Genomic DNA, 122124 nt, shown 5'->3' with positions numbered 1-122124 from the left:
TCAAAGGTCCAAATGGCATTGGTTTAAGTAACCTGGATTATTAAAAGTTTTCTGGCAATTGTTTTTTTTTTTTTTCATAATCATCCCTTCAAGTTGCTGTTTAAAATGACAGGAATAAGTACTGCCAAATAGCCTCCAGTCAGGGCTTTCCGCTGATCTGGAGGTAAAAATCCAGTTTGGGGTTTTGCTCTGAATTGGTATTTTAACATTTTACCCTGATGTACCAGCCAATTGCACAGACTTCAACTTCCAAATGTAGCTGGGGGTGGGGTGTGTGTGGGGGGGGGTCCTCACGCGGCTTTCCCTCCGCTTCTCCAACCCTTCTGCGCTCCTTTCGGCTCGCGACGATCCGGCTTTCCCCAGTGGCGCCGACAGGTGCAGCGCGGGGAGCCGCCTTCCGCCCCCAGCACGCGCCCGCGACCCCGCACCCTCCCGCCCAGCCGGCCGCGCCCTCGCCGCTCCGCCCCCTGCCCCGGCGCGCGCGCGCACAGTGGCGGGGGCGCGCCCGGCCGGCGGGGCCGCGCACGCAGCTGCCGCCGCCGCCGCCACCGCCTCCTTCCCTCCCTGCAGGCCCTCCTCCCCTGCCCTCCCCTCCGCCCCCTTCCCCGTAGGCAGCTAGCCCGCCCGCCCGCACTGCCTCCCTCCCGGCCGCGAGCGCTCCGGCTGGGTCTCTCCCCCGCCCCCCCTACCCCAGGCTCCCCGGTCGCTCTCCTCAGGCGGTCGCCCGCGCTCGGTGGATGTGGCTGGCAGCCGCCGCCCCCTCCCTCGCTCGCCGCCTGCTCTTCCTCGGCCCTCCGCCTCCTCCCCTCCTTCTTCTCCTCCTCAGCCGCTCCTCTCGCCGCCGCCTCCACAGCCTGGGCCGCGCCGCGATGCCGGAGAAGAGGCCCTTCGAGCGGCTGCCTGCCGATGTCTCCCCCATCAACTACAGCCTTTGCCTCAAGCCCGACTTGCTGGACTTCACCTTCGAGGGCAAGCTGGAGGCCGCCGCCCAGGTACAGCGACCCTCGGGCGCCGGGGGCGAGCTGCGGGGCAAGCAGTTAGGCCGCGGGCTGGGCTGGGGGCCCGGCCGGGAGGGCGGGCAGGCCGGCGGGCCTGGGCGCTGCGGGCCTGGGGCTGGCGAGGCCGGCTCGGGGAGCGGCGCGCCCCTCTGGGGCGGCCGCGGGGCGTCCCGGCCGATGTGCTCTGCCCTGCTGGGCTGGGGCCCCGGGCCGCGCTGCGGGGAGCGCCGAGGGAGCTGGCGGGCCCTGCCCGAGCGCCCGCACCCCCCCTCCCCACCCCTGCCCCGGGCGAGCACACCTGTGCCGGGCTTCCCCCCGACCCCAGGCCCTTCCGGGCTCGGTAGTGTTCTGGGCGAGGCTGGAGGCTGTTGGGGGAGGCCAGAGGGGTCATGGGAGTCCACGCTCCGTCTCACCCTCCTGACTCAGTTCTTTTCTCTGGTTCTCCCTACGCCCCACGGAGGACACATTGGAAGGGGCGGTCATCTGAGACTCCGACCGCCGCGCGTTAGCGTGGACGGGAGATTCTAGAAGGGGGGGAGAGGGTGAGGAGGAGAATGCTAATCCCGGGCAGCCTTGCTGAGTTCTCCCCGCCTGCTCCGGCCCAGGGGCTGGGTTTCCAAGATGATCCGCCCCCTCCCCCTTCCCCTCAAGTGACAGTGCAGCAGTGACTTTGTTCTCTCCTAACCTCTAGAGAAGCTGAAGGAGGACCCCATCTCCGCTTTTCCTCCCGTCTTCCTAGCTTTGCAGGCTGTGAAGCAGGTGGATTTATTGTTACCGCGATGGTTGCTTAGCAGTAACAGTCCTCTGAAAGAAGCTGTTAGTTTTAGCATACCACTGTTGAAAATATTCCATTACTCTTCATTGCAGTTTTTGGTGAATCATGCCCCCCGCCCCCCACATTGTCTTAAGTATTGTTTGATCTTGGAGACTTTTAGTACCGATGCCCTCCAAAGGTCCCGAACAATAGACATTTGTGATATATCATGTTTTATGATGTGTTATGTGAAGTCTGCGGTGAGAAATGGGAACCGTTTAGCAGTTATCTTTAAAAAGAATGATGGTAAATATATTGTTTCAGTTCTTTCTCTACTGCAGTCAGAGAGGGAAAACCAGTAGGCCTCAAGCTTAAAGAACAGGGTGTATATCGCAGCGAAATGAAAGGAATGTATGGTGCTGGAATGAATTGAAAGTTTGAAGTTGTCTTTGAAAGCTGAGTACTCAGATTGAAAATACGTCTAAAAGTGTAGAATTAAAAAGTATACTGTCACGTATGAAGTGCTTGTGGGAAAGCACGAGGGCTCTAGGGTCTGGCTGTTTCAAAAGGCAAAACTTAACCCGTTTGAAAGTCAGGTGATTTAAAAAAATTTCCACTAAGAATATGAATCAGAATGAGTGTATCTTCGGTCTAAATTAGGATTTGAGAGGGTTATTTGGGAGACTGTTTGTTTAAGCCAAGTGACTAGAGTGTTTGATATATATTGGCAGGGGGCAGATGGGAGGGATTGTAAACAGTAGTGTGTCTTGTGACTTGGCAAACCTGGGGGAAGAAGGACCTATGATGAATGAGTTCGCATTATGTGAAAAGACTGAGTTAGATTTAAAAAATCATTTGTTTCCTTACCTCGTTAGTTGGCAACGTGGGTTCCAAGTTTTGAGAGGTATGCATGTTTAAGGGAATTTTTCAGAAAAAGACTATCTAAATAAAGATTTTTCAGTGATTATTAGGAAGTGAAGTGACAGTTCTGTTAAAGTGTTGGGACAGAACAAGATGCAGTGACATGCTTCTCCTTACCGCCCTTCTACTTTTCCAAAGTGGTGAAAACTATGTGGAAGACTGCTTTGGGCCATTGAGGGAGCACATGGTAACGTACTAGATATTAATGGGGAATTGTTAATTTGATACAAGGAAGTAAATGGATCTTTGTTCGTAACAGGAGCTTTTCAAAGCAATTCTTTCCAGAAATTCTTTGCAGGCTAGGTGGTAACACGAATGAAAGATGGTATGATAGTGACTTGTAACAGGTTTGATTAAAGAATGATTGGACTGTTTAATTGCACACATTGCCACCTTTGGAAGAGGAAAGGAGTTAATGTTGGTAAAAAGTTAGCATTAATAGTAAGAAGCACTGGGGCGCCTGGGTGGCGCAGTTGGTTAAGCGTCCGACTTCAGCCAGGTCACGATCTCGCGGTCCGTGAGTTCGAGCCCCGTGTCGGGCTCTGGGCTGATGGCTCAGAGCCTGGAGCCTGTTTCCGATTCTGTGTCTCTCTCTCTCTCTGCCCCTCCCCCGTTCATGCTCTGTCTCTCTCTGTCCCAAAAATAAATAAACGTTGAAAAAAAAAATTAAAAAAAAAAAATAGAAGCACATAGTCATGTTTTTGAGATACATGGTTTAGAGCAATCATTGTGGCGTTAGATGGTATCTTATTGTGGAGATCTAAAAATGTGGACAAGATTATTATATCTCTAGAAATCTAGATTTATAACTGGTATTGGGTCAGTTTCCTAACAGTTGGGATCATATTACACAAAGTATGCAAGTTGTTTGGTTGCTTTAGTTGCAAAATTTTATGATAAGCTCAGAGTATTTGTACAGGTTACATATTAGAAGCTTAGTGGATTTTTAACCTGGTCTGGGGTGTGGGCTCCTGGGGAAGGTGAAGAAATTAGTCAATGTGCACCAATTTTAAAAGCAGTTGTCTTTTACATAAGTGAGTGTGGTCTAGGTCAGCAGGTTTTTTTGCAAATGTGTTATCAAGGGCCTAGAGAAATGGGACATTTCTACTACCACTGCCCCCATCCCCCTTTACATTAGGATACTTGAGAGCTTTTGTAGCTATTTCAAATTCTGATTTCTCTTGCTTTGTGGATAATTAATAAAAAATAGATAAGATGTTTATGTGAGTGGCTGCACTTTCTTGTTACTAGTGTATTGTGGTTTATACAGTAATCGGGCTTTCTCTTATGGAAATAGTTAACCTGTGCCAAAGAAATTAACTTCATCCTTCAAGGCCAGAAGTCAGGATATAGTAGACAATCCTTGGTCTTTGCCAACAAAATACTCATGTTGGTGATGACTAAATTGGCACTTAGCGGAGAGTTACAGATATAGTAGTTTTTTGGCAGGCTGAAACCTGGCACCTAAATGGATGTTATTGTCAACCCTGTGTTATGGAATTTTATGCCCAAATTTTGCATATTTTCTTTAAATTTTTTAATGTTTATTTATTTTTGAGAGAGAGAGAGAGAGAGAGAGAGAGAGAGAGGCAGAATGTGAGCAGGGGAGAGGCAAAGGGAGAAGGAGACAGAGAATCCCAAGCAGGCTCCAGGCTCTGAGCTGTCAGCACAGAGCCCTATGCGGGGCTTGAACTCACCAATCAAGAGATCATGACCTGAGCCCAAGTTGGATGCTTAACCGACTGAGCCACCCAGGCGCTCCTGCATATTTTCTGTGCAGTCATTTTGGTTGTGTTTTATTACTTAAAAAAGTGATAAAATTAATAGTTTGTGCAGCATTGTGTGGAATCACTAAATGGTCTTAAGAAATTAAATTGGAAAGATTGGTAATAAGGAACTGAAGTTGTTCAGATTTTCTTTTATTTCTTGAATTATATGTATGAAGAAACACCTAAATATAAGCAGCTTTTATATGTTAAGCTTTATCTACTATCATCTGGCAATGAATTTTGCAGTGAATTTTGCGGATAAATGAAGTTTACCCTTTGAGGCACTTTACACTTAAAAAAAATATTTACTGATTTGGATGGAAATATTCCAAAAATGTATTTTTTTTAAAACCCTAGTTCTTTATAATCTAGGTTTGTTGCTTTCCTCTTTTTTTAAATACTGGACATTGTTCTGAACATCTGTCACTGATACTTGTAACCACAGATTTACCCAATTATTACGATAATTTACTACTTTCATATCTATAAAGTCTTTTTGTTTGTTTTTCTTACTGTTAGGTTATTACTTCTTGCTGCTTCTGGTGCGTGGTTGTTGCTGATTGTGCAATTTCTTCCCTCTTCTATTTTATTGAACTTGATCTGAAGAGGTCTAACTAACCAGATAAACAGGCTTTTGTGAGCTTAAAAAGAAATTTCTAAGTGAGAGTTTGATGGACTCTTCTGAGTGAAGGGTATGAACTTTATTGTATGGACTTTGTATCATCTATTCTGGCTTCTATACAGGCTCTTTTTTTTTTTTTTTTTTTTTTTTTAACTTCCTGGTTCTGGATAATTGGTGTTGTCCAGTACAACCTGGCCACATGTGATCTTGAGCAGTAAATTATCTATGCAGCTTCTCCGAACTTTGCTACATAAATGAGCCTATTCTTATTGGAAGGTAAATCTTACTTTAATCTGTATGTGAGTCAGTGGCAAAGGACTGAGTCTTCCTAGATAGCTGTTTTGTTGCTAACTGGGATTCGTTCTCCAGATCTTGGAGATTCAGTTTTGAACATCATTTAAGTTTGTAGTTCTCAGTTTATTTGGCCACTTGTAATCACTTTAAAATTTTAGTTTAAATTAGGAAACATTTTATAAATACAGAAGAGTAACTCACCACTCAGATTGAGCAGATATTAATGCTCCCCCCCCCCCCCAGCATTTGCTTCAGACTGTGCACAATGTTTTTTAGGAAATAAAAGGTCACAGATACCCCTGAAGTCCATTTCCATCTCTTCCCATCCCTACTCTCACAGGTAACTTCTCTCTTTAGGTAGGTGAGTATTATTCCTATGTGCACATAAGTAGCCACCAACTGTTATTTAAACTTTTATTGCATATGTAAGTAGCCACCAACAACACACAGCAGTGTTCTGTACATTAAAAATTTTTACATTAGTGGTAATGGAAAACATTACTACATTTGACTTTCTGCAACTTGTTCTTTCTTGTCAATGTCTCTCATTTAAAAACTTGGCTCAATTTGTGTTTGCTAATTATTTGCTCCTTATTGTCTTTAGAAATTACAGCCCTGTTCTGCAGAAGCAATGATTATTACAGAATTTTAACTATGAAACTGCTTGTGAGGCAAAGTGGCTCAGGCTTCAGACTGATTGGTATTTGAAGTTATTACACTGGAGATTTCCTTTTACTAAAATCTGAGGACTTTGGCAATCAGAAAAAAAATCCTCTTGAGTCTTATAGTACCTGGAAGATGTATTTCTGGGTGATTGTAATAAAGACTTATTCAGGAAAAAAAATTATCTCATGTTGCTGCCTTCTTAGCTCATAGGAAACTTCCACTGTAAAAGTGTTACCAGTGGTCAAGCTGTCTTTTCAGTAGAGCTATTAGTGTTTGGTCCAGTTGAAATACAGTCTATATCAAACTTCAAGAAGACTTAACCCTAGGTTTGAAACAAGGAAAGGATATATTATTGTTCCATTCTTTGGTAGAATCAAATGGAGAAGTTGAAAATGAGTTTGTTATCCACACAATATATATGCCAACTTCAGCCTTTTGCTTCTATTTTAAGCTTGTAAATTGTGAAGGTCTTAATGCTGAAATTCCTTTGAATTATTACCCATATTTTTAATAGTGGAACACACAGGTAACATTCACTAATATGGTGATGTTAATATGTGAGAAATCACATACTGAATCATCAGGTCAGTGCTACTGTTGGGAAAGCATCAAAAAGAGTAGTGTTATAGTGTGGTAGTCAAGCACTTAAGTCCATGGAGATAGTTTAAACCTTGGGCAGTATATGTATGCTGATACCCATGGTGCTATATAATAGCACATAGTTTTTAAGTTTTATATCATTCTCCTAGGCACTTTATAAACTGTTAGGTGAATGCTGTTAGATGATATTCAGAGTTAACATTTTTATGATTAGAGTGCATTTAATCTTGGTCTCTGTGTCTTTTTTTTTTTTTTTTTTTTAAGTGAACTCTGTGCCCAACGTGGGGCTTGAACTCACAACCCTGTGATCAAGAGTTCCATGTTCTACCAACTGAGCCAGTTGTGTGCTCCTCTGTGTGTGTGTGTCTTAATAATAACATCTATTAAGTAATTACTGTGTATCAGGCACTAAGGGCTAAAACAAGCACTTTCCATCCTGTTTAAAATGCATGGTCTGATATGAAGCAGAATATACTGTCTGGTTTTTAAAATTTGAGTAACTTTATATTATTAAAATAAGTGTTTTTGTTCCTTTGGTTCTTCCCTGCCACCCTGCAAAAAAAATTAGTAGTTATTCAACAAGCAGCTTATAAACAGGTGGGTTTTCCTTCAACACAGGAGAAATTAGAATGTACTGGTAACTGGATGTTGTACACTGTGCCTTTCCAAAGTACGCAAGCAGTTTCCCTCAGAATGTTACAGTAGTAGTGAGATAAATGTCATTTGGCATAGGTAGTGTTGTACAGGTATCTTGACATTGGCAGATTAACTGCTTGGCTACCATTAAATTCACCAAAGCTGTTGATGGATGAAAATACGGTTGCCTAGATAAAGTTTAAGATGCGTAACTAAACTACTGTTGTCATTCTGTTGGCATAAACTTCAAACTCTGGAAGGCTTTTATTCATTCAACTTTTTGGAGACACCTCCCTGCCCCTCACCGCAGCCTCATTAAGTGCTTCATTTCTCTGTTTCTGAATTTTTTTAAAGTCACTTTATAAATAGGCAAAGTTTTGTTTGTTTGTTTTTGTTCAGATGTGTTATTAAATGGCCAGTTGGGACACAAAAGTTTTACTGCTGTTTAGGAATGTTCCTGGTGTGGGATTCCAGGGTGGCTCAGGCGGTTAAGAGTCCCAGTCTTGGTTTCGGCTCAGGTCATGATCTCACTGTTCCTGGGATCAAGCCCTGCATCCATCTCCAAGTGGAAAGCAAGGAGCCTGTTTGGGATTCTCTATCTTCCTCTCTCTCTGCTCTTCCCCCCCACCTTGAGAGAAACAGAGAGCATGCTCGTTCTCTCCGTCAAAATGAATAAGTAGGGGCACTTGGGTGGCTCAGTTGGTTAAACGGTCTGACTTTGGCTCTGGTCATGATCTCATGGCTTGTGAGTTTGAGCCCCACATAGGGCTCCGTTTTGACAGCTCAGAGCCTGGAGTCTGCTTCGGATTCTCTCTCTGCCCATCCTCCCCCCTCTCTCTCAAAAATAAATAAGTATTAAAAAAGGGAACGATATGATCTTGGTGAAGTAAATGGTATGAAGGAATATTACCACTCGCAAAATTTATTATGTATGTGTGTATTTATTTTAAGATTTTATTTTTAAGTAGTCTCTACACCCAATGTGGGGCTGGAACTCACGACCCCAGGATCAAGAGTCGCATACTCTGCTGACTGAACCAGCCAGCTGCCTCTACCACTTGAAAATTTTTTTTAAAGTTCATTAAATGATATTTTTGTTTAGAAACGGACTTATGAAAAGGATTTTTTAAAAACTAAGCTCTATACCCATCGTGGGGCTTGAACTCAGGACCCCAAGAATAAGAGTCTCATATTTTACCAACTGAGCAAGTCAAGCCCCTGGAAAGGATTGTTTTTAATGAGCCAAAATAGTTTCATGTTATATGTTAGAGATTTTGACAGTGTGTTACAGGCTTAATAACATACTCTCTAATTTAGGTTAGATAATTTTAGCTTGAGATTAATCATGTTTATTAGTTATTAATAAAATTATGGTATAGCTTTTCCCTACAGATATTACACTACTCTCTTGTCCTTACCTAGTTCTGTGGTCTGTTGGTGATCTCAAGGCGCTATTGACCTACACGTGGATTTTGTTTGGACTGTGCAGTGTTTTTGCAAATTTTGCATTCATTGCCATTAGTTAAAATTTGGGAGATTGCACATGAAATCTGAAATTTGTGGCTTTTTTTTTTTTTTTTTTTAATTTTTTTTTTTTCAACGTTTATTTATTTTTGGGACAGAGAGAGACAGAGCATGAACGGGGGAGGGGCAGAGAGAGAGGGAGACACAGAATCGGAAACAGGCTCCAGGCTCTGAGCCATCAGCCCAGAGCCTGACGCGGGGCTCAAACTCACGGACCGCGAGATCGTGACCTGGCTGAAGTCGGACGCTTAACCGACTGCGCCACCCAGGCGCCCCCTTTTTTTTTTTTTTTTTTAAGTAATCTCTGTCTCTAATGTGGGGTTTGAACTCAGATCCTGAGATCTAGAGTTTTCATGCTCTACTGGCTGAGCCAGCCAGGCACCCCTGTGGCTTTTCTTTTTTTTTTTTTTTTAATTGGAAGATCTGTCACTACTAAGTCTGCTTTTCAGTATAGCAATAATTGGTTGGCTCCAAGAATTGGTTACTTCCGCCTTACTTTTACACAGAGCCTTCACTTGGCCTACTGTACTCACCTGCTTGGCTGGCCTCTGTAGACATTTGTTGATGATTTAGGGGATCTGTATGTTTATTGCTTTAAATTTAGACTTTTCAAATGTCTGAAAATGAATTTGAGTTTCTGTTTAATGCAACAAGTATGTAAAACCATGGTTACAACCAAATTGAAAAATGGGCAAAGGTTATGAATGGACAATTTGCAGAGGAAAAACAATGGCAAAAAAAAAAAAAAAAGGAAGAAAGAAACTTTTAGGAAAGATGCTTATTAGTCAGTGTTACTAGTAATAAGGGAAATTCTAATTAATGCAACAGTGGAATACCATTTAAGACTCCTCAGATTGTCAAAAATTTTTAAGTTTTCAGAGGATAATGAAAGTGAAATTTCTTTATTCTTTGCTCATTGAAGTATTAATTGAAAATACTCTAGAGGATAATTGGGTAATTCTTGGTAAAGAAAAAGGTGGATAAGAAAACATGGACCAAGATGTGTATTGTAGCACTATTTTAAATAACAACAACAACAAAAAAATGGAACTAAACTAACTTCCTTCAGGACAGAAATGGATAACTGTGGTTTACTTACAGAATGGAATACCACTAGGCAGAAGTTAAAACTAATGAGTTAGATCTACATCTGCCTGCATTTACCCATCTCAGAAACAATGTTAAATGAAAAAAGCGGGTTGCAAAGGTTATATACACTTTGATACTATTTGTATAAAGTTAAAAACATTGCTTGCTGATATTTATATATGTAGCAGAAGTACTATACATACATGAGAAAGAGCTACATGAGCCTTTGGAGAGTGGCTGCAGGGAATGAGGAAGAGAGGATGAGGCTTTCGTTATATCTGTATTTTATTTTGGGGATCTGAAGCACATAAGACAAAATCTTAAAAAGTTTATTTGGTCTTGATGGTGAGTCATTAGTGTCTGTTACATCCAGAATGTTTCTTTGGTAAGAAAAAAATTTAAAGAGTTTTATGAAGTTTTGACATGGTTTATGATATCACTTTTCTTCCTCTATCCTTACAGAAGGTCTTATGATGGGCTTGATGTATAGGTACATAATTAATTGCAAGCTATGAGAAATGTTTCCTGATTTTTTTTTAATTTGAAAAATTGTAATTGTTTTAAATAAAGGTTCAAGTAGAAAAAAATTGCTTTTATTTCGCTCATTGGTCAGATGTTTAAATTCTGTGAAATACTTGTGTTTATTATTGCTTTTAATATAATTTGGAAAGTGTAAATTGCCTTGGGTTACTTAAAACAACTCATTTATTTTTACCATAGTGATGTATAAATACTCAGTCTAGGTTTTAGTGATGTCTGGGTTTTAAAAAATTGCCTGTGACATACATTAGGCTAAGGTGAAGATGTACATGTTACTAATCTAGGCTATTTCTGACACTGCTGGTTTTTCTTTTCCCTTTAGGTGAGGCAGGCAACCAATCAGATTGTGATGAATTGTGCTGATATTGACATTATTACAGCTTCATATGCACCAGAGGGAGATGAAGGTAAGAGCTGTTTTCCATTTGATTTGCTGTCTCTCTGTGTGTATGATGTGTGTATGGTGATATATACATTTTCAGATTAAGATATCAGTGTTTGTTACTTTAGAAATAGGAAACAATTTTAGATGTTCATGGGAAATATTTTAATAATCTATATTATGAGATTAAGGAAATGCCACAATTTTAATTCTACTTCAAACATTAACTTATTTTTTGACTCTAGGCAGATTACATTTTTATAAATGTAAAATATATATAATATAGTAACATGCATATAAAGCCAAAGAGTTATTTTAAAAATAAGTACTTTGAACATGAAAGATTGGTTCATCCAGGCGGCTTAGTTCATATGTGGTTTTCTTAAAAGTTTTTTTTTCCTTCTTGAGCAATAGATTACAACAGGGATAATAAATCTTACTTGTAATGGAGAGAAAAATATTGGCCTTATGAGATTGAATGTGGAGGTTAGACGCTAGATGACCAAGTTAGTTACAGGGTAAGAATATGTTAAAAAGAAACATTATATAGAACACATGGGAATTCAGTTAGCATCTTTAAAATGAGAACTATTTTAGACCTTGTAATTACAATAAGGATTAAATTGAGTAGTCAGTTTTGGCCTGAAATCCTATTCCCACATAAGCTACATTTTTAAAAAGTTGTCAAGTTTGGCAAAAACTCACAAGTATATTGATACTGGAACTGAAGTGCTTTTTACTTTTTTTTTTTAAAGTTTATTTATTTATTTTGAGAGAGAGAGAGAGAGAGAGTGGGAGGGAGAGAGAGAATCCCAAGCAGGCTCCAGTCCGTCAGCACAGAGTCCAACACAGTGCTTGAACTCACGAACTGCGAGAGCATGACCTGAGCTGAAACCAAGAGTTGGATGTTTAACCGACTAAGCCACTCAGAAGCCCCATAAAGTCTTTTCATTTGATATCCGGGCGCTGGCTGGCTGGCTCAGTTGGTGGAGCATGTGACTCATGGTCTCAGGGTTGTGAGTTCAAGCCCCATGTTGTGTGTAGAGCTTACTTTAAAAAGAAAAGAAAAAATCTTTTCATTTGATATCAAATAAGTTAGGAATTTGACCCTTTAATTTCCATTTAGTATTGCTCTTTCCCCTCTCCTTTACTCTGAAAAGAAGCATACAAGTAACATTTTATGACCAGGCAGTATTTATTTCGTGAGTTTTTCTTAGATTGTTTTGTCCATAGAAAGACAAAAAAAAAAAAAAAAAAAGTATCAGTTGAGCAGATTATTGCCAAGAAGTACTGATATTCGATTGTACATGAGATCAAACTGCAGTGATTTTAAGTTAGAGGAACAGATCCTTCCAATGGACTTTGAGTGAGTGCCAACATTAAAGCAATTGTTTGGTAAATGAAAGAGGGATGATTTAATTTCTTTACCTGTGAAGAAAAATATAAGCACCTTAGCCACGCATATCAATGCAAACATGCTTTGTTACAGGTAGAGAACATTTAAATTTAATACAGAGTTTTTAAATGGTGCCCGGTAAAATACATGTGCACCCTCCAGCTGGCATGGTTTCAGCTCAGGTTTGTTTTTATCTTCCTCTACTAAAATGCCAGGAAAGAATTCAGAGAACTTAAATGCTTTGAATATGCATAACTGAATGGTGCCAAGCTCATACCAGCCTGAATATCAAGGAAGCAGTGTTTGTGTTCTCACTAAGAGGGTCAGAAGAGAAATGAAAGCTTCATTTATGAAGTAAGGGGATTTGGAGAGAGATTCAGATAAAATATTAATTTTTTTTAGGTACTTAAAATATTTTCTTCAAAACTAGCTAAGGTATATTTTTCAACTCATTTCTCCTACAGCAATGGGAAAAACCTAGGGTCATGTGCAAGCACCTCTAATTTAAGGGATAAGAAGAGGGGAAATTATATTAATGTGGTATTTTAAGGTTTCAGTTAGAAACAGATAGATTTGGCCTTCTAGATACATACCCAGCTTAATTTTGCCCTTGGACAGAGTAGCATTTCTTGATTTTTACCTTATGGGAGAGTACAACACATTGTTTCTTTAGAAATTAGTAGTTGGAAATTTGACTGCCAGCTCCTTCTAGGACTGTATGAGTTGGCAGGGGAATATTTGAGTCAATAGGACTCATTTTTTAAACCCAGCTAATCTCATCTAGTCTGGTACTTGTTAATACTTACAGATTGCCTTCTGCAAAACTGATTTACATATCTGTAGCCACTAAATCCTGGTGCTTTAAGGTAAAATCAGAAAATAGTTTGAAAGCACAAAATTGTTGCTTCTCTGTGTAAGTTTTTAATTGATGAGAAAAGGCCATCTTATGATATGTGCAGTAACCCAGAAAGACCTATTGGCATGTGTCTCCTTAAACTAAGGCACTGCCTTTTAAACAGAAATAATTTATTTTAAAACCTAATTGAGATCTTTGTAGTATTTAAAAAATGAGAAATCAGTAAGAAAAACGGCTGAAAACTGTTTTTTTACTGTTCTGCACTTCAAGGGTTGGTGAAATCACTAGCACTTAAGCCCCAGTACAAGGAGTGCACCTCCCTACACAGGGCAGGGATTAGTATTGTCATCAGCTTCTGCACGAGAAATACGAAACTTTTGAGTGCCTGAACTCAGGTCCTGACAGGTAAAGAGTTTTTTAATTTATCGTTAATAGATGGCTTGGGCATAAGCACATGGAGAATGATCACTTGAAAGTTTTGTACCAACTTTTCCCTTAGTGTATACTCTGTCAGGTATGTTTGTGGCATTAGCTGTATAAAGAAACAATTTTCCATTGGCGACATAATATTTCATAGAAGGTTCTAATACATACTTTCAGGTCCACTAGTATCACTTTGGTTTATTTGTAAGGCATGTAAATTTTAACACATTTATTCTTGAAGTAGAATTCTATTTTTCAGTGTGTGCATAAGAGCACATGTATGGGTTTAATGAAAGGAAACAGCTTAGTCAGAAATACTGCCAGATATTAATAATTCAGAACAAAACTATTAACTTGAAAAAAAGGAATGGTTCCTAACACTTGATCATAAGCTTCAATAGGCCTTTATAAGCCTATTAGTAATATATATTCTGTCATACAGTTAAGTGTAGTTGAGGAATAACATTAATAAACTACCATTTCTTTGCAATAGAGTTGTTTTTGTCATCATTCGGAAAATACGTGCATGACCAATTAAGTGCTAGCCCTCAAATCTGGAAAATTGAAAGAGAAGGGAAAATACCCATTTTTAATACGAATATATTGAAATATGATACAGAATTTCATAAGGAAATTTTATTTTATTTTTATTTTTTTAATTTTTTAATGTTTGTTTATTTTTGAGAGAGGGAGAGGGAGAGGGAGCATGAGCAGGGGAGGGGCAGAGAGGGGAGACACAGAATCCGAAGCTCCAGGCTCTGAGCTGTCAGCACAGAGCCCGACGTGGGGCTCAAACCCATGACACATGAGATCATGACCTGAGCTGAAGTCAGACGCTCAACTGACTGAGCCACCCAGGCACCCCCATAAGGAAATTTTAAATAAAGAATCAAAGTATGAGTTTAATTATAAATAACAGTGTAGAGTAGGAGCCTCAAACCAAAGTTACTGTTGGGATTAAGCAAATAATAAAACATGAATGAATTGGACTGGATATAGGAAAACAAGTGTGTTGGAACAGAGGCCAAACCAAAGAGTGCACGTCTCATGTAAATATTCAAATTTTGAAGAACTTTTCTGGCCAGCAACATTTTTGTGAGCTATATTGATTTCTTTTGAATTTGCAGCCTCCCAGGGAACTGTGGTGTGTTATGCATATTCTTTATCATTTGGACATGAAAATAAGATGTGAGCATAGCGGTCTCATTAAAAAGAGCAAAAACCCCGGGGCCCCTGGGTGGCTCAGTCAGTTAAGCATCCGACTTCACCCCAGGTCATGATCTTGAGGTTCACGAGGTGCAGCCCTGCGTCAGGCTCTGTGCTGACAGCTCGGAGCCTGGAGCCTGCTTCGGATTCTGTGTCTCCCTCTCTCTCTGCCCCTCCTCTGCTCATGCTTTGTCTCTCTCTCTCTCTCTCTCAAAAATAAACATTTAAAAAAAAAAAAAAAAAGAGCAAAAAACCCTGTGCGAAATTTTTCTAGTTGTTAATTGAAACTGATGTATACTGTGCTGTATTACTATTAAATATATTCATCAAACTGTGTTAGTTTGCTGTATGTGTTCCAGTGGTATATACTTTTTAAAGATTCAGAATCTAGCATAATACCTCTTCTTAGGTAGCTAGCTTTTTGGGGGCACTAAAATGGCCTTATTTCTGAGCTCTTATTTTTATTTTGTCTCTGGTTTAATTACCGGTCCTGAGTATACTGAGTTTTGGGGATTTTGAACATAAAAGTCTATCATGTGCTATTATTCTTCTGAAGAATGGGTATGTAAATGCAGAAGCTAACCACCACTCCAGGCTGTATTGAAGAACCGGATATTTTCCCAGGTCTTTGGTAACTTTCAGGACCTCCTGTTTTCTGAATTAAATGGTGATTTTATTTATTTACTCATTCATTTTATAAATTTTTTTTTAACGTTTATGTATTTTTGAGAGAGAGACAGAGTGCGAGTCGGGGAGAGCAGAGAGAGAGAGAGAGAGAGGGAGAGGGAGACACAGAATCTGAAGCAGGCTCCAGCCTCTGAGCTGTCAGCACAGAGCCCAACGCGGGGCTCGAACTCACGAACTGTGACATCATGACCTGAACCAAAGTCGAATGCTTAACTGACTAAGCCACCCAGGCGCCCCTTCATTCATTCATTTCAAAGTTTCTTTTGAGAGCATGTGCGCACACCCAGGTGGGGAGGGGCAGAGAGAAGAGACAGAATCCCAAGTGAGCTCTGCACCATCAGCACAGTGCCCTATGTGGGGCTTGAACTCATAAACGGTGAGATCTTTACCTGAGCCAAGATCAAGAGCTGGACCCTTAACTGACTGCGCCACCCAGGCGCCTCTGATTTTATTTTTTGTGCTAGTAAACTTCATTTTTTTAGAGCGGTTTCAAGTAAAAAGTGCAGATTTCCCATGTATTCCTTGTCCCACCCACCCCCTTTCCCCTCATAATCAACATCCTGAACCAGAATGGTACATTTGTTACAGTAGATGAACCTACATTAGCACCTCATTAACACTCAGAGTCCATAGTTTACATTAGGGTTCACTCTTGGTGTTATACATTCTATGGGTTTTAACAAATGTAGTCACCATTACTGTACCACACACAACTGTTTCACTGCCCTAAAAATCCTCTGTGCTCTGCCAATCTTCCTTCCTAACCCCTGGCAACCACTAATCTTTTTATTGTCTCCATAGTCTTTTCTAGAATGTCATATAGTTGGAGTCATAGTGCAGTATGTTGCCTTTTCAGATTGGCTTCTTTCACTTAGTATTAATGCACTTAAGTTTCTCCATGTCTTTTCATCATTGCTTGAGAGTTCATTTCTTTTTAGCTCTGAATAATATTCCATTGTCTGTATATACCAGTTTATTTGTCCATTTACCTATTGAAGGACTTCTGGGTTACTCTAAAGTTTTGGCAGTTAGGAGTAAAGTTGCTGTAAATATCCACGTGCAGGTTTTTGTGAGGATGTATGTTTTCAGCTCCTTTTGATAGATACCAAGGAGCATGGTTGCTGGATCCTATGATAAGAGTGCGTTTAGGGGGCCCTGGCTGGCTCAGTTGGTAGAGCATCTAATTCTTGTTTGCCAAGTTGTGAGTTTGAGCCCCACAGTGGATGCAGAGATTATTTAAAAAACAAAACTGTTTAGTTTTGTAAGAAACTGCCAGACCGTCTTCCAAAGTAACTGTATCATTTTGCATTCCCACCATCAATGGGTGAGAGTTCTTGTTGTTTTGCATGCTCCCAAGCATTTGTTGTTATCAGTGTTTTGGATTTTGGCTATTTTAGTAGGTGTAGAGTGGTATGTCATTACTGTTTTAATTTGCGGGTGCCTAATCACATGATGTTGAAACTCTTTCATGTGCTTTCTTGTCATCTGTGTATCATCTTCTGTGAGATGTCAGTTCACATCATTTACACAATATTAACTGGATTGTTCTTTTTCTTATTGTTGAGTTTTAAGAATCCTTTGTATGTTTTGGATAATAGTCCTTATCAGCTGTGTCCTTTGCAGATATTTTCTCCCAATCTGTGGCTTGTCTTTTCATTCTCTTGATATTGTCTTTCTCAGAGCAGAATTTTTAGATTTTAATTAAGTCCAGGTTATCATTTCTTTTTCATGGATTATATCCTGGATGTTTTATCTAAAAAGTCATCACTGGGGCACCTAGTTGGCTCAGTCGGTTAAGTGTCTGACTTTGGCTCAGGTCATGATCTCACAGCTCGTGAATTGGAGTGCCATATCTGGCTCTCTGCTCACTGCTCAGAGTCTGGAACCTTCTTCAGATTCTGTGTCTTCCTCTCTCTCTGCTCCTCCCTCACTCACGCTGTCTCTCCTTCAAAAATAAATAAATGTTTTAAAACAAATTTTTTTTAAATAAAAAGCCATCACAATACTCAAGATCATTTAGGTTTTCTCCAATGTTATCTTCCAGGGGGTTTGTAGCTTTGCATTTTCATTTAGGTCTATAATCCATTTTGAGTTAGGTTTTGTAAAAGATGTAAGGTCTATGTGTAGATTGTTTGCATGTGGATGTCCAGTTAACAGCACCATATATCAAAAAGATAGCTCCCTTGTATTGCTTTTTCTCCTATGTCAAAAATCAATATGACTGTATTTATGACTGTATTAAATACTTATGTATTTAAATTATGTATTTATCTACTTCTAGGCTCTCTATGCTCTTCCATTGATATACTTGCCTTTTGTTTTTCCAAAACCACACTATCTTGATTACTGTAGACTTTATGGTAAGATTTGAAGTAGGGTAGTGTCAGTCCTCTGACTTTGTTCTTCAGTATTGTGTTGGCTATTCTAGGTTGTTTGCCTCTCCATATAAACTTTAGAATCAGTTTTTCAGTATCCACAAAACAACTTGCTGGGATTTTGATTGGGATTGGGATTGAATCTATAGATCAAGTTGGGAGGAAATGACATCTTGACAGTATGGAGCCTTCTTACTCATGAACACGGAATATCTCCCCATTTATTTAGTTCTTTGGTATCTTTTGTTAGAGTTTTGTGTTTTTTTCATATGGATCTTCTATATATTTTGTTAGATTTATACCTCATTGTTTCATTTTTGAATATGATAATGTAAATGATAATGTTTTAATTTTAAATACCACTTATTCATTACTGGCATATAGAAAAGTGATTGACTTATATGTATTAATCTTATATCATGCAACCTTATTATAATTGCTTATTAGTTCCAGTTTTTTGCTAATCCTTTTGAATTTTCTACATGACCATGTCATCTATGAACAAGGACAGTTTTATTTCTACCATCCCAGTATGTATACCTTTTGTTTCCTTTTCTTGTCTTACTGTGTTAGGATTTTCAGTACAACGTTGAAAAGCAGTGATGAGAAGGGATATCTTTGCTTTCTTTGTTCCTCATCTTAGCTGGAAAGCTTGGAATTTCAAGTTGAAGAAATTCATCCATTTCTACTTTGCTGAGAGTTTTTATCATGAATAGGCATTGGATTTTGTCAAATGCTTTTTGTACATGTGATGATTGTGTGATTTTTCTTCTTTAGGCTGTTATGATGAAGTACATTAGTTGATTTTTGAGTGTTGAAACAGCCTTGCATTCTAGGATAAATTCCACTTGGTCATGGCCCATAACTCTTTTTATATATTTTTTTTCTTTTTCTTTTTTTTAAACATGTGTTTATTTTTGAGTGAGGGGGATTTATGGGGGAGGGACAGAGAGAAAGGGAGAAAGAATCTGAAGCAGGCTCCAGGCTCTGAGCTATCAGCACAGAACCCAACATGGGGCTCAAACTCACAAACTGTGAGATCATGACCTGAGCTAAAGTTGAATGCTTAACTGACTGAGCCACCCAGACGGCCCTCTTTTTATATTTTTATATGTTGCTGCATTTGATTTGCTAATATTTTGTTGAGGATTTTTGTGTTTACATTCATAAGAGATATTGGTTGATAGTTTTCTTGTATGTCTTTTGTTTTGATGTTATGGTAGTGCTGACTTCATAAAATGAGTTAGGAAGTTAGAACTCATAAAATGAGTTCTGCTTCTATCTTCTGGAAGAGAGTGTAGAGAATGTATATAATTTCTTACTTAAATGTTTGGTAGAATTCACAAGTGAACTTATCTGGGCCTGTGCTTTCTGTTTTGGAGGATTATTATTGATTGAATTCTTTAATAGATTTATAGCTATTCAGATTATCTGTTTCTTCTTGTGTGAGTTTTAGTAGATTGTGTGTTTCAAGGAATTGGTCCATTTCATTGAGGTTTTTAAATTTGTGGGCAGAGACTTCTTTATAATATTTCTGTATTATCTTTTTAATGTCCATGGGGTCTGTACTGATGTTCCCTCTTTCACTTGTGATTTTAGTAATTTGTGTCTTCTTTTTCCCTTAACCTGGCTAGAGGATTATTGATTTTTTTTTTCAAAGAATCAGTTTTGTGGGGTTTTTTGTTGATTTTTCTCTACTGACTTTCTATTTTATTTTCTTTTATTATGTTTTTAAAGTCTATTTGAGAATGAGAGAGAGCACACACGTGCAAGCAGGGAAGGGGCAGAGAGAGAGGGGGAGAGAGAATCCCAAGCGGGCTCTGTGCTGTCAGCATGGAGCCTGATGTAGGGCTCAATCCCACAAACCATGAGATCATGACCTGAGCCAAAATCAAGAATTGGGCACTTAACTGACTGAGTGACCCAGGTGCCCCCTGTTTTTCTAGTTTAAATTTCATTGATATCTGCTCAAATTTTTATTACTTATTTTTGTCTGCTTATTTTGGATTTAATTTGGATTTAAAAAACTTTTTCTAGTTTCCTAACGTGGAAGCTTAGATGATTTTATTTATTTATTTATAAGTAAACTCTACACCCAACGTGGGGCTTGAATCAGAACCCCAAGATCGAGAGTTGTATCTTCTGACTGATCTAGCCAGGTACCCCTAGATAATTGAAATTAGATCTTCTTTTCTAATATATGTTTTCAGTACTATAAATTTCCCTCTAAGCACTTCTTTCACTGAATCCCACAAACTTTGATAAGTTGTATTTGCATTTTCATTTAGTTAAAAATATTTAAAGGTTTCTCTTGAGATTTCTTCTTTGACCTGTGTGTTATTTTATAAATATATATATATATATAATATATATAAAATTTATATATTTATATATAATATTAACATATAATTAATATAATATATAATTAATATCAATATATAATATATATATAAAACATAAATATATATATATAATTTAATTTCCAAGTATTTGGGAATTTTTCCAGCTATTTTTCTGTTACTGATTTCTAGTTTAATTCCTTTGTGGTCAAAAAGCAGAGGTTTTAGATTTCTATTCTCTTATTTATTTATTTTTAATTTTTAAAAAATGTTTCTTTTTGAGAGAGAGACAGAGCATGAGTGGGGGAGGAGCAGAGAGAGAGGGAGACACAGAATCCAAAGCAGGCTCCAGGCTCTGAGCTGTCAGCACAGAGCCTGATGTGGGGCTCAAACCTATGAACCGTGAGATCATGCCCTGAACCAAAGTCAGATACTTAACTGACTGAGCCACCCAGGTGCCCTGATGTGCCCTGATAGTTAAAAGTGTGTTTTATGACACAAAATATGGTCTGTCTTGATGAATGTTCCAAGTGAGCTTGAGTAAAATGTGTAACACATTCTGTTTAATGAAATAGTCTATAGATGTCAATTATATCCAGTTGATTGATGGTGCTGTTGAGTTCAACTGTATCCTTACAGATTTTCTGCTGCTGAGTCTATTTATTTCTGATAGAAGGATGTTAAGGTCTCAGCTCTAGTACTAGATTTATGTATTTCTCCTTGCCATTCTGTCAGGTTTTGCCTCATGTATTTTGATGCTTTGTTGTTAGATACATACACAGTAGGGATTGTTATGTCTTCTTGGAGTATTGGCCCCTCTCTCGTTATGTAATGTTCCTCTCTTTTTGCTTTGAAATCAGCTCTGTCTGAAATTAATACAGCTACTTGCACTTGTTCTCATTAGTGTTAGTGTATCTGTTTCCATCCCTTTACTTTTTAAAAAATTTTTAAAAATTATTTTCTTTTAATGTTTATTTTTGAGCGAGAGAGACAGAGCGTGAATGGGGGAGGGGCAGAGAGAAAGAGGGAGACACAGAATCTGAAGCAGGCTCCAGGCTTTGAGCTGTCAGCATAGAGCCCAACGTGGGGCTTGAACGCACAAGCTGTGAGATCATGACCTAAACTGAAGTCAGACGCTCAACTGACTGAGCCACCCAGGCACCCCTCCATCCCTTTACTTTTAATCTGTAAAATTTTTTAAGTGGTTTCCCTAGATTTTGCAGTATACATTTATAACTAACTCAGTCACTTTCATATAACACCATCATGCTTCCCAAGTAGTACAGGCACCATATAATAACAAAATATTCCCAATTCCTTCCTGCCATGCCTTGTATCATTGCTACCATTCATTTCCCTTATGCATAAGCACATGCGCGCACACACACACACACACACACACACACACACACAGAAGCCAACCTAATCAAATACATTATTATTAATATTTTGAACAAATTATCGTTTAGATCACTTAAAAATAACAAAAATATTTTTATTTTACCTTCATTTATTCATTCTATAATGCTCTTCCTTTGTATAGATCCAAGTTTCTGACCTATATAATTTTCCTTTTCTCTAAAGAACTTTTTTTTTTAATGTTTATTTTGAGAGAGAGAGAGAGAGAGAGAGAGTGCATGCACAGGGGAATGGCAGAGAAAGAGGAGAGAGAGAATCCCAAGTAAGCTTCCTGACTCAGGGCTCGGTCTCATTAACTGTGAGATCATGACCTGAGATCATGATCAAGAGTCCAATGCTTAACTGACTGAGCCACCCAGGAGCCCCTAAAGAACTTCTTTTAACATATCTTGCGAAGCATGTCTACTGGTAACAAATTCCCTCAATTTTTGTTTATCTGAGAAGTTTATTTTTCCTCGCTTGTTTTTAAGACTTAATTTTGTTTTAAGTTTATTTATTTTGAGAGAGAGCGCATGTGTGCATGCGTGCATATCAGTGGGAGAGAGGCAGAGACGGGGAGAGAATCCCAGGCAGGCTCTGCACTGTCCCTCATGCAGGGCTTGAACTCACAAACCATGAGATCATGCCCTGAGCTGAAGTCAGACATTTACTGAACCACCCAGGTGTCCCTTAATTTTATTTTAGAACAGTTTAGGTTCACAGCCAGATTGAGAGGAGTATTCTATTTCACTTTTGAAGGATCTTTTTTTTTTTCTTTAATGAGCAGCCGGCAAAAGCATATTAGAAGAACAGAAAGTAAGAATAATATGAAAGCTCTCTTTACAGAGAGGGGGCATTTGAAAGTGAATGCCACTGAAGGATCAGTTTCAAGGATACAGAATTCTAGTTAGTTTTTCTTTCTTCCCTTTAAATGTTTCATTCCATTCTCTTCTTGCTAGTGTGATTGATGAGAAGTTGAATGTAATCCTTATCTTACTCTTCTATAAATAAAGTGTTTTTTTCCCCTGTGGCTTCTTTCAAGACTTTTTCTTTATGTTTGATTTCCTAAAGTTTGAATATGATATGCCTAGGTTTAGAGGTTTTGGTTTTTGTTTTTTTTTACATTTATCCTGCTTGGTCTTCTCTGAGCTTCCTGGATTTGTAGTTTGGTATCTGACATTAATTTGGGAGAAATTCTCAGCCTTTATTGCTCCAAATATTGCTTCCATTCCTTTACTTTTCTTGTCCCTCTGGTAGTCCCATCATGGTTACACCTAAAGTTTTCCCATAATTCTTGGACATTTTGTTCTGTTCCCCCCCTCGTCCCTTCCCCCACTTTTACCCTCAGTTTTGGAGGTTTCTTTTGTCATGTCTGCAGGCTCAGAGATGGTTTCCTCAGCCATGACCAGTCTTAACAACCAACCCATCAAAGGCATTCTTCATTTCTGTTACTGTTTTTGATTTCTATCATTTTTTAAATTCCTTTTTAGTATTTCTGTCTCTCTGCTTACATTATCTGTCAGTTCTTGCACGTGTCTACTTTTTTCATTAAATATCTTAGCATATCAATCATAGTTTAAAACAAAAATCCTGGTCACATAATTCCAACATTCCTGTCGTAACTGACTCTGGTTTTGATGTTTGTTTAGTCTCTTCAAATTGCATTTTCTTCCTTTTAGTATGCCTTCCAATAGTTTTTGAGACCCAGACATGATGTATTAAAGACAGGAAATAGGTCTTTAATAATGAGATGGGGGGCACCTGTGTGGCTCAGTCAGTTGGGTGTTCAGCTCTTGGTTTTGGCTCAGGTCATGACCTCACAGTTGAGTTCAAGCCCTGTGTCAAGCTCTGCGCTGGCAGCGTGGAGCCTGGTTGGGATTCTGTCTCTTCCTTCTCCTCTGCCTCTTCCTGGCTCATGCATGCTCATACATTCTGTACATTGCCTTTCACTCTGTTGATTGTGTTCTGATGTACAACAGTTTTTAATTTTGATGAGGTTCAGCTTTTTATTTGTTGCTTGTGCTTTTGGCATAATATCCAAGGAGTTGTTGCCAAGTCCAATGTCATGAAACTTTTGCATTTTTTAAATTAATTTTATTATTATTTTTAATTTACGTCCAAATTAGCTAGCATATAGTTCAACAATGATTTCAGGAGTAGATTCCTTAATGCCCCTTACCCATTCAGCCCATCCCCCCTCCCACAACTCCTCCAGTAATCCTCAGTTTGTCTCCATATTTATGAGTCTCTTCTGTTTTGTCTCCCTCCCTGTTTTTATATTATTTTTGTTTCCCTTCCCTTATGTTCATCTGTTTTGTTTCTTAAAGTCCTCATATGAGTGAAGTCATATGATTCTTGTCTTTCTCTGACTAATTTCGCTTAGCATAATACCTTCCAGTTACATCCACGTAGTTGCAAATAGCAAGATTTCATTCTTTTTGATTGCTGAGTAATACTCTACTGTGTGTGTATATAAATATATATATATATATATATATGTACATATATACATATACATATACATATATATATATATATATATATGTACACACCACATCTTTATCCATTCATCCATCGATGGACATTTGGGCTCTTTCCATACTTTGGCTATTGTTGATAGTGCTGCTATAAACATGGGGGTGCATGTGTCCCTTCGAAACAGCACATCTGTATCCCTTGGATAAATACCTAGTAGTGCAATTGCTGAATCGTAGGGTAGTTCTATTTTTAGTTTTTTGAGGAACCTCCATACTGTTTTCCAGAGTGGCTGCACCAGCTTGCATTCCCAGAAACTTTTGCTTTTTTTTTTTTTAACGTTTATTTATTATTGAAAGACAGAGAGAGAGCGTGAGCAGGTGAGGGGCAGAGAGAGAGGGAGACACAGAATCTGAAGCAGGCTCCAGGCTCTTAGCTGTCAGCACAGAGCCCGACGCAGGGCTCGAACTCACAAACTTTGAGATCATGACCTGAGCCGAAGTTGGATGCTTAACCGACTGAGCTACCCAGGCACCCCTGAAACTTTTGCATTTTTAAAAAACACTTATTCATTTTTGGGGAGAGCACAGAGGAGGGGCAGGAAAGGGGGATAGAGGATCTGAAGTGGGCTCTGCACTGACAAGCTGACAGCAGTGAGCCCGATATTGGGCTTGAACTCATGAACTGTGAGATTGTGACCTGAGCCAAAGTCGGACACTCAACCGACTGAGCCATCCAGGTGCACCTGCATTTTCTTTTAAGAGTTTTGTAGTGTGAGTTCTCACATTCAGGTCTTTGATTCATTTGAGCTCATTTTTTAAAAAAGTTTTATTTTTATTTTATTTTTGAGAGGGAGAGAAAGAGTGCAAATGGGGGATGGGCAGAGAGAGAGGAGAGAGAGAATCCCAGACAGGCTCCACACTCAGCTTGGAGCCTGACTTTGGCTCAATCCCGCTAATCATGAGATTATAACCTCAGCTGAAATCAAGAGTCAGACTCTTAACTGATGGAGCCATCTAGGCACCCTGAGCTCATTTTTTTAGGTTTTGTATTTTAGTCCAGTACAGTTAACATACGGTGTTATAGGGGTGCCTGGCTGGTTCAGTCTAAAGAGCATGTGACTCTTGATCTTGGGTTGTGAGTTTGATCCCCATGTTAGGTGTAGAGATTCCCAAAAAAGGCAGGGGGAACCCTTACAGTGTTATGTTAGTTTTAGGTGTACAGTATGGTGATTCAACAAGTCCAACTTTAGAGGCATCTGGGTGACTTGGTCAGTTAAGTGTCAACTCTTAATTTCAGCTCAGGTCACCATCTCACAGACTGTGGGATGGAGCCCCACATCGGGCTTCGAGCTGTCAGAGTGGAATCTGTTTGGGATTTTCTGTCTCCCTCTCTCTCTGCCCCTCCCCTGCTTGTTCTCCCTCCCTCCCTCCCCCTCTCTCTCTCTCTCTCTCAAAATAAATAAATAAACATTTTTTAAAAAGTCCACCTTTATTCTTTTGCGTGTAGATATCCAGTTTTCCCAGCACTATTCTTTTTCTTCTTTTTTTTTTTTTTAATTTTTTTAATCTTTATTTTTGAAAGAGAGACAGTGTGAGTGGGGGAGGGGCACAGAGAGAGGGAGACACAGAATTCGAAGTAGGCTCCAGGCTCTGAGCTGTCAGCACAGAGCCTGACGCGGGGCTCGAACTCACGAACCGTGAGATCATGACCTGAGCTAGAGTCGGATGCCCAACCGACTGCACCACTCAGGCGCCCCTTCTTCTTTTTTTAATTTACATCTAAGTTAGTTAGCATATAGCACAATAATGATTTCAGGAGTAGATTCCAGTGATTCATCCCCTATGTATAATACCCAGTGCTCATCCCATCAAGTGCCTTTCTTAATCCTCCTTACCCATTTAGCCCACCTCCCCACACACAACCCCTCCAGCAGCCCTCAGTTTGTTCTCTGTATTTGAGTCTTATGTTTTGTCCCCTTCCTTGTTTTTATGTTATTTTTGCTTCCCTTTCCTTATGTCCATCTGTTTTGTATCTTAAATGCCTCATAGGAGTGAAGTCATATGATATTTGTCTTTCTGTGACTTAATTTCTCTTAGCATAATACCCTCTAGTTCCATCTATGTAGTTGCAAATGGCAAGATTTCATTCTTTTTGATTGCTGAGTAATACTCCATTGTATATATATACCACATCTTCTTTATCCACTCATCTGTCGATGGACATTTGGGCTCTTTCCATACTGTGGCTATTGTCGATGGCACTGCTGTAAACTTTGGGGTGCATGTGCCCCCCAGCACTATTTCTTTTTTAGAGATTACCTTTCCCCATTGAATAATTTTCGTACCCTTGTTGAAAATCATTTGATCATATATGCAAGAGTTTATTTCTGGGCTCTTGATTCTATTCCATTAGTCTGTATGTCTGTCTGTATGCTAGTACCACACTTTTTTTTTTTTTTTTTTTTTGGTTACTATACCTTTGTAATCAGGAAATGTGAAACTTCCAACTTTGTTCTTTTTTCAAGGTTGCTTTGGCTCTAAAGGTCTTTATGAGATACTAAGTGATTTTTTTGGATGGGTTATTAAATTTTTGCAAAACACATTGTTGAGCTTTTGAGAGGGATTGTACTGAATCTATAGATTGCTTTGGATATTATGAACATCTTTTTTTTTTAATTAAAAACTTTTTTTAATGTTTGTTTATTTTTGGCGGGGGTGGGGCAAAGAGGGGGACAGAAGATCTGAAGTGGGCTCTATGCTGACAAGCAGAGAGCCTGACATGGGGCTCGAATTCACAAACCATGAGATTATGACCTGAACTGAAGTTGGACACTTGACTGACTGAGCCACCCCGGTGCCTCTAAGTTTAAAAACATTTTTAAGTAATCTCTACACCCAAGGTGGGGCTCGAACTCACAACCCTGAGATCAAGAGCCATACATCTGACTGAGCCCACCAGGTGCCCCATGGATATTATGAGCATCTTTTTTTTTTTTTTTTAATTTTTTTTTTTCAACGTTTATTTATTTTTGGGACAGAGAGAGACAGAGCATGAACGGGGGAGGGGCAGAGAGAGAGAGAGACACAGAATCGGAAGCAGGCTCCAGACTCTGAGCCATCAGCCCAGAGCCCGACGCGGGGCTCGAACTCACGGACCGTGAGATCGTGACCTGGCTGAAGTCGGACGCTTAACCGACTGCGCCACCCAGGCGCCCCTTAATATTGACTTTTAATCATAAACAAGGGATGTCTTTCCATTTGTTTGTATATCTTCTTTAACTTCTTTTAGCACCATTTTTTTAGTTTCGAGTGTATGAGTCTTTCACTTCCTTGGTTAAATTTGTTCCTGAGTATGTTTACATTATTTTTGATGTTATTGCAAATGGAATGGTTTTGTTAATTTCCTTTTGAAATTGTTCATTGTTAGTGTGTAGAAATGCAACTGATTTCTGTATGTTGATTTTGTGTACAACAACTTTGCTGAATTTGCTTATTCTAACAGTTTTTTTGTTGGAACCCTGAGGATTTTCTATATATAAGGTCATTTTTCTCTGAACAGAGAACATTTACTTCTTTCTTTACAATTTGAATGCTTTTTATTTCTCTTTCTTGCCTAATTACTCTGTCTAGAACCTCTAGTACTATGTTGGATAGAAGTTGCAAAAACAGCCATCCTGTTTTATTCCTGACCTTAAGGGGAAAGCTTTCAATCTTTTATTAATAAGCAAGATCATCTTGATACAATTGAATCTGTTTGTTTTTTCTAAACTGCTCTTATTCCGGGTTTGTAGCCTGGTCAGGGGTGTTTACTAAGGTTTTCCTTTCCCTTTTGGGCCCTGAAATTCAGTATTTAGTTCCCTCCCGTCATAAAACTGCTGAAATCTAGGAGTCACCAAATGTCTTGAGGGAAAATTGAATAAAGAATGTTAGACAATCTGTTATTCCATTTTTCTGGGATATTGGCCATTTGAATTCTGGCTGCTTTGGTAGTTCTGAATTCCAATTTTTGTGTCTTCAGCCCAGCAAGACTGCTGCAAGCTTTATGGCTCTCCTTTCTTCATTGGCCTCTGTGTTCTGTTTAGGAGTCAGAAAATGCAGCAAGGGAATAAAGAACCTGGGAATATAGAGTTGTTCTTTGTGTGATTCCCATTCAAACACTTAAAAGTTCTTTAATCCGATTTTTATAATTGTTCTGATACCACCTAAGCTGTGATAGCCAGAAGCAGAAGTCTAGATGCATCATTTAAAAATGCGAAACATAACTGGGGCCTGGCTGGCTCAGTTGGTGGAGCATGTGACTCTTGATCTTGGGGTCGTGAGTTCAAGCCCCATATTGGGCTAAGAGCTTGCTTTAAAAAAAAAAAAGTGAAACAATTCATTATGAGATCTGTAGAAGATGGTATTTCATTCAACTATTTGTGTTTGTTTAAAATGTATTTTTTAAATGTTTTATTTATTTTGAGCGAGAGAGAGCGAGCATGAGTGGGGGAGGGGTGGGGGGAGAGAGAGAGAGAGAGAGAGAGAGAGAGAGAGAGAGAGAGAGAGAGAGAGAATCCCAAGCAGACTCTGTGCTTTCAGCACAGAGCTCCATGCAGGGCTTGATCTCACACCACGAGATCATGATCTAAGCCAAAATCAAGTCAGACCCTTGAATGACTAAGCCACCCAGGTGCCCCTCATTCAGCTACTTGTAGGTACCATTATTGGCCTTAATCCGGATACACATTATCATCAGTAAGTATTAAGATGATGGTTTAATGATCTGAAGATTGTTATTAAAGCTTAAAATACTTTGTAAACATTGCATACGAATTATTTTTAAAATGTGAACAATTACAAAACAGTTATAGGTTATCTTCATTAACATGGTGTTTAATATATTATTTTGTTTATTTTTTTTTAATGACAAAGAAAGTTTATATTTGTTGTCATAAAATCAAACAACATAGAATATAAAATAAACAGTTGGGGTGCCTGAGTGGTTCAGTCGGTTAAGCATCTGACTCGATTTCAGCTCAGGTCATGATGTCATGGTTCATGGGATTGAACCCCATTTCGGGCTTTGTGCTGACAGTATGGAGCTTGCTTGGGACTCTCTCCCTCTCGTTGCCCCTCCCCTGTGTTTGCTTTCTCTTTCTCTCTCAAAATAAAAAAATAAACATTAAAAAAATAATAATATAAAATAAAAAGTCCTTTTTTCCCTCCCTTCATTGTACCACCTACCCTCTAGTCCCAGAAGTAAGCACTGTTAATAATGTCATATGAATTATTTTATACGTGCAAATTTTTCTCTTTAATTTACAGAAGTGAGATTTTGATATACAGGGCTTTAGAACTTGCTTTTTTAAACTAAGGTGATATTCACTTTTTAGGACAATATACATAGATCTGTCTCATAAAAACCTGGTATAAATGTGTCATTTTACAAGCCATTTCTTTCTTTTCTTTTTTAAAGTAGGCTCTACACCCAACATGCATCTCGAACTCAAGACCCTGAGATAAAGAGTCACATACTCTCCCACCTGAGCCAGCCAGGAGCCCCCCTAAAGCCATTTCTTAATGCACATTATCCCTCCCTTTTTTGGCTGTTGTAAACGGTAGTGCAAAGGATATCTTGTGTACCAGTGAGAGTATAGTTATAAATTGCATTATGCATAAAAGTACTTTAAAAATTTTTAACACATATCAAATTATCTGTTGTAGCTATGATTATCAAGTATCCTTCCTGAAAAATTGTGTCATTTTACATGCCTGTCAAGAATATAGGACTGTTCATATCCTTTTTTAAAAAAATTTTTTTTGAGTTTATTTATTTATTTTGAGAGAGAAAGAGTGGACAGAGAGGGAGCCAGAATCCCAAACAGGCTCCACACCATCAGCACAGAGCCTGATGCGGGGCTTGAACCCACAGATTCCGAGATCATGACCTGAGCTGAAATTAAGAGCTAGATGCTTAACCAACTGAGCCACCCAGGCATCCCAGGACTGTTCATTTCCTTATATTTAAGGAATTTATCCTGAGTATTGTTATCAATCTATACTGTCACCACACTGGATGTTATTATCAGTCTTTGTATTCTAATCTAAGAAATGAAAAAATAATATTTTTATTTGAACATTTTATTGTATAAGTAAATACAGTATATAAAATGTATGTTCAAGCAATATAAAATTGGACAGAAATACTACAGATTTATAATTGTTACAAAAAGTAAAAGGCCAATAAGTAGATGAAAAAATATTTAACCCTACTACTAACGGGTTCATAAAAAGCAGAACACAGTCTCGTACTCTTCATTAGACATATAAAATGAAGCAACTCTTTAGGAGGATATTTGATAATCATATCTACAGCAGGTAATTTGATATGTGTTAAAAATTTGACACAGTAGGGGTGCCTGGGTGGTTCACGGTTCTCTCTCTCTCTCTCTCTCAAAAATAAATAAACATTTTTTTTAAATTAATTGAAAAAATTTTAATGTTTATTTTTTAGAGAGTGACAGAATGTGAATGGGGGAGGGGCAGAGAGAGAGGGAGACACAGAATCTGAAGCAGGCTCCAGGCTGAGCTGTCAGCACAGAGCCCAGCTTGGAGCTTGAACTCAAGAACTGTGAGATCATGATCTGAGCTGAAGTCGGATGCTTAACCAACTGAGCCACCCAGGCGCCCCAAGATAAAATCTTAAATTTCTAATTCCTGATCTTATTGGGATATCTAAGTTTATATATGAAACTGTATTTTGCTTTCTATACAAAATGTATGCATTTTAAAATAAGTAATCTGTAAGTACGATTAGCTCAACTTGGCGTCAGATTGAATATATTCTTGCATTAGAAGGAACAAATTGGGGGTGCCAGCTGAGCCAGCTCAGTTGAAAGAGCATATGACTCAGTCTTGGGATTGTGACTTCAAGTCCCATGTTGGGTGTAGAGATTAAATAATTTTTTTTTTTTAAAAAAGGAGGGACAAACGATACTGCTAGTCAACCCTTTTCTTCCTTTTTAGTACAAGTCAGAAATGAGAAACATGACGTTTGGAGTTGTGCACACTTAAATTCTTTCGCTTTCATTTTAGTTGGTTTTGAACGGTAATGGAAAACTCTGATAAGGAGTAGTCCAGGTTCCATAAGGTTATGTACGAATATAAAGTATATCAGTGTATCATAGTTTTAAAATTTATCTTATTTGTATTTAGTGGGTTTTTAACCTTATTTAAACAGCTTTAATGTGATATGGATTGCTTTAGTGGCTGTTGTTTTTAAGAATTTAGATAACTTGTCATTTGATTATAAAAGATACATTGGCTTCCTAAATTAGGTTAGGTTCCCTATAATCTGTAGACCAGGTTAGGGGCCCAGTCACGTGTATCATTTTTCATAATAATGATCATGTTTAGTAGTAATGATAAAAATACTGGAGAATTCATGGTTTATTGTATGCCAGGCAGAGTGTATTACATATTCATAGAGACAACAGCTTTAGGTACAGAGAGGTCATGTAATGTATGGTAGGTCATAAGACTGGTAATTGATGCAAATCCAGGTAGTTTGGCTTCTAGGGTCTACAGTCTGTTGCTGGTTATTAATTTAATGACACCATATTGTAAGTACTTGTTTGTGTCCATACTTGTTAGAATCTAAGTTTCTTAAGGACCAAGAGCCATGATTCCTTCTTTTTCCTCTGTGGTCTTTGATAGTATCTGATATATAATAGGTAAATATTTAGTAAAATGAAGTAAAATCTAAAGAGATGGAGTGTCATGTTTGTTAGGACTGAATTTCTTCATATGGTATTGACTTTTATGGGTAACAATATTACATTATATTTGGGATTATTTTGTCATTGACTTTAATTTGTATTTTATTCCCTTTGAGGAATACAGTCAAAATATTTGCTAATTGTAAAGATTTTGTACTGGGGCACCTGGGTGGCTCATTCAGTTGAGTGTCTGACTCTTGATTTCAGCTCAGGTCATGATCCCAGGGTCAGAGGATTGAGCACCGCATGGGACTTTGCATTGAGTGTGGAGCCTGCTTAAGATTCTCTGAGTGCCCAGGTGGCTCAGTTGGTTGAGCGTCCATCTTTGGCTCATGTCATGACCTTGTGGTCTGTGAGTTTGAGACCCACATCTATCAGCACAGAGCCTGCTTTGGATCCTCTGTCCCCCTCTCTACACGTCTCCTGCTTGTGTGCTCTCTCTCTCAAAAATGAATAAACATTTTAAAAATTATTAAAAAAAATAAACATTAAAAAAAAGATTGTCCCTAAAGTTAAAAAGATGATTTTGTATATAGTGTGTCATTTTTTTTAAGTTTATTTGTTTTTTATTTTTATTTATTTATTTTTTTTCAACGTTTATTTTTATTTTTGGGACAGAGAGAGACAGAGCATGAACGGGGGAGGGGCAGAGAGAGAGGGAGACACAGAATCGGAAACAGGCTCCAGGCTCTGAGCCATCAGCCCAGAGCCCGACGCGGGGCTCGAACTCATGGACCGCAAGATCGTGACCTGGCTGAAGTCGGACGCTTAACCAACTGCGCCACCCAGGCGCCCCTAAGTTTATTTGTTTTTGAGAAAGAGCACACGAATGTGAGGGGGGGAAGGCCAGAGAGAGAGGGAGATAATTCCAAGCAAGTTCTGCGCAGACAGCATAGATGTGGGGCTCAAACCCACGAACCATGAAATCATGATGTAGGCTGAAATCGAGAGTCAGATGCTTAACTGACTGAGCCACCCAGGCATCCCCAGTGTTTTAAATATTAAGACAATGAAGAGCATGAAAATTGTAAATTATGTAATTTTTGGATTAAATGGAAAAGAAAAATGGATTCTATAATATAATTTTGTATTTGCTGAGTTCCCCACCCCTAGTTTTAATGAGGTATAATTAGCAAATAAAAATTATATATATATTTAAGATACATAGTTTGATGTTTTATGATACATAACATCATGAAGTAATCATCACAAGCTAATTAGCATATCTATCACCTCACACAGTTAACTTTCTTCATTTCTTTTTTTTTGTGTGTGTGGTGAGAACATTTAAGATTTACCTTCTTACAAGTTTCAACTATACAAAACAGTTTTGTTAACTATAGTCACATTGCTATGTATTAGATCTCCAGGAGTATTCATCTTGCATAGCTGAAACTTTGTACGTTTTACTTAATGTCTCCCCATCCCCCTAGCTCTTGGCAACCACCGTTGTACTCTCTGCTTCCGTTTGATTATTTTGAATTCCACATACAAGTAATAATTGCTCAGTACTTGTCTGTTTCTGGCCTGTTTCACTTAGCATAATGTCCTCCATGTTCATTCATGTTGTTCTCAAACATGTTCTCAAATGCCAGAATTTCCTTTTTTAAGGCTGAATAATATTCCATTATGTACATACACACACGTGTGCCCCCCCGCCACCTTGTCTTTATCCATTCATCTAGGGGCAGATACTTAGATTGTTTCCGTGTCTTGCTATTGTGAATAATGCTGCAATGAATGTGGGAGATACTGATCTCATTTCCTTTGTGTATACATCTAGAAGTGGGATTGCAAGATCATAAGATAGCTCTATTTTTTATTTTTTAAGTTTTTAAAATTTATTTATTTTGAGAGAGAGCATGTATGCACACATGAGCAGGGGAAGGGCAGAGAGAGAGAGAGGGAGAGAGAATCCCAAGCAGGCTCAGCACAGAGCCCAGCTCGGGACTTGATCTCATGAACTGTGATGTCATGACCTGAGCCAAAACCAAAAGTCAGCCGCTTAACCAACTGAGCCACCCAGGCCACCCCTATTTTTAATTTTTTGAAGAACCTTCATAACTTTTCCATAATGGCTGTACCAATTACATTTCTACTGGCATTATACAAGAGTTCTCTTTTTTCCACATCCTGCCACCACCTATTTATTATCTTCGTCTTTTTGATAATATGTATGCTGTTCTTAGAGGCAAAGCTGGAAGAGTTATTCTCCAAATCAGTGCTTCTTAACTTTTTTTTCCCCAAGACATTCATAGAAAATGATAATGTGTTCTTGGTACACTGGAAAGAAGAGTCTCACACAAGAAGGGTGACAGAAGTATCTTATTGTTCAAGCACTATCTGGCGGACCCAAGGGCCAAGGAAATCAGCATCTTGGCAGACTTGTAATTCATATTTGGAGCTGCCACAAAACACTGAAAAACTCTACTGTAAATTGTTTCAATATATTAACATTACAAAGGATCTTAGCTACCAAATCTCATATAACAAAATATCATTTTATTTATATATTTTTTTACATAAGTAATAACTTTATAAATTTACTGTACTTTTTTATAAATAGTTGATCCTTGAACATTGCAGGGTTTAGGGGCACCAACCTCCTGTGCAGTTGAAAATCTGCATATAATTTGGCTCCTCCAAAACTTAAGTACTGGTAGCATACTGTGTCTGGAAGACTCACCAGTAACCTAGAGTTAACACATATTTTGTGTATTATATGTATCATATACTGTATTTCTACAATAAAGTAAGCTAAAGAAAAGAAAATGTTATTAAGAAAACCATAAGGTGGGAATGCAGTTTGTTGTAGCCACTGTGTAAAATAGTATATAGAGGTTCCTCAAAAAATTAAAAATATAATTGTCATATGATCCGGTAATTCCACTACTGAGTATTTGCCTAAAGAATGTGAAAACACTAATTTGAAAGGATTTTTGCACCCCTATGTTAATTGCAGCATTATTTACAATTGTCAAATTGTGGAAGCAGCCCAAGTATCCATCAACGGATGAATGGATAAAGATGTAGTGTGTGTGTGCGTGTGTGTGTGCGTGCGCGCACATTGGAATATTACTCAGCCATAAAAACTGAAATCTTGCTATTGACAACAACATGGGTGGAGCTGGAGAGCATTATGCTAAGAGAAATAAGTCAGAGAAGGACAAAACCCATATGATTTTACTCTTATGTGGAATTTAAGAAATGAAACAAAGGGGGAAAAAAGAAATTAAGAAACAAACTCATACTCTTTTTATTGAGAGAGAAAGAGGGGGCAAGTGAGCAAGGGGCAGAGAAAGAGGTAAAGAGAAGTGGGGCTCACCTGAAGCGGGGCTCATGCTCACCCAGGTGCCCCAAGAAACAGACTCTTAACTGTAGAGAACTAATTGATGGCTACAGGGCAGGGGGCGGGGGGAACAGGTAAAGGCACGAAGAACACACTTGTCTTGATGAGCACCGAGAATGTGTAGAATTGCTGAACAACTATATTGTACACCTGAAACTAATATAACAGTGTGTGTTAACTGTACTGGAATTAAAATACAATTTTAAAAATTGAAAATAAAAAAAGAAAACCATAAAGGAGAGAAAGTACATTTACAGTACTGTATTTATTAAAAAAATCCATGTGGAAGTTAACCTGCACAGTTCAAACTCGTGTTGTTCAGGGTCAACCGTATTTTATTTCCTCATGACTTTTCTTTTTTCCCCTTCAGTCCCCAAGTCTTTTCAGTTTTATTAGTCTAAGAACCAACTTTTGTGTTATTTGTTTGTTTGTTTATTTATTTATTTATTTATTTATTTATTTAGAGAACAAGCTGGGGAAGGGCAGAGGAGGGGGCGGACAGAGGATCTAAAGTGGGCTATGTGCTGACAGCAGAGAGCTTGATGCGGGGCCTGAACTCACAAACCGTGAGATCATGACCTGAGCTGAAGTCGGGTTCTTAACTGATTGAGCCACCCAGCCAACTTTTGATTTTAAGTCCTCAATTGCATGTTTATTTTCTGTTTCCTTAACTTTTGCTCTTTATTATTTCCTTCTCCTTTCTTCAAGTTTGTTTTGCAGTTGTTTTTTTTTTAAACTTTTTGAGATGGTTGCTTGGCTTATTAGTTGCTTTTATAGTAATACATTCATTTAAAGCTAAAAAGTTTCCTTCTAAAAATATACCACTTTTAGGTGCATCCCACACTTTTTTTTAGTTTGTTTTGGGGGAAATTCTCCAGGCAGTGACTGTGGTTTGATGCAGCTGCAACTCCTCCTGCCTTCTCCTCTTTTTTTCTTTCCTTTTTTTAAATACAGCTTTATAAGGTTTATGTAATATTGGACTTGTAATAAACCGTGTGTACTAAAATGTATAATTTGGGGGCACCTTGGTGGGTCTGTCGGTTGAGTGTCTGACTCTTGATTTCAGCTCTGGTCATGATCTTACAGTTGTGAGATCCAGCCCCCTGGTGGGCTCTGCACTGGATGTGGAGCCTGCTGAAGATTCTCTCTCTCCCTCTGCCCCTTCCCTGTTCACTGACTCGTGCTCGCTCCCTCTCTCTCTCTCTCTCTCTTAAAATAAATAAATAAAATGTATAACTTGATACTTTTTGACCAATGGATACAACCAAGATAACATATCCATCACCCCTGCAGTGTTTCCTCATGCCCCTTTGTGATCCATTCTTCCCCTTCTCTCCCCATCTGCAGGCAACCACTGATCTGCTTCCACGTTTTTTTGACATACAGTGTCTTTATCATTCAGTTCAAAATACTTTCTGATTCATGGAATATTTAGATGTACCTGGAGCTTTTCTAGTAATTGTATTATGGTCAAGTAACACACTATTGGCATATCTGGGGGATAGTATAGGTTGGTTTGGTTCCAGGCCCCTGAAATAAAGTAAATCATCATGGTAAAGTGAATCAAATCAGTTTTTTTTTTAGTTTTCCAGTGCATATAAAAGTTATGTTTACACTATACTGTAGTCTGTTAAGTGCGCAGTAGCATTATGTGGTTAAAAAAAACCAATGTATATACCTTAACTTAAAAATACTTCATTGCTAAAAAATGGTAATCATTATCAGAGCTTTTAGCAAATCGCAATTTTTTTTTTTTGCTGATGGAGAGTCTTGCTTTGATGTTAATAGATGCTGACTGATCTAAAGATTGAGGTGGCTGTGGCATTTTCTTTTTTATTTATTTAACGTTTATTTTTGAGAGAGAGAGAGAATGCGAGCAGAGGAGGGGCAGAGAGATGGGGGAGATAGAATCCCAAGTGGGCTCCATGGAGCCCGATTTGGGGCTCAATCTCACAAACCGTGAGATCATGACCTGAGCCAAAACCAAGAGTCTAGTGCTTAACTGACTGAGCTAGCCATCCAAATGCCCCTGTAGCATTTCCTTAAAATAAGACAACAATGAAGTTTGCTGCATTGGTTGACTCTTCCTTTCTTGAATGCTTTCTTTGTAGCATGTGATACTGTTTGATAGCATTTTACCCACAGTAGAACTTCTTTCAAAATTGGAATCAGTCCTCTCAAATCCTATTGTTGCTTTATCAGTGAAGTTTATGTAATATTCCAGATTGCTCTTGTCATTTCAACAGTTTTCAAAGTATCTTCACCAAGAGTTGATTCCATCTCAAGAAACCACTTTCTTTGCTTACCCATAGGAAGCAACTCCTCATCAGGGCACCTGGGTGGCTCAGTCCGTTAAGCATCTAACCTCAGCTCAGGTCATGATCTCACGGTTCGTGGGTTCAAGTCCTGTGTCAGGCTCTTTGCTGCCAGCTCAGAGCCTGGAGCCTGCTTCGGGTTCTGTGTCCTCCTTCTCTCTCTCTGCCCCTCCCTCACTTGTGTTATGTCTCTTTCCCTCTCAAAAATAAACAAACATTAAATTTTTTTTTTTTTTCCAACGTTTTTATTTATTTTTGGGACAGAGAGAGACAGAGCATGAACAGGGGAGGGGCAGAGAGAGAGGGAGACACAGAATCGGAAACAGGCTCCAGGCTCTGAGCCATCAGCCCAGAGCCCGACGCGGGGCTCGAACTCACGGACCGCGAGATCGTGACCTGGCTGAAGTCGGACGCTTAACCGACTGTGCCACCCAGGCGCCCCAAAATATTTTTTTTAAAAAAAGGAGCCACTTCTCATCCATTCATGCTTCATTATGAGATTGCAGCAGTTTACTCACACCTTCAAGCTCCATTTCTAGTTATTTTGCTGTTTCCATCACATCTGCATTCTGAGTGTACTCAACATTTATTGATTAGGTTAGTGGTCTTACATAGGTGCAGTTTGTGGCACCCCAAAACAATTATAATAGTTACATCAGAGATCACCATAACATATACAAGTTTGAAATATTTTAGGACTTATCAAAATGTGACACAGAGACATAAAGTAAGCAAATGCTTTGGGGGGAAAATGGGGCCAATAGACTTGTTCTACACAGGGTTGTCACAGACCTTCAATTTGTAAGCAAAGCATGATATCTGTGATGGACAATAAAATGACGTATGCCTGTATATGATTTTACTTCTTTGGACTTTAAGACTTGCTCTTGCTTTATGGACCAAGATTTGGTCACTTCTAAAATGTTCATGGGTGCTTGAAAAGAGTGTGGTTTTGTAATTGTTGGATACACTGTTTTATATATGTCTTAACCAAATCAAGTTTGTTAATTTTGTTTAAATCTTCATTTTTACTGATTTTTCCCTGCTTATTTTATGAATTATTGGTTGGTGTTTGTCACGATTTTTCTTATTCTTTACCTTTAACCTTTCTGAATGATTGTGTTTTAGGTATACCTCATGTAAACAGCTCATTGTACTTTTTTTTCTTTGAGTTACAATCTGAAAACATTTGTCTTCTAAAGCTGCTAATCCATTTACATTTAATGTAATTACTGTTATTTTTCTTTATATCTACCATATTTTATGTTTTTTCTCATATTCTTTTAATTAGAAAGGTCCTAAAAGTAATGCTTGTTTTTTGGATGTATGTCAGTACCCCTGGAATTACAACAGCCATCCCTAACTAAAAAAATCAAGTGGTAATTGATCATTTCACCCTCTTCTGGATACTACAAGGATCTTAGGAGCACTTAATCTCCATGTATCTCCATCTGACTTACATGGTGTCATTGTGGTATAGTTTAATTTTCCTCTCTCTCTCCATTTTTAAAAAATTTTAAGTCATAAGACATTATTTTGTTATATATAGTATAATATTTCTTTAGCTTTACCAAAATATTTGTTGTTTTGTTGTTCATCCTAGCAATCCTTTTAGAATCATTCTTTTTTGTTTGAAGAATAACTTTTACAATGTTTAGTATGGGTCTGTTGATGGCAAAGTCTCTGATTTTGTTTCTTTGAGCATATCTTTGCTTTATTTTTTTAGCCTTTATTTTAAATTCCTACCTTATTGGGGCACCTGGATGTCTCAGTTGGTTAAGCCTCCAACTCTTGATCTTGGCTCAGGACATGATCTCATGGTTCCTGGGATTGAGCCCCAAGTTGAGATCTGTGCTGGCAGCACGGACCCTGCTTGGGATTCTCTCTCTGTCCCTTTTTCTCTGCCCCTCCCCTGCTTGCTCTCTCTCTCTTTCAAATAAATAAAACATTAAAAAAATAAATTCCTACTTTATTGAAGTATAATTCACATGCAATAATATGTTAATTTTAAGATACTATTAACACTTAATTTTTAGTATTCATCTTGCATTTTGGTGAGTTTTGACAGATGTGTATTACCAGTATTATTCATTTTTTAAAACAAAATTAAAAAAATTTTTTTTTTACATTTATTTTTTGAGAAACAGTGAGACAAAGCGTGAGCGGGGGAGGGGCAGAGAGAGAAGGAGACACAGAATCTAGTCTCCAGGCTCTGAGCAAGCAGTCAGCACGGAGCCTGATGTGGGGCTCGAACCCACAAACTGTGAGATCATGACTTGAGCCGAAGTCGGACGCTCAACTGACTGAGCCACCCAGGCGCCCCTTAAAACAAAATTTTAAATACATGGGGCACCTGGGCGGCCCAGCCAGTTAAGCGTCTGACTTGGTTTCAGCTCAGGTCATGATCTCATCCATGGCTCATGGGTTTGAGCTCCACTTTGGGCTCTGCACTGACAGTGAGGGGTCTGCTTGGGATCCTGTTTCTTTCTCTCTCTCCCCCTCCCCCACCTCAAAAAATTAAATAAAGAAATAAAAATTTAAGTAAAATCTACTTCCAATGTAGGGCTCAAACACATGACCCCAAGAGTTGCATGTTCTACCAACTAAACAAGCCAGGTGCCCCATAATATTCCTTTTTTTTTTTTTTTAATTTTAGAGAGAGAGAGATCTTGAGCAGAGGACAGGGGCAGAGGGAGAGAGAGAGAATCCCAAACAGGCTTCATGCTCAACGTGAGCCTGACATGGGGCTTGATCCCACAATCCTGGGATCATGACCTGAGTTGAAATCAGAGTTGGATGCTCCACTGACTGAGCCACCCAAGCGTCACCCCCCACCTCCATAGCATTCATTTTTGAAGAATTACTTTTCCTTGCCGTAAAATTCTAGATTGGCAGTTATTTTCTTTCAGTACATTGGCTATTTTATTCCACTGTCTTCCTCCTTCCATTGTTACCCTTACAAAGTCAGTTCTAGGCTATTATTTTTTTGACAACAGCGCTCCCCTCACACTCTCTGAGTTCTTGGTTCCATGTTCTCTGTAGGTTCCCCTGTAATTCCTCCAGAATGGTGTTTTTTTTTTTTTTTTTTTCCCAGTGCAAAACCATTTTGGTTTTTATGAAAAAACAAGGTATGTTGCAAGTAGCAGGTGGCTATTGGAAGCCTGTGTTGAACTTTGAATTCTTTTTCATTGCACCATGAACTGCTTTCTGAAACCACAGAAACACTATGGTCGATAGGTTGCCATCTGAATAAACAAAACAAAACCTAATCACATTCGATTTAGTATTGAACTATATAGGCATATGTGGGTTATCTAGAGTTATGTGGATTAGGTTGCCTAATTAGGCTACATACAGATGTGGCTTGGAAGAAATGATATTCTGAGTTCCAAATAGACCATTAATTTATTTTTATTTTTTAAAGTTTTTATCTAAATTCCAGTTAGTTAACATACAGTATAATATTAGTTTTAGGTATAGAATTTAGTTTTACATACAATGCCTAGTGCTCATCAGAACAAGTGCCCTCCATAATCCCCATCACCTATTTAACCCATCCCCCACCCACCTCCCCTATAGTAACTATCAGTTTTTTGTCTATAGTTAAGAGTCTGTTTCTTGGTTTCCCTCTCTTTTTTTCCTCCCACTGTGTTTTAAATTCCACATATGAGTATTTGTCTTTCTCTGACTGACTTATTTCACTTAACATAATCCTGTCTAGCTCCATCCACATTGATGCAAATAGCAAGATTTCATTCTTTTTTATGGTTGAGTAATATTCCATAGTGTGTGTGTGTGTGTGTGTGTGTGTGAGAGAGAGAGAGAGAGAGAGAGAGAGAGAGAGAGAGAGAGAGAGAAGACAGACAGATGTGTGTATACCCCACATCTTTGTCCATTCATCAGTCAATGGACAGACATTTGGACTCTTTCCATACTTTGGCTCTTGTTGGTAATGCTGCTGTAAACATCAGGGTGCATGTATCCCTTCAAATTAGTATTTTTGTATCCTTTGGGTAAATACCTCCCTAGTGCAATTGCTGGGTCATAGGGTAGTTCTGTTTTTAACTTTTTGAGGAACTGTGGTACTGTTTTCCAGAGTGGCTGTACCAGTATGCGTTCCCACCAACAATGTAAGAGGATTCCCCTTTCTCTGCATCCTTGCCAACACCTGTTGTTTCTTGTGTTGTTAATTTTAGCCATTTTGATTAGTGTGAAATGATACCTCATTGTAGTTTTGATTTGTATTTCCCTGATGATGAGTGATGTTGAGCATCTTTTCATGTGTCTCTTGGCCATCTGCATGTCTTGTTTTGGAAAATGTCTCCAAATGACCATTTATAAAGGAACTTTTGAAGTACAGTTGAATTGGAACTTCTGTTACTGGCATTTTTAGAAGATTGTATATTTGTATCTCAGTATAATACAAGAACAGAATCCGCTCGAAGCTTGTGTAGATGATGTAAGCTATAACAATTTTGGCTGACTTTATGTATTTTTTTTTTTCTATTTCAATCATTTTAAAAATGTGGCTTTCTGAGTATACTCTCTTGTATTTCTCTCTTTGTACTTCCTTTCCTGTGATTAAATTTCATCATGTTTAAACATAAAGAGGAAAAAAGTGTTGCATGGTTCAACTAATGTTTTACCTTTTAGTGCATGATGTTCATGCTCAAATATTAATATAGGAAGAGTTTTTTGATGCAGACAGAGAGGGCATATATAGAGGGCTAACATGAAAAAGTTAAAGAGTGGAGAAGAAGTGCTTTTGTCCTAAACTTAATACTTATTGCTTCTGCTGAATTTTCCTGGTGAAACACCAACTTTAGTTAATTGAAAACTTAAAATTTTTTTCATGTTTATTATTTTTGAGAGAGAGCATGTACAAGTGGGGGAAGGGCAGAGAGAGAGAGAGAGAGAGAGGGAGAGGGAGGGAGACACAGAATCTGAAGCAGGCTCCAGGCTCTGAGTTGTCAGCACAGAGCCCAATGCATGGCTTGAACTTGTAAACTGTGAGATCATGACCTGAGCTGGAGTCGGATGAGCCACCCAGGCGCCCCAGAAACTTACTTTTTAATACAAAAGTAGTATTTCATGAAAAACTGAACTTTGCTTATTTTGGGGCTTGTTATAAATCAGTATATAAAAAGCTTCCTCATTTTTTAATGGTTAATTAGTATTCCGTGAAATTAATTTATCATAATTCATTAAGCCAGTCCATTGCTGATGGATATTTAAATGGAATTCTATGCTGCAGTGAATAGTATTGTATATATCACACATCATTTTGCATATATGAGAAGGTATTTGGGATAAATTCCTGGAAGTTGAATTATTGGTTCAGAAGGTATATATATTTGTAATATTGATTGATATTGTCAAATTGCACTTTATAGAGACTATACTAATATCCAGAAACTTGTTAATCAAACACTGTATTCAGTACCGTATCATCTCAAATTTTTTTATCTTTGGTAATCTGATAGGTAAAAGGTAATCTTATAATACCTTTACTTTGTATTTCTTTATATTATCAAATTAAGAATCTGTGTATTTTAAAAACCATTCATATTCGGGGCACCTGGGTGGCTCAGTCAGTTAAGCATCCAACTCTTGATTTCAACTCAGGTCATGATTTCATGGTCATGTATCAGGCTCTGCAGTGACTGCATAGAGCCTGTTTGGGAGCCTCTCTCTCTCACTCTCTCTGCCCCTCCCCTGCTCATGCTTTCTCTCTATCTCAAAATAAATAAACAATTCAAACAATTCTTGTTTGAATTTTCTGTGATGTGCCTGTTCATATCATTGCCGATTTTTAATCGGATGCTGTCCTTTTTTACTGATTTTTTAAAAAAATCAATACTAAATCTAAGGGAGAGTAACCCTTTTTCTATCAGTGAGAGAGAGAGAGAGTGTGTGTGTGTGAGTCAGGAAGAGGGGCAAAAGGAGAGGAAGAGAGAATTCCGAGCAGGCTTCATGCTCAGTGAGGAGCCCAATGTGGGGCTCGATCCCACAACCATGAGATCATGACCTGAGCTGAAACCAAGAGTTGGCCCCTTAACCAACTGAGCCACCCAGGTGCCCCTATGACTTCTAGATTTTTTTTTTTTTAATTTTTTTTTTCAACGTTTATTTATTTTTGGGACAGAGAGAGACAGAGCATGAACGGGGGAGGGGCAGAGAGAGAGGGAGACACAGAATCGGAAACAGGCTCCAGGCTCTGAGCCATCAGCCCAGAGCCTGACGCGGGGCTCGAACTCCCGGACCGCGAGATCGTGACCTGGCTGAAGTCGGACGCTTAACCGACTGCGCCACCCAGGCGCCCTAGATTTTAAGGCATGTTTAGAAAGGTTTTTCCAGGCATTGGTTATTTATAAAAGGCAGTATTTTTATAGTTCTGGTTTTATTTTATTTAAAAAAAAATTTTTTTTTCAACGTTTATTTATTTTTGGGACAGAGAGAGACAGAGCATGAACGGGGGAGGGGCAGAGAGATAGGGAGACACAGAATCGGAAACAGGCTCCAGGCTCTGAGCCATCAGCCCAGAGCCCGACGCGGGGCTCAAACTCACGGACCGCGAGATCGTGACCTGGCTGAAGTCGGACGCTTAACCTACTGCGCCACCCAGGCGCCCCTATAGTTCTGTTTTTAAACATAAGTCTTTCTTCCACTTGGAATTTATTTTCATATTAGATATAAGGTATGAATCCAACTTAAATTTTTGCCACAACATCTTTTATGGAATAATCCATCTTTTCCCTCATATTCAAAATGCCACCTTTATTGTATGTTAAATCATATGTATTTGATTCTCCTTTTTACTTTTTGAATGTTCTGTATTGCTAAGTGTAGTTCCATACTCACAATTATTGTAATTTTGTAGTATGTTTTAATAGCTATATAACAGGCCCTCTCATTACATTTCTTGTTCTGAATTCATCGAGTTTCTTATTTATTTTTACATATGAATATCAGTGTCAGATTGTCCCATTAAAAAAGAAAAACTAGGGGCGCCTGGGTGGCGCAGTCGGTTGAGCGTCCGACTTCAGCCAGGTCACGATCTCGCGGTCCGTGAGTTCGAGCCCCGCATCGGGCTCTGGGCTGATGGCTCAGAGCCTGGACCCTGCTTCAGATTCTGTGTCTCCCTCTCTCTCTGCCCCTCCCCCGTTCATGTTCTGTCTCTCTCTGTCCCAAAAATAAATAAACGTTGAAAAAAAATAAAATAAAATAAAAAAAAAAAAAGAAAAACTATTGGAATTTTTATTGGGATCATATGATATGTAACCTAAAGACAATAACAATGAGATTTATCCCTAAGATTATTATTTACCTTTCCATTGTTTGTCTTTTGTGTCTCTGAGTAGTGTTTGAAATTATCTTCATAAAGATTTTACACATTTCGGGTGCCTGGGTGGCTCATTTGTTAAGCATCTGACTTTGGCTCAGGTCATGATCTCACGGTTCATGAGTTCGAGTCCCACTTCAGGTGAGCACAAGCCCCATTTCAGGTGAGCTGCATTTCTGTCTCTCCCTCTCTCCCTCTCTCTCTCTCTCTCTCTCTCCCTCCCCCCTCCCCACCCCCACCTGCCCTTCGCTCACTTGCACCCCCCCCAAGGAAAAAAAAAAGATTTTACACATTTCTTACTATATGTATTCCTAGGTGTTTTATACTTCTTGTTGTTATTATGAATGAAGTCTTTTGTTATATCTTCTAGTTATGGCTCTTGATTTCTCTGTGTTAAATTTTTTTTTAATTTAAACTCTATGCCCAATGTGGGGCTTGAATTCATGACTCTGAGATCAAGAGTCACATGCTCTACTGACTGAGTCAGCCAGGCACCTCCACTCTGTGTTAATTTTGTATCTTGTTTTACCTTACTGAATTTTTTAAATCATTTCTTTTCACTTGATTCTCTTGGATTTTCCTGAAATACAGTCTCATAACTGATACAGCTTTATCTATACTTACTAAGTTTTTACCAAGAGTGGCTGATGAACGTTTAATCATGTTTTCAGCATCTATAGGGTAAACTATTTTTTTCTCTTAATCTGTTTTTACTGAACTAGTTTAGTTGTGTTTAAAGCAACTATAAGAAATGTTTTGGAGTTAGGATAGATGACACCCATCTGTTTTTAGTATGACTTGCATTTCCTTAAATTTTTTAAACCTTTTATCGTGAAAAATATTGTGTACCTCAAAAAAGTGCCTATGGCAATTGTACAGCTTAGTACTATAATCCTAAAGACTTATTACCATGCCCCTTTCTGATCACATCCCATCTTACCTTACTTTGACTTTCAAAGTAATGATTTTCTTCTTTTGCTTTATAGTGTGACAACATAAGTACACATTCATGAATAATATAGCTTAGTTTACATTTTTTGTACTTTATATAAATGGAATCACACAGTAAAATACTGTATGGCTTCTTTTGCTCAATATTAAGTTTTTAAGATTTGCCCATGTTTTTTTTTATTTAAAAAAAATTTTTTTTTTCAACGTTTATTTATTTTTGGGACAGAGAGAGACAGAGCATGAACGGGGGAGGGGCAGAGAGAGAGGGAGACACAGAATCGGAAACAGGCTCCAGGCTCTGAGCCATCAGCCCAGAGCCCGATGCGGGGCTCGAACTCACGGACTGCGAGATTGTGACCTGGCTGAAGTCGGACGCTTAACCGACTGCGCCACCCAGGCGCCCCAAGATTTGCCCATGTTGTATACAGCTGGAGTTTATTTTTTTTTTAATTTTTTAATTTTTATTTTATTTATTTTTTTATTTTTTATTTTTTAAAATTTACATCCAAATTAGTTACCATATAGTTCAACAATGATTTCAGGAGTAGATTTCTTAATGCCCCTTACCCATTTAGCCCATCCCCCCTCCCACAACCCCTCCAGTAACCCTCAGTTCTCCATATTTATGAGTCTCTTCTGTTTTGTCCCCCTCCCTGTTTTTATATTATTTTTGTTTCCCTTCCCTTATATTCATCTGTTTTGTCTCTTAAAGTCCTCATATGAGTGAAGTCATATGATTTTTGTCTTTCTCTGACTGACTAATTTCAGTTAGCATAATACCTTTCAGTTCCATCCATGTAGTTGCAAATGGCAAGATTTCATTCTTTTTGATTGCCGAGTAATATTCCATTGTGTGTGTATATGTATGTATGTGTGTGTGTGTATATATATATATATATATATATATACACACACACACACATATATATGTGTGTGTGTGTGTATGTGTATATATACATATACACATACACACACACCACATTTTCTTTATCCATTCATCCATCGATGGACATTTGGGCTCTTTCCATACTTTAGCTATTGTTGATAGTGCTGCTATAAACATGGGGGTGCATGTGTCCCTTCGAAACAGCACACCTGTATCCCATGGATAAATGCCTAGTAGTGCAATTGCTGGGTCGTAGGGTAGTTCTATTTTTAGTTTTTTGAGGAACCTCCATACTGTTTTCCAGAGTGGCTGCACCAGCTTGCATTCCCATGGAGTTTATTCTTTTTTGTCACTACCCTGCATTCCATTATAGAAACATACCAAAATATATTTATCCTTTCTTCCATTGGTGGACATTGATGGACATCTGGATTGTTTTAGTTTGAGGCTATTGGGAACAATGTGGCTACATACTTTTTTTTTTTTTTTTTAATGTTTATTTATTTTAGAGAGCAAGCTGGGGAGGGACAGAGAGAGAGAGGGAGACAGAAGATCTGAAGCAGGCTCCACGCCGTCAGTGCAGAAATGGATGTGGGGTTCAAACTCACAAATCGATCATGACCTGAGCTGAAGTCGGACATTTAACCGACTGAGCCACCCAGATGCCCTGCTATGTAGTTTCTTAATGTTCAGCCTGGTGCACACAGGCATACTTTGCCATCAAGTATATGCCTTGGAGTGGAGTTTCTGTGCTATAGGGTGTAATTATTTTCAAGGTATGTCAGTTACATTACCTCCAAGAGTGAGTTCCAGCTGCTTTTTTTTTTTTTTTTCAAGTTTATTTAGTTAAGTAATCTCTACACATAACGTGGAGCTAGAACTCATGACCCTCACAAATTCACTGCTGCATGCTCTTCTATTCGGCCAGCCAGGCACCCCAGCTGCCTCACATTCTTATTAACACTTGGTGTTTTTAGACTTCTTGCTGTTAGCTAATCTGGTAGGTATGTAATGGTATCTGACTGAGGATTTAATTTTCATTTCCTGATTTTAATGAAGTTGGTTACCTTATTGTATATATATTGGGCATACATATTTCCTTTATTGTGTCAAAGTATTTTGCCTATTTTTATTCTGAGTTCTATGTCTTTTTCTTGGAATTTAAAGGAGTTCTTTTTATGTTTTGGATGTAAGTTCTTTGCCACTTATGTGTCACAAATATCTTCTGCATCTTAAGTTTAAGTTTTTTAATTTTTTTTTTTTTTTTTTTTTTTTTTTTGAGAGAGAGAGCAGGGGAGGGCAGAGAGAGAGGGAGAGAGTGAATCCCAAACAAGCTCCATGCTGTCAGTGCAGAGCCCAATGCGGGGTTTGAACTCATGAACCGTGTAATCAGAACCTGAGCCAAAATCAAGAGTCAGGTACTTAACTGACTGAGCCACCCAGATGCCCCTGCATCTTAACTTTCTTAATGGTGCCTCTTAACTTTCTTAATGGTGTCTCTTAATGTACAGAAATTCTTATTTCATGAGAAATACAATTTATCATTTTTTTCTTTTAAAAATTTTTTTTAAAGATTTTATTTTTAAATAATCTCTACACCCAGTGTGGGACTCGAACTCACAATCCTGAGGTCAAGAGTCGCATGCTCTACTGACTGAGCCAGTCAGGCACCACCCCCCTCCCCTTTTCTTTTTCTTTGTGACTGTTGCTTTTTGTCTTAAAAAAAAAAACAAAACTTTTTCAATTCTTTTTTTTTTTTTTTTATAAAATTTTTTTTTTTTTTCCCACGTTTATTTATTTTTGGGACAGAGAGAGACAGAGCATGAACGGGGGAGGGGCAGAGAGAGAGGGAGACACAGAATGGGAAACAGGCTCCAGGCTCTGAGCCATCAGCCCAGAGCCCGACGCGGGGCTCGAACTCATGGACCGCGAGATCGTGACCTGGCTGAAGTCGGACGCTTAACCGACTGCGCCACCCAGGCGCCCCAAAACTTTTTCGATTCTAATATCATGAAGATATCATCCATATTACCTTTTTATTTTTTATTTAAAAAAAAATTTTTTTTAACGTTTATTTACTTTTTTTTTTTTTAATTTTTTTTTTTTTCAACGTTTATTTATTTTTGGGACAGAGAGAGACAGAGCATGAACGGGGGAGGGGCAGAGAGAGAGGGAGACACAGAATCGGAAACAGGCTCCAGGCTCTGAGCCATCAGCCCAGAGCCTGACGCGGGGCTCGAACTCCCGGACCGCGAGATCGTGACCTGGCTGAAGTCGGACGCTTAACCGACTGCGCCACCCAGGCGCCCCTAACGTTTATTTACTTTTGAGACAGAGAGAGACAGAGCATGAACGGGGGAGGGTCAAAGAGAGAGAGGGAGACACAGAATCTGAAACAGGCTCCAGGCTCTGAGCTGTCAGCACAGAGCCCGACGCGGGGCTTGAACTCACGAGCCATGAGATCATGACCTGAGCCGAAGTCGGACGCTTAACCGACTGAGCCACCCAGGCGCCCCCATATTACCTTTTTTAAAAAAATATTTATTTATTTTGAGAGAGAGCACGCAAGCGAGCAGGGGAGGTGCAGAGAGAGGGAGAGAGAGCAAATCCCAAGCAGGCTCTGCACTGACAGTGCAGAGCTGGATGCAGGTCTTGAACCCACAAACTGAGATCATGACCTGATCCAAAACCGAGAGTCGGATACTTAACCAACTGAGCCATGTAGGTGCCCCTATTATCTTTTTTTTTTTAAGTTTACTTATTTATTTTTAGAGTGAGAGCATGAGCATGAGCAGGGGAGGGGCAGAGAGATGAGGAGACAGAATCGCAAGCTCTGTGCTGTCAGCGCAGAGCCCCATGGGGCTCAATCACACAAACTGAGATCATGACCTGAGCCAAAACCAAGATTCGGATGGTCAGTGGACCGAGCCACCCAGGTGCCCCCATCCATATTACCTTTGAAAAGCTTTGTTTTGATTTACATAATGTACTTCTTAAGGTATGGTATGAGTCCAGGTCCAGCTTGGTTTCTAACCCCCAAAGGGAATTGTGCCTCAGTACTACTTACTAGAACATTATCCTTTCCCCACTGCTTTGTAGTGCTCCATTTGGTAGTTCATGTAATTGATACTTCTAGTATCTGTTGATTAAGATTTTGGTCAACCTTTTGTGAGGTTAGTGCTATGTTAAAATAGACTTGATTTTTTATTTTTTAATTTAATTTTGTTTAATTCCGGTATAGTTAACATACAGTATTATATTAATTTTAGGTGTACAGTATAGTGATTCAACAATTCTGTACATTACTCGGTGTTCATCCTGATAAGTGTACTCTTTAATCTCCCATCACCTGTTTCACCCATCCCCCTCACCCACCTCCCCTCTGGTTTGTTCAGTTTGTTCTCTGTCGTTAAGAGTCAGTTTCTTGGTTTCTCTCTTTGTCTCTTTTTTTTTCTTTATTCATTTATTTAGTTTCTTAAATTCCACATATGAGTGAAATCATATTTGTCTTTCTGTGACTGCCTTATTTCCCTTAGTATTATACCCTCTAGCACCATCCATACTGTTGCAAATGACAAGATTTCATTCCTTTTTATGGCTGAATAATAATAATCCGTTGTATGTATATATTCCACATCTCTATCCATTTATCTGTCAGTGGACACGTAGGTTACTTCCATAATTTGGCTATTGTAAATAATGCGATAAACATAGGGGTGCGCGTATCCCTTTGAGTTAGTGTTTTTGTACTTTTTGGGTAAATATCCAGTAGTGTGATTCCTGGATCATATGGTATATTTTCAACTTTTTGAGGAACTTCCTTACTGTCTTCAACAGTGGCTGAACCAGTTTGCATTCCCACCAGCAGTACACGAGGGTCCCTTTTTCTCCAGATCTTTGCCAATACTTGTGTCTTGTGTTTTTGATTTTAGCCATTCTGACCAGTGTGAGGTGATAGCTCGTGGTAGTTTGGATTTACATTTCCCCAATGACAAGTGATGTTAAGCATCTTTTCATCTGACTGTTGGCCATCTGTATGTCTTTGGAGAAATGTCTATTCATGTCTTCTGCCCATTTTTTTTCAATATATGAAACTTATTGTCAAATTGGTTTCCATACAACACCCAGTGCTCATCCCAAAAGATGCCCTCTTCAATACCCATCACCCACCCTTCCCCCCCCCCCCCCCCCCCCCCCCATCAACCCTCAGTTTGTTCTCAGTTTTTAAGAGTCTCTTATGCTTTGGCTCTCTCCCACTCTAACCTCTTTTTCTTCTGCCCATTTTTATATTAGATTATTTGCTTTTGGGGTGTTGAGTAAAAATAGATTTGATTTTTATGACTACTAATATTTTTTAAAGTCAAGAAAAATATGAGATACTTCAGCATGTAAATAATGTTTTATGTTCACATTGTGAATGCAAGAGATCAGAGAATCAGTGAGACCTACAGGAAGCCTGTGGTTCACAAAGGAAGGAAGCTATTTTATATATTCTTTATTTTTTATATCTATTATTTATGTAGCATAGTACTGGTTGAATAAAAGGTTAAATTGAGATATAGGATTGTTAGCATATATGAACATATTCAGCAAATTTTCAATTAAGAAAAACTCATCTAGATTTTATTAAGTAAAGCAGGAGTCGCCTTATAATTACCAATTGTGTTATCCACTGATAATACAGATTGGCTTTAATGATAACAGTAGGCTCCCTCATAGTGGTATGTGCTTATTAAAAAAAGATATTAGGGGTGCCTGGGTGGCCCAGTCAGTAAAGCATCTGACTCTTGATCTCAGCTCAGGTCTTAATCTCAGGGTCGTGAGTTCAAGCCCTGCATTGGGCTCTGCACTGGGCCTGAAGCCTACTGAAAATAGAAAAGAAAAAAGAATTAGTATTAGTGACATAAGATTGCAGCCATTATGGCCTTGGACAATTTATGAAAATCAAATATACAGTCTTAAAATTAAATGTGAATATAAATACCCAGGAGTACCCCCATTTGTAAGATTTGTAATAAAAATTAATATGAATGGAGTTAAGAGTTCTAATGGAGTGGTGGACCCAAGAGACATATCAGTGTTAGCAAAATGGCAGAATTCATATAGCATCAAAGTTGTCCTGTGAGAGCTTCAGCGCCTAATGATGTCTAAAGAAAACGAAACTGCCTCAGCCACTGGAAGGACACTGTTACAACAAGCATTCAAAAAGAAAAACCACAGCCCCCTTCCCCCAGTTTGACTGACTGACTGGAAGAGTGTCCCATAATACAAGAGACTTTTTAAGAATTCAAATATATGATTACTACTCTTTTTTCTAACCTTTATTTATTTATTTTTTTTGAGAGACAGAGCATGAGCTGGGGAGAGGCAGAGAGAGAGACACACAGAATCTGAAGGAGGCTTCAGGCTCTGAGCTGTTAGCTCAGAGCCCAACATGGGGCTCGAACCCATGAACTGAGAGATCATGACCTGAGCAGAAGTCCAGTGCTCAACGGACTGAGCCACCCCATACAGGCACCCCATACTACCCTTTTTTTCCTAAGAGAATTTTAGAGGAGGGTTTATTCTTTTTTTTACACATGTAATATAGTTGCTATGTACACTTGAAACCCGTATTAGAATGGAATACGGCAATACAAAACTTGATTGTTGTTTTTTAATTTTTTAATGTTTATTAATTTTTTGAGAGAGAAAGAGTGAGTGAGAAAGAGTGAGGGGCAGAGAGAGAGAGGGAAGCATATAATCCAAAGCAGGCTCCTGGCTCTGAGCTGTCAGCACAGAGCCTGACACGGGGCGTGAACCTATGAACTGCGAGATCATGACCTCAGTCAAAGTAGGACACTTAACCAACTGAGCCACCCAGGTGCCCCACAAAACTTGTTTCAATTTAAAAACTGCTATTCTTGGGGCACCTAGCTCGTTCAGTTGGTGGATCATATGACTCTTTTTTTTTTTTTTTTTTTTTTTTAAGTTTATTTTGAGAGAGAAAGAAAGAATGAGCAGGAGAGAGTCTAAGAGGTAAGGAGAGAGAGAATCCCAAGCAGGCTCTGCACGGTCAACACGAAGCCCACTGTGGGGCTTGATCCCATGAACCATGAGATCATGACCTGAGCTGAAATCAAAAATCCGATGCTCAACGACTGAGCCATCCATGCACCCCCAGAGGGGTACATTCTTAAGCATTAAGGTGATTCTTGGTTTTTCTCTAGGCTAAGTATGATTCTATATATAGGAATCAAGTTAGAGCAAATCTCGAGTTTTTGCCAGCAAGTCATTTCAGTGAAGATTTCATCAGTATTGTATATATGCCAAGTCATGAGTTCTTTTCAAATTTAGGAACTAGTTTATGACGGTAGAAACAATTTTGGCAGTAGGAAGGGAACTGAGTTCTAGTCCAACTATGTGACCTTAGGCAAATCATTAACTTTTATGTATCTCATTTTCTTCATCTTTAAAACAAATATTTGATTAAAGTTCTTTTAAAATCTGAAATTGTAGGGCGTCTGCGTGGCTCAGTTGGTTGAGCCTTGACTTTTGATTTCACCTCAGGTCATGATCTCACAGTTCATGGGATTGGGCCACATGGGGCTCAGCGCTGACAGCATGGAGCCTATTGGGATTCTATCTCTCCTTCTCTCTCTCTGCCCCACCCCTGCGCTCCCTTCCTCTCTGAAAATAAATAAACTTAAAAAACTGAAATTATAGTTTAATGGTTTTGTGAAGATTTAGCTTTATAAAGACATGTTTGAACCATAATAGTATTAGAAACATTGAAAATTCAATCAGGGTGATTCATGAAAAGGAGTGAATTGTGGGCATCTTGCCTGGCTTACAGAATGTTATTAAATCTGAATTATTGTTACCCATATCAAACTTAAGTCCATGGCTGATAAGCCTACCTCTCTGTCTTTTTACCCTCTCTTTTAATAACAGTTTTATTGAGATAGGATTCACATACCATACAATTCACTCATTTAAAGTGTACAATTCAGTAATTTTTAGTATACTCACAGAATTGCACAGCCATCACCAGAATCAATTTTAAACATTTTCATCATCACCCCATTAAGAATGTACCTGTAAGCAGTCACTTTCCCTTTCTCCTCAAACTCCCAGCCCTAGGCAACCCCTAACCTACTTTCTGTCTCTATATAGATTTGCCTATTCTGAACACTTCTTATAAATATGTGGCCTTTTGTGTCTGGTTTCTTTCACTTAATACAATATTTTTCAAGGTTTATCTTTACTGTAGTATATAGCAACACTTTATTTCTTTTTGTTGTCAAACAGTATTCCATTGTATACCACATTTTATCTGTTCATCATTTGATGGACATTAGGGTTGTTTCCACTTTTTGGCTATTGTGAATAATGCTACTACAAACATTTGCGTATAAGTTTTTGTGTAGACATATGTTTTTATTTCTCTTGGATATATACCAAGTGGGATATATCCCACTTGGTATATAGAAGTGGGAGCTGGGTCTTATGGTTATTCTATTTAATAATTATTTGAGGAACTGCTGGGCTGTTTTCCAAAGCGGCCGCGCCGGTTTACATTCCCACCAATAATGTACCAGGATTCTAATTTCTCTACATCCTCCCTTACACTTAGTATTTTCTCTCTTTTTGATTTTAGGCATCCTAGTGGGTGTGAAGTGGTGTTTCATTGTGGTTTGATTTGCATTTCCCTGACGTTGAAGGATGTTGAGCATCTATTCATGTGCTTATTAAGGCTACCTCTCTGGCTGACTTCTGATGTTGGGAATGTGATGTGGTTGAAGTTGATCTACCTTAGCTCTTTTCCCTCAAGTGTCAATTGAGCATTCTGAAGTATCAAATAAGCAATCTTTTGTTACTACTGGTAGAGAGTAAATCAAAGGTGTAATTTAATCCACGCATCTGTTTTCACCTGTATTTCTGTAAAATGCAACAACAAAGAATTTTATTGGAAGTATGACCTGTGTTTTACATTTGATTTTTTTAAATTTTTTATTTATTTTTGAGAGAGCAAGAACCATCAGGGGAGGAACAGAGAGAGAGGGAGACAGAGGATCCCAAGCAGGCTCTGCACTGTCAGCATGGAGCACAATGTGGGGCTGGAACACACAAACCATGAGATGATGACCTGAGCCGAAATCAAGAGCTGGATGTTTAACTGACTGAGCCACCCAGGCACCCCAGTATGACCTGTATTTTGGTTGGAATTGTTACCTATCTTTGGTTAGGGGAAAGAACTTTCATTGATATATTTTAACACCGAAATCTTGGCAATTTGCTATATCTTTCGAACGTTCGTGAGTAAAACTACAACATAGAAAGCAGTATCTTGTCTGGGACAGGGATGCCTGGGTGGCTCAGTTGGTTGTACATCCAACTCTTGATTTCGGCTCGGGTCATGATCTCATGGTTCATGGGTTCGGGCCCTACATCAGGCTCTGTGCTGACAGCTCAGAGCCTGCTTGGGATTCTGTCTCCCCCTCTCTCTGCCTCTCCCCCGCTCATTCAGTCTCTCTCAAAATAAATAGAAGCAAACTTAAATATCTTAGTCACACAAAGATGTGAATGAAGCATGTCTGGGAATCTGGTAGAAAACCTTTTCACATTTATATTAGCCCCATTTCCTTTATGTTATGAAAGTTTTGTGTATTAATACAGATGTATAATTGTTTTTCATGAGCCTTTTTAACTTAGGATGTGGCCTAAAATAGGTTAGTTTGAAATGATACTTTTGTTACTACCAACTTAATTTATTAAATTAGGAATATTTAGTTTTAGGGACACCTGGCTGGCTCAGTCGATAGAGCATGTGACTCTTGATTTCAAGGTTGTGAGTTCAAACCCCACGTTGAGTGTGAAGCCTACTTAAAGAAAAAAAAAAAGAATATTTAGTTTTAGTAGAGATTGTGCTCTTAAAAAAGTTAATTGTTGCAGTCTAGATTTGTCTTAGTTCAGTCAGATACGTGAAGTAATGTTTTTTATTTCCATTCCAGAAATACATGCTACAGGATTTAATTATCAGAATGAAGATGAAAAAGTCACCTTGTCTTTTCCTAGCACTCTCCAAACAGGTAAGAGTCATGACTTTTGTAAGATCCCATGATGAATAGTGACATCTTACTTCTTCCAAAGAAATTTGTTGTGTGCCTTTTTTTTCCCCTCACCGTTTTTTTTTTTTCTCAATATATGAAGTTTATTGTCAAATTAGTTTCCATACAACACCCAGTGCTCATCCCAAAAGGTGCCCTCCTCAATCCCCTCACCGTTTTAAGTAGATTAAATATTAAGACAAAGCTTTTGAAAGAGGTTCATTACAGCTTTTGGGCCACCAGGAAAAAAGATGACCAAAACTAATGATCATCCTATCCTAGAAAATAATGCATTGTTTTTCACCTTTTTAGTTTCAGCTTTTAAAAAAATACAGTTACCCAGCTCTGTCTTTCCATACTTGAATCCACATGTCTGAGGTGAATTTCCCACAGATGATTTTGATGTATATTATGCAAGTGAGGGCACAAAAGGAAATATTTATTGATACGATACTATTATTAGGTATAAAAGCACAAAGAAAGGGGTGCCTGGATGGCTCAGTGGTTAAGCATCCAACTTTGGCTCAGGTCATGATCTCATGGTTTGTGAGTTCGAGCCCTGTGTCGGGCTCTGTGCTGACAGCTCGGAGCCTGGAGCCTGCTTCAGATTGTGTATCCCTCTCTCTCTCTGTCCCTTCCCCGCTAGCACTCTGTCTCTTTGTGTCTCTCTCAAAAATAAATAAACATTAAAAAAAAAACACACAAAGAAAAAAGAAGACTGAGCTTAATGTAGTATAAGAAATTACATACAAGTCAATTGGTAAAGCACTATATGACTTTGATTTATGATCAATTTGAAAAGCAGCAGGTGAAGTACACTTGTGATGAGCACCGAGAGTTGTATGGAAGTATTGAATCACTGTATAGAAAATCTGAAACTAATATAACACTGTGCATTAACTAACTGGAATTAAAAGTTAAAAAAAAAAAAAAGCAACAGGCAATTTGTATAAAAGAAAATGCAAATGACTAAAACATGTGAAAAGACATTTGACTTCCTAGTAATGAGAAATATGAAAACAGCATTTACTGATATACCAGTTTTTGTCTGTTATGTAAGCTAAAGTTAAAAAAAAGATTCTTAATGATTTGACTACTTTGATATTACTGGTGGGAGTGCAAATCCATGCAGTGTATTTGGAAGGCAGTCTGGCAATATGTATCAAAAGCCTGGGGGGCCTGAGGGGCTCAGTTGGTTAAACTTCTGACTCTTTAATCTTGGCTCAGGTCATGATTTCACAAACTGTGAGATCAAGCCCCCTGTCAGGCACTGTGCTGACAGCATGGAGCCTACTTGGGATTCTCTCTCTCTCCTTCTCTCTCTGCTCTTTTCCTGGTCGTGCTCTCTCTTGCACTCTCAGAAAAAAAATAAACTTAAAAAAACATGTCTAAACATGTTCATGTCTTTTGACTCAGCAGTTCTGAATATAAAGAAAAATCCTAAATGCAAGAAATGCTTTATGCTTAGAAATGTCTGTTGAGACATTACTTAAGGCAGTAAAAAATAAGAGTGAATATATTTACCCAACAGTAAGGGAATAATTAAGCTAATTATAACATATCAGTATGGTGGAATATATATAGCAATTAAAAGTGAGGTTATGAATTCTTAATGCTGTGAAGTGCTTGTTATAATGTAAAATCGAAAAGCAGAATACAAAATTACATATACAAGGTGATGAATCATATCCCTAAAATTGTACAAATACAATGGTATGTCTGGTTGTTGACATATTGATTATTTTTATTCTTATTTATACCTTTTTTTAGTTTCCGTAATTTTTAAAAATGTTTATTTACTTCGAGAGACAGACTGTGAGCAGGTTAGGGGCAGAGAGAGAGAGTGAGAGGGAGAGAGAGAGAGAATTCCAAGTGGGCTCTGCACTGTTAGCACAGAGCCCGACGTGGGGCTTGAACTCGTGAACTATGAGATCATGACCTGAGCTGAAGTCAGGAGTCAGATGCTAAATCGACTGAGCCACCCAGGTGCCCCAGTTTCCATAGTTTTTATACTGATAATATATTGCCTAGTATTTTTAGAAAAAATAAAAAAAACCTTTTTTTACATTTATTTATTTTTGAGAGAGATAGAGCACAAGTGGGGGAGGGGCAAAGAGAGAGGGAGACACAGCCTCCGAAGCAGGCTCCAGGCTCTGAGCTGTCAGCACAGAGCCTGACGTGGGGCTCGAACCCACAAACCATGATGAGATCATGTGAGCCGAAGTCAGACACTTAACCAACTGAGCCATCCAGGCACCCCTAGAAAAATTTTAAATCAGAGAAGTTTTATTTTTTTATTTCAGTCCTCTTTTCATTTTGCCTTTTTCTAACTAGGATTTCTTGTATGAAATGATCATAAAAATAAATGTTTTGCCATGAACATGTATTAAAAGATACTGAATAATATAACATAAAAATTGAGATTTCTCTTCCTCTGATCCCTTCCACTTCCATCATCTGGTGAATCCTTCAAGAAATATTTCATCTAGGGGCGCCTGGGTGGCTCAGTCAGTTAAGTGTCTGACTTCGGCTCAGGTCATGATCTCACAATTTGTGGGTTCGAGCCCTGCGTCGGGCTCTGTGCTGACAGCTCAGAGCCTGGAGCCTGTTTCAGATTCTGTGTCTCCCTCTCTCTCTGCCCCTCCCCTGTTCACGCTCTGTCTCTGTCTCAAGAATAAATAAACATTTTTAAAAATTAAAAAAAAAATAAAGAAATATTTCATCTATGTAGAAGTATATACATACATTTTCATCTACAAATGGGATGACAAATCTCAGTGGCTTACAGCAGAGAATTCTTGCTTACACACAGCCCTGAGGACTGCTGCAGCCTTCTTTCCACCTTTACCTAAGAGCTCCACTCAACTCACAACTCTTCTCTTTCTAGGACCTGTAGTAAGCAGCTTCTGAAGCTCAGGGATGGGGACAGAAACAAACCATAAAGATACATTTAACGCTTCTGCACGAATGGTGGTGTACTTGATGTCCATTCTCATTTCACTGGTTGAAGCAAATAGCATGGCCAAGCCCAAAGTCACTGGGGCAACAATTACCAGATATTTGACTAAACTTCTATGAAAGAGTCAAAAACCAGACAATAATAGAAATATAGAAACTTGCTAGAAGACAAAAATAAAGTCACAAAAAACCCCACAAAACAAATGAGTATCCTTAGAGATATTGTTAATAGCACATTCATCAAATAAGAACAGGACAGAATGTTATCAAACAGAATTAGAGCAAGAAAACTTTGGAAATTATAATACAGTAGAAATAAAAAAACTTAGGGAGCCTGGATGGCTCATTCGGTTAAGCGTCTGACTCTTGATTTCGGCTCAGGTCATGATCTCATGGTTCATGAGTTCAAGTCCTGTGTGGGGCTGGGCACTGACAGTGCAGAGCCTGCTTGGGATTCTCTCTCTCCCCCTCTCTCTCTGCTCCCTCCCGCGCACATGTTTGTGCCCTCTCTCTCAAAATAAATAAATAAAAACGTAAAAAAAAAAAAAAAAAAAAGAAAGAAAGAAAATACTCAATAGAAGTTTTGGAAAATGAAATAGAGGAATCTTACAAACGGGAAGAAGATTTGAGGACCAATCTATCAGAACCAACATCCATCTAGTAGAAGAGGGGACAGAGAAAATGAGAAGAGAAAATTATTAAAGACACAAACAAGAAAATTCCTTTGAACTGAGGGGATTGGAATCTTCATTTTGAAAAGGTACACCACCGAGAGGGACTAACTTAATAAATGTAAAAAATGCCGTATCATTGCAAATCTTAGAACTTCCAGGGATAAAAGTGAGGCTCTCAAAGAGTTTCTCCCCAAAGTCAGGGGGTTGGGAGGAAGGAGGGAATGCTAGCAGGTTACCTTCCCAGTTCAGGAATCAAAATAACAGTAGACTGGGGAGTGGGTAAAATGGGTGAAAAGGAGTGGGAGATACAGGCTTCCCTTTATAGAATAAGTTGGGGGGGATTAGAAGTACAGCATAAAAAACATAGTCAGTGGGATTGTAATAGCTTGTATGGTAATAGGTGGTAGCTACACTTGGATGAGCACTGCAAAGTTTATAGACTTGCCAAATCACTGTTTTATACCTGAAACTAATGTAACAGTGTGTGTCAACTATACTTGAATGAATGATACTTTGTTTTTAAAAAAGGGATAGTAGTAGACCATCAGGAACAATGGAAACTAGACCCTAATGAAGCCATTCCTTCAAAATTATGAATGAATATGATTCTCAGTCTAGAAGTAATTCTGTGCTTAGCCAAATTGTGAATTTAAAGAGGGTAAAATAAAGATATTTTCAGATTTGCATGGTCATAAAAAAATTAACTCTTTGTAAAAGATAAAGGAGTGGGAGATGTAATTTAGCTAAAACTTTACTTTCTATAGTAAAAAGAAAATAATATGTAAAATTGAAAAATGAAGAAATAGCTGTATAAGCAAGGTATTTAGAAATCACAGAGTTGGGGTGCCTGGCTGGCTCAGTCGGTTAAGCTTCTGACTCTTGATTTTTGCTCAGGTCATAATCTCCCGTTTATGAGATAGAGTCCCGCATAGGGCTCTGCACTGACAGCTCTGAGCCTGCTTGGGATTGTCTCTCTCCCTGTCTCTCTCTCTCTCTCTCTCTCTCTCTCTCTCTGTCTCTCTCTCTCTTTCTCTCTCTCTCTCTCAAAATAAATAAACATTAAAAAATAATAATAAAGGGGCACCTGAATGGCTCAGTCGGTTGAGTGTCTGACTTCTGCTCAGTTTCATGATCTTGAGTCCTGCACTGGGCTTGCCGCGGTCAGCCTGTCAGCACAGAGCGCGCTTCAGATTCTCTGAAAAATCCCCTGCCACCCCTCCCCCATGCAAGCTCGCTTGCTCTCTCTCTCTCTCTCTCAAATAATAAATAAAACATAAAAGTTTAAAAAAATAATAAAAATAAAATTCATAGGATGTATAGTGGAAATGCATTTGCCATTCTAGTCCTTTCTAACTCAGCTCTACTCAAAAGCAACCAGTTTCCTATGTATCCTTTCAAAACTATTCCATAGTTTTGTAAACATGTCTGTATATACTGTTTAAGAACACAGACGTTAGGGGCACCTGGGTGGCTCAGTTGGTTGAATGTCCGATTTTTGGTTTCGGCTTGGGTCATGATTTCATGGTTTGTGGGTTTGAGCCCTGCATCCGGCTCTGTGCTGACAGGGTGAAGTCCTCTTGGGATTCTCCCTCTTTGCCCCTCCCTTGTTGGCTTTCTCTCTCTAAATAAATAAACAAACAAACAAACCTAAAAAAAAAAACCCATAAAGGTTAGCATGCCACACATCATATTCTGTATCCTTCTTTTCCCCTTAATTAAGTGTGTGTATTTGGAGAAATACCGGGTGATACTGACATTTCGAAGAGTGAAAAACAGGTTCACAGGAAATGGTGGCATGAAGGCAGAGACCTTTACTCTTTTTTTATACAAATTAATCTGTCTTTAATTTTTTAGCATTTAGTAGGCTCATTAAATTTTTATTGAAGTATTTCAAGATCTACATGAGGTGTTATAGCAGTTCTATCCTAAGCAGGATAGCAAATAGAGTTTTTGGTAGAAGTTGCAATTTTTCTGTTGTTTAATTTATAAATGAATTTATTGTATGTTTTAAAAGGTTTACCATTCCAAGCAGATAAGTATTGCATACACTGGATATTGAAATAAGGTGTCTAATGTGAGGAACAATGTAAATTTTGTACACAAACAGGTATAAAATTAGTCTGGCAATCAGTTCTTCAGTATGCTGTAAATTTGATAAGTTGACGTTTATTAAGAAGTCTTTTCTCTCCTGTTTTTGCCCTAAAATTCTGTATTAGTGTAAGCATTTTGTAATTAGTATTGTATGTGACACTACTTAAATTTATTAATGATTTTTTAAAACTTTAACTTGTGTTTTGTTTGAATTTCAGGTAATAACCTTTTCCAATACTTTGTATTTTGTTTAGTATGCCACTTTTTTGGAAGTGGTCACTATCAGTATCTTGTTATGGTTTGATGGCCTTGGAGATTTAAAACCGAGTAAAAGTGTAAGCAGCCTTTCTTATTTAGTTATGAGTTTTGAATCCATTTGTATTCCAAATAGGAAAAGGCAAAAGTAAATTTTCCATGGAGTATGAATTACATAAAAGATATTTTAACAGTTGACTTAGTGAAAACAGACTGGCAGTTTCCATTTATGGGAATTGCAACATAACGTTGCATCATACAACTTCCCTTTAAAGGTAGTGGGTTTTTATAATCTATTAGATATTCCTTATAAACTTTATTAATGTGACTATATCTGCTTTTTTAGAGATTAGTGAATTCCTAAAGAAAACAAATTTTATACTATAATTAAATTCTTTAGTATATAATACTATATATACATATCATTTGGTATCACTCATTTAGAATTCTTTCACATTCTTTTATTGTATTCTTATTTACTGTCCCAGTAGTCTGTCATTCTCTTTAAGAAAGTATTCATTGTCCCCTTCAGACAGAATGTCTGATTTTTAAAAAATCAGAGTCACAAACGTTTATTTAAATAAACTTCAGTTTTTTTCCCAGCATGATTATTTTAAGAATATGGCACTTTTGGGTGCCTGGCTGGCTCATCAGGAGAGCGTGCGACTCTTGATCTTGGGGTCATGAGTTCGGGCCCTGCGTTGGGTGCAGAGCTTACTTAAAAAAAAAAAAAAAATAGAACATGGCACTTTGTTGAGTGATGACTTTGCCACAAAGGTCTGAAATTTTCACTTGAAATTACTTTCAGAATGAGTTTGAGATACATAAGGAAATCAGTTTAATTACTTAATTGACATACTTAATAGACCACAGTGTTTTGTCCAGAAACAGTTTGCAGTTTGTCATTCACTTATTCTGTAGACTTGGACTCTTGGTGACTTTTGGACCTTTTTAAAAAAGTTGAATTTTGCAAGGTGAAGATTTGACTTTGAGAACATCCGAAAGGATATGTCAGAAAGATAAAGAGTCAAGAACATTTTAAACAATGTCAGTGGCATTGCTCTGTGGCATTCCAAAATGACAGTTTAAAACATTAGGGTATAAAATGTTTTAGAATGATTGCCTAATTACTTTATAATCATACTATGTCTTTGATTTGTTAGATTCCCATGCTCTAGCTCTTGTTATAAATAGGCACTTTTAAAAGGATCAAGTAAAAGTCAACATTTTTCTGGTTGGTTTTTTGGGGGGATTTAATTTGTAAAATGTAGAATGGGATTATTGTTTTGTCATGCATCTGAATTTCATAGATGACTATAGATAGTAATTTTTCTGTTGTGAAAGAAAGTATATATACTCACAAAAACTCCCATTTTGTCTAATTTGGTTTGCCCTTATACAATAATAGAATATATATTCAAGTTGCATTTTTATTTGCATTTAGTAATTATTGATTAAATGTATTTCTTTTATCATTTCAAATGATTGAGGTGACTATAAGAGTTTTTGTGCCCCTTTGCTAGCCAAATCATTGACCTTCCATATATATATGTTCCTTACAAAAGTAGGGAATCAGTGTTCCATTTGGATTGAACAGATGAGGTCTTATCTTACTGATAGAGTAATTGGCATGAATTCATCTAAATGGACCAATTTATATGGCATAATTGGCAAAGGACATGAATTTTGGATTAAGCAGGCCTAAATTTTTATCTCATTCTTGCTGCTTACTAATCGTGTGACCTCAAGCAAGTTATTGAAGTCAGTTTCCTCATCTGAAAAAAATGGAGACTATACCAACTTTCAAGTTTCTAAATATTTTTAAAGCACCATGCACAGTAACATGTCATACATTTATTAACAAATGTTCCTCTTCTGTTTTTATCTTTATGTATTGGTGATTTGAGATGAAGTTAATACAGTTAAAGAACTTAAAAAAATTTTTTTAACATTTATTATTGAGAGACAGAGAGAGACAGAATATGATCATGGGAGGGGCAGAGAGAGGAGGAGACACAGAATCCAAAGCAAGTTCCAGGCTCTGAGCTGTCAGCACAGACCCGACGCAGGGCTCGAACTCAGAAACCGTGAGATCATGACCTGAGCCGAAGTCGGACAGTCAACTGACTGAGCCACCCAGGCGCCCCAATACAGTTAAAGAACTTTATAAGCAATCACCCTAAACATGATGTTAAGATTTACTTTAGGATTAGTCTGCCATTTCCTTTAGTAAATACTGTATTCTCTCCTTTGCTGGGAGAAGTGTTTGAGAAAGGAAAGAATGAGTTGAACATTGTAACAGGTCAACTAAGTTAGTGTCTTAAGGACATATTTTTAATAACTTGAACTAATATCTATATTAAAGTGGTTTTCATTCATTTTCAATCACAGGTACAGGAACCTTAAAGATAGATTTTGTTGGAGAGCTGAATGACAAAATGAAAGGCTTCTACAGAAGTAAATATACTACCCCTTCTGGAGAGGTGCGTTATGCTGCTGTCACACAGTTTGAGGTATGGTATTCTTCTCTAAAATATTACGATCTTGATGTATAAACATTCTGACAAAGTTCTGTTCTATTATTTGCATGATTATTGTGTTCCCTTCATATTGGTTTATGTCTAATGTCTGTCCCTCAAATGAATTTTTGAGAGCTTTCATCACTTTGTCTTTTAGATATTTGAGAAACTGGTTTTTTTTTTTTTAGAAACTTTTAAATCTTATCCATGTTAATTCATTTAATTTCTTCTAGTATAAATTCATTTACCTACTGCTGCTGCTCCTAATCGAAAAGTTTTTTGTGCTACCATTTCTTTCCTTATACCCTATTTACTTTTCAAATAAATAAGTAGAATGAATTCATCATTTATTTAACTTCTTTTAGAGTGCAGCCAGCCATCTAACATTTTCCTTGGAGAAACTTTTTTCCAAAAGTATGTGCTTCCTCTACTTCTGCATATTTTGTTCCTTCTTTTCAAGATACAGCATCTTGTCATCGGCTCTTTTTTTTTTTTTTTTACTTCTGTTTTGTTCAAGTTTCTTTTTTTTTTTTTTTTTTCCAACGTTTATTTATTTTTTTGGGACAGAGAGACAGAGCATGAACGGGGGAGGGGCAGAGAGAGAGGGAGACACAGAATCGGAAACAGGCTCCAGGCTCTGAGCCATCAGCCCAGAGCCCGACGCGGGGCTTGAACTCACGGACCGCGAGATTGTGACCTGGCTGAAGTCGGACGCTTAACCGACTGTGCCACCCAGGCGCCCCTGTTCAAGTTTCTTTCAAAACTGAACCACTAAATGTTATTTTGCTTAACAAGTTTGCTCCCTTTTTTTTTTTTTTTTTTTGAGAGAGAGAGAGAGAGAGAGAGATAGCGCAAGCGAGGGAGAGGGGCAGAGGGAGAGAGAGAAAGAATCTTAAGCAGGCTACATGCTCAGTGTGGAACCCAACGTGGGGCTCATTCTCACAACCGTGAGATCATGACCTGAGCTGAAATCAAGAGTCACATGCTCAACTGACTGAGCCACCCAGGTGCCTTTCTTAAAAAACAAATTAATTTGTTCTTTGTTTATTTTTAAAGGAAAAAATGAAGTCTCTTTAAGTAGGTCAAGTGGTGGCAGTTTTATGTGTAGTATATGGAAATGCCATTAAACGAATGACCTGTTTAGAACTGATGAGGGCATCTGTCTTATTCCTGTTGCTGTCATTTCGGATGAAGAACAAAGCACATTGAAGATTCGGGGGGGGGGGGGGGGGGGGGGCTAATAAATCCAGAGAGGCAACCTGTGTTCCCAGCTCTGAATCCTTACTGTGTACTTGTTGACTCTCCTATGCTCTGTGTTTTGTAACATTACTGCTGAAGCCATTTACATTGAATTTTTGAAATGTTGAAATGTTTTGTTAAAAATATTCTAAAATAGTCTAATACTATAGACTGTTAAGACCTGTAGCAGACCTAATTCCTGGATTATTGTTTATTGTTTGTTTCTGTTTGTTTGGGGTTGCTGATGGGGCAGCGATAGTAAGCCTTATGTTCTCCCTGTAGTCACTGCCTAGCTTGTTGCCTGACACTGAGTAGAAAGTAGACATTTAAACAAGTGAAGGAATGGATGATAGAAATAAGACAATGGCACTTACTTCATGAAATAGTTGGTTAGGTTAATTCAGTAATATTTAGATTTCATATTCTTTTCTTAAGGCTACAGATGCTCGGAGGGCTTTCCCTTGCTGGGATGAGCCTGCCATCAAAGCAACTTTTGATATCTCGTTGGTTGTTCCTAAAGACAGAGTAGCTTTATCAAATATGGTATGTATGTGTTTGTAAGTATATTTAAATTTTGAATAAGTGTTTAGAATATTTAGTTTGCTGGTTAGATGGAATAGCGTGAAACCACCTAGCACATAATGCTTGATACAGAATGGGAACATAAATGTTAGTTTTCTTATTTCCAGTAAGCCCTCTTTTTTAAAACTGCCTTATTTGGAATTTCCCTCCTCATGGAAGAAATTCCTTATAAACTTTAATTTGGAAAACTAAATAAGTGATGAGTTTAATAAATATTACCTGAAAAAAAAATCTGGCTTTCTTGTTAATAATGCCAAAAGATATAGCCATATAATGAAGTGTGTATTTAGGTTTTTGGTTGATTGTACTCTTGGAATATGCTCTTTTCACTGATGTCATTGATCTCTTTCATAAATAGAGTAGGCATTTACCACATGAAGTATATTGATTAAGACAGAGAGTACCCTATAGCCTATAATATGAATCTGGGGAACTTGGAAAAGCCTACTGTACCTGAAAATAACTGGCTTTTGCCTCCTTTATCGGTAGAGAGAATTCCATAGATAGAATGCCATTCTCTTCTCGAATATTCCTAAAAGGAGAATAATACATTAAACTGAGATATTCTTTACCATTTAGTATGAATGAAATTATCAGGTCTGTTCTTGAGTAAGTCTTCCTTGGAAGAAAGAATAGAGAGATCTTGAGGAAATGGAGAGCCTAAATAGGAAAAAGAGGGGTAACAAGAAAGAGAAAATGAGGAACTCTGTAGGTAAAAGTGGAGATTCTTCCACAAATTTGCTTAGAACCAGCCTTGGTATAGAGAATGAGCTAAATTTAGAAATCTGTACCCTTTGAAATGTAGATTTCACAATTACACTTCATTAATAGTTATTTGCCTTCTATCCTTCTTTTACTTTAAAAGCATTGAGGTCTTATATCCCAGTGCCTGGCATATAATAGGTATCCAGGAAAAGTTGCTGCTTTTCTCTCACAGATCCTTGGTAGTTTTAACACTTTAGCCCCCAACCTCTTAAGGTATCCTTTAAAAAAAATTTTTTTTTTAATGTTTATTTACCTTTGAGAGAGAGAGCGTGCGCGCTCCTGCGCAAGCAGGTGAGGGTCAGAGAGAGAGAGGGAGACACAGAATCTGAAGCAGGCTGCAGGCTCCAGGCTCTGAGCTGTCAGCCAGAGTCCAGCGTGGGGCTCAAACTCATGGACTGCGAGATCATGACCTGAGCCGAAGTCTGACACGCAACCGACTGAGCCCCCCAGGTGCTCCTATCCTTCTTAATGGGAGAGATTTTGACAGCATGAAAGCAATGGTTGAATTGGGATAGATAAGTAAGCAGTACTGGAAAGGGGGAAGGAGAGGCAGCACAGTTTATGGCTAGTATTTCCTCTAAGGTATTTAATGTAAACCTGTTTAAATTTTCTACTTCTTTCTTTGTTTCTTTTTCTCTTTCTTTCTTTCTTTCTTTTCTTTTCTTTTTTTTTTTTTTTAAAGAATGTAATTGATCGGAAACCGTACCCTGATGATGAAAATGTAGTGGAAGTGAAGTTTGCCCGCACACCTGTCATGTCTACATATCTGGTGGCATTTGTTGTGGGTGAATATGACTTTGTAGAAACAAGGTCAAAAGATGGTGTGTGTGTTCGTGTTTACACCCCTGTTGGCAAAGCAGAGCAAGGAAAATTTGCGTTAGAGGTAAATGTACTTGAAGAGGATTGTTCCAACAGTCCATAACTCCAGGTTGGGGAATTTACATTTCTGATCAATTATTAGTACAATTATTTATAATTTAGTCTGAAATTTGTTGTGCTACATTGATTTTATTTTTAATAGAATTTTGGAACTACCAACCTTGGTGTTATATTAACATTTTACAAGATAATGATTAAGAGAATATTAGAGTGGAATTTATTTATCCAGACAGTGGGTGGGAAAATAAGTAATATATTTTTCATTCCAAGTTTTAAATGGCCAACCTTAACAAAGCTTGGGGCTAAGGTAGTCTTCGGAGGTAGGGCTCCCCAGGGTTGGTTTCTAGTAACTTGAGGTGCTTTGGCTTGCAACAGGATTCCTGTGTGGATTTCTATATGAACTACAATGAAATATTTATCAGGTGGTTCTTTTGTTTATACTTTTGTAGGTTGCTGCTAAAACCCTGCCTTTTTATAAGGACTACTTCAATGTTCCTTATCCTCTACCTAAAATTGATCTCATTGCTATTGCAGACTTTGCAGCTGGTAAAGTAAATTTCATTTTATTGCTGAATTGTAATAACTTTTTTGAATTTTGTGATTTTGAGGAAGAGTTATGTACATATATCAATAAATGTTTGTATTTATTTTATGAAGGTGCCATGGAGAACTGGGGCCTTGTTACTTATAGGTATGTTAATGATACATTCCCCTGCCTTGTCTTTTCAATCACTGATTTCGTAAGAGGTTCACACCTACTTGCAGTTGAGTAGCTTTTGCCTTATGATCTGCGGTAAATTCTCCTACCTCCCCCACTTCTGTGCACATTTCAGGAATGCACATGAACACCCTCTGGTGCTACTATCTGAGATTGTAAGATTTTAAAGTGAGCATCTGGCATTAGTAACATTTTTAGATCTATTTTTGGCTGAGTTTCTCATTTCGGTGCCTTCTCTTCCTCCCAGAAGTTTCATAGTTATTTTTCCAGCTTGAAGAACCTTCTCTGCTTTAATATTTTCCGGCCAGGTTTTTACATGTCTGTCACCACAATACAAACATGTGGGTTGTATAATTTTTAAAGCAGGGTCTGTAAACAAGTTTTTGCCCTGCCTGCTTCAATGAGTTAAGGTTTGGACAGCCTGTTCAGTGTTCTTTTCCGGACTGTGGAATGCATCTTCTCCCAATTTGCCAGTCCCCTTCTTTTAATGGAAGGACTGTCTTCTGTCTCTGTCTAGCACAATAGTCTAATCCCTCAGACTAAATTCTTTAAAAATTTCAGGCAGCTGTCCTATTTACAAACTGATGATTTAACTTTTGTCACACCTTTGATCTTCTGTTGTATGAATTCTGTTGGAATAGCTTTTAATCTTCCCAGAACTTTTTCTCCTTTGTATACTCGGAGGAAATGTTTTCTTGATATCTCTAAAGCCTAACTTGACCATCTTATTTAGTGGGGGGAGCTCCCCCACTTGTGCATGCCTGCTTTTATTGCAATACTTTTATTGTTTAAAAAAAATTTTTTTTTAAACACAGGGAGACTGCATTGCTTATCGATCCAAAAAACTCCTGTTCTTCATCACGCCAGTGGGTTGCTCTGGTTGTGGGACATGAACTCGCCCATCAATGGTTTGGAAATCTTGTTACTATGGTATTTAATATTTTTAAGTGCTCAAATATATTTGTCTTCATCCTGCTGTACATTATTTTGGCTACATAGTATTTCAGGTTTGACTGGGACACTGTGCTAAAAAATAAATGAATCATAGAAAATCTTTATTTTAGAAGGTCCACTTTGAAAAGTGTTTATCAGAATCTCAGTATTAACCAGGAGCACGTGGACAGTCTTTATTCAACACAAAGTACTTCCTAAACTGTTGTAGGGTTTGCCTACAAATGGGAAGTCATACTAATTTGGGTGGCAGGGGTTCCTTTTAGGTACAGAGATTCCGTGCAGTGAGATGCCAGCCTGACACTAGTTTCTTGAGAATATTTATTATGTAGTCCAGTAGCTGAAAAATCACCTGATAAATAACAACGTGATCTTTGATTAGGCTGAAATGCTTTTAGGGGTCAGTTGTCTCATTGACTAAAATACTACATTGAAATTTGATAGAAACGGAAGCAAAGAAAGTAGGGAATAACTATAAAGTATATTAAAATTTCCAACTGTTCCATTGAGATTATTGTTTATTATAATGTTTACAGTGAATGATCTCTGTCCTTAAGTCTTGACCTTTCCCCTCTTACTCTAAGTAAGTGCTATCAATGGCAGCCAACTATGTTAGAGCTTGGGAGCACAGGGTTTAATGAGTGAACTAGAAGTACCTCCGCAAAGAAAGAACTGGAGATTCTGGAGCCAGCCAAATTCCCTGATAGCATTTTAGGTTGCCAAAGAGCAGAACCTGACTTGGATGTTAGTTGAGTCCATATGTCACAGGAATAAGCAAGAAAGTACGGCATTTAACAACTATTACATGTCTGAGAGAGTTTTTAAAGAAAGCCAGCCCTTGAGATTAAACCATTTCCTTTTGCTTTGGATGTTTACAATTTTACGTAGGAGTAAAAAAAATCTTTTGACATATAATTTCATGTGGAATTAAGTATGCTAGTAAACTACCAGCAATACATTTTAGTGGGGGGATATGTGCACATTCTCATATTGCTTTTAAACAACTTTTTACTGGATTTGAGTAACTGTTCTAGTTGTTAGATGTCAGTTGTTTCATTAAGTGAAATTTAAGGGCTTAATGATAGGTTGGTGAATAGCTAGCTCTGTACCAGCTTATCTTCGTGGGAGCTACTAGTTAAATAAGTGCCCAGAGCACTTAGACAAATAGCCTTTCATCACCTAGTATTGAAAACATCTGATCTTTCCAGAATTTTAATGCCTTTTTGTTTTTCACCATTGCATTAGTCCTTTAGCATCTCTATCGTGGATTCTTATATTGATTTCTTTTTTTAAGAGATTTAATCAGCTTTAATGAAACTTAGATTAAGATCTCTTTCTAAAAAATTGGTTTTTTTTTAAGTTGGTTTTATCTGTGACTCACTTATATTCCTTGTCCACTCTACTATTAATTCTTATTAACAGGTGAAATTTTGTATTCCATAAATACTTAAAACAACATTCATTACTGAACTACTTACTGCCATATTTCTGTTCATTTTACCTAATATTTATATAAGCAGTACTGCTTTTCTGTTTATCTAGAAAGTTTAACTTGTCAGTTGACAGTAACTTTTCTCAGTCATTATAAAAATCCTTTCTAGTTTTCTGTGTTTGGTCCTGGTAGCTTTCTGCTCTTGCCTACATTTATCTGTTCTCTTCCCCTTTTCCATATAAGCCCCCCCCCCACCTTTCTCCTTACATCTTTTCTACCTTTGGTAATAAAAAGTGACTTAGCTATGTTTTGAAATGTCCCTCAGGCATAATGCCAATATCACCAGTAGGCCTTTCTTAGCATCTCTTTTAAACACTTTTTTTGTTGTTCAGACATGTGACTTACTAAATGTTTTTCACTGAATTTTGGTTAAGTTGTAAGTTGTAGAGTATAGCGGAAGAGACATGTGACTTTTTCAAGTTAGTGGAATGAAAAGCATTTTGTTTTCCTTACACATTTCTTTCTTTTGTTTTTAGGAATGGTGGACTCATCTTTGGCTAAATGAAGGCTTTGCATCATGGATTGAATATCTGTGTGTAGACCACTGCTTCCCAGAGTATGATATCTGGACTCAGTTTGTGTCTGCTGATTACACCCGTGCCCAGGAACTTGACGCTCTAGATAACAGCCATCCTATTGAAGTGAGCCATACTTTTCAACCATTGGCCTTTCTCTCATATTTAATGAAATAAGTAATTTGTTATAGAGATACTTAGGACTCTGAAAAGAAAATTACATGAGCAGTTCACTTGTTTTTATAGCTTATATTTTCAGTCTTGAAAATCTCACAAGGTTAAGTTCTAATTATGTTTCTTTTTAAGGTAAGCAGTATAAAAATTTGATCTTTGTAGAAGTAAGTGCTATGTACCCATAAACATTCACTAAGTACATTTTTATTGCATAGAATGGGAGAACCATGCCTCTTGGGCAGTATGCATAAGGGAACATTTTGATTCCATTGTTTGTTTCAAAGAAAATTCTGAATGTATTTTTTTTATTGTTGTCATTATCTGTTTTTATGTATATTTTATTTCTCTTGACTTATTTCAGCTTAGTTTATATGAATTAATTTTGCTTCCAAAGAACTAGACTTACAGTCTACTTTGATGTATTTAACGAGGATCCTATATAATTGTAAGCCATTACAATTAGCTGCAAGAAATAAAATGTTTTTCATCTCTCCTTTCTTCCTTCTCCAGTCTTCCAATAAATAGATCCATAGTGATTTACCTCCCAGCAAAGTGGAGCCAGGACCCTCAGAGATGATGGGGATCATGTCATGTATTCCACTTTATTTAGTATTAGTTACTACATGCTTTTTAAGGATCATCATTATGCATTTATCAGTGAGCTAAAGGCAGAAAAGTATCTTATGAGTTAGGAGGGTTTTCCTAGAAAGCTTTTTATGTAATTCAGTATTACAGGCTGTCTGCTTCCTGTTATAACCCTGAATCACACTGTCTGCCAGGTCAGTGTGGGACATCCTTCTGAAGTCGATGAGATATTTGACGCTATATCATATAGCAAAGGTGCATCTGTCATCCGAATGCTCCATGACTACATTGGGGATAAGGTAAAAAAGCAGTTTAAAAAAATCTTCCATTCTTTTATGGTGAAATCATAGAGTTTTGCATGGAAAAAAAATGTCTGCTTTCATTTAAATTAAGTTCCTAAGTAATTTTTCTAGATCCTAGAAGAATATACTCTGATCTGACTTATACCTCCATTTCTTTTTGTATTGACTCTCGTGGTCTCTTAGATGAATGATGTGTAAATGTGTTTGGGGGATGTGTGGGAGGCTGGTATAAAACTTAAAAGCAAAAGTAGAAGGCAAAGCGTATGCATTCTTAAATAAAAGGTAGCAGACATTCGAGGGATATGTGTTTTTCAGTAAATCTGACACTCAGGTAATTTGAGTACTAATATGCAGATACACTATAAATTCCAAGGTCTTAATCTCCTGGATTTTAAAAATTGTGTTTTCTCAGGACTTTAAGAAAGGAATGAACATGTATTTAACCAAGTTCCAACAAAAGAATGCTGCCACAGGTAATCTTTAATAGCTTGAGATAGGAGTGGAGAGAAGGTGTTGGCACTCAATCCAGAGTGGGACATTTAATTTTTCCTAAATGCTTAACATAGGAAATCAAGTTGACTTATCTGGTGCCATGTGTTAAGTCACGGATCAGCATGAATCAGGACCTTCCTTCCGGTGCCCTCTGGTAGTCTGCTCTCCATGGCTCAGTGTCCTGCCACTTCCAAGAGTCTGAAAAGTTCTGTTTGGCCATTAAAATTGCTGCAAATTAACCATTTTTAGGAGTAAACTTATGGAATAACAGAGTTTCAATGAAGTTAGGTTTAAGATTTATAGTGTATAGTGGTCTGTGACTTATTGTGAATGGGAGTCCAAAGAAAGAATAAAGGTGTAAGTGTTGATTGAAAATGACAAAGAACCGGAGTTGGAGTTTTGAGTTCTTAGTGAACAAAAAGTTTAGAAAACAAGATTTATATAATGTCATTAGTATCTAATAGAATGACAAAAGTTCAGAGAGGCCCGGCCATGGGCTGTTCCTGAGGTTTATGACCTGTGAATTAAAAATACATACACCTGGGGCGCCTGGGTGGCGCAGTCGGTTAAGCGTCCGACTTCAGCCAGGTCATGATCTCGCGGTCCGTGAGTTCGAGCCCCGCGTCGGGCTCTGGGCTGATGGCTCGGAGCCTGGAGCCTGTTTCCGATTCTGTGTCTCCCTCTCTCTCTGCCCCTCCCCCGTTCATGCTCTGTCTCTCTCTGTCCCAAAAAAATAAAAATAAACGTTGAAATAAAAAAATTAAAAAAAAAAAATACATACACCTATCTGCCTCTCTGTTGAAGACACGATGTAATCCTGACACTCTGCCCTTCTACCCCCCACCCCCCATTCCCCTGGCCATAAATGTCCATCTCAGTTTATGAAATAGAGAGGCATTCTGTTCCTTAAAGCAGAGCCAAAGAAGAATGTGCTCTTGCAAATTTTCTGAGTCTTTAGCATGCATATATACATAATACATGAGGAAAGAGCTTTCTGGTTCTTAAACTGTAATGTACATGCAGTAACCCAGAGCTGAAAATGTTTCTAATTCAGTAGATCTGGGGTGAGACCGGAGGATCTGCATTTCTAACAAGCTCCCAGGTGAAGCCAGTGCCACTAGTCTTTAGGCCACACTTTGAAAAGCAACACCATGGGGCGCCTGGGTGGCGCAGTCGGTTAAGCGTCCGACTTCAGCCAGGTCACGATCTCGTGGCCCGTGAGTTCGAGCCCCGCGTCAGGCTCTGGGCTGATGGCTCAGAGCCTGGATCCTGTTTCCGATTCTGTGTCTCCCTCTCTCTCTGCCCCTCCCCCGTTCATGCTCTGTCTCTCTCTGTCCCAAAAATAAATAAACGTTGAAAAAAAAAATTTTTTTTTAAAAAGAAAAGCAACACCTACCATGTACCTTTTTTGGGTTTATGTTACTTCTAAAGACAGTTGGCAGTTCAAAGACACTGCAGTTACCATCCATGGTTTTTATCCTGTCTGTCCTCACTACCCTTTGCTTAATTCACGCCTTCACAATCTCTACTGAATTCCACAGCTGCCTACCAACTCACTACTTCTTGCCTGCCCCACTCTCTTCAGTTCTCCCTGTCACTCTGAGGCTAGCCAGGGTTATCTTTCTCAAGCAAATACTTGATTGCATCACCTACTGATTATTGCATCACCTACTGATTAAAAACATTTGAGATACTTCAGTCCCTTCACAGTATAGTCTGTTCTTTTTAAGCCATACATGGTCTTTTTTTTTTTTTTTTTTAATTTTTATTTATTTTTGAGAGAGATACACACAGAATGTGAGCAGGGGAGGGGCAGAGAGAGAGGGAGACACAGAATCTGAAACAGGCTCCAGGCGCTGAGCTGTCAGCACAGAGCCCGATGTGGGGATTGGACCCACGAACCATGAGATCATAACCTGAGCCAAAGTCGGACACTTAACTGACTGAGCCAACCAGGTGCCCCAAGCCACACATAGTCTTAGCTGGTCAGCCCTTGCCTACTGTTTCAGCCTCATTGCTGGATATGCCTTCTAGCTTCAGCGCATTGAACATTTGCCATTAGTAACGTTTCGTGTCTTTCTTACACTTTTTCTTTGTATATAAACCATTTATTTGTCCACCTGGAATGCCTTTTTCCCTTTGCCTAATGAACAACTCCTCTTCAAGATGCAGACCAGAAGCCAACTCTTGTGAAGCCTTTATTTTCCTTGAATTTTTTTTTAAAGTTTACGTATGTATTTTGAGAGAGAGAGAGTGCGAGCAGGAGAGAGGGACAGAGAGAGAGGGGGAGAGAGAGAGAGAAACTCAAACAGGTGCCTCACTGTCAGCTCACAAACCTGTGAAATCGTGCCCTGAGCCCAAATCAAGAGTCGGATGCTTAACCAACTGAGCCACCCAGGTGCCCCTTCCTTGGATTTTTCCTTAAGGGCTTTTCCTCCGTTCATGCCCCCATTATAGCGTGTATCTCATTGTATTGCTGTTTTGCTTACCATGCCACCAGTGCCATTTGACCATATGAGTTTTACTTCAGCCTTAGAGCACTGAGTGTTTTTTAAACCTCTGTTAATTGAATGGATATCATGGTTTTAAGTTTGTAGGTGATGCTTAGTGGTGATCTTGAATATGTTTGTTTCTGTTATCTTCTTGTTTGAACTTCCCTGTTTGTCTTTTCTTTACTATAATTTGTGATGGATTTTTTTTTTTTTTTTTTTAAGTAAACTCTAGGCTTAACATGGGGCTTGAACTCAAAACACTGAGATCAAGAGTTGCACCCTCTATTGACTGAGCCAGCCAGGCACTCCTATAATTTGTGATTTTTTTTTTTTGAATAATTTGTGATATTTTTTTTTTATTAAACTGGAACAATTAGGGGCATCTTAAACTATAAGACCGGTTTTTGTAATAGAGTTTATTTAATGGAGAGGCAAGTGGACATTAACTTGACCCCCCGTTTATCTCCCGAACCTGAAAGAATCAAAGAATTGGTTAGCAAGATAGCGTCAGGAGCTATATAAAGTTTCTGGTTTGTTTCAGAAAATAAAAATGTAAACATTTTAGATTTTCATTGTTCGTGTTTATCTTCTAGAGGACCTCTGGGAAAGTTTAGAAAATGCTAGTGGTAAACCTATCGCAGCGGTGATGAATACCTGGACCAAACAAATGGGATTTCCCCTCATTTATGTGGAAGCAGAACAGGTAACCTTATAAAAAGTCCTCCAATTTGTCTGCTACTGTACTACATGGAATTCAGGCGGTGTTACCTCATTTGCTTTTCTGTACTTTAAGTATTCTAGGTAACATTTAAACTAGCCCTTGCATTGTTTTCTTGGTGATCTGTTATCTGTATACTAAATGGTTTGCCTCCCCCTCTGCCATCATTAAAATTATACATATAGTAGAAAACAAAATGTTGTCTACTCTTACTGTCCCCAAGGAAAACACTGTAAACTTGTTGATATAACTCATTTTTTTAAGTTTATTTAAGTAATCTCTACACCCAACATGGGGCTTGAACTCATGATTTTGAGGTCACTAGTTGCATGCTCTTCCAACTGAGCCAACCAGGTGCCCCTTGATAGAATTCTAAAATGACCAAGTCAGGTTTATCCTAGGACTGCAAAGTTGATATAACATTAAAAAAAAACTATCAGTATTTTGATTCATAAACACTACACTAACAGAATATAGGTAGGAGAACCACATAATCACTTCAATAAGATGCAGGAAAAGCATTTGTGAGAATTCAACACCCATTGATAATATCATTCTTAAACATCAGCACTTTTTAAAATATTTTATTCATTTATTTTTAAATGCTTATTTATTTATTTTGAAAGAGAGCATGAGCGGGGGAGGGACAGAGGGAGAGAGAATCCCAAGCAAGCTCCATGCTCAGCACAGAGCCCAACCCAGGGCTCAATCTCACAACCATGAGATCATAACCAGAGCTGATAGCAAGAGTCGGACGCTCAAGCAACTGAGCCACCCCGGCACCACTTAAGATTTATTTTTTAAGTAATCTCTACACCCGGTGTGGCGCACGAACCCACAACCCCAAGACCAAGAGTCACATGCTGCACCATCTGAACCAGCCTGGTGCCCCTAAAATTAGTTTTAATGTTGGTTGGGTGGCAATGGGATTTTGATCAGAATTGCACTATTATTAGTTGAACTGTTACCTGAATTCAGAGAGTTGTACCTCAGAATGAGGTGTCTTCCCAGCAGGACTGAGCTACCCAGGCGCCCCCGGTCATTGCTTCTTTACTCAAATTTTTTAGCTTTTCAATTCTGTCTTGTGTAGTCAGTTTATCCATAAAGGTCATTGGCCTAATTTGACATTGAATTTGGGTGATACTAATCTGTTATATATTATGTTATTTAAAATGTTCTAGGACGTATTAACAAATGATAAGTTATTAACAAATGATAAGTAAAGCAAACGATTGCATATTTGCAAAGTTTTTTTTTTTTAATATGCACTTCGGTTGTTTTAAATTGTTTTTGCAGTTTTCCCCCACCACTTTTTTTGTGCTTCATTGCAAAGCTCATCCTTTGAAATAAAATGTGTGCCTCTTTCATGTTTAGCAGTCACTCTAAACCTTTGAATTCTGAACGTTGAGTCCATGTGCTAATGTAAGGTTGCCACTTTTTAGAAGCTTAAGAGTCTAAAGACATAACCTCCCTCTATAAAGATTAAAACAACTGGCTGCAGTATTATTTATTGTTACGTATCCTTGTGAAAATGGTAACATTTTAAGGTTCTTGCCTGTATACATAACCCTTCTGAGGGGCCGTGTTACATAGAACACAGCCTTTTATTTAGAGGCTTGTTATTTTGGGGCCTAAATGAGAAACAGCGCCTTTTCTCCCATTCTATACTATCGTCCTCTTCCTCACTGTTGCACTTTGTGTTCTCATGAGACACTTGGCTGTACTGGTTTCACCTTCTACTTTGTCACAGAAGTGTTGGCCCCTCCAAAAAGAAGGGGAAAAAAAAATGTTGATACTACTATTAATAGCCTTTGTTTATGCTTTCTTAGGTAGAAGATGACAGATTATTGAGGTTGTCCCAAAGAAAGTTCTGTGCCAGTGGACCATATGCTGGTAAGCAAATGGCTGTAAGTGGGAGCTGATGAGTGAATGTGGACACCATTCCAGTAGTGTTCCAATTAACAGGAAGTAATTACATATTTTTTAATATTTTTGATAGGATTAAATAAAAACAAGGAAATGGTAATAAAATACAAATGAAATCTAGGAATTCAAAAGGGGAGATTCATGAGGTATTTGTGGTGTTTTGATATTCTTCAGTTTTTTGAAATTCCATGTCTCTGTATGTTATTGGAGGCTGCAAGGAATGAAGAAGGATAGGAACACCCAAGAAGCGAGGTCTCTATCCTTACAAGAATCTTGCTGCACATTTGTGTGGGTGGCTAATTCTTTGTCTTCTTTTTAATTCTTGGGCATACTAAGTAAACAAGTAAATAAAGCACAAAGATTATTTAGAGTTATTATGTACCATTTTTCTGTGCTAAAGCAGTATCACTGACCCTTATTTTATAGTTTCAGCAACCCTACTGGGTAGGTAGTATTATTTCCTTTCTACAAATGAAGGAGCTGAGGCATAGCTGGGTTAGTTAAATTGCCCAAGGTCGCCTATCTGATGAGTTAAAGAGTAGGAATTCAAACAAAATAGTTGGATTCCATGAGTTTATACCACTCGACTCTGGCTTTTCAAATTATTTCTACAGGTCATTAGATTCTTTTGCTCAGGAAATTAAAAGTACCTTTCTCACCTCCTTTAAAACAATTCTTAGTAGAATCACCTATCCTTTTCTTGTTCCAAAATAGGGTACACTCTACTAGGGTTAAGAGGTATATACCTTTCATCCTTAACCTTCCTTAGCATTTGGAATTACTTTTTAAGTAAAGCTGTCTGACAAGTCAGATGACAAGTTTATTATCCAAAATAAATCCCTAAGTGTCACAGTTTCTGTTTTCTGCCTCATACCCACAATCTGCATCGCAGGACTGAGAGGTTTTGCAGTTTTTTTCAAATACTCTGTGACTGACCAGTATAGGCAGTATTAAAACCTGAAATGTCCCATTGTTAGGAAATTTTAATTTGTGGTTTAACCTGATAGCACAAAACTAGATAACTTAGTAAAATAGTTAAATGTAACTATAGTTAAATGTACTGGGCAATGGGCAAAGGACTCTCTTCTGTTTGGCATCTTAATTCAAAGTCTGTTTTTCTGTCGGATCCCTAAAAGACAGGTATGTTATCTGCCTTGCAAAAGCTTTGAGTTTGAGCTATGGCTTTTTAGTGATGGAATCCGTCAGCTCTAGCGTGTATCCTATCTAAGAAATTAAGTCAACCCTTCACTACGTATACTTGTTAATGACTGCACCTTAGAATGTTTTTAAATGCTATATGAAGACTTTGACCTACTTGAAATTTCTTTTACAGTAAAATCATTACTGTCTGTGTTACTCTATAAAGGGAAATGATTAAATTAAAATCACTGTGTTTTAATTTAACACGAATTTTAATTAAGAAACACTGAATAAACTGTTCTCCTTTTCTCTTTTAGGCTATTGTGATTTTTGTTAATAAATTCTCTCTTCCTTTATACTAGTATTATTCAGGTTATGGAAGAGTTTATGTACCATTGAAAATGAGCTATTGGCTTAACAGACTCAAGCTCATATGTAAGATACCAGTCCTCTCTCTCCACCTTACCTTCTATTTCTTCCAATGACAAATTATTTTTCAAGTTTTCTATTTGTTCTTCTGTTGCTTAAGGAGAAGACTGTCCCCAGTGGATGGTTCCTATCACAATCTCTACTAGTGAAGACCCCAACCATGCCAAACTGAAAATTCTGATGGACAAGCCAGAGATGAATGTGGTTTTGAAAAATGTCAAACCAGACCAGTGGGTAAAGGTGAGTCCATAAATGGCCTAGCCATTTTTATCTTACCTAAATGAATTGATTTCTCTCACTTCCTTTATACATTTTATGGCCGGCTGTAAATTCTGCTTTAGTTTAGATGAGGACTTGCAAAGACAAAAACATTACTAAACTGTCCTGTGTGAAATTTAGGGCCAATTTTCAAATAATATTATCTGATACCTTCCCTTAGGTAAGGGAGTGGTACATAAGCAGATAAAAAGGGATATGATCAAAGGGGAAAAAATAGTAGATTATGTGTAAAGTCACATTAATCAAAAGGTCTGTGGTCTTGCAACTTCCAGCTGCGCTGTCATTGTAACAAGATGTTAACCTCCACGATGTGCTGTCATTGTGTATGCACAGCTATCGTCAAGCGAGGCCACACATATAATAATGAGTTTGTGTCGCTGAAATGTGAAATTCTTGTAACTGGTGTTTTAAAATTTCATAAAAATAACAGTTGGTAAAGATTATTTCCCATTATTCTGTACTCTGTACCATTCATAATAAAAGTATCTACTATAAACTTTTCTCCCAATTATAGGTTCCTAATAGGAATTATACATTATCTCAGACTTTTGTATATGTATATGTGTGTGTGTGTGTGTGTGTGTGTGTGTGTGTGTGTGTGTGTATATACACGTACACATATATGAGTTTTTAAAAATATACTCAATGGAGGGGTGCCTGGCTGGCTCCCGTCAGAAGAGTGTGAGACTCTTGATCTCAGGGTTGAGTTCACACCCCATATTGGGTATAGAGATTACATAAAAATAAAATCTTTAAGAGGTGCCTGGGTGGCTCAGTCGGTTAAGCGGCCGACTTCAGCTTAGGTCATGATCCTCACGGTTTGTGAGTTTGAGCCCCACATTGAGCTCTGTGCTGACAGCTTGGAGCCTGGAGCCTGCTCTGGATTCTATGTCTCCTTCTCTCTCTGACCCTCACCCGCTCACACTCTGTCTCTCTCTCTCTCAAAAAATAAACATTTAAAAAATTATAAAAATAAATAAATAAATAAATAATTATAAATTATAAATAAATAAAAACTTTTAAAAATACAGATAGATACACACATATACATACTCAGAATACTATGTTACCATTTGAAATTACATCTGGAAGATTATGTCGCTATATGAAATTTTTCTTATAAATGAGAAAAACCTATGTATGCTGTGATTGTAACTGGGTAAATAAAGGTATTATTCCTGCAGTAAAAGGTAGAGGGAATCAATAAAATAGCAGTTGTATTATCGTGAGGTGATTTAAAAAAAAATACTTACATGGGTACCTGGGTGACTCAGTCAGTTAAGCATCCAACTCTTGGTTTCAGCTTAGGTCATGATCTCATGGTTCTGGGATTGGTCCTGCATCAGGCTCTATGCTGAGTGTGGAGGCTGCTTGGGATGCTCTCTCCACCTCTCTCTCTGCCCCTCCTTCCCTGCTCGTGCTCACTCTTTCTTTCAAAATAAATAAATAAAATTAAAAAAAATACATGTAAGTAGTAAAATTAAAAACATAAATAGTGAAGTACTTGTATCTTCTACCTTATTTTACCTTTAAGGTATTTGGTGTATAAATATTATCTAAAATATTTTTGCCTGTCGGTCATTAGCCTACAGAGAATGGTAACAGTCCGTGATTATCTCACTCCACAAATTATATGAAATTACCTTTAAAGTCCATGCAATTCTTTAAAATCTAGGACCTGAGCATTGCTATTCTGGTGAGACTGTGGGCTGAGTAGATGAGTCTTTTTGTAAAGGTTTAGTCTTCCTCAGAGATTCCACTGTCCCCGTGTTCTTACATATAGTAAATATTTTCTGTGAACTTAAAACCGTCCACCGAGAGTAGCCATAGAAACCGATCCGTGTGATTCCCTCCCTCCCAACCATATCCTTCCTACTGTCTCTCACTCTGTCCCCCACTGTGTCAAGTTTCTGTTTTCTTTCACCTGTTTTCATCTTTGACAACCGCTTTCTATCTTTATGTGTTGTTTCATTTTAATCCCTGCCTGCATATGTGATCTTTGTTGTTTTCACTCAGATATACTGAAAGCAAAACTCCTTTCACACCTGCAAAAGACTGCTTTAAAAAACAAATGGATGCGGCGCCTGGGTGGCTCAGTCAGCTAAGTCTCTGACTTCGGCTCAGGTCATGATCTCATGGTTCATGAGTTCAAGCCCTGCGTTGGGCTCTGTCTGTGCTGACAGCTCAGAGCCTGGAGTCTGCTTCAGATTCTGTCTGTCTGTCTGTCTGTCTGTCTCTCTCTCTCTCTCTCTCTCTCTGCCCCTCCCCTGCTTGTGCTCTCGCTCTCAAATAAACAAACACTAAAATTAAAAATTAACAAACAAAACAAATGGAACTGTTTAATTAATAATGTCCATTGGGTATCTTTTCAGTTAAACCTGGGAACAGTTGGGTTTTATCGGACCCAGTACAGCTCAGCCATGCTGGAAAGTTTATTACCCGGCATTCGTGACCTTTCTCTGCCCCCTGTGGATCGACTTGGATTACAAAATGACCTCTTCTCCTTGGTGAGCCTCTCTCAAGTAGTATAATGGATTTTGTTGATAAAAGGATTTTGTTTTTCCTGGAGTATCTGACTGAAACATAATTAGAAGAATATGGCTCTTCCTGAAGGTTGAACACCTTTTGGGACTAGAACAAATGACTAATTATTAATTAACATGACAAGATTGAACCTATATAATTTACCAGAAACAAATCCCATGTCACTACTCCTAAGCCAGCTTTTTGCAATGAAAACTATTCTTCGTAAGGCAAAAATTCTTTTCGGTAGAAATAGGTATGGGCCTTGAAGAAATTTCCCACTGATGTTTTTTTTTTTTTTTTTTTTTTTTTAATAATTCAGAATAATTTATATTTTTCTAAAATAGTGATTGTACTTGGCTGGAAACATCTAGAATTTTTTAACATTCCATTACTACTCAAATAATAGTCCATTAGCTTTAGAATTATATTTATGTGGGGCATCTAGGCGGCTGAGTCAGGAGAGCATCTGACTCTTGATCTCAGGGTCATGAGTTCAAGCCCCACATTGGGCGTGGAGCCTACTTTAAAAAAAAAAAAAAGGATTATATTTCTTTTGGCTTTGTTCCAGAAAGGATTTAAATCAGCAATTAGTAGTATTATCTTTATGACTTCAACATAGGTTAGATAATTTCCAGATGTCTGTGATAAAATTGTCAGATTCCTCCTAGTGTTCCTTTAAAGTGGACTTGAGTTTTCCCTCCCTTCTGCAGTAACTGGTTTTGGATTCCTCCTTTGTATAAACACAGATTAGCACTGATGCACAAAACCTCACATCTGCTGATCTCATTGCTGAGAGAGACCTGTCCCAGGAGAGTGGTGTATTTGTGCAGTTGGCTGCTGTAACACGAGTTCCTTTTCCTAGCTCTGTTAGTTAATTCTGAAAGGCCTTCCAGTTTGCCTTCTTTCACAAATGAGTAAAGGACAGACTCAAGTTGACACAGTTGGCAGGTCCAGCTTTGAAAGAGCCTCTGTCAAAAACCAAAGCCCTAACTATTGTTGTGTCTTTTCTGAAAGTATGAGAATTTTAAAAATAAAAACAAAGCCAAGGCCCCAGACACTGGATAGAAATAGGAAGTTAACGGCTCTCCTTCTTGCTTTCTTTTTTTTCCCTTGCTTTCTTTCTCATTGAAGTATAGTTGATGCACAGTGTTACATCAGTTTCAGGTGGACAGCATAGTGATTCCACGAGTCTGCGCCTCATGCTGTGCTCACCACAAGTGTAGCTATACCACCTGTCACCAAACAAAGTGTACCTAAGTTGCTCTCTCACAAATAACAAAAAGTAAATAAGGGATATTGTCATGATAGGAGTTTTATTCTCATAATCCCCTGTGTTCTTTCAACCAAAGAAATGACTGACTAGCAGTAGATAATGCTGAAAATGCATGCTTGTGTTTCTTTGTTTTGTTTTTGTCTGAAGACTAGATTAATTTATGTTTTTTCCTATCCCAGGCTCGAGCTGGAATCATTAGCACTGTAGAGGTTCTAAAAGTCATGGAGGCTTTTGTGAATGAGCCCAATTATACTGTATGGAGCGACCTGAGCTGTAACCTGGGGATTCTCTCAACTCTCTTGTCCCACACAGACTTCTATGAGGAAATCCAGGAGTTTGTGAAAGATGTCTTTTCACCCATAGGGGAGAGACTAGGCTGGGACCCCAAACCTGGAGAAGGTAATGGATGCACGGAATGGGGAAAGAATTGATGAGAAATTGGACCCTTTTTACTCAGCTGTGGTTAACAGTATCAGCATCTTGGTATCTGTTGGGTGTTACTATGTTTTCAGCTCCCCAGAAATTAAATCTTAGGTCTCTTAAGTTTATTGGTGAAGTTACATGGGTCACCAACATAAAAACAGTGGTGGTTATGTGTATTCACTGTTAAATACGATTCGTAAACAACACAAATGGTGGAAATAGAGGCCTTTTACAGCGTTCCAAAGGCCTGTCTATCGTCAAGAAAAGCTAAAGGGAATTTTAGATGATTTTATTTATTATTGCCATAAACATCAGGCACCTTATATGTACAACTTGGAAAGATACCGAGAGACAGTAAGTGAATTAAGGAAGTTACTGACATTCTACATGTGTTGTCTCCTCTGATTATTTCCATAATTGTATATTTACTCTTTTGCTGTCATCATATGTTGGGATTGGTGATCTTGTGGTTTTATATATAATTGTTTTCTACCATCTGCAAATAACTAAAGGTGGTATTTCATCCTGGCAGTCTTGATCTCAGAGTCTTTTGCAATAAGAACAACAGTAACAATTACCTAGAGCTCTATGTTTTCCCCTTGTGGATTCAACAAATATTTATGCGCCTAGTAAATACCAGGTACTATTCTGGGAGCTGGTGGTACAGCAGTGAAGAAAGCTTTGCCCTGTGTGGCTTACATTCTAGTGGGAGACACAGCAAACCATTGAACATACGATAATTTAGGTGGCAACGAGTGTCATGAAGAAAAATAAAGTTAGGTAAGGTAGCTAAAGAGTGGTAGGCCGGTACACCCTAGCCTGGTCAGGGCAACAGTCACTCATGATGAAGTGATAATATGAGCATAAGCAGAGACCTGAGAGAGAGCTGTGAGGCCATGTAGAGGGAAATGGTCCAGACAGGGAACAGCCAGTGCAGGAGATCTGCAGCAGGAGCAACCTCGGGTTGTTCAAGGAATAACAAGGAGGCTAGTTACATCAGGACGGAGTAAGTGAGGGGGACAGAGTGGGAAGCAGGGCAGCTCCTATAGGACCTGTGGGACCTAGTACATTTTCGACTTTCACAGTTAGTGATATGAGAAAGTGACTTGAGAGCTGATGCACAAGAACGTGACTTGACGTACTCAGCTGTGTGGGACCCAGACGAGTGGAGAGGCAAGAGACAGGAGCAGGGAGACATCACAGAGCTGTTCCAGTAATCCAGTCGAGGTGCCGGGTGCAGCTTACACTTGCAGGTGGCAGATTCTGGGCATGTTTTGAAGGTAGAACTGAACCTATTTGGTGGTGGACTGACTGCAAGGGGAAGAAGGAGGAGCCACCACATTCTGGCCTGAGGACTGGAGGGGTGACCTTGCCAGATACAGAACAGGACGGCCGTAGAAGCGGGCTGGGAACAGAGGGAATCAGGAGCTGGGTGTTGGACATGTCAACTTAGACATCCAGGTGGAGAGTCAAGCCTAGAGGTCTAGGCTGAATAAATGCATTTAGTGTGTAGATGGTGTTTACAGCCATGAGACCGGACGAGATCACGCAGGGCCTGAGTGTAGGCGGACAAAAGAGGTCTGAGGGCTAGGTCCGAGGCCGGGCCAAGATTTGGAGATTGAGTGGAAGACGAGGAGTCCGCGAGGGAGACTGACTGGCCACTGAGGTGGGAGAGTCAGGAGGGAGGAGATGTTCCAGACGTCTTAAGAAGCAGTGCAGAAGGAGCGTTACCCACTGTGACAGCTGGTGCTCTGAGTCTGGCGAGATGAAGGGGGTTGGTGAGGTCATCAGCAAGTTCTATGGAGCGGTGGAGAGCACTAGTGGTTCTCCAGAGCGGGAGGGGGTAAGCAAAGGGCGCATTCAGACAACTTTTTTTTTTTTTTTTTAATTTTTAATGTTTATTTTTGGGAGAGAGAGACAGAGCATGAGCCAGGGAGGGGCAGAGAGAGAGAGAGAGGGAGACACGGAATCGGAAGCAGGCTCCAGGCTCTGAGCTGTCAGCACAGAGCTGGATGTGGGGCTTGAACTCAAGAACCGTGAGATATGACCCAAGCCGAAGTCAGACGCTTAACCGACTGAGCCACCCCCCAGGCGCCCCACATTCAGACAACTTCTTCAAGGAGTTTTTGCTGAAAAGGCAGTCAGAGAAAAGGGGATAGTCTGGGGAGAGATGTAGAGTCAGTGGAGGCATATTTTTTTTTTTTTTTTTAATAAAGAGGGAGATTTTGTAACATGTTTTTGTGCTGATGACAATGTTAGAGTAGTAATAGAAAAATCCGTGATGTGAAAGAGACGGGGGGTAATTCCTGGAGCGATGGCCAAGCGATGGAGAGGAGTCGGGACCCAACGGAGGAGTGTGCTTTGGACAGGAGCACAGAGCCCTAGAAACAAAACATGAGAGGGTATATGGGGTCAGATCCACGCAGACTGGTGGATATTGTACTTCTCTTTCACGGCTCAAAAACACTTTAATGAAATAGGGAGAATATCTTTAGTTTTCTAGTTTTATAGATAGAAGAATCAAACAGCAAAATAATAAAACATTCCCTTGTGTCACACAGCAAGTGAGTACCAGAGTCAGAATTACAAATTGGTTCTTCTAAGAACCTCACTAGTGTCCTGTTGTGTTGTGTATTGATCTCCTATTGTTTTCTTGGACTTATTTTTTTACTGAGTTATAATTTAAATGTAGCAAAATGCACAATTAAATGTTACATTTCTTGGGGCGCCTGGGTAGCTCAGTCAGTTAGGCATCCAGCTTCAGCTCAGGTCATGATCTCGCAGTTCATGGGTTCGAGCACCGGGTCGGGATCTGTCCTGACAGCTCAGAGCCTGGAGCCTGCCCCGGATATTCATTCTCATTCTCATTCTCATTCTCATTCTCATTCTCATTCTCATTCTCATTCTCATTCTCATTCTCATTCTCATTCTCATTCTCATTCTCATTCTCATTCTCATTCTCTTCTCATTCTCATTCTCATTCTCATTCTCTCTCTCTCTCTCTCTCTCTCTCTCTCTCTCTTTCTCTCTGCCCCTCCCCTGCTCTCTCCAAAATAAACATACATTAAAAAAAAATTTAATGTTACAATTCAGCAACTTTTGACAAAAAATACACTGAAGAGGTTGCCTCGGGGCCTCTTCCCAGTCAGTCCTTGCCAGGCCGGTTCCCCTATCCATCCCCTCCAGGCTAACACTATTCTGCCTTTTTTCACCCTAGATTAATATTATCTCTTCTAGAACTTTATGAAAATGGAATCCTAATATATTTTTTCCTGCTCTTACATCTGGCTTCTTTCAATATAATGTGCTAGAGATACATCCAGGGTGTTCATTCCATTTTATTGCTTAGTGGTATTTCATTGTATGTACCACGACTTAGCTGTTTTGGTATTGCAATCCATCATTGCTAGTGTTAACTTTTTTTTTTTTAAGGCATAGTATATAATAAAATGTACCTTTTAAAGTATACAACTCAGTCTTTTTTAGTTCACAGCATTGCACAACCGTCACCACCATCCAATTCCAGAATAACTTCTTTAGCCTCAAAAGAAACTCCATACCCATGGCAGTCACTCCCCATCCCCTGGCAATCCTGATCCCTGGTAACCACTAATCTGCTGTCTGTCTCTATGGATTTGCCTACTCTGGGCACTTCCTGTAAATGGAATCATACCCCGTGTAGCCTTTTGTGTCTCACTTTTTTCACTTAGCACAATGTTGCTAAGGTTCATCCGTGTTGTCTGTCAGTACCGCATCCTCTTATAGCTGAATAGTATTCTATGGATGTACCACATTTTGTGTTTTCATCACTTGGTGGGTGTTTGGATGGTTTCTACTTTTTGACAGTTGTGAATACTGCTGTGAACATGTGTGTACAAATTTTTGTGGACCCAACACTTCCATTTCTATTGCTTGGACTTGCCGGATCATACGGTAACCCCATGTTTAACCTCTCTAGGAATTGCCAGACTGTTTTTCCAAGTGGTCACAACATTTTACGTTCCCGCCAGCAGCGTATGAGGGTTCTAACTTCTCCACGTCCTTGACAGTGCTTGTTATTGTCTGTCTTTTTTAGTCATCCTGGTGGGTGTGAAGCAGATGTCACAGTGGTTTTGATTTGCGTTTCCCTAATGACCAAAGTTGAACATCTCTTTATGTGCTTATTGGAGTAAACCGATCCATCAGATTTCGATTTTTAAAAATCTAAGATTTCAGTTGGTTATACACAGCGTACTAGTTCAGTATGTGGCCTTTTTTCTGAATCTTGGATCAAAACTGCATGATCTAAGCCTGTTTCTTTCACATATAATCCTTAGCAATGTAATTACCTAGATGGAGTGAACATTTAGTAAATTCAGATCATTGGCATTTGTAGACAAAGTCAGCAAATTTATTTGCTTGTCTAGTGTGTTTATTAGCACTTCATTTCACTCTTATGATTTGAACAATATAAATCAGTGTTCTCTCAAGTACTAGGGTAATTGATTGTGTTTGTTCAAGATGGTAGACATGGTATAAGATATCCAAGTAGCATATTTGTGAAAATGGGATTTTTAAGCAGTGTTGTGTCTCTTTTACTTCTTAATCAGGTCATCTAGATGCACTCCTGAGGGGCTTGGTTCTGGGCAAACTAGGAAAAGCAGGACATAAGGCAACGTTAGAAGAAGCCCGCCGTCGGTTTAAGGACCACGTGGAAGGGAAACAGATTCTCTCCGCTGATCTGAGGAGTCCTGTAGGTTTTCATGATAAATAACCTTGATTTCTAGATGACTGCATCATTCTGCACACAGTGTGGGATGTATTTAATGGTAACCAGAAATGACCTAGACACTGACCCACACATTGTGTCTGATTCTGTGTTAATATGTGCCATTTAGGTGGTTTGTAGCCAGCTTCTCATTTGTTTAAAGTTTCTCAGACTACACTGTGCTTAAAGTTGATTATCTGTGCACATTCCCCTGAGAGAGCCAGTGTGCATGCCGTCTCCCTGTCTGGTTTTCAGTATGGGCTCCAAAGCTCTTTGTCGCACAGTTTGTACGTAACATCCACACACAGCTGTTTACAATCGTGTTGACTTGCTTTCTGTCTTAACATTAGAATATTTGGAACAAGATGCATTTAATCAGATGCCTTCTTTGTCGTTCCTGTATTCTCTTGTAGGTTTATCTGACCGTTCTGAAGCATGGTGATGGCACTACCTTAGACATTATGCTAAAGGTGAGTACATTTGGAAAGGGTTTCCATCTTCTGCTGTAAAACTTGGATTGACACAGTACAAGCTTTAAGTGGTTAAAAAAAAAAAAGTCCTGGTGAAAGAAATATACGTAGATATGCATGTTGCAGACAGGCAAATATTAAGAAACTATGGGAGAGAGATACCATGTCTGTTCACGTGTACTACCAATACGATGCCAGAAGTCATCTAGTGTTCTCACTTTTTTTAATTTGTAAGTTTATGTATCTTAAACCAAAAAATGAAGTGTTCATTTTGATTAACAAGTCAAGCTCTTAAAATTTTCCCTTCTGTGTAAACTTACATAGGATCCTTCCCATTTTGAAGAAAAGGTTTGTGTCCGTGCTTAGGGGAGAGAGAATCAGGTGTCTCCAGGGTTTGAGTTATGTCAGTGCCTCTGATGAATGGACAGGAAATTAACTGACTTGCCTGCGTAGCCTCTGTAGTTTCCCCAGAGGGTTGGCATGTAATTAAACTCTAATACAGATACTGTACTTCTCCAGTCCCTGTCCATGCGGTTGTCAGTCTAAGAAATCACTTGACAGGTAGGGGGAGCTGAATGTACTTATTACCATCGAATAAAATGTGCAAAATGTGTCTAAATACCCAAATTACGTGTCAAATCTGCAAAGCCCATTCGTTTAAAGACCTGCTCTTAGTGGGAACAAACAGAACAGGAATGGGATGCGCTTTGCTACTTCCATCTTTAATGGATTAAGAACACTTTTCTGACCTCAAGTAGATCAAAATTGCAAATCCAATTTCTAGTATTTCATTTTAAACAAATCCTGTTTTTTTTTTTTTTTAATGTTTATTTTTGAGAGAGAGAGAGAGAGAGAGAGAGCATGAGCAGGGGAGGGGCAGAGAGAGAGGGAGACACAGAATCTGAAGCAGGCTCCAGGCTCTGAGCTGTCAACACAGAGCCCGACACATGGCTCAAACTCAGGGACTGCGAGATCATGACCTGAGCAGAAGTCAGATGCTTAACCGACTGAGCCACCCAGGCGCCCCCAAATCATATTTTTTAAATGATTAAAATATTTTGAAAAATGTAAACTTTAAGAAACTCAAAATGTGCCACTTTACTGATCTTGGACAAGAGTTTCCTTTCTAATAATATCAAAATTATACTTTGGGTTTAACTTAACTTTCAATTAAATGACATTGAGGTCCCTTCTCAGTCTTAATATTCTGTGAAACTGTGCACTATGAATCCTGTATTTCTTTGTATATGAAATAAGATATTTGTGGGTTTTGTCTTTTCCATAGCAGTATGGAACAAAATAGGGGTTCTGAAATTCTCATGACAGATACCTTGACATTTTCATGTCATAGCACACTTTTAAGAATTTATTCTAGTATGTATATTTAATAAGTGTTGGCATCTATTTAATGTAAGGGAGCTGACTATAATTCTGATTTACTATCGAAAGAGCTCTAATGAAGGCCAAATTAGGTTTCTTCAAGAAACCAGTTGATGGGAGATGAGGAGGATTGTCTTCTGTTGGTAATTTAGGAATAATGAGGCCCGCTAAAAAAGAACTTTGATTTCAAAGTATATTTGGAATGTGGTGTTATGGTGCCATCTAGTGGACTAGTTTAACAGGTTCTCCTTGGGGAAAACCATGCTTCTTGAAAGCCAGAGTTCAGACCTTGAGTCCTGGAGCTGAAAAGGACCTTAGAAATTATCTCTCCACCCCACTCATTTTACACAAGGGGAAACTGAGATCCAAAGAGGTTAAGGACTTAGTCAAGGTCACACAGCTAGTTAGACACAAAACCAGGACTAGAACCCAGGTCTCCTGACTTCTATTTTACTACACTGCTGCTCAAAAGAAATCAAAGGAAAAGAAGAGGAAATGGGGGCCTGTGATGGGGTGTGCGGACACTGGTCAGTGTAAAATCTTCAGTGAGAAAAAAAGTCAACAGAGTCTATCGATTAAGTTGTTTTGGAGAGATATCTCATATATGCTTGTAATTTTTGTATGCATAATGTTTTGTTTCTGATGGTGGAAAAAAGACTCGGTATAATCACTGTGGAAGATTTAGAGACTAGAAAAGTATAAAGAAAATACCTGTAATTTGAAATGTTTAAAAAGGTCACAAAATAGGTATAAGATGATCTGATGTCCAATTTGGTAATGTACATATTGTAATAATTTAATTTTTTCTTTATGCTTCTCATTTTCCTAATTTCCTGCATTCAGCATGTGATGCTTTTGCAGTTGAAAAATTTGATGATACAGAATCCCACTGATCAGAGACCATTAACATGCATTTTTGACTATTAGAAATTAAATTGATGACCTTCAATGGTATTGGCAATCATCAGTTTGTTCATTTAACACAGAACATTAGTCAGACATCATACCCCTCAGTTCTTGAATTTAAACTGCTCAGAACTGATGACTAGCCATTCACATAGTACTCACTTACATTTAGTGACTTACTGTAATGGCAAATCACAAATTTAGTGCCTGAACATCCTGTAAAGTTTTATCTTCTGTTAATTTTATGCCCTGTGCGCCTAGCCAATGAGAATATAGAACAGAAGTTTCACCTTACTGGGGGAGAAGCTCATATAAGCATGTGTCTGACTTCCAGGGGACAGTTAACTATCTCGATCTGTATTTTTTCACTATAGCTTCACAAACAAGCAGATATGCAGGAAGAGAAAAACCGAATTGAAAGGGTCCTTGGGGCTACTCTTTCACCTGAATTGATTCAAAAAGTCCTCACGTTTGCACTTTCAGTAAGTTACAATGAAAATTGCTTTTAGAGGGAATTGTAACCTATCAATCTGTGGCAGCTGTCTTTGATTCAGTATTCTCTTGATCTGCTTTAACCCCTTCCTCTTAGTCTGAGGGAAATGGAATGGGCTTTTGTTACTGACCTCTATCTATATCTGCCTCTAATGGTGGGAATCGGGATAGTTGGAAGCAGGAATAAACTGGCAAGCCTACTTATCTTACCCCTGTGCCTACTTTCTGTCTCTTCCTTTCTTTATCCTGTAGGAACCCAAGCAAACATCTATTCAGCAGCCTGTTTTTACCTGTCTCAGTGCCTCATTCTCAATTTGGCTGATCTTTAGGAAGCTTTCTGGTGCCAGTTATTCCTAAAATAAGGAATGAGGGTCTTCAGTGTGATTACTTGGGTACCTCAACAGCATTTGCCCTTTCTGGCACCAGAAGATGTTTTGAGTACAGTAGACTTTTCGTTCTCTTTCTATTTCTAGGAAGAGGTACGCCCACAGGACACTGTGTCAGTAATTGGTGGAGTGGCAGGAGGCAGCAAGCATGGAAGGAAGGCTGCTTGGAAGTTTATAAAAGACAACTGGGAAGAACTTTATAATCGATACCAGGGAGGATTCTTAATATCCAGACTAATAAAGGTGTGTGAACATTTTTATTTTGAGTAGCTTGCTTATCATAGATGTTATTTAGAGACATCCCTGATTCACTAGGCCTATAGTCTTTGCTCTTTAAGGGTTTCTTCCAAAAAAAAAAAAAAAAGTTCCTTAAATAATTATTAGCTTTATTAAAGGGCTTCTCCATCACCCATCCTGCACCTTCTAGAATATTCTGAAGTTGGGAGAATATAAAATGATTTGGTTTTTAGGTAAATGGAAGTTTGTTCCTAGCGTCTTTTAGTTACATTTACTATTTAAACCATTGTTTTTTTCAGCTATCAGTTGAGGGATTTGCAGTTGATAAAATGGCTGGAGAGGTTAAGGTAAGCAAAGTACTGTTTCCTTTTTACTTTTCAATCTAGTAAGTAAAAACACTAATGAGCCAAATTGTAATGATACGATGTTGGGGTAATGCTGTATTTATCCTTGTTTTTGCTTGGAAAAAGACAGCTTGGGTTGTGTCTTTAATGCTTGAAGAATTTAGGGTTGGAATCATCTTTGAGCGCTTTGCAATATGGTTGAAGGAACGTGGTGGAACTTGGAATCAGTCGATCTGAGTATAAATCTGTGCTCTGCCCTATGTTAGCTATGGGACTTCAAGTAAGTTTTTTAATCCCTGTGAGCCTGTCTCCTCATCCATAAAATGGAATGATGATAAGATTGTTATTTAAGTAATGTAGTGGGACTGGAACAGAGTAGTAGGTCCTCGATAATGGTTCTTTTTTTCCTTTCTAATAACAACCTTCATAGGTCTGTCCTGTGCACGAGGAGACAAGATAGCTATGCAAGGAATCTCCTCTTAGCCCTTACAAAGGAGAATCTTCAGTTTAGTGATAAAGTTTAGCATTTGAGGAACAGATATACACTGATGAGGGAAATCTTAATGTTAAGCCTTCCATTGCATTTAATTGTGAAGTTATTTTTGAAGTGTCACTTTTACCTTTACTTCTTGAAGGCAGTGGGGTTACGAGGTGTGAATGTGGAGGCTCTGAGGGCTGTTGTGTTGTTTCACTCACTCTGTGAGCCATTGTTTGGAATTTTAAGATTTCAGGTCTTGAGAAAACAGTGAAAGACTTGATAGAGATCAAGTCTTCATTTAACTTACATTGTATGCTGTGGAAACAGTTACTTTACCGTAAAGGATAGAAGTACTCTGAAGGAGAAGTACATATACCTGGTTTGGGGGGAAAGGCAGTGAGTGGCCAAGCTGAGGCCGGGAAGATAGGTAGAGGCCAGACTGGAGGGCCTTGGAGGCCATATGAATTTTCCTAAGAGTGCAAAGCCCTTGAACTGCTTGTCAACAGGGGAGTGAGTTGATGTGATTTGTACCATAAAAATTTCAGTCTGGCTGCAGTATGGGAAAGAGAAACATTTTGGGATGCTGACTGCAAGCAAGAATGATAGAGTAGCTTTCAGGAGATGGAGTTATGAAATTCAAGGGCTTGGGTTTGTTAATCTCTAATTCAACAAATATTTACTGATTGGCTTCTCTGTGTTGTGAATGTACCTGGCAGAGGAAGAAGGAAGAATCAACGATAATTCCTGGGTTTCTTATATGTAAATAGTGGTGCTATTTGTGGAGATGGAATGAGGGGCAGTTCTGTATTGTACTTGGGCCCTAAGAACCCAGCCCCAAGAACAAGCCTCAGCGAAGGTGCCATTGTTGTTTGTGTGAACGAGGTTATTGATTTCCAAAAGTTCTAGACTTAATCTGATGAATTAGTCATTCTTTCCTTTACACCTGTGACGACTGGTTCAAAGTAAAGACCCCTATCCTTTCGTTGGTTGGTATTTAAGAGTTGCTCTGTTTACTATGAATCTTGGTATACTTCATTGGAACGTAGTTTATTGAATCTTTAATCAATAAGCTTTGGATAAATTATAATAAACTCAGAAATGGTTTTGTTGTATGAAAGATGTGAGTCTGTGGAGCAGCAATTTAATCTTTGTGGTCTTATCGCCTTCACAAATTAATCTTTGTTTGAAGCAGCCGGAATTTGTGCGTCCTTAAGGACTCTGCCTGCCAAGTATTGTGCTAACAGTTTTTATGGATTTTCTCTTAAACTTCTGGACTAAATAGTTTCTTACCAATGAGAAAACAGAATGATTAATGTACTCAAACTCACAGGCTAATACATGACCGAACCAAGATTTGAGTCCCAACCTAATTCCAAAGCCCTACATTAACCACTAGATAATGAACCTAAAAGACAGGCCAGAGGTTCTGCCTCTTTGTTACCTTTTGATTAGATTTGAAGCATGTATTTGGAGAAGAATTCCTGTATGCAGGTCTAAGGGGCTGCTTTGTTTTCTTTTAGCCTGGGAGTAGCTGCGGTAAATTTTCATGATTAAAGCTTTTGAATCCTTTACAGAACAGTGGGTAACTTCTCATGACCTGTGATACTTCTAACTTCTTACCATTGCTAGTAATGATCCTACCTTCTGGGTTGTTTTATACCAGGCTTTCTTCGAGAGCCACCCAGCTCCTTCAGCTGAGCGCACCATCCAGCAGTGTTGTGAAAATATCCTGCTGAATGCTGCTTGGCTAAAGCGAGATGCTGAGAGCATTCACCAGTACCTCCTTCAGCGAAAGGCCTCGCCACCTACGGCGTGAACCCTGAGCGCCGCCACCGCGGTTCTGCTGCTTGGCTGCAGGGATGAGGTGGGGCTACCGAACAGCTGATTCATATGCCGAGAATTTGGAGTCTTCTTTCAAACCAGTGGGGGTTGGACGATGAATGTAGTTAACTGGTTCCTGCTCACACTCCAGAATTAAATTCTATTGAAAAAGGAAAATCAGCAATTCAGCAAAAAAATAAGTAAATAAATAAAAATAAAAAATAAAAAATGTAAATATGATAGTAATAAAATAGAGCATAACGAAACTGTGAAACTTCCTGAAGCCTTGTCAGTGGTTAAAAGTATTTAACACTCTCCTGTTAATGACAGATGTTCTGTTTTTATAACCTACCAAAAGGAAACTAGAGGCTTCTGGGTGAAGAAGATTTTTTGTGAAGTGGGTTCTGCGAGCAGCCTACAAGCCAAGGGTAGTGTCCATTGCTCTGGGAATGGTTAAACGTGAAAGGCTGATAGCTGGTATAACATAGAGTCTGTGCATAATTCCAAGTGTTTTTGGTTTTTTGTTTTTGGGGTTTTGGTTTTTTGTTTTTGTTTTTTTTTTTTTTTTTTTTTTTTTTTTTTGGGCATGGGGACTGATCAGGAAGATATATTTTCCTGCATAACTCAATCTGAACCAAGGATTGTAGTTTTCCTCCTTGCCTTCCCTTCTGTGTGACCCCCTTGGCCAAAAAAAAAAAAAAAAAAAAAAAAAAAAGTTAAAAAAACCAAACCTATCCTGGTCTGGGTTTTTCCTCCTCCTAGTTCCACCCCCAACCTCCTCTCCCCCCCCCCCCCCCCCCCGGTGTCCTTCTTAGAGATAAAGAAATAATAAGGAAACATCTTTTATAGCCACATTAAATAAGAGAAACTGATATACATTATTTTTTCTTTCTTTTTTAAGATAACTTTTAAGAACCCTGAAATGCATATAGGTGAGACATAGAGATGAAAGGGTTTTCAGCCAGGCCATCCTGAAGGAGTTACTCTGCTAACAGCAGTCTTAGTTGTCTGACAGGCCAACTGTTAAGCCTCTTTCCAACAGTGTCAACACTGGCTTCTCCTGGTTCATTCTGGACATGTAAGAAGTCCGTGGTAACTGCTGCAGGGGCCGCATATTAGTGGTAACTGGTTCAAACAAAAGCTGTAAGCCTGTGTGCCACTCTTCGCTTTAACAGTGTATCCTACTAACAAGCCTCACCTAACTAATCCAGCGAGTTTTAACTCTAAACCTCTTTCCTTTTCTCTGGCCCTACCTTTTTCCTTTTCTTCCCTTTTTCCTTTTCTTTTTATTTTTCTTTTTAAAAATATTTTTTTGTGTTATTAACAGGAATTCATATTTGGTGTGGCTTAACTGTATTTCAGAAGGTCATCAGATTGTGAGACTGCTTCCTTGAAACATTTTTGTGCTATTGTTTTAAAAAAAATAATAATTAAAAAACAGTTGGCGTTAATAAAAATGTCAATGTGAAATTGATGTCCTGATTTCTTTTATTCTCTTCAATAAGAAATTATAAACGTTTCCTGTCATTCACTAGGATTATAAGAAGTTTTGCTATCATGGGATTTTTTGAGTCTAAGAAAATCCAGTTTCTGAATTCCTTAATGACTAAGACCTAAACAGAAAAATCCTAAGAGTCCTTCTAAATTCATTCTGGATCAGTCAGCATTCAGGAGTTAACCTGACACTTGCCAGTTCCCGTTTCTTGAGGCTCTCTTGTCCAGGTGCCACACACAGGGCGGCCATGAGGCCATCTAGGCATGTGCTTAAGGCACCAGCAAAGTAGGGACACCAAAAAGACTGAGAAGAAATCTGCTTAGTATTCTCATTTTACAATTAGAAATTCTAGAAAGAAGTAATTTCATTTTCAGCGTATATACAAGTTTTGTGTATAATAGTTAATTGGCTTGAATTATGCTGCGGCACAGGTGGTGGAGGGTGTCTTCTGCGTCCCCTTCAGAGCCGCTCCCATCCTATTCTGTGCCCCGGGAGGGCTTGGCCCACACGGACTGCACTGACAGGGTCCTTTGCCCTCTGACTTCAGGTTGTGTTGATCCAGTTTGTAATACCTTCAAGATCAAAAGGCATGAGGAGAGGACGGTCAGGGTATTTATTCACCAGGCTTCCTCATCCCAGGTCACATGGGTCGTCTGTGACCCTTTACCAAAGGCCACGACTCCTGTTCAGAAGCCCTCTCTAGCTTCTAGCTCCGTCACTTTGCCCCTTCAAATCTAGGGAAAGGATTATTCCCTTACTAGCTCTGGATCATTCCATTATTCCTTGTTGGTTCCCCTGAACTTTGCTCATGTCTTTGTAAATAGTCCCTTTATTAAACCTTCGTCAAGTTACCTAGTTCAAGTGTGTTCTCTGTTCTCTACTAATATCCTGACTGATTCTGGCACCAGAGTCCTGATGATAACGGGTCTCTAAAGGTCTTAATTCAGCCTTTTTGGTGTTAGATTTACTGCTTGTCTTCCAAGTAGCTCCCTATCGGGTAATATATTCATTTTACAGGTAAGAAAGCAGGCTCAGAAAAATTAGGTAAAGAGTTACACAACAAATAACTTAGGGGGCACCTGAGTGGCTTAGTTGGTTAAGCGTCCAACTCTTGGTTTTGGCTTAGGTCGTGATCTCATTCTCTCTCTCCCTCCCTCCCTCTTAAACTTGAAAAAAAGAAAAAAAAAAAAAGAAAAAAACAACTTAGAACCAGTGGTCAGCCCAAGATCACCAGCCTCTAAAACCTGTTTTCTTCTCACTAATTGTCATGTCTTCACATTTAAAAGGTCGTACAGTCAGACTGGATCCAGGCAACAGCTTTAAAGATTTTTAATGATTTTTCCTTGGTTAAAGATTTTAGTGGAAATCAGAAGGTTGGAAAGAAACATGAATGTGGGGTACCTGGCTGGCTCAGTAGAGCATGCAACTCTTGATCTTGGGGTCATGAGTTCAAGCCCCACATAGAGCTAATTAAACATTTTTTTTCAGGGGCGCCTGGGTGGCTCAGTCGATTAAGCGGCCGACTTCGGCTCAGGTCACGATCTCGCGGTCCGTGAGTTCGAGCCCCGCGTTGGGCTCTGTGCTGACAGCTCGGAGCCTGGAGCCTGTTTCGGATTCTGTGTCGCCCTCTCTCTGACCCTCCCCTGTTCATGCTCTGTCTCTCCCTGTCTCAAAAATAAATGAATAAAACGTTAAAAAAAAATTTTTTTTTTCAAAAAAAAAAAAAGATGAATGTGTTACTTCCTATAGGGAATTTGATATTATCTTTTATTAATGGGAAGCAGTAAACCATTTTGGAATACTACATGGTGCTGCATGAATTCTTAAACTTAGAGTTTCTGAGGATGGGTTTCAGGGAGCAAGGAGCCCCTCGAAAGTATTGGTAAAGAGTAGATCTCTGTAGTGTGCGATTTAGGGGGTATGAGTGGAGTTCTGGAGCTTTGAAAGGATTCTTTCAATTCTGTTACCCAAACAGGTCCTAGAATGTGATCAGAAAGACTTGGAGCCACATTTGTACGGTTAGTGATTATTTTTTTTAGCAGGGCAGAAAATAATCTACTTACGGCACTGAATCTACACTTAAGAGATAGCCTCATTTTTTACTGAATAAATTACTTGAGAAATTAATCTCTTCTTACTTACTACATACTGATTTTAGGCTCTCCAGGTTTTTGGTGTGTGTGTGTGTGTGTGTGTGTGTGTGTGTGTGTGTGTGTGTGTTTTAACGTTCATTCATTTTTGAGAGAAAGGGAGAGACAGAGCGTGAGTGGGGGCGGGGCAGAGAGAGAGGGAGACAACAGAATCCGAAACAGGCTCCAGGCTCTGAGCTGTTAGCACAGAGCCCGAGGCAGGGCTCGAACTCACAGACGGCGAGATCATGACTTGAGCCAAAGTTGGAAGCTCAGCCAACTGAGCCACCCAGGCACGTGCGCGCGCGCGCGCGCGTGTGTGTGTGTGTGTTTTAAATTTTTTATAAGACTGGGGCGCCTGGGTGGCTCAGTCAGTTGAGCGTCCGACTTCGGCCCAGGTCATGATCTTGTGGTCCCTGAGTTCGAGCCCCGTGTCGGGCTCTGTGCTGACACCTCAGAGCCTGGAGCCTGCTTCGGATTCTGTGTCTCCCTCTCTCTCTGCCCCTCCCCGCTCATGGTCTCTCTGTCAAAAATAAACACTAAAAAAATTTTTTATTTTTATTTTTTTATAAGACTGTCTTCTCCTTTGAGATAATGCAGAAATTCACCCAAGGTGGACCTTGGACCTTGGACCTTCTGGCACCGCCCCCAGCGGGCACAGACTGCTCAAGGTGCTTGGTTTCCAACACAAGCACAAGAGACAGGAGACCCTGATGGTAATAAAATGTTAGGCCAAACAACTGCCTTCCCTGGGAAACCAAATCAGAGGATTGGTTGCTGTACCAGGACATTTGATGGCAAATGGGATAGACGGCAGGGTCAGAGGAGGGAAGGTTTATTGGGCTGTTTGTGCCACTTGTAAAAAAAAAAAAGTCTGCTCGGTCCTTCAGTTCCGCTGCTAGTATCTGGCAGGTGTAGCTTTCAGCACTGAACTTCTGGTTCCAACACTGGGGTAGAGTTAAGGACAGAAACATAGCTGACTATTGATCTACGCTTTCTCAGGGAAGTTGCCAGCAGCTGACAGGAGACATACTGTATACCAATTAAGATGACAACCAAAGAAAAATATAATTAAATCTTGCCATAGTTTGGCTGACCATGCCAGCATGGCCGTCTGAGCCATCTGCCCCTCCCCATACCCCCAGCCAACTTGAACCATTTTCATCAGTTGGACAAGTGGTGCAGGTATGTAACATTGCACTTTAATTTCAGCCCACTCTATTAGGCGGCTGATTATCTACTTTGTATTGTATATGCTAATCTTATGGATATTCTCTCTTTTTTTTAATTTTTTAAAATTTATCGTTGAGAGACAGAGTGCGAGTGGAGAAGGGGCAGAGAGAGAGAGGGAGATACAGAATCCGAAGCAGGCTCCAGGCTGTGACCTGTCAGCACAGAGCCTGATGTGGGGCTCGAACTCACCAACTGCGAGATCACGACCTGAGCTGAGGTGGATGTCCACCAACTGAGTCACCCAGGCGCCCCACAGATACTCTCTTCTTAATGCTTACTATTTAGACTTCTACTAAGGCAGTTAAGATGAAGAAAGCCACATACTGAATGGCTAATGGTTTAATAGAAGTCTCAAGAAAACAATACAAGATAATGAAGGAGAGATGGAGAACCAGTTTATAAGAAAAAGTGCAAAATATTTAAAATGTTTGACATGAGTGAGGATGGATGACATGATTGTTGCTTTCTTGATAGGTCAGTTTCCGCTTCTAGGAATAGAGCACTTGAAAGTTGGACATGTGAAGGGGTGTGGTAGGATGAAGTTAATGCTGTGGCCTTTTAGAGTGTGAAGAGGTGCCTTCTCTCACTTGGTTCTTTTTCTCTGCCCCCTTCACCACCACTCTCCGGCGCCTCTGGCAACCACCAATCTGATCTCTGTATCTATGAGCTTGGTTTTTTGTTCTTGTTTTTTTTAACATTTCACACTTGAGAGACATCACTTGGTATTTTGTCTTTCTCAGTCTGACTTACTTCACTTCGCATAATGCCCTTGAGGTCCATTCGTGTTGGCACAAATGACAAGGCTTCATTCTTTTTATGGCTGAATAATATTCTAGCGTGTGTGCACATGTGATGTGTGTGTGTACATGTGTACATGCTACAGTTTCTTTATTCATCCATCCGTTGGTGGACACAGGTTGTTTACATATCATGGCTATTGTAAGTAATGCTACAATGAATGTGGGGGTGCGTATCTTTTTTGAGTTAGTGTTTTCATTTTCTTCAGATAAATACCCAAAAGAGGACTTGCTAGGTCATATGGTATTTCTATTTCTAATTTTTTGAAGAGCCTCCATACTGTTTTCCAGTATGCATCTGCACTAATTTACATTCTCACCAACAGCGCGTGAAGGTTGGCTTTTCTCCATATCCTCACCAACACTTGTTACTTCTTGTCTGTTTGATTCTGGCCATTCTGGCAGGTGTAAGGTGATAGCTCGTTATAGTTTTGATATGCATTTCCCTGATGATTAATGATGCTGGGCATCATTTCATATGCCTGTTGGCCATCTGTCTTTGGGAAAAGGTCTGTTCAGGTCGTGTGCCCATTTTTAACTGAGTTATTTGCGGGGTGCTTTTTGCTATGGAGTTGTAGGAGTTCTGTAGAGATCTTGGGTACTAGCCCCTTATATATATGACTTGCAAATATTTTTTCCCATTCAGTAAAGTTTGCCTTTTTGTTTTGTTAGTGGTTTCCTTTGGTGTGAGGAACCTCTTTAATATTATATAGTCCCACTTACTTATTTTTGCTTTTGGTGTCAGGTTAAAAACAAACAAGACAAAACATTGCCAGGACTTATGTCAAGGAGCTTACCAACTATATTTTCTTCTAGGAGTTTTATGGTTTCAGGTGTTACATTCTTTAATCCACTTTGAGTTCATTTTTGTGTATGGTGAAAGATGGTGGTCAAGTCCCATTCTTTTGCATGTGGCTCGCCAGTTTTCCCAGCACCATTTATTGAACAGACTGTCCTTTCCCTGTTGTATATTCTAAGCTCCTTTGTCATAAATTAATTGGCCATACATATATGGGTTTATTTCTGGGCTGTCTATTCTGTTCCATTGATCTACGTGTCTGTTTTTATGCCAATACCATATTGTTTTCATTATCATAGCTTTGTAATATAGTTTGAAACCAGGGAGGGGGATGCATCCAGTGTTGTCCTTTCTTGAGATTGCTGTGGCCATTCAAGGGTTTCTTACTTCCCTCATCTACCAGTAGTAGAGTACACAGATGATCTCTAACTGGAAAGATAACAAAACAGTACATGACTTATAAGGTCTTTTGCCTACCAAATCTGGTCTACTCTCCCTGCCCTGCTAACACTCTTCTTTCCAGCAGATGGAAGGTTCTAGAGCTGTGTGTCCAAATACAGTAGCCTCTAACCATATGCAGCTATTTAAGATTAAATTAAAGTAGGGGCACTTGGGTGGCTCAGGCAGTTAAGTGTCGGACTTCAGCTCAGGTCATGATCTTGCGGTTCGTGGGTTCAAGCCCTGCATCGGGCTCTGTGCTGACAGCTCAGAGCCTAGAGCCTATTTCAGATTCTGTGTCTCCCTCTCTCTCTGCCTCTTTCCGCTCTCTTTCTGCTCTCTTTCTCAAAATAAATAGACATTTAAAACTTAAAAAAAAAAGATTAAAATAAATTAAAAATTAAGTTCCACGTTTCAAGTGTTCATTAGCCACATATGGCTAGTGGCTGCTGTATTGGGCAGCACAGGTGTATAGATCATATTCCATCATTGAAAGTTCTGCTGGACCCCCTGTTCTACATGGAGTATGTGCAAGTGTATTTTTTATTTAAGGTAGCAAATAGTTACATAATATGTTCTTCTTTACCAACCTCTTGTAACACTGCTACTCATCTAAGAACATTGTATCACCAACCCCTATCCACTTTAAATTTTGTTTCTGTTTACGAATGTGATACATACTCATTTTCTAAAATTTGAAGAAAAAAAAAAAGAAAAACGAGCACTGGGTGTTATATGGAAACCAATTTGATACTAAATTATATTTTAAAAAGAAAAAGAAGGGGCACCTGGGTGGCTCAGTCGGTTAAGCGGCCGACTTTGGCTCAGGTCATGATCTCACAGTCTGTGAGTTCGAGCCCCGCATCGGGCTCTGTACTGACAGCTCAGAGCCTGGAGCCTGTTTCGGATTCTGTCTCTCCCTCTCTCTGACCCTCCCCCGTTCATGCTCTGTCTCTCTTCTGTCTCAAAAATAAACGTTAAAAAAAAATTAAAAAGAAAAAGAAAAAAAAGTGACCATCTCTTCTTAAAAACCTGCCTCCCAGAGACCATCATGATTACAGATGCGTTTGGGAGGTCTTCTTCCAGCTATGTTTTTATACACTCTAGTGTATGCATTTTTTTTTTTATGTTTATTTATTTATTGTTGGGAGAGAGAGGACATGAGTCGGAGAAGGGAGAGGATCCCAAGCAGGCTCAGCACTGTCAGCACAGAGCTTGCCACGGGGCTCGAACCCGCGAACCGCGAGATTGTGACCTGAGCTGAAATCCAGAGTCGGACGCTTAGCCGACTGAGCCACCCAGGCGTCCCCCTACCGTATGCATTTAATTATTTTTAGTAACGAAGACAGGCCGTGCCCCTTTTGTTGTTCCCCTTTGTAACTGGTGCCCAGCTTTTTCCGTCTTTGCCTTAGGGAAGCTAAGTGTGCTTGGCTCAGACCTGTGACCCCTGATGTCATGCTCTAAGTCATGAGGCTAATCACTAGAAGTCACTTGAGCACAAATTAACGGTTGGCAAGTGCATACCTTGAGGAGCATTTCTTCCTTGTTTAGATTCACTGGTTCAGGAGTGTTTTCCAGCCTGACTGCCTGATGTTAAATGCCAGTTTTGTAGAGTGCACACATTTGAAGAATGTGGCTTTAAGCTCCTGGCTCAATTAGTTTAAGTGGTTGGTGTAATGAATTCACTCGGTGTTCTTTCCTCACTGGAGATGTGAACTGGCACTATATTTGGAACTAACATTTGCAACCCTGTGCACTGCTGCCTGGGTGTTTAGTGACAGATTTTGGTTGTTACCACTCTTAGGTGGATTTAGGAAGTTACATGGTGACAGATTTCACTTTGATGGGGAGAGATATAGCTGGCTTAGGGTGAGAAAAGAAGAAAAAAAAATGCCCTTCTCCTAGACTGCAACCTGCAGGGACTTCAGCTTGCGGCAGTTGTTGAAATGAGGCCGTGAGTGCCTCCCACTGGGCCCTGCTTACCTGTCGAGTGCCTGCCTCGTGAGCCCGCGCAGCGCTGTTAACCTCCTACTCTTCCACTCTCACCATTAATTTGACCATACCTCACTGTTTCCAGTAAATAAACGTGCCATCCATCTGCAGACGACCCGAGTGTGCGCCAAACGAAGGGGAGACCTGAGACAGGAATAGTCTGGGCGCTTTTGAATATATCCATATTATCTTCTGTGATCCCCGCTCGACCACCCCACCCAGGGTGGTGGACACAGGTTCTCGTTGGTGTTTGAGCATCATAGAAACAACACGACAGGTGACGACAGCACCAGCCTTTCCCGGTAACCATCAAATAATAACAGTGACACTGTGTGCTAACCTCACAACCTGCCATGTGATGCGGGACATGTGTGTTTTGATCACGAATCAAAGGGTCAATGAAATACCCTGAAGTATTAGTGAAATTGTTTTTGGAAATATCCGAAGAAGCTTATCAGGAAAGCCTGACGGAACTGAACTTAAGGGCAGAATTCAAGGCAAGATTCTTTTTTTTTTATTTACAGAATGAGAGAGAGGGGGTGGGGGAGGGGCAGAAAGAGAGACTCCCAAGCTGCACTGATAGTGCAGAGCCTGACTCGAGTCTTGAACTCAGGAACCGTGAGATCATGACCTGAGCCCAAGTCGGCCGCTTAACCGAATGAGCCACCCAGGTGCCCCTCAAGGAAAGATTCTGATGCATTATTTCCTATGGAGTCCAGATATCGGGCAATGGTTACAGAAGTTTTCAGCATAAAAGGATATTATCGTACTGGGCACTGAGGCTACGGAATTAAATACGGCAGATTTGGTCTCTGCCTCATAGAGCTTACAATCCAGCAAGAACAAGAAATAGTGAACGAGTTACTCCTAAGTGTCATGGATCTTTGGAATGGGAAGTGCAGGGCGGTAGAAGAGGACATTACTAGGGAATCCAATGTCGCTCGAAGATTCAGGAAAGGCTCCCATGAAGAAATGACGTTAAACAGGCCTGGAAGATGAGTAGTTGCTAGCCAGGCAAAGAGGAGAGGGAGAAGTGTTCTAAGCAGAAGGAATAGCGTGTGCAATGGGCCTGTGGCTGAAAAGAACCTGACCTATCTAAGGAACCAAAGGTAATCCAGAAGAGCTGGAACAAAGAGGACTCTGGGGAAAGTGTGAAAGAGGAATCTGGAGAGGCCGGCGAGGGCCAGACTAGGGAGAGACTTAGGCCATATTAAAGATACTATACTGGGGGCAGCTGCGTGGTTTAGTCAGTTAAACGTCCGACTTCAGCTCAGGTCATGATCTCACGGCTCATGAGTTAGAGCCCCGTGCCGGGCTCTGTGCTGACAGCTCAGAGCCTGGGGACTGCTTCAGATTCTGTGTCTCCCTCTCTCTGCCCCTCCCCCGCTCACGCTCTCTCAAATATAAATAAACATTAAAAAAAATTTTTTTTTTTAAATATCCTATACTGGGGCACCCGGCCAGCTCAGTCAGTGGGGTGTGGGACTCTTCATCTTGGGGTCATGAGTTCGAGCCCCACGCTGGGCGTAGAGAGTATTTAAAGGAAAAAAAAATATTTTATACTTTAGGTAAAATACAATGGGAGACCATCCCTTTCCTCATCTGTAAAATGAGAAAAATAATACCCCCTCATAGAGTCACCAGGGAACAAAATGAACAATGCATGAGAAAGGTCTCTGTCAGTTACAAAACATTCTAGGAATACTACTGATAGAATATTAGCAGTGGCACTAATGAGCTGTGCTGCCTTCTTAAGTAAAATAACTAATAGTTCAGCCCTCCTTCTGAGTGGGAATATGAAATAATCCATAAAACCCTGACTTACTCAAGGGAACTGATGGAAAGGTCAGAAGTTTATTTCGGTCGAAATTTCCAGCATGAGGTTCAGGAAGCCTAGGGATGAGCTCAGATGTTTGGAGCAGGATCACACCATTTATGGCCATGTGTATTTCCCCACTCCATACCAACTCCCCAACACCACTTCCAGAAAAGATCAGTATTCTGCCTCCTCAAACCCACCAGAGCAGCACCACTAAGACGTCCTTTCTTCTTGATTTCTTCCGGTCAGCGCTGGGGCCCAGCATCTCCCAGGGTAGCTTTTGTAGAAACTGCCATCATTCCAAAACATTAAACTCCTCTGAGCTGTTCGTGGCAAACTAATTGCCCCACTTAGCACCTACATTACGGCGTAGGGAAATCTCAACACCTTTCCAAATCTGTGAGGTCTCATTCTTCCGGAGGGTCTGCGAAGGAGGTACAGTGAAACCTCAGAACGGATGCAAAACCTGGGGTTCACCTCTCCGGTGTGACCGGCATTGATATACTGCCATGGAGGACTCAATGGTTGATTTATGGGGGGCCATTTCCTATCTGTCTGCGATACATTATTACCCAAGTACAGAAGGGCAGAACTTCTGCAGGTGTAGGCATTTGATTTAGGCCCCATTCCTACAACCCGCTTTCCAGGTCTGCTGGAACAAATCAGACACAATTCTTCTCCAGAGGCAAATGACTACCATAAGCGCTCCACACTATTACACACTAGGGGTTGCAAACTTGTATTTTCTCTTTGGCCTATAAAATGCTTTTTCAATCTTTGTGAAAATTTATGGGGTGCCTGGGTGGCTCAGTTAGGCGTCCAACTTCAGATCTCACAGTTCGTGAGTTCAAGCCCCGCATCGGACTCTGTGCTGACAGCTCCGAGCCTGGAGCCGGCTTCCGATTCTGTGTCTCCCATCTCTCTCTGCCCCTCCTCCACTCCCTCAAAAATAAATACACGTTAAATCTTTTTGGAAATGTAAACGCCAGTTTTTTTAAAATCAGAGCATTTTACATAAAAATCCAGATTTCCAGTTTATCTGAATAATCAGAAGATCTGTCTGCAAACTGTCGGGAGCTGAGTACTGACTTACATGACCAGCATTTTAAAAAAAAAAATTTTTTTTAAGTTTTTTTTAATGTTTATTTTTGAGAGCGTGCACACGTACGAGTTGGGGAGGGGGCAGAGAGAGAGGGAACGAGAGAGGATCCCAAGCAGGCTCCGCACTGTCAGCTCAGAGCCTGACATGATCTCACAAACGAGGAGATCATGATCTGGGCAGAAATCAAGAGTCTGACACTCAACTGGCTGAGCCACACGGATGCCCCAAGACGATAACTTTTTAAACCATAATTAAATTTGTTTTAAATGCATCACTGGGAGGATGGGCAAAACGGATGAAGGAGAGTGGGAGATACAGGCTTCCAGTTACGGAATAAGTCACGGGGATCAAAGGCACAGCACAGGGAATAAAGTCCATGGTACTGTAATAGTGTTGTGGGGGGACAGGTGGTAGCTACCCTTGTGAGCACAACCTAATGTATATAGACTTTTGAATCACGATGTTTTACACCTGAAACTAAAACGACATTGTATGTCAGCCAGCTACACTTCAACTTTTAAAAATTTACGTAAAATAATACATCAAAATCCATCGATTTTAATTAATGAGCATTTAAAATGCATCATGAGGTGTCAGGAGACCCAGGTTCTCCTAGAGGCGTCAACACTGACTTAGAAGACCTCGGGGCAAGACACTCTCTGGAACTCACGTCCTGTTTTGCGAAATGGGACGGTGGAAGAGATAATGATAAGAACACCAATCTCGGTGCCGGGTGGACAGATGGGACAGTGCTGTGTGAGTAATGGGACACTCTGGATACAAATGGTCACCATCTCAAACTTAGGTTAGGTTATGGTAGGTAACTCTTAGGTTAAAAAAAAAAGCCAAGGTCTGTGTTAGGTGCCAGAACCTTATGGAGGAAAGAACAAGAGCCTGCCTTCAAATTGCTCACAGTCTACAGACTTCAAGCTGTATTACAAAGCTGTAATCATCAAGACAGTATGGTACTGGCACAAGAACAGACACTCAGATCAATGGAACAGAACAGAGAACCCAGAAATGGACCCACAAACATATGGCCAACTACTCTTTGACAAAGCAGGAAAGGATATCTGATGGAATAAGGACAGTCTCTTCAACAAATGGTGCTGGGAAAACTGGACAGCGACATGCAGAAGAATGAACCTGGACCACTTTCTTACACCAGACACAAAAATAAACTCAAAATGGATGAAAGACCTCAATGTAAGGCAGGAAGCCATCAGAATCCTTGAGGAGAAAGTAGGCAAAAACCTCTTTGGCCTTGGCCGCAGCAACTTCTTACTCAACACGTCTCCAGAGGCAAGGGAAACAAAAGCAAAAATCAACTATTGGGACCTCATCAAGATAAAAAGCTTCTGCACAGCGAAGGAAACAATCAGCAAAACTAAAAGGCAACCGACAGAATGGGAGAAGATATTTGCAAATGACATATCAGATAAAGGGTTAGTATCCAAAATCTACAAAGAACTTATCAAACTCAACACCCAAAAAACAAATAATCCAATGAAGAAATGGGCAAAAGACATGAATAGACACTTCTCCAAAGAAGACATCCAGATGGCCAACTGACACATGAAAAAATGCTCAACATCACTCATCATCAGGGAAATACAAATCGAAACCACAATGAGATATCACCTCACACCTGTCAGAATGGCTCACATTAACAACTCAGGCAACAACAGATGTTGGCGAGGATGCAGAGAAAGAGGATCTCTTTTGCATTGTTGGTGGGAATGCAAGCTGGTGCAGCCACTCTGGAAAACAGTATGGAGGTTCCTCAAAAAATTAAAAATAGAACTACCCTACAACCCAGCAATTGCACTACTAGGTATTTATCCAAGGGATACAGGTGTGCTGTTTCGAAGGGGCACATGCACCCCAATGTTTACAGCAGCACTACCAACAATAGCCAAAGTATGGGAAGAGCCCAAATGTCCATCGATGGATGAATGGATAAAGAAGATGTGGTATAAATATATACAATGGAGTATTACTCGGCAATCAAAAAGATGAAATCTTTTCATTCGCAACTACGTGGATGGAACTAGAGGGTATTATTAAGCTAAGCGAAATTAGTCACAGAAAGACAAATATCATATGACTTCACTCATATGAGGACTTTTAGACACAAAACAGATGAACATAAGGGAAGGGAAGCAAAAATAATATAAAAACAGGGAGGGGGACAAAAACATAAGAGACTCTTAAATATGGAAAACAGAGGGTTACTGGAGGGGTTGTGGGAGGGGGCATGGGCTAAATGGGTAAGGGGCACTAAGGAATCTACTCCTGAAATCATTGTTGCAGTATATGCTAACTAACCTAGATATAAATTAAAAAAAATAAATTAAACAAATAGAGAACAGCCAAAAAAAATTGCTCACAGTCTAGTGGAAAAATAAAAATGGAACTAGAAAAACATTTGCAATGTAATGTGTTAAGGGTCAGTCTAACATATGTGGAATTCAAATAAATATGACTTATCTTCCCTATAATGGGATGAAGGTTGGTTATGCACAGTGATATGTTGTTTGGGTAAATCAAAAGGTCTCAAATTAGGGGTGCCTGGATGGCTCAGTAGGTAGAGCATGAGACACTTGATCTCAGAGTGGTGAGTTCAAGCCCCAGTTTGGGCAGAGCTTACTTTTAAAAAAAAAAAGTTTTGGGGCGCCTGGGTGGCGCAGTCGGTTAAGCATCCGACTTCAGCCAGGTCACAATCTCGCGGTCCGTGAGTTCGAGCCCCGCGTCGGGCTCTGGGCTGATGGCTCAGAGCCTGGAGCCTGTTTCCGATTCTGTGTCTCCCTCTCTCTCTGCCCCTCCCCCGTTCATGCTCTCTCTCTGTCCCAAAAATAAATAAACGTTGAAAAAAAAAATTAAAAAAAAAAAAAAAGTTCTTGGGGTGCCTGGGTGGCTCAGTCAGTTGAGCTTCCAACTTCCGGCTCAGGTCATGATCTCACAGTGTGAGTTCCAGGGCCGCATCGGGCTCTGTGCTGACAGCTCAGAGCCTAGAGCCTGCTTCGGATTCTGTGTCTCCCTCCCTCTCTCCCTCTCTCTCTCCTCTCTGTCCCTCCCCAACTCGCATTCTGTCTCTCTCTCTCAAAAATAAATAAACGTTAAAAAAAATTTTTTTAAAGGGGCTCCTGTGTGGCTCAGTCCGTTAAACATCTGACTTCGGCTCAGGTCATGATCTCCCGGTTTGTGGGTTTGAGCCCCGCATCTGGCTCTGTGCTGACAGTTCAGAGCCTGGAGCCTGCTTTGGATTCTGTGTCTCCCTCTCTCTCTGCCCCTCCCCACTCATGCTCTGTCTGTCTCTGTCAATAAATAAATAAATAAATAAACATTTTTTAAAAAGTTCTCAAATGAGTTAGCAGAATATAAATTTAAAGCTTCAGACGATCTCTTCCAAGTGTTTAGCTTAAAAAAGAAAAAAAAAAATGTGTGTGTGTGTGTGTGTGTGTGTATACTTTCGTCCACAGCCTTTTGCTTAGACCCAATTTTCTTATAGCCATTTTAAATTTTTTTTTTTCAACGTTTATTTATTTTTGGGACAGAGAGAGACAGAGCATGAACGGGGGAGGGGCAGAGAGAGAGAGGGAGACACAGAATCGGAAACAGGCTCCAGGCTCTGAGCCATCAGCCCAGAGCCCGACGCGGGGCTCGAACTCACGGACCGCAAGATCGTGACCTGGCTGAAGTCGGACGCTTAACCGACTGCGCCACCCAGGCGCCCCTATAGCCATTTTAATTTAATTTGTGAACGTATTAATTTACTAACTGAATTTAACGAACTCATTTCCTGTTTAACCAAAAGAAACCCCGGGATACCTGGAGCAAAGAGACTTCCTGCTGGCTGGAATGCAGTCTGCAAGGAAGAAAGGCCATGCATGCTGGGGTTGGTGGAGATCGATACTCTCTGTTTACACAATCATGCCTCCATAAATATTATTCACAGCCAAGCTATTTAGTCGACTATGATTAAGCTTTGTTTCTTTTTCAGGGCTTTTTTTTTTTTTTTCTTTTAACTTTCCTGGAGTTAATTATTAATGAAAACAAATACATTTCTATTTGTTTCATTTTCCATGTCCCTCTAATAAATTCATTCTTCACCATCTCTAAAAGTGTAAATTTTCCTTCTATTCTTTTCATCTTATTTCTTGGAGGTATCCTTTCTGGGGCCTTCTGTCTTCCTGCCCCAATCTTTGATTACTCTCTACGCCTGTTGCCAAGCCACCTGTCACCCCGGGATTTCCCTTCATCATCATCATCTTGGGGATTCTCTTCACTTCTCACCTGTGTCGAATATTCTGTTTCCAGGATCACATGTTTCTTGGTTGATTCTCTCATATTGATGTACCACATCCTCCAAGAGGTTTCCTGAGAAAGCATCCACGGGTAGGAAGTAAGGGTTGTAAGATTTCACATGTCTGAAAAGGTGCTTACTTTACTGAATTTGGAATTTGGCTAATATGTAAAACCACAGGTCATAAATAACTGGAAAGTGTTCCTCCACTGCCTTCCAGCATGGCTGATGAACAGCGCCTGCCATTTTGATGACTGTTCCTTCGAACGTGACCTGTTGTTGTTGTTGTTTTAAATCTCTGGGAGGTTCTGGTAACCTTCCTCTATTTACTCAATGACCTGAAATGTCATAACTTCTTTCTCATCCATTATGTTGGGCACTCAATGGGCCTCTTATTCTGGAGATCTAGGCCATTCAGTTCTGAGATAGATGATTTCTTAAATTATTCCTTCAATGATTGCTTTCCCTCCATTGTTCTCTATAACTCTTCTGAGCTGCATATTAGTTAGTCCTCCTGGGCTAATTTTAAAAATCATTTCATGTTGGGGCGCCTGGGTGGCTCAGTCGGTTAAGTGTCCAACTTCGACTCAGGTCATGATCTCACAGGTTTGTGAGTTTGACCCCACATCTGGCTCTCTGCTGTCAGCACAGAGCCTGCTTTGGATCCTCTGTCTGCCTCTCTCTCGGCCCCTCCCCCGTGCACGCGCACTCTCGCTCTCAAAAATAAACAAACATTTGAAAAAATAAAAATCGTTTCATGCCTCTATTTTCTGGCTTTTTCAAAGAAAGGATATCTCCTCAATATTTCCCCAACACTTTGATTGAAGTTCTTGGTTTCATATTTTGAAGATTCTTTTTTTTTTTTTTTTTCAACGTTTATTTATTTTTGGGACAGAGAGAGACAGAGCATGAACGGGGGAGGGGCAGAGAGAGAGGGAGACACAGAATCGGAAACAGGCTCCAGGCTCTGAGCCATCAGCCCAGAGCCCGACGCGGGGCTCGAACTCACGGACCGCGAGATCGTGACCTGGCTGAAGTCGGACGCTCAACCGACTGCGCCACCCAGGCGCCCCTTGAAGATTCTTTTTAAGCTTATTTATTTTGAGAGAGAAAGCTTGAGTCAGGGAGGGGCAGAGAGAGAGAATCCCAAGCAGGCTCTGGGCTTTCAGCGCAGAGTCCAATGCGGGGCTTGAACTCAGGAGCCATGAGGTCGTGACCTGAGCCAAAGTCGGACACCTATCCGCCTGAGCCACCTGCCCCCCCCCCCCCCCGGCATCTTTTTTTTTACGTTAAGATTTTGTTTTGTTCTGTTCTCTGTGCCATTTCCGTATACTCTGATTTCCCTTTATCTTGTTTATTTGTTTGGTTTCTATCTTTCACGTTAGAGTTTCTTCAATTACCTAGTGATCCTTGACAGTGCATTCATGATTAAGACAGAGGCACTAGGGCCACCTGGGGTGGCTCAGTCCATTAAGCGTCTGACTCTTGATTTTGGCTCACGTCACGATCCCAGGGTTGTGGGATTGAGCCCCGCATCAGGCTCTGTGCTCAGCATGCTCAGCACGGAGCCTCCTTAAGATTCTCTCTCCCTCTCCCCCACTTACGTGCACTCTCTTTCTAAAAAAAAAAAAAGACTGAGGCACTAAAATTGTCTGAAAGTCCCGTGTTCATGAAACAGTTCACGAAACAGGCTTCTCAGTTGGTGAGCATTACCATAGGGGGCTAATTTTCACTGGGCACTCTCAGCTCTTAGTACCTGTCACGCGTTGAACGGTGGGCCCCCAAAAAGATATGTCTACATCCTCATCCCCACAACCTGTGAATGTGACCTTATTTGGAAAAACAATCTTGGCCGCTGTCAGTTACAGACTTTGAGATAAAACCATCCTGGATTATCTGGGTGGGCTCTAAATACAATAGCAAGTGTCTGCAAGAGACCCAGAGAGGAGAGGAGAAAGTTCTGTGAAGACAGTTGCATCCACAAGCCAGGGAACGCCTGGAACCCCGGAAGCCCGAAGACGCAAGGGAAGAAATGCTCCCTCGAGCCTCCAGAGGGAACAGGGCTCTGCTGATCCCTCGCTTTCAACCTTCTGACCTCCCAAACCGTGGAAGCATACATTTCTTTTGTTTGAAGCCACAACGTTTTTGGTAATTTGCTCACAGTAGCCCTAGGAAACGAATATAGTGTCCACAGGAATGTCCTCCTGGGCTGGTCAGTCTTCCCAAAGAAAGATCCTCCAACCTACTGGTGGTAGGGTATTAGCTTGACTAGGAGGATGTTAGCGCCGAGGTGACAAGGGGGCCAGGTCTCACCATCCCCTATGTCGTCTTTACCTAATTCCCTGTTTTTCAGTACAGTACTTTGTCTAAGCTATCCTTAGCATCCCAGAGTTCAGAGTTTTTCTAGATTAACCCTTTAAGAAGGTGTATTCATCATGTTTTGTTTTGTTTTAAGCATTTCCTGATGCTTTGACATCTCGGGGCCTTGCTGATTCTGGACAGACTGCCCCTCCCAGGCTCGCCAGTTCTTAGACATAGTAAACTATTCTCCTGCCAGTGCACCTTTGATCTACAAGCCAACCAATCCAAAACCTTTACCTCAACTACCTACTTTACCTTGCTCCCACAGGGGCCACTATTCCTCTGCCCTAATCATCTGAGGCCATATAGCAGACAATTAGACCAATCCTAAACCTGTTTGACCTATCTCCTCTGTTCCTTCCTGCGTCAGCCACAATAGAGGCTCTGGCCGTGCTGTATATCCATACAATGTAATGCAATGACAAGGAATGAACTTTTGGGGCGCCTGGGTGGCTCAGTCGGTTGAGCATCGGACTCTTGATTTCGGCTCAGGTCATGATCTCACGGTTCGTGAGTTCAAGCCCTGCACTGGGCTCTCTGCTGTCAGCACAGAGCCTGCTTCAGACCCTCTGTCCCCCTGTCTCTGCCCCTCTGCCGCTCACACACTCTCTCAAAAGTAAAGAAAAAGTTCTGTATTGTGACTGTATTGGTGGGAGCATAGGTTTATACACTTATCAGAACAGTTTGATAACTGTGCCCTTAGAATGGGTGCACTTTGGGGCGCCTGGGTGGCGCAGTCGGTTGGGCGTCCGACTTCAGCCAGGTCACGATCTCGCGGTCCGTGGGTTCGGGCCCCGCGTCGGGCTCTGGGCTGATGGCTCAGAGCCTGGAGCCTGTTTCCGATTCTGTGTCTCCCTCTCTCTCTGCCCCTCCCCCGTTCATGCTCTGTCTCTCTCTGTCCCAAAAATAAATAAAAAAAACGTTGAAAAAAAAAATTTTTTTTTAAATAAAAAAAAAAGAATGGGTGCGCTTTATTACATGTAAATTATACTGTAAAAAATTGATTATGTCTCAAATAAAATATAAACAACAACCAAAGTGCCCAATAAGAAGGGACTGGTTATGATGCAGCCATTCAAACAACTTAGATTTTAGCAACATGGCAAAAATGCTTTGCTGTATCATGTTTTGTGAAAAAGGCAGAACAGAAAATTTTATTTTTATCATGTGTTTGCCTATGCAAATTCTGTAGGCAGATGGATAATGTCCAGCTTTTTTTTTTTTTTTTAAGTGGGTTGATTTTTTTGTGTGTATATTTAAAAGCAGTAGATAGAGGGGCGCGTGGGTGGCTCAGTCGGTTAAGCGTCTGACTTCAGCTCAGGTCATGATCTCATGGTTCCTGAGTTCAAGCCCAGAATTGGCTCTCTGCTGTCAGCACAGAGCCTGCTTCAGATCTTCAGTCTCCCTTTCTCTCTGCCCCTCCCCCTCTTGTGTTCTCTCTCTCTCTCTCTCAAAAACACACATTAAAAAAAAATTTTTTTTTAAGCGGTGGAAAAATGGTTTAGAACCCAGAATCTCCACTGGATTGCCTGGTTGCCTGAGTTAGGGTTCAAATTTGAGGTGTCACTTCCCTAGGTGACCTTGAGCTCTAACCTCTTGGAGCCTTAGTTTCTTGACTATAGAAAGGGCATAATAATAGTACTCATCTCCTAAGATTGTCATGAGGATTAAGTGAATACAGGTGAAGAGCTTAGAACAATAAAAATAGTAAGGACTTTATAAATGTTAGCTATTATTTTCATGAGACAATGATACTGTCTGGACAATAAAAATGTGCACTGGGACGCCTGGGTGGCTCAGTCGGTTGAGTGTCCAATTCTTTTTTTTCTTTTTAATGCTTCTTTATTTTTGAGAGAGCTAGAGACAGCACGTGAGCAGGGGAGGAGCAGAGAGAGAGAGGGAGACACAGCATCCGAAGCAGGCTCCAGGCTGTCAGCACAGAGCCTGATGTGGGGCTTGAACTCATGAACCGTGAGATCATGACCTGAGCTGAAGTCGGACGCTTAACCGACTGAGCCACCCAGGTGACCAGGAATACAGGAATTTATAAGACATACACTCTGACCTCAGGAAGCTATAGCACTGTTTCTCAGTTGCCAGGGCGGCGGGGGGGGAGGTGCGGATGGAGTAGGGCGGTGGAGCAAGGAGCAATTTTTGCCACCAGGGGCCATCAAGCAAAATATCTGGAGATATTTTTGATTGTCACGACTCAAGAAGGGTGTGCTACTGGCATCTAGTGGGTAAAAGCCAGGGATGTTGCTAAAAAATCCTGCAGTGCATAGGACGGTTCCCCCCCACCCAACAAATAATTATTAGGCTCAAAATATCGGTAGTAACTGAGCAACTCTGGGTTAGGGTCCAACAGGGGAAAAAGATAGATATGTGCGTACAAAATGTGCAAATGTGAGATAATAGGGAAAAACATGTTGTTGGTATCTGCCCCTGGTTCCCCACACAGAGCCCCCAAAACCCTCGTAAATGCCTAAGTGATTACTAGTACCTGTGGATGAGCTCACGGATGGAAGCTGGTGACCAGAAAGAGAAAGCCTTACATAAGAAGCAGCTTGGAATTTTCAGCCTTGGCCCCCTCCCCCTTCTCTAGCGGGAAGAGGGGCTGGAAATGGAGCTAATAATTGACCATGCCTACATGAGGAAACCTCTCTAGAAATCCCAGTAGCAGGGGCTTTAGGGAGCTTCCACGTGGGTGAACACATCCATGACCACAGGGACAGAAGCTCCTGCACTCAGGACCCTCCCAGACCTTGCCCTATGCATTTCTTCATCTGGCTGTTCATCTGTATCCTTTGTCATAGCCTTTGATGAAGTGGCTAATGTATGCAATTCCCTGAGCTGTAATTGCAAAGTAATTGAACCAGAGGAGGGGACTGTGGGAATGAACCTTTGATTTGTAGCCAAATAGAAGTTGAGGGTAACCTGGGGACCTATCCTTACAATTGGCATCTAAGTAGGGTGGGGGCAGGCTCGTGGGACTGAGCCCTTAACCTGTGGGGTCTGACAGCGTCTCCAATTAGCTAGTGTCAGAATGGAGTTCAACTGTAGGACACCCAGCTGGTGTCAGAGAATTGCTTGGGGCGGGGGGGGGGGGAGCCCACATCTGCTGTCAGAAGTTTGTGAGTGTGGCAGTCATGTGAGAATAAAGGACACACGCAGGCAGAAAAGAGCTGGGTTTTCCCCCCAAACAACAAAGCAGATAATCAAAATTGAAGTACGTACTCAAATAAAGACAAGAACAGGAAGATTACAAGAGTCTGGGCCCAGAATGCAGGATTCCCCGGAACACCTGGCCAGGAAGAGAAGCCTCAGTGAGCTTCCGGATTTGTGACCCAGTGGGCATACTTCAATGATCTTCAATTTTTAGCTTATTCTATTGGTATTTCAAAAGCTGAAGTCAAAAGCTTTTAAAAGTTGAAAGGCTTCATTAACTTCTGCATTACATGATCAGTGTGAAAACCCATTCAGAGCCAGTCCAAATACATGCAGTTGATACTATTTTAAGTTTATTTATTTTCGAGAGAGAGAGAAAGCACAAGTTGGGGAGGGGCAGAGAGAGAGAGAGGGAAAGAGAGAGAATCCCAAGCAGGCTCTGCATTGTCAGCGCGGAGTCCGATGCGGAGCCCAGGTACTGTGAGATCGTGACCTAAGCTGAAGCAGGATGCTTAACCGACCGAGCCACCCAGGTGTCCCCTACTATTTTTTAATGCAACCTGATAAAGAGTTGAGCCAATTTAGAAATCTTGAAAGTACATTTTTAGGTGGTGACAGAAAAAAAAAAAAAAAGTTACATGGTAATATTTTGGTTCTAGATTAAAACTGAACTACGTCGGGGAAAATATGCCAATGTTTTAGCAGTGGGTAGAATGTGGGATTACAGGTGGTTTTTGCTTATCTTTTGATGCTTTTCAAAATTTCCCTAGTGAGGAGCATGTATTACTCTGGTAATCAGAAAAAGAACAAAGGGAAGGAACAAAGGAGGACTGACTAAATGAAAGGGGAAAGCGGCGGAGGCTGTCTGGTGCGAGTGTCCAGCGTGCCCACAGACACAGTAGGGGGCAGGGGTAAAACTGATTAAATAATTTGCTCCCCCTCCACCCTTCTCTGAGGCCCTTCCGACTCAGGGTTCACAAAGCTTCTACCTCTACATTCATGCTTTTCTCCTTCTTCCTTCCGTGTCTCCTGTACTGAGTCCCTTTCTGCTTTGGTGGATGCGGGGGCGGGCAGCGCAAAAAACCATCACCTATTTTCAGAAACTGTTTATAGAGGCTTGGTTGTGCCAGGTGCCGCAGGGGCCGTGCCGATGGGCTTACACCTACTCCTTCAAACTTTCTCCCTACCCCTTATCCTCGATTAAAAAAAAAAAAAACTACTTTGAAAGATTTTTTTTCTTTCTGATCAAAAAAAAGTAACATCTGTTCACTGACGAAAAATTGGAATACACACAGAAGACTCAAAAAAGAACATAAAAATCATCTCTGGTACTACCATCCAGAGACATCCATTATTAACATCTGGTTTATACGTTCCCAGTCTTTTTCCTATTCATGGATACACAGAACATGTGCTTCTCTTCTTTGAACAAAACTGGACATCTATATTCAATGTGCAAAAAAATATTCAATGTGTTTATTGACATATATCATGCCTGTAGTCAAGTGCATAAAATACATGAGTCTTAAAAGTGTACAGCTTGATGAATTTTTAATATAAATACCTATAACTTATTTTCTGTACGTGGCAATCTATTGTGAATATTGTCTACACGATTAGATGGTCTTCTATGGAATAATTAAAAATTTTTTTTTTAACATTTATTTATTTTTTAGAGACAGAGAGAGACAGAGCATGAGCAGGGGAGGGTCAGAGAGAGAGGGAGACACAGAATCTGAAACAGGCTCCAGGCTCTGAGCTGTCAGCACAGAGCCCGTCGCGGGGCTCAAACTCACAAACCGCGAGATCATGACCTGAACCGAAGTTGGGCGCTTAACCGACTGAGCCACCCAGGCGCCCCCTACAGCATAGTTTTTAATGGCTACCTACCAGTATAGCGGTCATCATACCAACATATAGCAGCTTGCTTAATCCATCTATCATTCTTAGAGATGTAGGTTGTTTCTATTTGTTATTCTTGTATCTGTTTCCTATTGCTGCCCTAACAAATTACTACAAGCAGTGGCTTAAAGCAACACAAAGTATCTTCTTACCATTCTGGAAGTTAGAAGTCTCAAATGGGTCAGCAGGGCTGTTTTCTTCTAGAAGCTCTAGGAGAGAAGCTGCTCCTTGCCTCCTGAAGCTTCTAGAAGCTGCCAACGTTCCTTGGCTCATGGCCCATCATGCCAGCCTCTACTTCTGTCATCACGTCACCTTGCCTGGCTCATCCTCCTGCCTCCCTCCTGTAAGGACCTTTGTGATTAAACCGGGTCCACCCAGATAATCCAGGAAAATCTCCCCATCTCAAAATCTTTCATTTAATCACATGGACGAGGTCCCTTTTGCCACGTGAATTAACACATTCTCGGGTTCCAGGGATTAGCATGGGGACATCATTGGGGGAACATTATTCAGACTCCTACAACTATCAACAGTCCACTCACCCATTTCTTTTCCTACCTCTGGTGTTCCTTTTCTTCTCCCTCTTACTTTAGTGACTACTAGTTTGCAACCCCATTTCCATTCCCCAAATGTTTTGCTTTTGTCTTTACGCAACGTCCTTCAACACATAATTTACTCTTAGGACCTCAATGATTGTTTCCGATCTACTGACTTCTAACCCCAAGCACCAGCCCTTCCCCAAAGTCCCAGTCAAGAATGTCTAGTTTCCCTTGGATATCTCCTCATGTTAAAAACTAAATGTTTTTAAAACTGGACTCGGGGCGCCTGGGTGGCTCAGTCGGTTGAGCATCCAACTTCGGCTCAGGTCATGATCTCGCGGTCTGTGAGTTCAAGCCCCGCATCAGGCTCTGTGCTGATGGCTCAGGGCCTGGAGCCTGCTTCGGATGCTGTGTCTCCCTCTCTCTCTCTCTGCCCCTCCCCCGCTCATGCTCTGTCTCTCTCTCTCTGTGAAAAATAAATAAACATTAAAAACAATTTTTTTAAACGAATGGTGTTTAAAAAAAAAAAAAACTGGACTCACAACCCCTGCTCCAACCTCTACCCCACCTTGCTACACCAACTCAGCTTCTACACCTGACTTTGGTTTGAAAATGACCCACTCTCATGGGGCGCCTGGGTGGCGCATTCGGTTAAGCGTCCGACTTCAGCCAGGTCACGATCTCGCGGTCCGTGAGTTTGAGCCCCGCGTCGGGCTCTGGGCTGATGGCTCAGAGCCTGGAGCCTGTTTCCGATTCTGTGTCTCCCTCTCTCTCTGCCCCTCCCCCGTTCATGCTCTGTCTCTCTCTCTGTCCCAAAAATAAATAAATAAATAAATAAATAAAAAAAAGAAAATGACCCACTCTCACTCAAGCTGGAGACATAGGACTCAACCTCCATCTTTCCTCTCCTCTGTATCTAATAAGCCACTAAATCCCATCAATTACTTAAGGATTTAGCATTCTTCTAATAGGGCCACCTAATATCTTGACTGTTCTTGACTGTTGCTGGAGTGTGTAATCAGAAACCCTGTTCCCATCCAAATACAATGCTTGCAGGGATGAACTATCTTCTTCAGCAAGCCTCCTAAGACTGCCCTTTCCTAGGATACCATCTTTCCCCTCCCCCTCTCAAGGAAGTAACCCATAATTAAATATCCACTGTACACGTACACTTAGCTTTTTCAAGCATTTTAAAATTTAATCTTTAAAGTATGGTTTTAATGTTTACAGAGGAGGCAACTGAGAGGCTAAGGAACTTCTACAACGTGATAGAGCTAGTAGGTGGCAGGACTTGAGCCCCCCCCCCCCCCCCCCGCCCCTGGTCTGATAGATTCCATTGCCAGCCTTTCACTTCCACAAGGCCTCCCTAGAGTTCATGCCAGTGGTTACAAAACCTACCTGTTCATTAAAATCACCTAGGGAGGGGCACCTGGGTGGCTCAGTCGGTTAAGAGACCGACTTTGGCTCAGGTCATGATCTCGCAGTTCGTGAGTTCGAGCCTCGCGTCAGGCTCTGTGCTGACAGCTCAGAGCCTGGAGCCTGTTTCAGACTCTGTGCCTCCCTCTCTCTCTCTGACCCTCCCCCGTTCATGCTCTGTCTCTCTCTGTCTGGGGAACAGAATCTAAGGCCCCACACCAGAGCTACTAATACTATCTGAAGGTAGGGCCCCCACATTCGATTTTTAAAAATTCTTATAGTCTTCATTTGACACATATCATTTATTACTTATTACTAATTAGTATATTTATTTTTTTTAAGTTTATTTATTTTTGAGAAAGAGAGAGAGAGAGCATGAGCAGTGGAGGAGCAGAGAGAGAGGGAGACACAGAACTGGAGGCGGGCTCCAGGCTCTGAGCTGTCAGCACAGAGCCCGACATGGGGCTCGAACTCACGAACTGTGAGATCGTGACCTGAGCTGAAGTCAGAGGACTAACCGACTGAGCCACCCAGGCACCCCTATTTTTTTTTTTTAATATTTGTTTATTTAAGTAATCTCTACACCCAACGTAAGGCTCAAACCCACGGCCCCGAGATCAAGAGTCACACGCTCTACTGGCTGAGCCAGCCAGGGACCCCACTAGTATGTTTAAAATACATGTTTTGTTCTTTGAACCAGGATAGGAAGTGCTGCACTATTTATCTTGGTGACCCATCTGGTACCTTAAGAGAGCGGGCAAAGTATTTGTTGGTTGCTTAAATGCTAACCTGAGGTGCGCGGTGAGCTATACTGTTACAAGAGTTCTGAGAATAAATATACCAATAATAACAGCTAGCACTCACTAAACCCTCTTTATATGCCAGGCCCTCACCGTTCTAAAAATTTACACGTATCCACTTCCTAGGACTTTTCAATGACTCTAGGAGGCAAGATCAGAACACAACCCGCGGGGCCCCTTGTTCAAAAATCATTAAGAATTTCACATGGTGACAACAGAGCATTAAACCAAGTGAGGGGCCAGACGTTCTAAGCGCCCGTGTGACTGTACGGGTCTCATGCCCACGGCTAAGACTCTTATGCCCATTTTACAGATGAGGAGACCGAGGCACAGAGGTCTCAAGTAAACATTCCCAAGATCACTAAGCAGAGAGAGCAACCTTAGCTAGGGAAGGCTTCCTTGCACCCTCTAATCCTCTCCAACCCTCCAAGGTTTGGCTCAAATCCTCCCTTGTCTACTAAGCGTTCTCATAACTAAGCCAGGAAACACATCTCTCTTCCTTCTGAGACTTTAGCTCCACGCAGTTCTTATG

At 39.8% G+C, this 122124-nt stretch overlaps 1 protein-coding gene, 1 long non-coding RNA gene and 1 pseudogene across 2 annotated transcripts; 2 read left to right on the top strand and 1 right to left on the bottom strand.

Annotated features, from left to right (window-relative positions):
- Positions 1–483: 483 nt before the first annotated feature.
- On the top strand, positions 484–96769 carry NPEPPS (aminopeptidase puromycin sensitive). The gene is made up of 23 exons (XM_045488593.1): positions 484–992; positions 10736–10820; positions 55546–55623; positions 64011–64132; positions 65813–65920; positions 67407–67607; positions 68053–68149; positions 68261–68294; positions 69137–69251; positions 71241–71405; positions 72233–72337; positions 72753–72813; positions 75918–76027; positions 77872–77935; positions 79638–79777; positions 82189–82323; positions 83795–84014; positions 88628–88770; positions 89199–89255; positions 91916–92023; positions 92507–92662; positions 92956–93003; positions 95142–96769. Exons 1-23 carry the CDS (start codon positions 738–740, stop codon positions 95292–95294), a joined length of 2760 nt encoding a protein of 919 aa, XP_045344549.1. The 5' UTR covers positions 484–737; the 3' UTR covers positions 95295–96769.
- LOC123603554 lies at positions 50876–51844 on the top strand (annotated as a pseudogene).
- On the bottom strand, positions 86256–95232 carry LOC123603555. The gene is made up of 2 exons (XR_006714930.1): positions 95120–95232; positions 86256–86419 (listed from the first exon to the last, which is right to left on the bottom strand). It is a non-coding gene; the product is annotated as an uncharacterized LOC123603555 (long non-coding RNA).
- Positions 96770–122124: the final 25355 nt, after the last annotated feature.

The sequence above is a fragment of the Leopardus geoffroyi genome, chromosome E1 (genome assembly GCF_018350155.1).
Source record: "Leopardus geoffroyi isolate Oge1 chromosome E1, O.geoffroyi_Oge1_pat1.0, whole genome shotgun sequence".
Classification (NCBI taxonomy): domain Eukaryota; kingdom Metazoa; phylum Chordata; class Mammalia; order Carnivora; family Felidae; genus Leopardus; species Leopardus geoffroyi.
Note: the sequence above shows the minus strand (reverse complement) of the source record. Positions and strands in the feature narration are given on the sequence as shown.

What these genes read in the sequence shown, in the direction of transcription:
- NPEPPS (XM_045488593.1), top strand. Translation starts at nt 738, where the DNA reads ATGTGGCTGGCAGCCGCCGCCCCCTCCCTCGCTCGCCGCCTGCTCTTC. An exon ending in AACCAGACCAGTGGGTAAAG is followed by an intron (nt 79,778 to 82,188) that starts GTGAGTCCATAA and finishes GTATCTTTTCAG; the next exon opens with TTAAACCTGGGAACAGTTGG. An exon ending in CCGCTGATCTGAGGAGTCCT is followed by an intron (nt 88,771 to 89,198) that starts GTAGGTTTTCAT and finishes ATTCTCTTGTAG; the next exon opens with GTTTATCTGACCGTTCTGAA.